General features: G+C 43.5%; 2 protein-coding genes and 1 non-coding gene across 5 annotated transcripts; all 3 read right to left on the bottom strand.

Moving 5' to 3' along the window:
• Window positions 1–11841: 11841 nt before the first annotated feature.
• On the bottom strand, window positions 11842–18131 carry LOC137416440 (TNF receptor-associated factor 2). The gene is made up of 9 exons (XM_068102038.2): window positions 17920–18131; window positions 17510–17737; window positions 16499–16577; window positions 16264–16362; window positions 15734–15877; window positions 14712–15017; window positions 13152–13308; window positions 12810–12958; window positions 11842–12656 (listed from the first exon to the last, which is right to left on the bottom strand). Exons 1-9 carry the CDS (start codon window positions 17988–17990, stop codon window positions 12444–12446), a joined length of 1446 nt encoding a protein of 481 aa, XP_067958139.1. The 5' UTR covers window positions 17991–18131; the 3' UTR covers window positions 11842–12443.
• Window positions 18132–29884: 11753 nt separating this feature from the next.
• On the bottom strand, window positions 29885–99706 carry NNT (nicotinamide nucleotide transhydrogenase). 3 transcript variants are annotated; one of them, XM_068102039.2, is made up of 23 exons: window positions 99595–99681; window positions 99318–99368; window positions 94315–94563; window positions 88173–88402; window positions 75092–75312; window positions 73490–73577; window positions 69023–69111; window positions 67198–67385; window positions 61802–61935; window positions 61254–61445; window positions 60849–61002; window positions 58910–59071; window positions 57138–57248; window positions 50796–50941; window positions 50404–50599; window positions 45106–45339; window positions 42188–42348; window positions 40778–40957; window positions 40423–40582; window positions 38985–39066; window positions 33859–33977; window positions 31425–31540; window positions 29885–31165 (listed from the first exon to the last, which is right to left on the bottom strand). In XM_068102039.2, exons 3-23 carry the CDS (start codon window positions 94520–94522, stop codon window positions 31013–31015), a joined length of 3324 nt encoding a protein of 1107 aa, XP_067958140.1. In that variant the 5' UTR covers window positions 94523–94563; window positions 99318–99368; window positions 99595–99681; the 3' UTR covers window positions 29885–31012. The 3 variants fall into 3 exon arrangements, with proteins under 3 accessions (XP_067958140.1, XP_067958141.1, XP_078630935.1); XM_068102040.2 differs by having other exon boundaries at window positions 94315–94560; window positions 99595–99674; XM_078774809.1 differs by lacking the exon at window positions 99318–99368 and having other exon boundaries at window positions 99595–99706.
• A 27175-nt stretch (window positions 99707–126881) lies between these two features.
• On the bottom strand, window positions 126882–126954 carry TRNAT-UGU (transfer RNA threonine (anticodon UGU)). Its single transcript has one exon. It is a non-coding gene; the product is annotated as a tRNA-Thr (tRNA).
• Between the last annotated feature and the right edge of the window lie 17225 nt (window positions 126955–144179).

Here is a 144179-nt window from a genome sequence, read left to right as displayed (position 1 = left end):
CGATCATTATTTAAAAAAAAAATTCTCTGAAACCGTTAGTCTGATGGACACAAAATTTTCACCATAGGAGCGCCTCATCCTGTAGAATATTTTCATGATAACTGTGACGTCATCGGTCACGTGGTGCAGGCGCCATCTTGGAAAAACCGAAGAATGTTACATATCTCCGAAACCGCTCCATAGAAAAAAGAGGTACGTGGCTCATTGTAAAGAACTCCTCGTGGGGTATAAGTGTTGTTAACGATGACGTCATTGGTGTCTCAGTTATGATGTTGTGGCGGACACGAAAGCTCAATGGCGTGATGGCATCATTCCGCGCACCAAGTGGGCGGCGGCCACGCCCGAGGGGTAGGCGTGGTCGCGGGATATACACCGGGCGCACAGCCCGGAGCGCTCCAGTGCTACAGTGGAGCTCTTGTAATAAAGACTCTTTGAACTTACCGCATTGTCCGCTTCCTCCTTGCTATACAAGTAGCGTGCGTAGCACCGCGCTTCATTGGTGACCCTCCGACGTTCTAGGTCAGCCGCCCGCTGACCACCCGAACCCGCCACAGCAATGGCAACCAACGCGGTCCAAATCAAACTCCCCGAGTTCTGGGAGGCTCAAGCTGAAGTTTGGTTCCTGCAGGCAGAAGCCCAGTTCCGACTTCGAGGCATCACGGTGGACGAGACCATGTACTGGCACGTGGTCGCCTCCCTCGGGCCCGGCACGGCCGCCCGCGTCATGTCGGTCCTGAGGAACCCACCGGCCGACGGCAGGTACGAGGCGATCAAGCGTCTCCTCCTCGCCACGTTCGGCCTCATGGTGGACGCACGGGCCGACCGCCTCCTCGACCTCCCCGAGCTCGGTGACACGCGACCGTCGGTCCGCATGAACCATATGCTGTCGTTGATGGGCGACGAAACCCCGAACGCTCTATTCCGGGCGTTATTTCGACGCCAGCTGCCGGCACGAGTATGCCTCGCCTTGGCCGGTTCCGCGACGATGGAACCCCGAGCTCTCGCTGCCGAGGCCGACAGGTTCTTCGCAGTTTTGGACACGCAGGCGAGTTTTGGCGTGGCCGTCGCGAATCCCGAGGCTGATGCACACCTCGTGGCTGATGCTGATGCACACCTCGCGGCCGCCGCCACGCCCCTCCCACCACCGCCGCCGCGGAGAAAACCACGGCCGCCGCCACCTCCGCCGCCAACCTGGTGTTTTTTCCACGCCCAGTTCGGCCACGAGGCTCGGCAATGTCGCCCGCCGTGCTCATTCGGCAGGTCGGGAAACGCCCGGGCCGGCCCTCGTTAGTGGCACTCAGCGCCAGCCGTTCCAACAGCCTACTGTTCATCACGGACACCTTATCCGGGCGCCGTTACCTGTGCGACACGGGACCGCAGGTGAGTGTCGTTCCCGCCGGTACGTCCGACAAGCAGACTGCGGGCCGGGGCCCCGCGCTACTTGCTGCCAACGGTACGTCCATTCGCACATACGGAAAACGCTGCCTTTCTCTGCGGTTCGGAGGGCAGGTTTTCCGGTGGTCGTTCGTCACTGCCGACGTGCCTATGGCACTGCTCGGCGCGGACTTCCTGTGTGCCAATGGTCTGTTGGTGGACGTAAAGCACAGAAGGCTTGTCCAGGCTGAGACGTTCAGCTCGCTCGCTTGCGCGTTGCCCGCCTCGTTGAGCAGCTCCCGGAGCGGCTCATCGAGCGGCTCGCCGAGCGGCTTGCTGAGCGGTTCGGTTCCGGCCAGGTTCATCTGTACGCTTCCGGCAGCGAACGAATTCACCCGCCTCCTCGCCGGCTTCCCAGCCCTCACGCGGCCCACCTTCTCGGCGGGGGCCGTCAAGCACGGGGTGGAACACCACATCCCCACCGCCGGGCCACCAGTCTACGCCCGGGCACGCCGCCTTGAGCCGATGAAGCTCGCGGTAGCTAAAGCGGAGTTCGCTACGCTGGAGCGGCTCGGCATCGTGCGGCGCTCCGAGAGTGCTTGGGCGTCGCCGCTCCACATCGTGCCAAAGCCCGGCGGGGGATGGCGACCGTGCGGGGACTACCGGCACCTCAACGACGCCACCACCCCTGACCGCTACCCCGTCCCCCACATTCAGGACTTCTCCGCCCGGTTGGCGGGCATGTCCTTCTTTTCAAAGGTGGACCTCATACGCGGCTACCATCAGGTCCCCGTCAGGCCGGAGGACATCCCGAAGACGGCGGTCATCACGCCATTCGGACTTTTCGAATTTCTTCGGATGCCCTTCGGGTTGAAAAATGCGGCTCAGGCGTTCCAGCGACTAATGGACAGCGTCTTGCGCGACTTGGATTTCATCTACGTCTACCTGGACGACATCCTCGTCGCCAACGCGTCCCGCGAAGAGCACCTACACCATCTCCGCACGCTCTTCGAATGTCTGGGCCAGCACGGCCTCATCGTGAACCCTGCCAAGTGCCGGTCCCATTGGCCCCGTTTACCGTGCCGGAACGTAGGTTCGACCACGTGCACGTGGACCTGGTTGGACCTCTGCCCCCCTCGCGGGGTTTCACCCATGTCCTGACAATGGTGGACCGCACCACCCGGTGGCCGGAGGCCGTGCCTTTGGCGGCGACGACGGCGGCGGACGTCACGCAGGCGTTCATCGCCACCTGGGCGCCCCCTCGGACATCTCGTCCGACCGCGGCCCCCAGTTCACCTCGGAGCTCTGGGGGGCGGTCGCGCGGGGGCTCGGGGTCCGGCTGCACCGAACCACGGCCTACCACCCCCAGGCCAACGGCCTGTGCGAGCGGTTCCACCGCTCGTTGAAGGCCGCGCTCTGGGCCACCCTCCGCGACGGCGGCTGGGTCGACAGGCTCCCCTGGGTCCTGCTGGGCCTCCGGACGGCGCCCAAGGACGACCTGCGCGCATCCGCGGTGGAGTTGGTCTTCGGACAACCGCTGTGGGTGCCGGGCGAGTTCCTCCCCGACTCCACGGCACCATGGTCCGTGGCGCAGGAGCGCTCCGCGCTGAGGGAGACAGCCCGGAGGTTCGCCCTTGTGCCGACGGTGCACCACGGGCACCCGCCTACGCACGTCGCCCCGGAGCTTCGCACCGCGGAGTACATCTTCGTCCGGCACGACGCCCACAGGACACCACTGCGGGCCCCGTGGGACGGGCCTTTCCGCGTGCTGGAGACCGGGGTGAAACATTTCACCTTGGACATCGGCGGTACTCCCGACCGCGTCTCAGTGGATCGCCTCAAGCCGGCCCACCTCGACGTGGACTACCCACCGCCGGTAGCTCGGCCTCCGCGTTGGGGCCGCCCCCCTGTGGGCGGACCACCGGCACCGCCCAGGCCCGCCGGCACGCCGCCCCCCGGTCCTGCACCCATCCCGGGTACAGCCGGAGGCATCCCAGCTGGCATTCCTGCACCCCGGACGCCGCCAGTCGCCAGAGGGCGCTTCGGCCGGGTCATCCGTTTGCCCCGCAAACTGGCCCTCCAGGTGCGCGGGAATTCTGGGGGGTTGCGTGTGGCGGACACGAAAGCTCACTGGCGTGATGGCATCATTCCGCGCACCAAGTGGGCGGCGTCCACGCCCGAGGGGTAGGCGTGGCCGCGGGATATACACCGGGCGCGCAGCCCGGAGCGCTCCAGTTCTACAGTGGAGCTCTTGTAATAAAGACTCTTTGAACTTACCGCGTTGTCCGCTTCCTCCTTGCTATACAAGTTGCGCGCGTAGCACCGCGCTTCAATGTCATAATTCGACAGAGACAATGCTTAGTCTGATCAGTTTGAAATTTATTGAGTGTGATCCAAGCAGCAATTATGTTGGAGAATATAAATGTATGATGTCATCGCTCACGTGTTGTGGCAACCATATTGGATCAAAGAAAAATATGTTCAAAAACAGAAGAGTTGGCTCGCAACAAGTTGACTGCGCAGGGTAAGTATTCTATGAATACCATCGAGTTGTTTTATGGATTAGATCTGAGTGCACCTTATGTTCTTACATCTCATGTTTTGGTGGCAATGAAACGGATTGAACAAACCGCCAACATTACCCAAAATTCAACTTGTGCGGCATTTGAATTGAAGATTCGGTTCATTTTGAAAAAATCCAGTGACTTTCTCTACCCACATTTTGCCTACCCTTACCACCACTTTATTGTTGTTGCCATGCTAATTTCCACGGAGCACAGACTAATCATTCCTAGGCTAATCATTATTTGACCAACCAGGAGTCATGACAAGGCTACCACCCTCTTCTGCTCTTACAGGAATGTTTTGTTTAGTTCAGCTTAGTCAGTTTTAACCTGGCTGTAAATAAATAATTCTGCAATATCTTTCGGGTAAATAAAATGTTCATTGTGTAATGATATATTTGCCCACTTTATTCACTTTTAAAAGTGTACAACACACACAAAGGTGGGGAAGGGGGTATGTGTGCTAATTTTCAAACAGTAAACATGATAATTTTCATCATTTTTTGGCGTATGTTGTTGGGGTGAGGGTTATGAAAAAGAGTACGTTGTGTACACTAGTTTAGCTTATTGGTATTGACAAACCCATCGTATTGTAACGTGGGAGGGGAGATAGATGGGAGGGGAGGGAATTTGTCAGCATAAGTAATCTTGTAAAACTTGCACTGATGAGGTAGTCAGTGTTAGTGTGAACTTTAAGACAATATAGAGTAAGGTTGTTGTATAAAACCTCCTGTTTATGAGTGAGGCCGGGTGAGGACTTGGGTAGCAAGGAACCGACAGGCGCTGCTTGCTGTTAAAGGCAACATTACGGGCTGATTTGCAGGCACATCCGAATTTTTTTGTCATTTCCACATTATACTTTTTTTGCCACCTCATGATGATTGGTATTTATTGTTAGGTTGAAATCTTACTTATTCTTACTTTAATCTTGGTTATTACCCCACGCATGAAGTGAAAAGCAGGGTGAAGCAATTAGTTCCCTTTGTCTGTCTGTCTTTTAGGGACCTCATGAAGGACAAACGACAGACACGAATAACTAATTTAACGTGTTAAATAAGGAGGTGTAATAGACGGTGCATTACCGGCGGCAAATAAAAAAAGTTTTTTTTTTCAACCTTTAAATCCTTTATTTTGTTTCCATTGAAATATATACTTGAACACGAACAACAACAATAACAACGGACATTTTAAGGCCATTTTCCCTGCAAGAGCGGGGGTTAGCCTTGCGATCCCCATGACAATATTCTCCATTTTGCCCTATTTTCTGCATCTCTCCTTGTTAAACCCCTTGCCCGCATTTCTTCTTCCACCATCTTTAGCCAAGTCTTTCTCGGTCTTCCCCGTCCTCTACTTACTTCCACATTCATTTCCATCACTCTTCTCAACCAGTCACTTTCATCTTTCCTCAACACATGACCAAACCATCTCAGTCTGTTCCTATTCACAGCATCAATCACAGGCTCTATTCCCATCATCTTTTGCAATTCATCATTTGTCTTCCTCTCTCTCAACGATACTCCGCACATCCACCGAACCATTCACATTTCCACCCTTTCCAGCCTTCGTTGCTGCTCGACGTTCATTACCCATGTCTCGCTCCCATAAATCATAACACTTCTCACATATGCAGCATACACCTTTCCCTTCAGCTTCAACGACACTCCCCTCCTCATCAGCACGCCACTCAGTTCCCGAAACTTCTTCCATGCACATCTCACTCGAGCAACCGTTGCTGAGTCTGATCCACCTTCTCCATTCAACATGTCACCTAGGTAGCAAAATGTTTTCACACCTTCCAGCTTCACTCCATCTCCAAGATACAACTCAACATTTCCTCCATCTGCAGCTCCCTCTGTGCACACCTTACACTTGAATGTAGCTGCCATACTGGTTAATGACCCTTTCAGACCACTACATTTTTGATGAACCCACTCAGCGCACATTGTACATTGAATGGAGTTCACTCCGACACCCTTCCTACACACAGCACAGGGCCACTTCCCAGTTCTTTCCACCTCACCACATGCTTTACCACTTGCCATCACCTTCGTCTTTCTGATATTCACCTTCAGACCTTTTGCCTCCATACATTCCTTACACTTGTTCATCTTCTCCTTCAGTCCATCCATACTTTCTGCAATCAACACCAGATCATCTGCATACAACAACTCCCATGGTAAACCCTCCTTTACGTTTTGAGCCAGCACCTCCATCACAGCTACAAAAAGTAGTGGACTTAGTACCGACCCCTGATGCACCCCCACCTTCACCTCAAACACACCACTGTTCCCGTCCTTCGTCATTACAGCTGTGCGCGCTCTTTTGTACATTGCCAAGACTACTCTGATCAACCATTCCTCCACTTCTAACTTCCTCAATGCCCATGTCACTACTTCACGTGGAACCCTATCAAATGCTTTCTCCAGATCAACAAACCCAAGAAACAACTTCTTCCTCTTCTCCATGTACTTCTCCTGCAACTGCCGTACAATAAAAATCGTGTCTCTCATTCCTCTTCCTGGCATAAATCCAAACTGCATTTCGTCGATCTTCACTTTCTTCCGTATCCTCTTCTCCAACACCCTTTCCAATACCTTCTTTCTATGCTCCAATAACTGTATCGCTCCATACGATTGGGCCTGGTGTTGGCTCCGTGGTTAGGGTGCCGGCTTGGGATCAGCAAACTCCAAAATCCTTTCACCTTCTCCATTCCTCACACCATATCGGTAACCCCCATGAACTCCCTCAAAACCGTCTATACTCCTTTCCACATGTCCATTTGGGTGTCCTCCAACCACAACAACTTCCTCATCTTTCACGTTTTCCATCAGCTTCTCTATCGCACACCAGAACTTGTCCTTCTCTTCATCGCTCCGACCAACCTGCGGAGCATATCCCGAGATAACGTTCACCAAGAGCTTTCCAATCATCATTTTCACCATCATCAACCTTTCACTCACTCTAGTCACACTCACCACACTGTCTACAAACTCCTCAGAAAACAGGACACCAACGCCATGCACGCCCTCCGGGCACCCTTGCCACACAAACTTGTATTTCTGTCCCTGCCTACCCTTCACCATTCTCACACCACTTCCCTTCCATCTCGTCTCCTGCACACAACATATGTCCACTCTTCTTCTGACCAATACTTCCACCACTTCTCCTGATCTCCCTGTCATTGTCCCCACATTCCATGTCCTAATCCTCAGAAACTGATCTCCACGTCGGGCATCAGACGTTTCGTCGTCATAAATGGAGTGATTTCCACCCTTGCTTCGATCGGGTTCCCCACCTTGATTTTTGACGAGAGGGAGTGAGATCCCCCACAGGGTACTTCGGGCTGTACCCTGCCCATATGTAATTACCCTCACCTGAGGAGAGGGTATTGCATTTGAGGCCGTTTGTCTGTTTGTTTGTTTGTCCGCACAGATTAAATATGATTTTCTCTGCAACCGTTGGTTCCATCGACAGGAAATTTTCACCAGACGTGCAACTCCACCTGTAGAATTTTTTAATGATAATTATGACGTCATAGGTCACGTGGTCTGGCCGCCATCTTGGAAAAACCGTAAAACTTTGCACCTTTATATCTCCAAAAGCGCCGAATAGAAAAAATTGAGAAATGGCTCATTGTAAAGAACTCTCCATGGGGAATAAAATATGTTAAAGATGATGTCATAGGTGCCTCTATTATGGCGTCATAATTCGACAAGTACAAAAACGTCATCCGATCAAGATGAAATTTCTTGAGCGTCATCCAGGGATAAATTGGTGGAAAAAAAAAAACTGATGTCATCGGTGGCCGCCATATTTGGTGGCTTGGCCGCCATATTTGTTGGTTTGGCCGCCATATTTGGCCACCATGGTGGTTCGGCCACCATATTTGTCATAAATTGGTGGAGAAAAAAATAATAATGATGACGTCATTGGTCACGTGGTTCGGCCGCCATATTTGTTTTAACACAAAAGCCTTTAAAAAACCACTGAAAATACATCCTGGCGAGGGTTTGCAATCTCCGATTGCTCTTTTTCTTGTTGTAATTGTCATGGTTCCCTTTTTGAGGCAATGCTTTTTGGCCGGATGCCCTTCCTGACGCCAACCCTTTAGTCGCCTCTTACGACACGCAGGGATACGGTGTGCCTATTCTAAACCGGGGTAAACACCAGGGATACTTGAACACCGTAGAACACAAATCGCCTGTTGGCACTACCTAAAACCTCCGGCTTAGCAGTACTTGGACAAAATATTATGCTATCTCGACCAATAAAATTTTCTACTCATGCTCTCCAGCGGGGGAATATCGACATTCAGACATGTCGGAAATATTGATCGTGCTCGTAAACGCAAAGCAAGAGTTGAAAAGGCCTCGCCTATGTCGTTTTTTCTCAAGACTGGGTGGGGTAAGGTGTTCTATGAACTCTCTAGTTAACACGAGTATAAATTTCGTTCCACTGTATTATCCACAGTAAATCTGTGGAATTGCGATTTGGATAATATCGGCACAGAATGACTTCCCATTTTCGACGGAATCTTTGACAAAACCACCTTTAGAGGCCATTTTTCCCCGAAAAGCGGGGGTCGGTCTTTTTCCGGCAGGGTTTGCTTTTTCCGGTCCCCTTTTTGAAGCAATGTTTTATGGCCGGATGCCCTTCCTGCCACCAACCCTGTTAGTCACCTCTTGCGACACACAGGGAATTACCAGTGAGCTGGTACTCTATTTGCCGACCTCGGAAGGATGACAGGCTGAGTCAACCCCCCTGGTGTTAATTCAACGATCGACCAGGATTTGAACCCAGGATCCTAGGATCCCAAGCCGGCACCCTAACCGCTGAGCGAAATAATCTGTGACAACAGGTGGGATTATGACGGAGTAGGGTAAGTCACTGGACTCGATGTCAAGGAAAAGTATGTGTCTGATGCTGAAGACACTTCACTCGGCTAGGGCTACAACACACAATGAACAAGCAAGGGATCAATTTTAAAAAAACAAAAAAAACATGTGCCTCACCATCTCTACCTCTGAACAGATATTGAAACGACACACTCATCTTACTTTGTGGGTCGTAGGTGGAATAACATAACCCTTCCACCTTGTGTTCGTGCCTCTGAGCGATCTGGCCTGGGTTTGAATTTCGACTCGGTGAGAAACTGTCACCCTGGTGTCTCGCAGGGTGGGTGAGGGATCAATATGTGTGCCGTCCCTTGGATGGACGCGAAACTGGGCATCCCGCCTGCCAGCATTAGTGGGTGAGATGGCAGGGTGCGCTTGGCGAAGAGTCCGTGAGCTCAAGATCCCACGGTGTCCGCTTCTCTGGCCAAATTCCAAATCCCTGCTCTAGCAAGCAGAGGGCGTCGCATCAGCCATCAGTAGCACTGGCGCCATCAGCCAAAGATGCTAATAATCACAGCCGCGTGATACAATGGAAAGAGGAAGAAGAAGTGGAAAAATCGTTCAATTGAGTAGTGTAAAGGACATTAATACCTTGGGTATAAACAAACCTCACCACCATCTCGAAATCAATTTCAGTTTTTGCAATTCACCAGGCAACAACGAATAAGTTAGAACAGATTACGTTAGGAGAAAGCTTTTAATAATGTGAACAAGCATCATCGGGGGCCATTGACAAACCGAAAGCTGACTATTATGAAATGTCAACCCAATCCATCTTTAATACATCTAAAAAGCTCACTTTGACTTCCTCATGCCTTTTGGTATTTGCCTTCTTGCCATTTTTCCATAATCCTGAAAATTGTACACCGCTCCTTTCCTATGCCATCGCCAGGCGCTGCATAATGTCATTGCCGGGCACCGAAGGGGGCTTGGCAATGACGCACGCTGGAAGGGAGTACTCAGTTTTCACTCTGGTTGTTTGTTTGTTTGTTTGTTTTCATATTTGTTTGTCCGGCGATATCTCAGCCATCCTTTGAGCTAGGAAGCTGAAATTTCGGCACAACAGTAAGTACTTTGTCAAAAACAGTAATTTTTGTTTTTTGATTAATCAATTAATTGATTAGTTAGTTAATTATTTATCGATTAATTAAGTCCTTATATATTTTCTTTCTCTTCTGGACATTATCTCAGGCACCTTTTGAGGTAGGAAGCTGATATTTGGACATGACAATGACCAAGTCATTTGGCTATAAAGGATATTTTTGATTTATTGATTAATCAATTAATTATTGATTGATTAACCCAATTATTTCATTTTTCCGATTAATGACTTATTTCATTATTTTTCAAAAGGTTACAGCTTCGGATGAAGCACTGGTGGTTTAGGCGTGTATGCTATTAGCCAATTGATTAAGAAAATATTTTATGATCATTGTTTATTGATTTTAATTATGCAATTAATCAGTCAATTACTGTACACCTCTCCCACCCAATACAGTCTATATGAGCTGCACGGCGTTATTGCCGGGCGCCTAATGCGCGCCGGCAATGCTGCGCTGGAGGATATTTATTTATTTGACATGGGGGCGGTGTACTTTGAATGTATCTGTACTTGTTACCCTCGCCAGAGGAGAGGGTATTGCATTTGAGTCCGTTTGTTTGCCTGTTTGTTTGTCTGTTTGTCTGTTTGTTTGTCCGCACAGAATAAATATGATTTTCTCTGAAACCGTTGGTCCGATTGACAGGAAAGTTTCACCATAGGTGCAACTCCACCTGTATAATTTTTTAATGATAATTATGACGCCATAGGTCACGTGGTTCGGCCGCCATCTTGGAAAAACCAAAAAACCTTGCACCTCTATATCTCCGAAAGCGCTGAATAGAAAAAAATTGAGACATGGCTCATTGTAAAGAACTCTCCATGGGGAATAAAATATGTTAATGATGATGTCATAGGTGCCTCCATTATGACGTCATAATTCGACAGGTACAAAACTTCATCCGATCAAGATGAAATTTCTTGAGTGTCATGTAGGCATAAATTGGTGGAGAAAAAAAAAATGATGTCATTGATCACGTGGTTCGGCCGCCATATTTGTTTTAACACAAAAGCCTTAAAAACCACTGAAAATACATCCTGGCAAGGGTTTGCAATCTCTGATGACTCTTTTTCTTGTTTTTAATATTGTTATGCAGAAGAGGTGTGGGGGGTCCATAGCCAGACTGTGGTAAGTGTATTATGGTCCGTGTGTTTCAAGTAGCGGTTACATTAGTTACACGTGACGCTGAGGAGGCAGTGTATGTAATCTATAGACAGGTTAGATCTTAATATGTTGGCGTGAACACCTTGTGGTAGGCTGGACTAGTAGGCGATAATTTCTTATGACTATGAGAGAGACACACATCTGTCTGGCCATCACAATCTGTCCAGCCATTGTGTGTCAGCCATGGTGGCATAATGTGCTCTGGAGACAGAAGTGCCATCCTCCAATTTTTTTTATCGGCACCGACCCCCGCATCCCCCATGGGTGGGGAATCCATAGCAGAGAACACCACCCAGGAGGAGAAGAGATCGAGAGGGACCATGCTGTTGGAGGCAGGAATCAGAAGAGACCTGGTGATGAAGAAGAAGAGGCCTCGTTGTTGAGAGAGGAGATCTTGTGTAGAAGGACAGCAAAACCGATCAAGAAGTTGTGGAGTGGACAAAACACAAGTGTGGCTTTATTTAACGTCCATTCGAGGGACGACACCCATATTGATGAATCACTCTGCTTGTGAAACACGGGATGACATTTTATAGCTGTGTTGGGATTCAATCCCAGGTGAGGCAGCTTCGAGGCGAGCATGCGTCCTCATACCTCTAGGGCCTAGGCCATCCTGCCAGCCTTTGTCTTTACGAATTGACCTCAATAAGTGGAGATACCAACAAAAACAATCATACAGGTGGTATTCAACACACCAATATGATAATTATTTCACAACAATGAAAAGAAATAATATAATGCAAACAAATTTCTTTGTCGTTTATTATAAGTTAAATAAATAATGTGGTAGCGTCTGAAATCGTGCAGAGAACATGGAAATATTACGCCAACACAATCGCGTTGCAACTTTGTGCATTAAAGAGAAAATTGAAGTGTTTACGACTTCAGTGCAAAATATTGTCAACAAATACATTCGTACGCATGACTTGTGCGTTTGGTACTATGCAAATGAGGCAAGTATCTGAAACAGGTATCCACCTCACGTCATTTTACCCAACTGCGGTTAAAATCTATCTTCTTTCATACGCAGCGCGAGGCTGCGGGGTAGCATCATTGGCTGAGGTATTTACTGTGCTGCTGATGCAGTGCCCCCTGCTGGTTAGGGCAGGAATTTGTAATTTTGACACTTTGGAGTCCATGTGAAGAACAGCACCGACATTGACGAATGACCCTGTCTGTGTTACACCTGGATGACAGTTTATAGCTGGATCAGGATTCAAACCTAGGCTAGACAGCTTTGAGGTGAGTATATGTACCTCTTGGCCATCCTACCAGCACCAGCACATTAAAAAAAAAAAAAAAATTCAGTACAGTAATGAAGTTCACAGTTTTCATAAGGAATAGTGTTACAGGCCTGTAAGATCCACAAAACATTTGAAGAAAAGCACATCTTCTTGCAGCAGGCCAAAAGAGAGCGTGGACAGGGGGCAGAAGGTTGGGCAGCCACTCGCAACGTTACTTGCACCTCTGGGTCGTTGGAATGAAGACGACGCAATATCAGGGCGAAATGCGTCAATCACGTGGTCTCCTCCGGCCTGATTCAGCAGCATCAAAGTTACCTGAGGAAGAGTGCAACGCTTTAGGAAACGAGTGGTTTCCAGTGTCACTTCCCGTATCAATTACTGTATTTCCCCACTCATGCCAGGAAGAACAAATATAATAATTAATTTAATCGAATTTTAAAAATTGGAAAACTATTTCCGCAAACACACCTTTTGACGGAAAGGCCAAGTCAGGATTACGTCATATTCTCCCTTCATGATGACAAAGAAGATGGAAAGGTGAGTTCCCCGACCTTCACCATCTCCATTCGGATACAACCGGAGGCACATGCGATAGCCAGAATGACTCGTATGGAAAGCTGCGGAAGAAAAAAATAAAAATTGTTTTTAAAGACAATTCTACTTTTTCATATTCATTGTTCAAGCATTTACTATGTGCATTCACAAAAGTATTCAACTGAAATCTGAGGTCCAGAAAATTTAAAAATAACAACAACAACAACAACAACAACAACAAAATAAAACAATTGAGTTTCAAGTTTATATTCATACTTGGGGAATCCAGGTGAGGCTTTCGGCCTGATTTTGCATCTCGTAACAGTGTGGAAAAGCAGGACACCTTCCAGAGTAGTGTTCCATCGCAGGGAGCGACTCGCACCTCCTCCAGCTGCTTCTGAAGCCGCCCGATTACCCTCTCTTGCTTCTGCAACTAAACGGGGAATAAAAAAAAAATCCTGTTTAATAACAAAGGTTCATCTCCACCATCGTCCACAGATATGTCATGTCACCCACCTAAAGGGAATTTTTACATTATGTGTGGTGCGCAACATGAGGCCGAGCATGTTCACCAAGTTATTGAACCGTACTCAAGTTAAGATGGCAAATCGTGTTTCGCAGGGGGGGGGGGGGGTGGGGAGGAAGGGGAGGGGATAGGGCATAAAGGAGGTATTGCTTTTTCATCGGCAGAATTTTCATACGGTAACCTTTTTCTGCAGGGTCAAAGGTCATGGAGAAGCCCTTCCCCATTTTATCTTGGCAGCATTCAAGATTGAACTAGTAAGGAAATCAGGTGGTAGATGGATTATCTCCTTTCTGAAGGTTATAATTATTGACCTGTGCTTTTATTGATAATAATCTGATAACAAAAGGGATCGTCTGCTGGAGCAAACTCAGTTTGGGGCTATCTACATATTACGTGTACATGAATGTATATACTGTATATATATATATATAGAATTTTTATTTTTTTTATTTTTTATTTTTTAATATACATAGATTTTTGTATTAAAGAAAATATATACAATTATACATATATATATATATGTACATATATACAGGCAGTCCCCAGGTTACGAACGCCCGACTTACGAACGCCCGTACTTACGTACCGACCTCCGTAAAGCCTATTATTTAAAAGAGTTTTTATATAATTTTTTTTTTTTTTTACTTTTTTTTGTTGTTGTTGTTGTATACAGAATCGAGGCTTGTGAAAGAGCTAGCATTTATCACACAGAAAAAAAAATCAAACAGACACACAAAGTATATAATAAGGGGAGCGATAGACAAGAGAAATATGAGAAAAGCTCTGTTCAAGCCACCCTTGATGTTTACTTTAAGAAAATTGACCAGCACCAGGTCCATCCTCTCCAACACCAGGTCCATCCTCTCCAACACCAGGCCCATCATCTCGGAGAGATATATCAAGGTATGATCGTTTCAAGGTTTGCAAAACATCAATTGGAACGAGAGTAGGTGTTAACCTTTAATCATTATCTTTTCTTTTCTATCTAAACAGTTTAAGAAACGTTTCTTTCATGTTTTTTTATACCTATAGATGGTTTAGGTAAAATATATACTATATACTAAGACAAACATTTGACTAATTGACGCCAGATGTGAACCGTACGTAACTGTTCCGACTTACATACAAATTCGACTTACAGACAGACTTAAAAACGGAACTCGTTCGTAACCCGGGGACTGCCTGTATATATATATATATATATATATATATATAATATATATATAATATCGACATTCAATTGAATCTCTTTATAATATCCACATAAAGATATTAAATTATCCACATTCTTTTTAACAAATGCGACCAACCTTTTCGGTCATTCTTCGTAGTAGCGAGTCGTGTTCATTGAGGTCTTCTTCTCGGGCAGACATTACAGCAGAAACATGGTCCACATCCCTGTTCAGTACTTTGACAATATTCTCAATGGCCACGAGGGACTGAACTTGAGAAAATCCAGGATGCTCGTCTTGCCGGTTTGCTTCTTCAGCTCTTCCTCCCATGTATTTCTGTTCAAGGAGCAAAAACCTCTGCTCCATCATCTGGATGCGTTGCTGGTTGTCATTCTGCAGTTGTGTGGCTGGGACTTCATGATGACCAACATTGCAAGCTTCAATCTAGACCACAAATAAGTACAAAGAAAAAAGTTAGACCACGGTTTTCGTCATGATGTCGATATATATATATATATATTTTTTTTTTTTTTTTTTTTTTTTACCTTACTCAGAAGGCAGGTATTGAGAATTATGAACAAAGCAATTGCTCAGATGTTGAAATTCAAGATTATGAAGTTGCTCTAATAGCGGCTGGCATAGAGAGAGGTACACACACTCGCCTCTAACCTGTCTAGCCTGGGTTAGAAACTCAGTGCAGCTGTAAACTCCCGTACTGGTGTTTCACAGACAGGGTGATTCATCAATGTGTGTGCCGTCCCTTCTGAAGGGCGTTAAGCTGGCTGTCCAATCTGCTGGCATTACTTGGTGGATGTTAAATATCCCACGGTGTCCTTTTACGAAGATTAGGCAAGCTATTGCCGGCACCCTGAACAACAACAACAACAACAACAACAACAACAACAGGCATTTTAATGCCATTTTCCCTGCCAGAGCAGGGGTTAGCCTTGCGGTCCCCATGACAATCTTCTCCATTTTGCCCCAAATTTTGCCCTAATCTTGGTGAAGTGTCAGGCCTGGCCAACTAGTTTCTGAAAGACCTGGGCCAAATTCCTCCACTGGCCAACCCCACAAAAACATGGAAATAATTGTGGAAGAAGAAGAAGTACTTCTAAAAGAAGTTAATCACAACAACTTAGTAATCGTTATACTTGTAGTACCTGCAGGTTATTGATTTTCTGAGGTTGACGATGTTCCATTTTACACTCCACAAGTACGTGAGTGTCTATCTTTGCTCGTGGCACGTTTTCTTCACAGATGGTGCAGACAACTATAGCGTGAGGACACATTCGGCCATGGGATGTCTGCACAACAAGTAAGGAACGAGGAATAAATAAATAAAAATCATGAAGTTAAGTATGTTTGCAGAACATTAAGGAAGACTCATTTGTTTAGCTGTACCATGGTGGGGAAGAGGGTCTGGGGGGAGTGGGGAAGACTCGATATCGAGAAGAATTGAAATTGAGAAAGGGCAGCGAACGGGAAAAGATCGAAGAGAAAGGAAGGGTGGCGAGGGTAGGATGAGTAAGGAGAGATGGGAAAAGGAGGTTGGGAGGAGGTAAGAATAAGGGGAGATAAGGGGAAAAGGTGTGCACTTGTACAATGTTGGGTGCATGGGAGAAGTGGGAGAGCTTTGGAATGTCCACACCTTTGTGCACGCAATAAACAATAAATAAACAACATTACTGACCTTATACGTGTCGAAGTTGCCTTTCCACAAACAGCCATCGAATGGACACATGACCTGCATAGCGGCGATGTCTCTCTGAATGGCTTTGTCTGGGAAGAACTGAAAAACAAAAACAGAACAATATGTAAGGATAAAAATGTTAAAACAAACTTAACAACTTTATCCATAACATCGAATGGAATCTGTCTGTAATGTTGAAAAGTTTCGACATGCTGAGTCGGATATTTCATCATACTTTGTCCAATGGAGGTGAAGCATCTTCTCCTTCTTGCGACGACTTGGCACAACTTGGGCAGAGTGGTTGTGATGAAGACCTGCAACAAAAAGAAGGTCATTTTTTTATTGGCATTACAAAGGGAACACAGCAGAACTTTTTGCACATTATTGAGCAAGTTTGGTTATAAACTATAAATAAATAAAAAATACCACTCATGTGTGAAGCCAAAAAAAAAAAAAAAAAGGGTTAACAATTAGTTCACTTTGTCTGTCTGTCTGTCCACAAATGTCCGTTTACGATCGAGGAGCAACTCGATTTCAATTGAATGTTGTATTTTGAACGTGAATCGGAACAAGAACCTGCGGTTTAGCGGTTGTGCAAATTGGACGGAATCTCGTCCCAATCATGCGTGAGCACAGATTAAGGCCATTTTTTGTCTGTCTGCCTGTCTGGCATGCGTGAGGCAGACATTTTTTGTCTGTCTGCCTGTCTGGCATGCGTCAGGCAGACATTTTTTGTCTGTCTGCCTGTCTGGCATGCAAACAAAATTGGAAATCATTCCAAAAGGAAACTTACTATTTTTAGGGACGACATTAAGGACACGGACAACAGGAATGAAGAACTAACGTGACGTCTTAAATAAGGTGGTGTAATCGACGCCGCATCAACGGCGTAAAACTTCCAAAAAAGAACATTTCAGCCTTTAAAACCTTGGTTTTATTTAAATTGATTTAGGGATTTGAACAACGCAGAACACAAATTATCTTCCTTGCACTTCAAAAATCTTCAGTTTACAGCACTTGGGCAAAATATTACGCCATTTTATGCCATCCCGACCAATCACATTTGCCGCTCGCCCTCTCACTGTCGGGGAATATCAAGAATCAGACTAAATTGCATCTCGTAGGAAATATACATCATGCTTGGAAGCGCAAAAGCAAGAGTTTAAAACACCTTTCACATGTCCTCTTGTTTTCAAGACTGTACAGTTTGGCATTGGGGAGATGGGGGGGGGGGGGGGGTACATACTTTTGCTTTGCCTCAAAACAGCTTTTGCAGAAACGATGTCCACATGAGATGTTTTGCACAGGCTTACTGAGCAAGCCTTGGCACAATCCGCACAGGTAGTTGTCCTGGAATTTACAGTCGGGCTCCTTTCCCACAGGAAGGGGATCCCGTACTTGGCCGTAAGATGCTTGTCTTGAGAACGAGGGTCCATCTGGTTGACTGTCGTCACAAATTCGCACAAATTTCGTGCTGGAGGGGAAAACGACAGCATATACTTTTAGGACACACACACACACACACATATATATATATATTACGTACATGTATGTTATTTAATATGACATGATTGAAGGCCATTTTAAGGTTAAACGCCCAGAAAACAGTTCAGAGCATCAGCTGACTATAAAAAGATGAATGTCCCATTGACTTACCAGCACGATGGTTCTTCTGTAGGGACAACGATCGGGTTTGTAGGGAACTCGAAATCCACCAATGCCGGCATGTCGAGAATGACAAAAGCGAGGGAACGAGACGATGTCAAAATGGAATTCAAGAAGAAATGTAGCTAAATGACGTCAAACGTTCACAAGTCGCTAATTCTCACGTTACTGAAGTTGAAATGTACTGAGCGATAGACAAAGCAGGTCAGCAAGCGCTTGTTATATATAGGATACTTACAGGGCAGGACGGAAAGTAACTTCCATCTGTGGAATTCCCCGAAGTGAATGACGTCACAATCGACCTCCCATCCTTCGGGGATTTGTCACGACAGGTTTTAAGTTTGTAGTCGTCAAACGTAAACATTAATCTGATATTAAGCTTCTGTCGCTTCGCTGTTGCCACAAGATGTACATACAGCCCTGCAGTTTTAACGCCACGCGTCTCCCTTTCGCGCGCCGCGCTCAGCTTATACACCGCACACACATTTGGCGAGGACGTGGAAAACTATTATGAGTATTAACGCACGACGAGGCCATCTGCTTCAACAAGGCAGGTGCTAATGTTGCCAACCTATGGCTATTTGTCCATGCTCCGTTCTTTTAAATGTTGAACGGTAAACAAGGAAGCAGCACGTATGTATAAACAATACCCGGGAAACAATGAGTAAGGACCAGGAGTATGAATAGATATGGGAATCTAGGGTGAAGTTCGGGAACAAAGTTAACCTTGTTTCGGGGGTGGAACCCCCGCGGCTCCGCCCTTTGAGAAAGTCCCGGGCTTTCGATGTTTGGTGTTTCACACGAAGGGAACATTCCGGCCGAAGACGGCACAAATGTGTCACGAGACAGGCACGCACGGAACAATGCACGGATTTCCCAATTTGAACTAAAAAGCGTACGTTTGTATTCAAATGTATTATTCTTCTTTTTCTTCCATAAACTAAACATGACGAAAAGAGGTAAATATATATATATATATATATATATATATATATATAAAAATGAAAAATGACGATTTTATGCAGCCTTGACCTTTGAACTTTCGATCTAAAATAAATAATCAGGTCCTAGCTTTTGATCGGTGAACGAATTATGTGACCCATTCAGGTCAACCGGGTGAAAATTGATGATTATATATGTAACCTTTGACCTTTTTATCTAAAAAGCAATCAACTTCTAGCTTTTCATTGGGGAAGCAAAATTAATTGATCCAATGTGCAAATTCTTTAAACTTCAGCCCAATTCGGTGGAAATTGATGATTTTATATGATGCTGACCTTTGACCTTTTGATCAAATTATTAATTTGCTTTCTCCATATTCTCATAATAAAGCTTTGTTGAAAATTTTATGACAAAACTCAAATGGTAAATTGAAATTTCAGGTCAATTGGATGAAAATTGATGATTTTATTTGACACTGACCTTTGACCTTCTGACAAAATTATTAATGTCGCTTTTCCACATTATCATAATAAAGTTTTGGTGATGTTACGTGGTCCCCTCGGTGAATACCTGGTCTCGGTGACCCCCGGACCGTGAGAGGAACTTCGCCAGAAAGCTGTATTAAATATGCGCTTTCGCCACGCAATCCATATGAATTTCACCCCAGAGACAACTGACGTTCAAGGATATATTTCAATGGGAATGACCATACAATTGCAATGACACAACCACGGAGATTTTCCCCGAGCAATCAACCATATACAACCATCAACAATTCCCAATTCACAAGCACTTTCCTATGAGTAAGATGGCCATCTTATATACGTGTGTCCCGGTGAGTACTCACGACACCCTTTTTGGTCTCGGTCCCGCACAATGTCTCTGGGCCCCTCCTGACCAAGATGATGGTCGCCGTCACCGCACTCAGGCGGTAGAACGAACCCCGGGTGGACGTGTTTCCACCGGGCAGGTATCGTACCAGGCACCGTGGCTGCAGCCCCTCGTGGCCACGCGAGGCGGATACGGTAAAGCAAGCCAAACCCCACGCCGCTTGCAAGGCGGGTTAGGCCCCAACGTGCGACCCGCACGCGTCTGTTTGGACGGTGCCGCGAACGAGGCCAGGCGCGGGGTCGATGCACGGCCCCACGTCAACTTGCCGTCTCCACCGGGCAGGTACAAGTCCCGGTAATTCCTCTCGCCAGACAGGCTTCGGATCGGAACGCCGCTTTTCCACGCAGCGCAAGGTCGATCCCCTCTTTTTTCGGAGCGGGGCGAGGAAGAATAATACTCGTCCTTTTTTCCTCGTGTCTTTTCCTCTTTCGTTTCCGGTCACTTCCGTTTCCGGCCACTCCCTCAGAAGGGCTTCTGACCCTCCAACCACAACAACTACACAACAACTTAATATACTACACACGGATAAGCAAAGACCTGAATGGTAATTCACATACATTCACATAAATATGTAACACTCCCCCCCTTCAAGAAAGAAAGTTTGAACCCAGCAAAAACTTTCTTTGCCGGCCAATTTGGAGAAACAAACCAGATAACTCAACCCTCTGGCTTTGACCGTCAGTTTCTTGGGAATGAAGGTAAAGGGGTTGATCAAAGATCCAAAGTTAGGCAACTCGACAGCACTTTTTCCGGGAGGCCAAGCCGAGTATTCACTACATGGATGCCTTTAGGAACGCGGAGTTCACGGTTAGTCCGTGCAGGAAAGTTCTCTACATGGGCGCCTTGAGGAACGTGGAGTTCACGGTTAGTCCGTGCATGAAAGTTCACTACATGGACGCCTTTAGGAACGGCGTTCACGGTTAATTCGTGTAGGAATCTTGGCTCGGCGGCTCCGCCACCTTCAGTGCTTCAACTTCTCAGAACTTCCCTAATAATTATGGTGGGACCACTTGTCCCTGTAGTCCCCTGAATAGCGGTCTCCTTCTCGGCCACTACTTTGACAATCCTTCCTTCGGGAGCTGCTGTAACTCAGGGAGCCTCCATAATAATATTGATTGCGGCCACCACCAAAACTACCGCCCAGTTGTCCTCTCCTGTAGACCTCTCGACGCCTACGAAATGCCTTCCCTACTGTTATGGTCCGACCCTCCAAATCCTTGCCATTCCAATTCTTCTCTGCCTCTCTGGCGTCTTTTGTGCTGGCAAACGTGACAAAGCCGAACCCTCTTGACTGTTGCGTTTCCCAGTCTCTTACCAACCGCACTTCCACCAGCGGCCCATATCTGTTGAAGACAGAGGTCAGAACTTCTTCCTCTGTTTTGAAGTTCAGTCCCCCTACAAATAACTTGGCACTTTTGTCGCCATCCCGAGCTGGTGTGGTGTTATTTTCCCTGCTGGGCTCTTTACCAACCCTCTGGTTACCATAAACTTGACCCCCGGCCAAATCATTCCCGATAACCACAGATACACCCTCTACAGGAAGCGTGGCTTGTAAACCGACGGTGACCGGTCCTGACACCAAATCGGACTCCAACTGGATGACCTGAAGGGGAGCACTAACACCGCCCCCGATCCCCTGTAAACGCACACTATCCCCCGTTGCCGTCTCCTCGGACCATGGCAAAATGCCTTCAAGCATTAAAGATTGATGGGCCCCTGTGTCCCTCAATATCCTAACCGGTCTCCGGTTAGTCGAGGCTCCATCCAGTGACACAAACCCCTCTGAAATAAATGGTTGGTAACCCTTTTGATGGCGATTTCTTACGCTAGCCATCGCATTCGGAGTTGTAATAGTCGGACTCCGCTCTGGGTTGTCCCTTTTCATGAGGTAACAACTGGACATCAAGTGTCCAGGTTTCTTGCAAAACGCGCAAGTAGGCCCGGAGGAAAAACTCGGGGTCTGCCTCGGGCCCCCCGAACTATAAGTTTGTCTTGGGCCCGCATCCCTCTGATTTCGAACCGGTGGGGTATCATAGTTGTCCCCATAATCATCTCGAGGCCGCCGCCATGTATGGTCGTTCTCCGCACCTGCTGTTCCCCACCTCCCCTGCGGAGATCTAGGCGAGGAGTTAGGTTCGTGGACCCCTATTCGGTGGGTTAAGGCATAATCATCTGCCATGGTGGCTGCGTCCCACAACTTTGGTACCTTCTTTTCCTGCAGGTACACTTTGATGTCCTCGTGGACACACTGCTGGAATTCCTCCACCAGGATCAAGTCCCGCAATGTTTCGAAGTCTTTCCCGACTCCTTTTGACTCACACCACCGATCAAACATGTTTTCTTTCACTCTGGCAAACTCCACATGGGTCTCACTCTCCCTCTTCCTGGCATTCCTGATTTTTTGCCTGTAAGCTTCCGGAACCAACTCATACGCTTTGAGGATGTGCGTCTTCAGTACCTCATAATCTGCACATTGGTCCATTGGTAGCGCCGAATAAATTTCCTGAGCTTTCCCCACCAGCACACTTTGCACGAGTATGGTCCAGGCCTCCTCCGGCCAGTTTAATTGTCGAGCCACTTTCTCAAAGTGTGGAAAAAATTTCGCGGCTTCCTTTTCACTGAACGGTGGAACCAGCCTCACATGTCTGCCCACATCCCAGGTTTTCTGGTTAGGTGTCGACCCCGTCAGCAAGGGTGGTGCCTCTCCCCGTTCTCTCATTAACTCCAGCTCCTTGAATTTGATTTCTTGCTGAAGCTCCATGTCACGTTCCTTTAATTCCCTTTCCGCTTTTCTCTCCTCTGCTTCGAGGTCCCTTGCAGCTCTCCTCTCCTCTGCTTTTCTCCCTTCTAACCTTTCCTGGAGTTCTCGTTCCACTCTCCTTTCCTCTGCTTGTTTCTCTTCTCTCCTCGCTTCTGCTTTCCTTTCTTCTTCTGCTAACCTTTCCTGGAGTTCTCGTTCCACTCTCCTTTCCTCTGCTTGTTTCTCTTCTCTCCTCGCTTCTGCTTTCCTTTCTTCTTCTGCTCTTTCCTTTTCTGCTTTCCTTTCTTCTTCTGCTCTTTCCTTTTCTGCTTTCCTTTCTTCTTCTGCTCTTTCCTTTTCTGCTTTCCTTTCTTCTTCTTTGATCCGTTCCTGGCTCCGTAATTGCAACTCCAGTTTCCGGAGCTCAACGTCTTCTGGTTCTTCGGGTAGCCACTCCCAGGCTAACTCGTCCCATGTTCCTAATCCCACCATAGATTGTATCACCGTGGCCTGCAACTCTGCCTTCCTCAAATTAGTTCGGACCTCCAAGTTAAAATGTTTGGCCAATTTCAAGAGGTCCGACTTTAGCAACGCTCGGAACTGTGCCTCACTCGGGGTTACCCCAAAGTTCTGTGCCACAAACGCCATGGTGCCTATCGTTAACACCTGTTAACCTTCACCCAAGACTTTACCCCAATTTCTCAAATTTTTTTTTACCAATTAATAATTAATTAATAAATTTTAATTAATAAAAAAAAATTATTATTTTATTATTTTATACAATTTTAAATCCCGGACGTAGACCCAATTGCGAAACCGCAAATCGTAATTTGGACGAGCCCCCAATTCTGTTACGTGGTCCCCTCGGTGAATACCTGGTCTCGGTGACCCCCGGACCGTGAGAGGAACTTCGCCAGAAAGCTGTATTAAATATGCGCTTTCGCCACGCAATCCATATGAATTTCACCCCAGAGACAACTGACGTTCAAGGATATATTTCAATGGGAATGACCATACAATTGCAATGACACAACCACGGAGATTTTCCCCGAGCAATCAACCATATACAACCATCAACAATTCCCAATTCACAAGCACTTTCCTATGAGTAAGATGGCCATCTTATATACGTGTGTCCCGGTGAGTACTCACGACACCCTTTTGGTCTCGGTCCCGCACAATGTCTCTGGGCCCCTCCTGACCAAGATGATGGTCGCCGTCACCGCACTCGGGCGGTAGAACGAACCCCGGGTGGACGTGTTTCCACCGGGCAGGTATCGTACCAGGCACCATGGCTGCAGCCCCTCGTGGCCACGCGAGGCGGATACGGTAAAGCAAGCCAAACCCCACGCCGCTTGCAAGGCGGGTTAGGCCCCAACGTGCGACCCGCACGCGTCTGTTTGGACGGTGCCGCGAACGAGGCCAGGCGCGGGGTCGATGCACGGCCCCACGTCAACTTGCCGTCTCCACCGGGCAGGTACAAGTCCCGGTAATTCCTCTCGCCAGACAGGCTTCGGATCGGAACGCCGCTTTTCCACGCAGCGCAAGGTCGATCCCCTCTTTTTTCGGAGCGGGGCGAGGAAGAATAATACTCGTCCTTTTTTCCTCGTGTCTTTTCCTCTTTCGTTTCCGGTCACTTCCGTTTCCGGCCACTCCCTCAGAAGGGCTCCTGACCCTCCAACCACAACAACTACACAACAACTTAATATACTACACACGGATAAGCAAAGACCTGAATGGTAATTCACATACATTCACATAAATATGTAACAGTGAACATTTGATGACTATAGTCTGTAGCTCAAATGGTTAAAAAAAAAAATACGGCCCGGACACACACACACACACACACACACACACACACACACACACACACACACACACACACACACACACACACACACACACACACACACACACACACACACACACACACACAAAAGCAAACCGCGCCTCCAACTACACGGGGGAAGAGTTACAAATCTTCTTCTTCTTCCGAATCTAACCGCACCCTCGTGGACCCTCGTAGTCTGCCTACCAAGGGCCAAAAAAGGTTTTGAATGCATTTATAAGCAGTGAACACGCTTCAATATCTGTCTATGTCCTTAACCATCCACCAGTCCGTCAAAAATGGAAAAGAGGAACCTTTCTAATCCACCGTTTACTTCTAAAGGGTTCTAAAGGCTACATCTAATGGTTCTAAGGGGTAATTCTGGAGGGATATAATGGGTGATTCTAAAGGGTTCCAATCGGGTAGTTCTAAGGGGTAATTCTAAATGGGTCTAATGGGTAATTCTATAGGGTATGTGACTATGTCCAGTTTCATAGCGTGAGATGATGTACCGGAGTGTCGTCATAGGAACCGGATGAGGCATTCAAGAGTTGAGACGTAATAAAAGTTCCTCTTTATGTTGAATTACCCTCTCCTGGTGAAACTGCCAAAATCAAGACTCTGCTCACCTTCACTCCTTCGTTCCTCTTTACTCCCGCCTCTGGAACAAACTCCCTCACTCTCTTCAATCCCACTCCTCCCTCTCGGTCTTTAAAACAGCTGTTCACCACCATCTCTTATCTTCCCCCATCCAAAACCTTGATCTTTTCTACCCCCATTAATTCACCCCAAATCCATTTTTTTTTGGAAATACCGACTTCTTTCCCAGAAGTTCCAGCAGTGTCCATGTGTTTTATACTCCCCCCCTCCCCCCCCCCCCCCACCCTTCCCATGCCTCTTTCCCCCAAGCCCTCTCCCTCCCACAGATCTTCCGTTGTCCCTGTTCTCTAATGTTGTACGTATGTGCTTCCCTCTCTCTCCCCATCTTCTCCCGCTCCCTTTTTTGTATGTTTGTGTTGGTTTTTTTTTTTTTTTGTGATTGATGTTAGCTCTTACACGAGCCTCAATATAATTATACATAGGACATATAATTATATTATAATTATATGACATATAATCAATAATCATATAACCGTGGGGAGGGTGACATGGACAATAGGTGTTTAGTTAATTTTTTAATAGTGCATTAAATGTGTGTTTCCCAATCACGCTGCTCATCTTTTAAGAGTGATTTAAATGCGCATTTCCAAATCAGCCCGTTACCGGATTTTACCGGAGACCACAGTGCGGTCATTGTTATTTTACAAAAACGAACTTTTCAGCCCGCTTATTTGTAGTATCTGGGGATTTGCTCTCATTGGGAAGTTAAGAATAGTGGTGACTTTGTGAAGAGGATTATAATTATATTAATATAATTAATATTATTATATTAATATAATTATATAATTAATTATTTATTAATTTAATATTATTAATATAATAATTATATTAATATAATTATATGTGCTATTAATATAATTATATGTCCTCCCCACGGTTATATGTCGCCCTCCCCACGGTTCTCGATTTCTTCATTCCTCAATCCAACATGGACCAGATATCAGATCGGGCGTATTCAGGGTGGTACGGTCCGAGCCTCGTTGGCAACAATTGGCTCTCTTGGCATCCTCTCTATAGGATTGATGATATTTACGAAGTGGGACCCTCGTGGAGTTTATATACATTTACCCAGTTGAGTGAGACAAGTACAGAGGGTAACTCTCAATCTGGCGACACTTCCTCTTTTTCTCATTTTAATCATTCCTAACGGCAGTTCCTCATTTTGCAGCTGTTGCTCAGTTTGATTGGCTACCGACATCACTTTGACAAATAGATACACTACAGGACCAAAAGTATGTGGACACCCGAACATCAAACATCTCATTCCCAAATCATGGGCATTAATATGGAGTTGGTCCTGGGCATCGAGTCTACCATGAGAAAGAGGCTGCACAAATTTGATCTACATGGGAGGTGTGCCAGGAGGAAACCTTTGCTGTCCAGAAAGAACATCAGGGCAAGACTAAAGTTTGCCAATGAACACCAAGGCAAAGACCAGCACTTCTGGAACAATGTGCTCTGGACAGATGAGTCAAAGGTAGAGCTATTTGGCCACAGTACCAGAAGACATGTTTGGAGAAAACCAAAGACAGCATTTGACCACAAGAACCTGATACCAACTATAAAGCATGGTGGTGGAAATATTATGGATTGGGGCAGCTTTGCTGCATCAGGGCCTGGGCAGCTCCCCATCATAGAATCCACTATGAATTCTTCATTGTACCAGAGGGTGCTTGAGGATAATATGAGGCCATCTGTCGGAAAGTTGAAGCTCAACCGAAGATGGACCTTGCAACATGACAATGACCCTAAACATACCAGTAAATCCACCAAGCAATTGCTGAAAAGAATGAAATGGAGGGTTCTGGAATGGCCAAGTCAAAGCCCAGATCTAAATCCCATCGAGATGTTGTGGAGGGATTTGAAACGAGCTGTGCATGCAAGAAACCCCTCAAACATCGCACAGCTGAAAGAATTCTGCATGGAGGAGTGGGCAAAAAATTCTCCTAGTCGATGTCAGAGACTGGTAAAAACCCTTACCATTCTAATTAGGCACGTGGATGCCATAGGATTAAATGTCACAGGACTGCCCTCTGCTCTAAGCGGGCAGGCTCTTATAGGAGCCGTGTAGTGGACAGGAGATGGAATAACACCTGCGTTGTACTTAGATGACAATTTCACTACAGCAACCATTGTTACTCTCTCCCTGGACCAGCAACCATTGTTACTCTCTCCCTGGACCGCCACTAATTGCAGTTAACGGCAGCCGAATCACCACAAACAGCAGACGCAAACTTACCCTCAACACTGTGATGCATAGACAGTTTACCGTTTCGTTCATCATTGCACAAGTATCACAATTGATCATCGGCACTGACGTCCTCCGTGGATTAGTGCTCCTGGTCAACCTGAAGACCAATCGCCTCCTGGACGCGACCACATCAGCTACTATTCAAGCCAGTGCCACATCACATGAAGTGCCACAACTATCTTTCGTCGACAGCAAGAGCAACTTTTCGGACTTTTGTTCTGCGTTCCTGGCCCCCACACCCTCACATTCAAGGCAGGCACACCATCCACACAAAGTACAATATCATATGGTTGACCGACATATTTGATCTTACCAGGCCTAATTTCCCTGTTGTAGTGGTTGATATCCTGTTACCAATCCTTACAGCATGTCCTTGGTAGTAGTGTCCAAGCGTGTCTGGCTCAAGTTCTGCCATTTTTGATTATTTTAGGCTGGGTGTATCCCTTTACTATGACAATTATTAAGCAGGACTCCTCTACTATTCTTATTTCTTTAATTGCATCGACTTTGTGAGATGACAGTCCATGCATGATCTGCTGGGCCAGTTCTGCACTGCAATCATGGGTGGATGGGTTGCAGGAGTTAAAATCCAGTAATCTGTCAGTGTGGGTTGGCTTTCTGTATTCCGACATCCTTAGGAAGTCATCAGATTTCCTGTAAACATCCACATCCAAAAAAGCCAATTTGTGTTCTTTTTCAAACTCTTTTGTGAAGCTGTCTGGGAAGGACTCGGCCTTGTTGTCCAAGGTGGTGGTCTACCTTGTCCCGATGCACAATAATGAAAGGGTCATCCATGTACCTATTCCAGTACCATGGACATGGAGGCCAATTCTCATTAGACTCAAATCTTCTTTGCTCAAATTTCTTCATTACAAAGTCAGCCACAATTAGAGAGACCGGTGAACCTATAGCCGTGCCAAATATTTATTGATAGTGTGTGTACCGTCATTGATTAAAGTGTCACGATATTTATATATCTCCATCATGCTAGCAACATCCTCCAGCATTAACTGGCTGTTCTGACGAGCCATTTTCCATTCGTTATAATATTCCAACTACTCGAGCGTGATACCTAATCATATCGACTGGGATATCTAAAAAAAAATCAGTCAAAAATGAGAAATGAGAGTCAGAAATGAAGTGAAAGAAAAATGAAATGAAAGAAAAAAAATGAATGAAAAAATGAAGTGAAAAAAAATGAAATGGAAAATGAATGAAATGAATGAAAGTGAAATGCATGAAGTGAAATGAGTGAATGAGTGAATGAGTGAAAAATGAGAACACGTCAAAATATGTCAGCGTCTCATCTTCGTAGATTCTAACCTTCTTCATCCTCTTCACAAAGTCACCAATATTCTTAACTTCCCAATGAGAGCAAATCCCAAGATAGTACAAATAAGCGGGCTGAAAAGTTCGTTTTTGTAAAATAACAATGACCGCACTGTGGTCTCCGGTAAAATCCGGTAACGGGCCGATTTGGAAATGCGCATTTAAATAACTCTTAAAAGATGAACAGCGAGATTGGGAAACACACATTTAATGCACTATTAAAAAATTAACTAAACACCTATCGCCCATGTCACCCTCCCCACGGTTATATCAGAACGAGCCGATTCGTCACATGGTCACGGATTGCTTAACCCCAACATGAGGCTGTTCAAAAATAACACAACTTTTTTTTTTAGTTACTTGCGTAACGTATCGTTTGATTACCGTGCATTTTGACGCACTGTGCATTCTGACGGGCTTGATGACACCTCATTATTATTCGACATAAGATTCAATTTTCCGGGGTTCCTCATCGTGAATAACACTTGACCCAAACAAAGCCAATGGTTTCAGTAACTTGCGTAATGCATGTGCTTGATTACGCAATGTAACGCTCGATTACCATGCGTAACGCTCAATTACCTTGCGTAATGCTCGATTACCCTGCGTAATGCTCGATTACCCTGCGTAATGCTTGATTACCATGCGTAACGCTCGATTACGCAACGTAACGCTTGATTATCGTGCGTAACACTTGATTACGCAATGTAATGCGCGATTACCGTGCGTAACGCTCGATTATCGTGCGTAACACTTGATTACGCAATGTAATGCGTGATTACCGTGTGTAACGCTCAATTACGAAACATAACTCTTGATTACCGTGCATTCTGACTGGCTTGATTAAATCTCACTATTATTCGACATGTGATTAGATTTTTTGGGGTCTATCATTGTGAATAACATTCGACCCAAACAATGCCAATGGAAATCTGACCCAACAAACCTTGTCAATGTATAATCAGCAGAAGCCTACAAGCCTAAGGTGTTAGGCCCACCAGAAAACCAATATGGCGGCCATATCATTTTGTCTATTGCTATGGTGGGTGGAGTAAAGCGGCAGATGTGGGTGTGGTCTGGCAGGTGTCTGACGAATGGGTGCACATTTCAAAAATTGACCCCAATAAGAACCACCACAACAGCAACAGCAACAGCAACAACAACAGCAACACAAAGCACTTGTCGACCTCCGACATGTTGCAGGCAAAAATCGTTTTTTAAATTTTTTTTCCTCTCAACCAACAATCTGTAATGATTCAAATTACCAGCAATCAAATCACAAAACAAGGAAAAATAAAATTGAAGATTCATGTTCAAGTGAGAATTGTCATTTATTTTGAGCACAACAGTTGTAGTCCCGGGGCAGAATCACAGACAGGAAGTATTCGATGTTGTTCATGTTCACAAAAAAAAATGAAAGATTCAGAAACTTCCACTCCCCCGAACGGAATAATACCATAGAGACTAATTCTGCTGTTAAAATCCAGCAAGCACCATGTAATAATCTGTGAGACAACAGCATTTTGAGAACGTAGTGTTTTTTTGGGCACACATTTGCTGCGTGTACGGGAGAATGCACGGATTGCGACGAATATTTTTGGTGTTGTGGCTTGTCGTAAATTGTACAGTCATTCCATATCATATATCTGTTTTGGAGGTAGGGAGTTCTCAGATCAGACTCAGTTTTGCCCCTCCCCCACCCCAACCTTCCCCAAAAAGAGGGTAAAATGGTAAAATTGCACAAGACGATGAAAGACATGCATCACATGTCATATTAATGGCATAAGCCACTGGCGCGCAATGTTTTTGTGCCAGCAACACACGTCGCATGACTGAAGCGTGGGAACAAGCATTGCATCTTTATCGAAGAAACATTAGTCCAATGTCAACCGTGATTGGCTGAAGTTAAAGGTAAATTCACGCTTCTCACCAATAAAGAAAGGCCTGGATTCAAGTGAAAATGTAACCTATGTTTGAAACATCTGGAGTCATCTTAATCTGGCACTTTTCCAAACTTGACGAGCCAAACGTATCCTCAATCACTTTACAAAAGTTAAGATTTTATAAAATATCATGATGCAAATTGACATATTGATGAGTTCGGAGAAGTATTTGACTTCAGAAACTTTGCCCAACTTTATTTTCCTCTCATATCATCAAAACAAAGTCAGATTCCATTTTGATAATGTTGATCTAACTTATAAATAATAGCAATGGCATAAAATCCGCAAAGCAGAAATTGCAGATATGACACGATAATGTGGAACACAACACATCTCAAGGTTGTTTAAAACTGAGGGAAAACACGATGGACAGGCATTTTTACAGATGTGAGGCCGTTAATTAAAGGGTGAAAAGGGGGAAAACCCCCAAGTCAAATTTAGAAAGAAAGAAAAAGGGAAAGAATGAAAGTAGTAAGAGTGACATCGACCAGGGGGTATCAAGGAGATATCAAAGTTTCCCGAATACGAGCTTGGAGGGCATCGCATGTCTTCTTGGCATCCCCGAGTAACATGGCTGTATTAGGCTTGTAAAATATGGGGTTATCGACGGCTGCGTACCCCACACCAAGCGAGCGCTTCATGACGATGACCTATCAGGAGCACACATGCAGCGGAGTGTTAGGGATGATGGATTTTGAGGAAGTAGAATCTAAGACACGTTGAATGTATTATCCGCTGAAGCCACAAAAGCAGTAACATTTGTACCACAATTGTTGAAGAACCTCATAGCAGCATTTTTGGTTGACCATGACTACTTATACACAACAACCCAAACAAGTTTAAGAAGTCACAGCATGTGACGTCAAGTTACCAGCAATTACATAATTGAGCAGCCTTATCCAGTTGTACCTGATTCGACTTCCAGACCTCCAAGACAGGCATTCCTGCGATAATAGAGTTGGGATCTTCTTGTGCGGCCGAGTTCACAGTATCATTAGCTCCAATCACCAACACAAGATCCGTTTCTGTGAACACCAGCACCATGCTCGTTTTCCACATTTCTAACCTTGTGTTTCACCGGTGAAAAAATGGCATTAAATCTACATTTGACTTGGTCATTTTGAATAGTTATCCAATATTAGTCTGAAAACGGGTAACAATTGATGCAAGGAACATGCCAGGCATGAACAAACAGCCTTGGTTACATGATAAGCACATGGGGAACTACACCCTTTTCTCAACTTCATAATGATCTGAATTTATTTTACAATATAAACCAGTCTCACTTATAAACACGTTTTACAATGATCCTTTCACCTTGGTTTTATGGAGAAAAAGGGGAAACAGGAGTCGTTTCCAGTTAATAAACCACTATCAGGGGCTACTCGGCGCTGCCCGGCTGAGAGCTTTTCCCGGTGGTGGTTTCGGGACGTGTAGGACGTTGAAAAACTGTGGAGTTATTGACGTCAAGGTGGTTACCATTTACCTGCAGGCTGGTGGCAGCACTGTCTGATCCCACATCCCAATACACACTTTCTAGCGGCCTTTGGTGGCCTCAAAACGGCGTCAAGGCCAACGTGCGGTAGCTTAAAGCCTTGTCCAGATTCTGATGTAGCTACACCCAAAACGGGGGCCTCTAAATGCTATGTTTCAGGTGTGAAATAATAACGTACAAACGCATGAAAAACACATACATTCGAAAATATTTCCAAGATTAATAAATAGCACCGCAAAGTGGGCGTAACCCCTCAGCCCATGCATGGTGGAAACCAATTTCAAGATGGCTGCCGTGGTGGCCATATTGAAAATCGCAGCGCACCCATTTTCGAAAGGAACCTTCCTCTACTCAACCCCAACACACACTACAAAAATGGATTTAATTGGACAAGCCATTCTGCTCGAAATTGACGGAAACCAATTTCAAGATGGCTACCGTGGCGGCCATATTGAAAATCGCAGCGCGCCCATGAACCTTCATCGACTCAACCCCAACACACTGAAAAAATGGATTTAATTGGACAAGCCGTTCTGCTCGAAATTGACGGAAACCAATTTCAAGATGGCTACCGTGGCGGCCATATTGAAAATCGCAGCGCGCCCATTTTCGAAAGGAACCTTCCTCTACTCAACCCCAACACACACTGCAAAAATGGATTTAATCGGACAAGCCGTTCTCCTTGAAATTGACCGAAACAAAGTTGACGGACGCCCGGACGACAATACCCCTTAGCCCAATTTGGGCTGAGGGGTGAAAACCAACTTATTTCGCAACATGTACATAATTAGCATTGAAAAAAGCAAAATTAAAAGATGAGTAACACCATATCTTGTATTAGAACCAACCATATGTACATTACTGTGAAAATGACCAACATCAAAAATAGTTGACCAACATAATTCCTAAAATGACATTCAATAAAGTCATGCTCGACTCCTTGCCAATCCCTTCATGCAAATTGAGACTCCGCGTAAAGATTTGGAGAGGGTTAGTTCAGAAATGAAAGAAAGGCATGTGACTGTTGGAATTAATAAAAAGAAAGAAAGCAGAAACACCAGAAAAAACAATACATCTCCCCTGTGTTATCTTCACATATCGAGACTCGCACGTCCTCGACACATCAGCTTTGACAGATACTTCAATGTCCATGATGCCGGCAGGCTGCAGGTTCGATCATCAACCACCAACCATAGCCTCACACCAAAAGCCTCCTGAGAGATAGGTGCCTTGTCCAGTTGGTCTATTTACTGACCAAATGAATGAATGAATGAATGAATGAATGATCGTTTTAAGGCCATTTTCCCCGCTAGAGCGGAGGTTAGCTTTGCGGGCCCCATGACAATCATGGTTCCCTGTTTGAGGCAATGTTTTTATGGCCGGAAACCAAATGTTGAACAAAACCAAATGTTGTTCAAAAACTATTTTAAACTCCCTTTTAAACCAAAGAATGTTCAACTTCCCTGAAAGTTCGAACTTTATGTCTTCTGATCCTGTCAGGTTCTTGGAGGGCATCCTTGCCGATAGCTTTTGATGTTTTTCCACCTCTCTGACCATGTTCAGGGAAGTCCTCAAACACAGAAAAGTATGGCTGCTCAGCTCAATTGAGCCAAGTGTGTTCCCTTATCTTCTTATGGGACTGATCAAACGGTCCCACTCAAAAATATTTATTCTCTCAAATGCCCATTTTGAGAGCGAGCTCTTAATTTTGAAATATAATCTAACAACGTCTCATACTTAGTGAAGACTTGCTAATCAGAGTTTTTTGTTTGCGTCGATGCAGTATGAACCCATTTTTATTTAAAAAACCAAATACAAATCACTTGGTCAGTGCAATTGATTGGTTACCTGGGAAGTCAGCATTCAACTCATCCATTTCCAGCACGATGTCATACGGAACCCCAGCCTCCGCCAGCAGTACATTCAACTGACCGGGCATGCGACCAGCCACCGGGTGGATTCCAAACCTGTCACCGAAGAGGATCAACCAAGTGGTTAACTCATGGTAGCATGGTAAAAGAGAAACACTATAGTAGGTGAGACGTACAGCACCATTCCAAACGGCAAAGCAATTTATTTTTGTACATTCTAGGTCCCCGAAGAAAGCTCTGAAAGCTCTGCATCCTGAACGTGAACAGCAGAGATGGAGCATAGAGAGAAAGATGTGTTGGAAGTTGGCCGTGGAGGCATTTCACACCAAATTGTTATACTCCTTTGGCACGTTTAGATTTCTGATATAAAGGTATCGTGTTTGGTATCGTGTTTGGTATATAAAGGTATCGATAAATAAAGAAACGTGAGAACGATGAAAGAACTGGAGAAACATCAGCAAAAGTGCTGGATTGGATATTTGGGGGAGATTTAAAATAAGTTCATACAATACCTTATCCCATGCAGTGTTCAGGTTCATCATTCAACAACAACAACAACAGGCATTTTAAGGCCATTCTCCCTGCAAGAGTGGGGGTTAGCCTTGCGGTCCCCATGACAATTTTCTCCAAATTGCCATGGTTCCCTGTTTGAGGCAATGTTTTTATGGCCGGATGCCCTTCCTGACGCCAACCCTTTGTCGCCTCTTAAGACACGCAGGGATACGGTGTACCGGTTCAGGTTCATCATTCAAATAAAATAAAATAATGATTTTAAAGGTAGTATTTAAAAAAATCCAGAAGTTTAGTGCTGTTGATGCAGTCTTACACACCACTTTATTTAACATGTCCAAGCACTGCGAAACTCGAGGTTTTTGGAAGCAATAGAAAGGCGATTTGTGTTCTACAGTGTTCAAGTATACTTGGGGAAAAGGCCAGGTCCATAGAAAAGGCCTCTTTATATAAGGGTATGTGCCATGTTGCAAAGTATAGAAAAGAAGGGACTTCCATAGCTTGTAGAAAATGCCAAACAATAGAGAAGAAGGGACATTTAAAAATATATCGTGTGGATGCTGGACTACCTTTGTGTTCTTCGGAGGAACCAAGTAATGCTCTAGAAAAGTTCATATAAAGGGGCACCCTACATAATATGTCGGTTAAAATATATTTACTTTTTCATGCAGCTGTATGAATCAAATTGGCACCCCTTCATATAAACATTTCTAGAGCATTACCAGAGCATTGTAATCTATATATATAAAACACAGTTTGTGTGTGTGTGTGTGTGTGTGTAATGTTACCGGTAGACTCCTAAACGGAGAGGCTCACATACTTGATATTTGGCACAAACATGGCCATTGAGCCTGGGAAGAACATGGTCGACCTAAAAATTTATTCCATAATATTTTTAAACCATATTTTTACCTCAGCGCATTTCAGCGAGGCATATTATGACCGAAATGGCAGAGCAGCGCGCTGATTCGCTTAGAGCGATCACGTGATGTTCCTTGCTGCCATTAACGCAGTTACGCGTTCGCACGTATTTCAGAGCGAAAACCGATTGCGTTTTTTCACATTTCAGTGAGGAACATTGCCATTCACACCACATAGGTTTTTTTTCCTTTCATCTTTAGATCCATATTTTTTGCCATAACGTAGTGCATTATGGCTCTCTCGAGCTCGAGTTAGCCAATCACCTGGGACCATGAGGCCACGTTGGCCACGCCCACGACACGACGCAGAGTTGGAATCGATCGCTCAGAGCGATCACGTGATGTTCCTTGCCACGCGATTGCGTTTTTTCACATTTCAGCGAGGAACATTGCCATTCACACCACATAGGTTTTTTTTTCTTTCATCTTTAGATCCATATTTTTTTTCAGCGAGGAATATTATACACGGAATCTGAATTGGTGGCAGAGCAGCGCGCCGATTCAACGATTCACGCGCCCTCCCCCATCCTCCTCCCCCTCCCCATCCCCCCTCACGTTTATACACGGAATGCCGGGTACTTCCACCCCCTCTTCTCCCCTCCTCCCTCTCCTCCCCTCCCCCCTCTTCCCCATCCCCCACCCCCTCCCCTCACCTTCCTCCCTCCCCTCCTCCCCTCCCCGTCTTCTCTCCTCCCCCCTCCCCGTCTTCTCTCCTCCCCCCTCCCCGTCTTCTCTCCTCCCCTTCTCCCCCCCTCCCCTCCCCCTCCCCTTCCTCCCCTCCCCCCACTCCCCCTCCCCTTCCCCCTCCCCTCCTCCCCTCTCCTCCCCCTCCTCCCCTCCCCCTCTTCTCTCCTCCCCCCTATTCTCCCCTCCCTCCCCTTCCGCCTCCCTCCCCTTCCCCCATCCTCCTCCCCCCTCTCCTCCCCTCCCCTCTTCTCCCTCACGTTTATACACGGAATGCCGGGTACTTCCCCCCCCTCTTCTCCCCTCCCCCCTCTTCCCCTACCCTCCCCCTCCCCTCACCTTCCCCCCTCCCCCTACCCCTCCTCCCCCTCCCCTTCCCCCCTTCTCCTCCCCTCCCCCCTCCCCGCCTTCTCTCCTCCCCCCTCCCCGTCTTCTCTCCTCCCCCCTCCCCGTCTTCTCTCCTCCCCCCTCCCCGTCTTCTCTCCTCCCCCTCCCCGTCTTCTCTCCTCCCCCCTCCCCATCTTCTCTCCTCCCCCCTCCCCATCTTCTCTCCTCCCCCCTCTTCTCCCCTCCCTCCTCTTCTCCCCCCTCCCCTCCCCTCCCTCCTCTTCTCCCCCCTCCCATCCCCCTCCCCTCCCCTTCCCCCCTCCCCCTCCCCTCCCCTTCCCCCCTCCCCCATCCCCCGCCCCTCCACCCTCCCCCCACGCCCATCACCCTCCCCCCTCTCCTCCCCTCCCCCCTCCACCTCTTCTCTCCTCCCCCCCTCCCCCTCTTCTCTCCTCCCCCCTCCCCCTCTTCTCTCCTCCCCCCTATTCTCCCCTCCCTCCCCTTCCGCCTCCCTCCCCTTCCCCCATCCTCCTCCCCCCTCTCCTCCCCTCCCCCTCTTCTCCCTCACGTTTATACACGGAATGCCGGGTACTCCCCCCCCCCTCTTCTCCCCACCCCCCTCTCCTCCCCTCCCCCTCTTCTCCCTCACGTTTATACACGGAATGCCGGGTACTCCCCCCCCCCTCTTCTCCCCTCCCCCCTCTTCCCCCTACCCTCCCCCTCCCCTCCCCCTCCCCCCTCCCTCCCCCCTCCCCCTCCCCCCTCCCCCTCCCCCCTCCCTCCCCCTACCCCTCCTCCCCCTCCCCTTCCCCCCTTCTCCTCCCCTCCCCCCTCCCCGCCTTCTCTCCTCCCCCCTCCCCGTCTTCTCTCCTCCCCCTCCTCTTCTCCCCCCTCCCCTCCCCTCCCATCCCCCTCCCCCTCCTCCATCCCCCGCCCCTCCACCCTCCCCCCACGCCCATCACCCTCCCCCCTCTCCTCCCCTCCCCCTCCCCCTCTTCTCTCCTCCCCCCTATTCTCTCCTCCCCTTCCCCCTCCCTTCCCTTCTCCTCCCCTCCTCCCTCTTCTCTCCTCCCCCCCTCTTCTCCCCTCCCTCCTCCCCTTCCCCCTCCCTTCCCTTCTCCTCCCCTCCTCCCTCTTCTCTCCTCCCCCCCTCTTCTCCCCTCCCTCCCTCTTCTCCCCTCCCTCCTCTTCTCCCCTCCCTCCTCTTCTCCCCTCCCTCCTCTTCTCCCCTCCCTCCTCTTCTCCCCTCCCTTCTCTTCTCCCCTCCTCCCCTCCCCTCCCCTTCCCCCTCCCCTCCCCCGCCCAGCAATGCCGGGTACTTCTGCTAGTAAATTAATAAGATGAACAAAATTTAAAACCAACAAGGCATGAAGGCTGCTTACAGTACCAACGTGTTCAACGACGCATCTGCACAAGAGCACAGCCAAGTGTTAGAAGTTTGAACTGCGTACGATTTGTTGCCACCTAATTAGGAAGTGGTGCACCAGTATAAAGTCTATGAAGTTACAGCATCCGCCATTCACTCAGCAAGAAATGTGCAATCTTTGAACAACCTCGTTTGAATGGTCAAATGTCTCAAAGGATTCTTACAGCCTGGTTTAGTTACTTTGGCTTGTTTGGTGTGGTCAACACAAATGGGGCCAAGTATAAATATGTGTTTTTATTATACAGTGGAACCTTGACTTACGAGTTTAATTCGTTCCGTGACCGAGCTCGTAAGTCAAATTGCTCGTATCTCAAATTAAATTTCCCCATTGAAATGCATTGAAATGCTATTAATCCGTTCCAGCCCGCCAAAAACCACACCAATTTTTTTTTAAATATGCAGTATATATAAAAATATCTCGCGCTTTATATTTCACCTGTATGCAGCATACAAGTTGGCAGGATGGCCTGGACTGGAGGTACGCACACTTGACTCTAAAGTCTAAACTGTCCAGCCTGGGTTTGAATCCCGACCCAGCTATAACCTGTCATGGGTGAATCACAGGCAGGGTGATTCATCAATGTGTGTACCGCTAAACTGGGCGCCCCGTTTGCGTCCCATTAGTTGTTGGATGTTAAGGATCTCACCGTGTTTTCCACAAAGAGAAGGCGAGTTATCGCCGGCACTCTGAACAAGTTGTGGCCTGGCATGGCATGAACATGAAAACATGAACATGAACATGAAATGTTCGACATGAACATGAAATTTTCCGAAATAACCAAAATGCGAAAACTAAAATGCATCGCTATACGACAGAGATACGTACTGTACTTGAACGGCAAGATAACCACGTGACCAGAACCCACCTGGCGGCGTGAACTCGAAATAACCAAAATGCGAAAAAAAAAATGCAGCGCTATACGACAGAGATACGTACTTGAACGGCAAGATAACCACGTGACCGGGTGGCGAAAGCTCGTAATTCGGATCTCGGCTCGCATCTCAAAGCAATAAACTGCCGGAGCGACGGCTCGTATCTCGAAAAACTCGTAAGTTGGGGCACTCGTAAGTCAAGGTTCCACTGTATTTAATAAGTCCTCTCGTGGGTCTTTTAAGTGCAATTAAACAAACAAATAATTGAATTGAACATGAGTCGCACACGCTTTAACCAGAACAAACATCTTGTTAAGGGGCTTGTGGAAATTGCTGCAGGAAAGAAAATGACGGAAATGTTACCTGACGTTTTTCCCACTGTCCTTGAGCATCTTGACAATATCAGCAATTGGATACTGTGCCTTTGCAGCACACAACCCGTAGCCTGTCATGGTAAACACAACGAGTTAAAATATAATTTGTAGCACAGAGACATCTCCATTTCATGTATTCATTTTAACTTTTATTTGGAATTCGTTTTCCTCTTTTTTTCCTGGCTCTGGAACAAACTCCCACAATCTCTTCAATCCCACTCCTCCCTACAGGTCTTAAAAACAGCTGTTCACCACCATCTCTTATCTTCCCCCATCCAAACCCTTGATCTTTTCTGCCTCAGTCAATACACCCCAAATCCACCTCCTTCCAATCCAGTTTTCTTTCTTGAAAGCCCTTGTAGTGTCCATCTTGTTTATCCCATCCACCCCACCCCAGCCCTCTCTTCCAAAAATCTCCCAATGTCCCTGTTCTCTACTGTTGTACCTCTACTCTCTACCTCTCCCTCTATCTCTTTTACTGATGATGTGTATTGAACCACCTTTAGAGGCCATTTTTCCCCACAGAGATGTAGAGAGAGAGGCCGGATGTGTATTGATGTGTATAAAATATTTTCGCACCACTTTTGTTTCAGGAAGAGTAAAAAATGGCATCTAGGACCGAGGATGTTGCCATGGAAGAAGGCTTCAGTCAAAAAGACATCCGAGCTCTTACCAAATGAATCATTATGTGGAAGGACAATGTAAATTAAGTCCACCAATAATGTTTTTGCAAACATTTGTCCTCACTCGAGAACTGCCCAGCGACGGGTACTGCCCATTCCGTGGGGGGAAAAAAAACCCCGGATGTGCAAGGCAGACCACGTTCAAAACGAGCTTCAACTGCGGTGCCGCTATTATTTACAATCACTCGTTTTGTGATTGGCGTATCTCAACTCAAGACTTTGCAAAAGAGTTTGGAATACCTGAGTCAATATTCCATCTCATTACAACTGTGGATCGGAGAAAAGAAAGGCAATTTGAAAAATGACCGTCACAGGTCCTCACATTGGAGCAGAAATAAACAGACTTGTTCTGTGTCAACAGCATCTTGGCCATTTTTGTCGTGAAGATGATCATCGCTGGGGATGAAACCTGGTGGCACAACTTCGATCCAGGATGGAATTTCGTTCAGCAGAGTTGTAAATGGCAACTTTTTTGCCCGATTTCACAGATGTAGATAACAATAAATAAAAAAATTGCCAATCCCAAACACCAACAAGGGAGCATCATAGCGCTTCACAAGTAAATTGAAGAAGATGGAGATTCTGTAAAATAATACGACATGAATAACAAAGGTTATCAATAGTACAATGTTAATTGTGCAAGTGAGGAGACAGAGCTTTTGAGGTAACCATCAAAAAGTCAATAGTGGTGATAACGAGGAATATCGACTTTGGTCTGAAGGAGTCACGTCGATGCTTCCATACCTGGTGTGATTATTATATTGTTTGCTTCTCGAATCATCTCCACAGTCTGGTCAACGTTCACCTCCGTGTGTGTGCCTGTTATCTCCATTGGTTTTCCTCCAGCTGTCGATGTTGTTCCGTAACCACCCAGAATCACATTTGCCAGAGATCGATTCATGGCCTTGCAGGAGAGATGAGGGCTTGTTTGAAGAATTACAAAACCATTAAAAGAGTTTCCAAAGCTTCTAGTACATTCCAAAAAGTTTAACAAACCTGTCAGACATACAGCACGACGTTTTCACAACTCAACTCACTCTCCGCCTCACCCACTCAGCCTCTTCAACCCACTCCCAAACTCCACAGGCCAATGACTCACAATGCACATGATGTAGGAGAGAATGGCTCCAGAAGAACCGATGAGAGCGCCTACAATAGTCAGCAGGTTGTTGTTCAGAAGAAAACCCTCAGCACAAAGTGCCCATCCCGAGTAAGAGTTCAGCACTGTTATTACCACGGGCATGTCAGCTCCACCAATGGCAGCCGTCAACGTAACTCCCTGGTACCACGACAGGTAAGTTGGGTGTAAAGTAAGCACATGAAACAGACACAGGAAATGAGGATCAATTTGTTATTTTAATACCAGTGCGGCATGATGATTAACAAAACGGTAACACTGCTTTGTCATCACAAAGAAGCTGATCAAAAGTGAAACATCCAACCAATATCAAATAACAGTAGAAGCATGCTTTATAACTGTGAGCTGTTATGGCCAGGTAAAAACCCCCTCGCTTTGATTAGACACCTGACCCATGACGTCAACTTTGTTAAATTGAATTCAGAATGTAGCCAATCACATCGTTAAAGTTTCACATTGATCGGACAAGGCGTTTCAAATCCAATGTGATTCCAAGACCGTGTGACCGCTAATTTGAAATTCTCAACTAATAATCCCCATATCTAATTGATCATATTAAAAATATATATATATATTTCCAAATACACTTAATCTACCCATGGGATATTTTACAAATATGATCCACTACCCTTGGTGCATTCATGTTAATAACGATGATGTCATCAGTCACGTGTTGTGGCAGCCACATGGTTTCAAGGAAGGTATTAAAAATTGCATATCTGAAACCGCTGAAGCTAATCGATGCATTACTTCTGACAGAGACCATTTGAGGGCCATTCGCTTCAAACCCCAAAACGAAAGAGTGAAGATGTGAGATGCTGTCATTTGAATTGAAAAAGTCTGTGAAGAGTATTTGTACGAGTACAACACTCCATTGCTTTTGGGAAATAAGAAAACATTTACAAACCCTCAATGTGGAAGTGTCACCCTTTAACGATGTAAATCCAAACTTTTGGTTTTATTTGCACTTGGAACTCCCTGTGCAGCTTCCTAGTGCTTTCAACGGATCCATGGGCTGTTATTAATGCACATTCATTCCCAATAACGTATATCAACTGCATTCATCGAAATGCCACCGAGTGCTCTCTTCCATGCGTTTAGAATTGAAAAAAGCATGTAGCAATATGATTAAACGTGCACTTGTGTTTAGGGTCAACATTGAGCCAAATTATAAATGGTTTGACAAGCTCAAGAAAGACTCCATTTTCGGTCAAGTTTTTGAAAATGGGTTTTGAAGGAATAAGAGTTTTGAAAATAAAATCTTAATGTGAATTATATAATGATTATATCACAATCATTAAGGTTATCGAGAAACCTGTTAAACAAGTTTTACGATTGTTAGTAACAGTTCTGAGTTTGTATAGACTCTACCATAATGGTGGAGAGGCTGGACACAGTACCCAGACATGCTAGCCCGGTACCAAATGAGGGATCAAGCATGTACGGCACAACTGCTCCTGCACTTGCTGCGAGAAGTGCTGCATTCAACAAGTGTCTGCCCGGGAAAATCAAGGGGGCAGAGTTCAGCATGCCTAGAGGGAAAGGCAAGGGAGGAAATAAAGATGGACAGAAGCCTCCCTTTGAGTCTACCGTTTATGCATGATCCAAAGACACCGTTGCTCTGAAATCTACAAACTCCAAATGGTAAATTCTACAAGCAAAAGCCTGTGGTAAAATACCATGGAAGCCCTTTACTATTGCACTTAAAATGGGATATTATATATTTCTTAACAGCAAAGTATAAATAAAAATAAAAATTAGGGAGCGATCGAGACACTGATCTATTGCCTATACACCGCCCAGGTTCAATTTTCCATCTAATTCAACAATATATGATTTTTCCATAGGTTTGGATTAATTTGAAGCGACTTTTACTTAATTTTTTTTTTTTTTCCGAGGAGTGTTTCTGTTTCAGGGTGGGAAAAGCAGACAACTGTACAGCATGAGCCTATTATATGTATAGCTCAGAATCTCAGATAATCATGTCAGGCACCATCGACAATAATATACACAGGGGAGGAGGGGGGGGGGGGGAGGGGTGGGAACATGAGCAACACACATGTGCAAGCAAGGGCGTGTGCACACCCACACCCACACAGGGAACACACACGGAAACACGAACCAAGGGCAATCATTACCTCCACCGTTGAAGGTGGATGGAGGTTATGTTTTCACCCCTGTCTGTCTGTGAACAAGATATCTCATAACGTTGTGGACGGATTCGGACGAAATTTGGCAGAGAGGTAGTGTATGTGACAAGGACGAAATGATTAGATTTTGGTGAAGATCCAGATCCAGCTAGTATAATATTTTAAGTGATCCTTCAATATTGAGAGATAGGGCCAAAACCAACATATAGCAGGATATCTCAAAAAGTTATGGACTGATTTGAACGAAACTTGGTGGAGGTTGGGTATGTGACAAGGAAGAATTGGTTCAATTTTGGTGAGGATCTGAATATGGATTCGGATACGAGGATTATTTAATTTTTAAGTGATTCTTCACCATTGACAGATCGGGTGAAAAGCGATATACAGGGTGGGCCAAAAGTCACTGAATGTTTCATTTTTTTTTACAGATAAAGAAGACCAGGAAATACATTATGAACAAATTTACCAATGACCAGAGCATGAAAATAGTTGAATTTTATTACTCCAGTGGGAAATCAATAATTCAAACTCTAAGGAAATTTCGCAATCATTTTAATGTTCGAGAACAACCATCAGAAAACACAAAATCGGAACTCGATTGCTTGTTTTTAGTCAAAGGGGTCTATTCATGACTCAGCCCGCAGTGGAAGACCAAAAACAAGTCGTATTCCAGAAAACATTGACCGTGTTAGGGAGAGTGTTCAGGGAAAACCCAGAAACATCAACTCGTAAACGTGCAACTCAGCTCGGAATGGCAAGATCATCATTGCGAAGGAAAATGAAGAAAGATTTGTTGCCGTTTCCTTACAAGATTCAAATGGTGCACAAAATGTCACCTCAAGATCCAGCAAATCGACTAACATTTGCAAACAAATTGCAGCAACTTATAAGGGACAATACTGATTTTTCCAAGGAAATTGCAGCGATTGATCAAGAAGTTTTATCCTCTGTAATGGATCACGTTTTGGAAAGAGCAAGACTTTGCGAAAAGGCCAATAGGGGCCATTTGCAGGACATTATTTTTCACAATTAATCTAAAAAAACAAATTCCATGAATTAAACTACCATTTGCAATTTATTTCATTAATTTTTTATTAAAAGAAAAAAAAAAGTTATAAAAAAAGAAAACTTTCAGTGACTTTTGGCCCACCCTGTATAACATGATATTTTAAAAAGTTATGGACAAGTTATGACTAAACTTGGTGGATGGGTTAGTTAGATGACAAGAACAAGCCGATTAGATTTTGATTCAGGTCCGAATCAAGATCCGGCCTATCAGTGGGATACAAAACAAACTGTTCAGCCTGCCCTTCAGAGGTATGTGTTCTGTACTGAGTGCCGTTCTAGTTGAAAATGAGGACGTCATGCCCACGTACGACCTGATGATTCCATTGGGTGTAAACATAGAAAACAAAGCATTGCGTCCGGACATTGTACTCAGGAACAAAAATGAAAAGACAGCATTGATGATTGACATATCAGTACCTAGCGATTTTGGTCTAAACAACGCAGAAATCAAGAAAATGACCAAATTCCAGGACCTAAAAAATGAGGTCAAGATATCTTAGAAGCTGAAGAGCATCGAAATTGTACCAGTGATAATTGGAGCAACAGAAATGATAAAGAAGAACTTCACTGAGATTTTGAAAACCATCCCCGGGAATATTACCACAAATGAACTACAACTGGAGGTAATCCGGGGCTTTGTGACGATCCTGAAAATAGCCCTTGGAACAAATCTCTGAAAAGGTTGAACAGCTTGGTCCATGAACCGCGATCCCTTACCAAAGAGGAGGTGGATACATTGGGTCCTGTGAGGACTCCGTTCTACCTTCTGAAACCCGCAAATGGAGATAACAACCAACGACACACAGACAGACAGACACATCTGCCGAAATCATGAGGAACAGAATGCACGGCTGAATCCAACAGTATCTCATATCATTAATATCACCAAAATATCGAAGTCAAAGATGAACCTGTCTTAAAGAGCAGGCAGCTGGGCCTCAGGTTTTTAAAGTTTTATTGCTATGAGCCTGTTTTACCAATGGAATTTTATTAAGTTATTATAAATATTGTATATTCTGAAAAATGCATCAGCAGCAGTTCTATGTGCAGAAAGGCATTCATATATCGCACCTTGTAGCTTCCCGTATGCAACAAGTGAGCCACTGAAGGTGACTCCGCCAATGTACGTGCCCAGATAGGCAATGAATTTGATGAGATTGGCTGATGGGTTGGTGTCAAAATGAGGGTGTTCAATCATAAATTCAGCCACACAAGTGAGCACTGCAGCCAAACCCACGAGGCTGTGAAATGCTGCCACAAGCTGAGGCAGGTCAGAAATCTGGATCCGGCGTGCAATGCCAAGACCTGCAGACAGGAAGGAAAAGGTAATTCATAGTTGCATCTGTTGGAATAGATTAAAATTACCTGAAATGTTGGTCGCTTCCTGTTTTCCGGTCGTCCTCCTGTTTGAACCTCTGCTCCAATTAATCTTTTTTTTTTCTTCGACGAAGGGCAAGTCCCAAAGGTTTTCCTTTTATTCAAAAGATCAAACACAGCTTAAAAGTCTTCTTTTGTCAATCAGTGGAATAAACCTCGCCACTGTGGCCTGGATCTCGACCCACCCACTTGACATTGCTGGATACACTTTCTCAAGATCATTGCCATTTATCACACGGAACCCCATCATAGTCTACTTCCCCCACACTGCAGATAGATTGGCGGCATCATGGCCTTAAGTATTCTGTGCTTGTGTGTCACTTGCACTTTTATTTGAGCGACTTACAACAGGGCCTTCAGAAAGTATTCACACCCCTTGACTTTTTCACATTTTGTTGTGTTACAGCCTGAATTAAAAATTGATTAAATTGCGATTTTCCAAAATCCAGGCTGACTGGACACCTCAACTCTTTTATTCCTCGCTTCTCCCATCTATGCAACCACATTCCAGCGGCTGTTTGTCTCATTCCTCCCACCAGGACTTAAAGCGAACAATGCACCGCCATCTCTGATCATCCCCAATTCTGACCCATGATCTTTATTACCCCCGTTAACCTTGCCTACGCAAACTATTTTACTCACTGCTTTCAGTGTTTCCTCCCGTCCTGTTCGACCATTCCCTTGATGTTTGTCCCAATGTCAGGTCTCCCTTGCTCTTCCATGAGCCTCACTGCTATCCTACTATATTAAATAAGGCCATTCTCTGTATGTAAGTGTATGTGCGCTTACATTCAAGATTCAATACTTTATTACCACATCAACTTGACAGTTGTTAGGAATTTGAGGTCATAAAACAGGGCTGGGCCTATCTCCACCAAACTTTGCATACGTGCCTGTACTACCCAGGGTCAGGTAATGAGTACAAAGAACACCCCCGCACCCATCCCCATGTGGGGGGAATGCGTCGTTTTCAGGACAGAAAGATGCTGCTGACACACCCCCAATGTTTGTGTCGAAAACCATCATCGCTTGAAACCCCTTTTTTTATCTCCTTACCTTTTGAATCGGTCTTCCTCTTCTCAGTGTTTTGACAAGCCATTAGGCATGAGTTTAGGTGGGAATTTGTCATTCTTTATCTTGTCTATCTAATGAGGTGTGGATTGGTCCATTGAGTGATTATATAAATTAAGGTTGCTGTTGTTCGTCGACTCATGGGACGCATATTTGGAAAAAGTTAAGGGTAATTGTATTATTAGCCTTGCAGGAGGAGAGGGTATTGTATTTTCCGTTTATTACTTGCTAGAAAAGATTCCGGCAAGTATGTTGATCGGTTGGTCTATCTGTCTGTCTGTGTGTGTGTAGCACTACGTCTACACCGTTGCACGTATAATCGCCAAACTTTACACACATATTTGTCTTGCCCTGGAATAGACTGTGCCCAATTTTTAACTCTCTCAGCCCAAGGCCTCCATTATGACGTCATAATTTGATAATTTGACAAGTACAAAACTTCATCCAATCAAGATGCAATTTCTTGAGCGACATGACGGCATAAAGTGGTGGAGAAAAAAATAATAATGATGACGTCATCGGTCACGTGGTTCGGCCGCCATCTTGGAAAAAAAGAAAAACTTTGCACCTCTATATCTCCGAAAGTGCTGAATAGAAAAAATTGAGACATGGCTCATTGTAAAGAACTCTCCATGGGGAATAAAATATGTAAATGATTATGTCATAGGTGCCTCCATTATGACATCATAATTCGACAAGTACAAAACTTCATCCGATCAAGATGAAATTTTTGAGCATCAAGGAATAAATTAGTTTGGAAAACAAATAATGATGTCATCGGTCACGTGGTTTGGCCGCCATATTTGTCCAAAATGGCCGATAAAAAGTACATTCCGGCAAGTCCTCGGTCTCTGACCGATTTTTCATCTGTTTGTTTGTTTGTCTGCGGAGTATCGGATGTGCGGAGTATCGTTGAGAGAGAGGAAGACAAATGATGAATTGCGAAAGATGATGGGAATAGAGCCTGTGATTGATGCTGTGAAGAGGAACAGGTTGAGATGGTTTGGTCATGTGTTGAGGAAAGATGAAAGTGACTGGTTGAGAAGAGTGATGGAAATGAATGTAGAAGGAAGCAGAGGACGGGGAAGACCGAGAAAGACTTGGCTAAAGATGGTGGAAGAAGAAATGCGGGCAAGGGGGTTAACAAGGAGAGATGCAGAAAATAGGGGAAAATGGAGAAGATTGTCATGGGGACCGCAAGGCTAACCCCCGCTCTAGCAGGGAAAATGGCCTTTAAAATGCATGTTGTTGTTGTTGTTTGTTTGTCTATGTTTGTCCGTTTGTCCGTACAGAATAAATACGATTTTCTCGGCAACCGTTGGTCTGATTGACAGGAAATTTCCACCATAGGTGAAACTCCACCTGTATAATTTTTAATGATAATTATGACGTCATAGGTCATGTGGTATGGGAGTCATAGGTCACGTGGTATGGGCGAAATCTTGGAAAAACCGAAAAACTTTGTACCTCTGTATCTCCAAAAGCGCCACATAGAAAAAAATGAGCATGGCTCATTGTAAAGAACTCTCCATGGGGAATACAATGTTAATGATGATGTCATAGGTGCCTCCCTTATGATGTCATAATTCGACAAGTACAAAAATTCATCCGATGAAGATGAAATTTCTTGAGCATCATCTAGGAATAAATTGGTGAAGAAAAAAAATATTAATGATGACGTCATTAAAATTAAAATTAACCGCGTCATGTGGTTCAGCCGCCATATTTGTTTTTAACACAAAAGCCTTAAGTACCACAGAAAACACATCCTGGCTAGAGTCTGCAATCTCTGATTGCTCTTTCTTGTTTGTAATTGTATCTCCGCCCCATGTTGTCTTTCAATTAAACCTTAAAACCACCATCACAGAGTGAATTTGGGTGGTTCTGATCACTCTTATAATTGTACAAGTGTGTTAAAGGACAGATTGTATGAGTATTTGGGTGATTAGCACCCAGAACAATGCTGTGTCTATGCCTAGCGGCCTCCGCTCGGTCGCTATTCGACAACGGGTGTATTGCACCAATAATTGTTATGGCATAACGACTGGCTCGGTGGTCCCATGAGGCACAGTATTGTGGTGGATCCATAATCTGGCCCGGTATGACCAAATCAGAAGGTTGCCATGGCCGTTTTGACGTGGTTCACTGGGATTCGAGGTGGGCAACCACATGAACCTGGCGACTATAACACTGGTGTCAGGTATGCATGCATGTATGTATGTACGAGGTGTGTTCAAAAGGTATCCGACCTTTGTTCATAAAAAATACTCGTATCCAGATACAACAAACATACTAATCTCCTTCAAAGTAGTCCCCTTGGGCTGCCACACACTTCTCCCAACGGTTCTGCCACTGTCGGAAGCAGCGCTGGAACGCCTCTTTTGGGATGGCGCGCAGCTGGTCCGTCGCATTCCGCATGATGTCTTCTCTGGACTGAAATCTGGTCCCTTTCAGGGGCATTTTCAGCTTGGAGAAAAGCCAGAAGTCACACGGAGCCATGTCGGGAGAGTAGGGAGCCTGACGAAGCACAGGTGTGTTGTGTTTGGCCAAGAAACTCTGTATCAAATGTGAAGAATGGGCGGGTGCGTTATCGTGATGGAGCTGCCAATTGCCCGCTGCCCACAGGTCCGGCCGTTTGCGTCGCACAGCGTCACGAAGGCGACGCAGAACCTCTTGGTAATACTCTTTGGTGATGGTTGTGCCGTGTGGTGCGTACTCGTGATGAACCATGCCACTGGAGTCGAAGAAGACAGTCAGCATGACTTTGACATTGCTGCGGACCTGCCTTGCTTTTTTTGGCCTCAGGGATGTTGGATGCTTCCATTGTGATGACTGCAACTTGGTTTCTGGGTCGTACCCATAAACCCAGGACTCATCGCCAGTGATCACTGTGTTGAGGAAGCTGGGATCTCTGTTCACAGTCTCCAGCATGTCCTGTGCGATCTCCAAACGGAGTTGATTCTGCTCAATCCTTAGCAGCTTTGGTACGAACTTCGCTGAGATTCTCTTGAAACCCAAATCCTCCTTCATAATGGAATGAACGGATCCAATGCTGACGCTCACCTCGTCTGCAAGTTCTCTGATCGTGATTCGACGATCCTGCATCACCAGGGTCCTCAATTGGTCAATGACGATCTCATTTCGGGATGTTGAGGGCCTACCCGAACGTGCTTCACTCTCCACTGATGTGCGGCCATCTTTGAAGCGGTTGTACCACTCCTTTATCTGTGTGGTGCTCATTGCTTCGTCCCCGAAGGCCTGTTGAATCTTGCGGATCGTTTCCACTTGGGAATCGCCAAGCTTTACACAAAATTTGATGCAGTAGCGTTGTTCAAGTTTTTCCGTCATTTTGTCAAAAACGAAAATCCGACGGCGCTCACTTACACTTCCTCACTCATCGGCGGTCTGCCGTCGAATGACAGCTTCTGCAGGTGGGAAAAAATTCACGCGTGCGCATTAGGATCGCCTACATACGTGCACCAATCAACGCCTCCCTAGCTTCATTTGTTTACGCACAACAAATTAAGGTCGCATACTTTTTGAACACACCTCGTATGTATGTACTGCACTTTTATGCATACATCTCTTAGAATGAGATGGACAATTTTCTTTTCAGTTGCAAGATGCTTAGCCCAACTGCAAGTAATCCGAGGTGAGGAGAAAATGTAATGATCCTGTAAATTGCAGTTGAGAGATGTAGTTCGGTATTTAAGTTGTGCGTATGGGTGCATAAACAGGAAAAAACTAACTTCCAATTGATAAATAAAGTAGTCAAATCATCATTAACAAAAACAATTTTGATTTCACACATTGTGATGCATTAATTAGCACGAGTACCAGTGTAGGCCAACATCTCTTCACACCTGAGGAATTTGGTCAAGTCAAAATAATGAATGCAAAATCAACCTTCGAGATACTCACCTAGCGTTGCACCAGAGGCCATTGCTGCAGACATCTGTGCGAGCAGCTCAGGTGAGGGCTGCAGGTGGCCAAGCGTGGCAGCCACGCCACCGGCCACCCCGATCATGCCGAGTGCGTTTCCAAGACGTGCCGTGCGCTGTGTTGAAAGGCCTGCAAGTGCACCAATGCAGCATAATCCTGAACCCAGGTACACCATCTGGAAATGGAGTCAAGGGACAATGGACTTAAACACTTGCTATTCACAGCTTCATGATAGGTCTTTTGAGGTTCAAAAATGACTAGGATTAATTACATAATGGTGTCTCAAAGTGTGCAACCAGTGACAATTTACTTAAAAAGATGAGAATGATGCTCTTGCAATGATTAAAAACATGATGCATTCAGTGATGCACCTGTTCAATCGAGTAGCCACTCCAGAGTGCTGCTCCATAACCCCCAATAAAGACACCACCAGGCAAGAGGTAAAGGTAGTTGTGCTCCGGAGGATCAGTGGGCCGTTTGAACATGTCCAACATCCGCTGTGTTACCAGAAACCCACCTAGGTGAAAGAAAAGGTCATAGCGACAGAGCAAACACAACAACGTGATGATGACATCATAAGGCACAGACAAACCTCATACTTGCATGGATCGGAATTTCATTAATATCATTAACGAGCTGTCAATGGGCTGCAAATAAAAATCTCAAAATAGAAAGAACAAGTCAGGAGACGACGATGGTTCACGAGCGAGCGGTATTCAATGACAAAGGACGGACGATAACTGAAACAGGCCCGGACAGGCCAGGCCCGGAAATGTCAAAACGAAGGTTACTGACCTTGAAATGAGATAGAAAATAATGTATAATCAGTTATGAGGTTAGTTAGCTGCACAATACCGAAAATTCGGTGAAAAATGGAATGGAGGAAAAAAAAAAAAAAAAAAAAATTGAGCTCGACACATGACATTGGCCTAACCAAATATCGAAACCCCTGTCAGATTCCACCAAACCTTCGGAGAAGATGTAGCTTGAACTCGATTATCCCCTAAAAAGACATCTTTTTCGGGCGTGGCTCCGCCCACAATGGGCGCAATACGCCCACTTGAGGCAGGACAACTAGATAATGATATCAACCTCCCCACCCAAGTTTCATCAAGATCGGATGATATCATCGGGTAGTTATGCTGCGGACAGACAGACACACACACAGACGCACACACATGACGAATATAGTGGTCACTTGATAACTCGTGAACCAATACCAGGAAAGCTGATGATCGACACATGACTGTACACCGCAAAACAATGCAAAAGCAGTCAAAACCCCTTGCACAGACATTGTGGTGCATCCGAAATGCAAAGTAGAGGAACAGGTTGGCCATCGTAGTGAATCTTCCGGATCTGTGTCTGTCATCGTTTCATCCTCGTGCTGTTAGTTGTGTTTTGGTCAATTTCTCCATGCTTAACCGTACCTTGTTGTGGATTTTTGACAACTAGTATAAAGTCCGTCGGAAATGAAGGGTTGGAACAGTTTATTTGACGGGGCAGCCTCGTGAGCGCGCCAAAGTCTGAAGCCTGGACCTAGTGTCAGGTGTGCTTATATCTTCTTTATGCATTAGACATCCTACAGAGGTAAATGAACACTCGGTTTTCCTCTGCGTGCGTTGTACATCACGTGCAGCAAATTTCACCTCCATGCGCCTTGTATTTATTGTGATTAAAAAAAAAAAAACACGCTTCTGTACACCGCCCTTGAGGCTCAGTTTGCAAGCACTGTCTACAATTCCAATGTAAGATGAGAACGGCTGACACGGGCTGTATCGGTGAGGCCACATTCATATTCTACTGGCATGACAGAAGTGCAGAAGACCATTACGAGCATGGTGAAGGCTTTGCAGTTAATACAATTTCTTCCTTTTCAGACCACGGTTTAAGATTGTGAAGACATGGATCATTGGACTACCAGAGAAAGCTCTGTTGTCAAGGAGATGTTCTTTGTAACTGTTCTGACCATCATTTCTGCAGGAATGAAGCTCCATCTGCAAATTATATTTGTCGTGATGACAATACACTTCAAGGTGAAGGTACGGTACAGACATCAGACCAGATGGTATACCACACACTGCCACAGTACCAGAGGCAATCGAGAATATACACGCAGAATTATGGAGCCCCAGTACATCTGTATGCTGACTCTCTTCCACGCCTCACAAGAACAGGTAAGTAGAATAGTCAGAAAGCCATCAAGTTGTATTTATGTCAGCTTCAGTTCTCCCAAGCACTCTCAGCAGGTGATAAATAATCACCTCAGCAGGTGATCTCGACTTTCGGTTAAGAGTGTATTGTCGATGTCAATGCCTTACTTTTGAGGGAGACCATTTGAGCAACAATAGCTTCAAACCCCAAACCGAAAAACAGAACATGTCAGACAATACACACTGTTAATGGTTTATTTTGCCCCCACGAAGGGTTATCATCTGAAATGCCAGCTTCTCCTCACTTCCCATTAGTGGTTAGCATACCTCTATCAACATCCTGTTCGTATCGTCCTTTGTTCTACCTGTCTGCTGATGCAGATCGACACCAACCTTCAGCACCGACTAGTTCTTCAAATCGTTCTTCAACCTATGCCATATATCAACATGCAAAATGCATGTTGGACTTTGGATCATAAGCCCTTGAAAATATTTTTGCAACACTCGCTTGCTTTTGAAAAACAAATGCAGAAGTAACATTTTTTTTTTGTTGTTGTTGTTGTATACAAGATCGAGGCTCGTGAAAGAGCTAACATTAATCACACAAAAAGACAAACCGACACACAAAACACAAAAAACAAGGGGAGCGGCAGACAAGATGGGGAGAGAGGGGGAAGGACACAAAAGAGAGGGGGAAGAGGGGGAAGGACACAAACACAACATTTGAGAGCAGGGACATCGGGAGGACTTGGGGGGAGGTGGGAGAGGATTAAAACATATGAACACTGCAAGGACTCTGGGGTGAATTACCGGGGGTAGAAAAGATCAAGGTTTTCGATGGGGGACGATAAGAGATGGTGGTGAACAGCTGTTTTAAAGACCTGGAGGGAGGAGTGGGATTGAAGGGAGTGGGGGAGTTTGTTCCAGAGGCGGGAGAAAATGGGAATGAAAGAGTGAAGGTGAGCAGAGAGCCTAGACTTTGGCAGTTTAACCATAAGAGGGTTGCAGGCAGATCTTGTGCGACCTAAAGGAATATTGGGGGGACAGAGCACAGAGAGAGCTGGGGGAGCAAGGCCGGAGAGGAGTCGGTAGAAGACAGAAAGACCACCAACCTGCCTGCGGTGAGTGAGTGAAAGGCCCTCGGCGTTGACTACATCGCAGGAGATTCCAATGATTCTGAAAGCTTTGGCCTCAACAGCGTGAAGCCGAGCAAGGTGTGAGGCAGGAGCACCAGCCCAGAGGGGGGAACAGTATTCCATTGAGCTGCGGATGAAAGCCTTGTATGTGGTGAGGAGCTCAGGTGTGCCAAGGAAGGACTTCGCACGACGGAGGATGCCCAGTCGGCGACTGGCTTTGGAGGCCAGCTTGGAAATGTGGTTTTCCCAAGAAAGATCATGGCAGATAGTGAGACCCAAAAGCTTGAGCGACAGAACTTCTTGGAGAGGATTGTTGAGAAAGTAGATGGGAGGGTTGTCCAGTCGGTCCTTTCGGAGAGACATTGTAAGAGTGTGAGATTTGTCAGGATTGAAAGACATGTTCCACTTGTTTGACCAGTCTGTGATTTTGTCCAGGTCTGCAGAGAGTGAGGAGGCTGCAGACTGCCGATCTGAGGGATGAGGAATGGAGCGACAGAGAGTAGAGTCGTCAGTAAAGAGATAGAGAGGATTTTCAAGAGTCAGAGAGATCATTGATGAAGACCAGAAAAAGCACAGGGCCCAGAACACTACCTTGGGGAACTCCAGCCTGAACAGGAAGAGGAGATGAGAGAAACCCATTCAGGGCCACACGTTGACTACGACCAGAGAGGAAGTCCGCCAGCCATGCGTGGAGATTTCCATGGATACCAAAGGAGGAGAGTTTGGAGAGCAGAGCAGGGTGCCAGACCGTATCGAAGGCACGTGAAATGTCAAGGGAGACAGCTCTAATTTCCTGTTTGGCGTTGAGGACCTCCATCCATTGTTGAGAAAGCAGAAGCAGCATGTCCAGAGTAGAGTGACCAGGTCTGAAACCAAATTGATGATCAGAGATCAAGCCATTGGAGAAGAGGAAAGATTTAATATCTGAAGCAATGATGGATTCCATGACTTTGCTGATAATTGGGAGAAGGCTGATTGGTCTGTAGTTGCTGGGATCTGTTTTTGCACCTTTTTTGTGCAAAGCGGTGATGTTGGCTGATTTCCAAGCAGATGGCAGATGACCTTGAGCAAAAGAGAGGGTGAAGAGAACAGAAAGAGGAAGTGAAAGAGCAGAAGAACATGATTTTAGGACCCGTGGGCTGATGCCGTCAGGACCAGTTGCAGAATCAGAGTCGAGGGTTGACAGAAACTTTTCCACCTTGTCAGGAGGAAAGGACACAGAGTCCAGGAGCAGCTGGGTACGACTGCGTACGGTGGGTACAGAGAGGGATGGGTTTGGGACACAAGATTTAGAGGCAAACACAGAGTTGAAGCATTCAGCTTTTTCACGTGCGGAGTCAGCCGTTAAGCCGTTTAAGGTGAGGGAGGGGATGGAGGGGGAACAAACACCAGAAACAGATTTGACCAGATGCCACCAGGATTTGGAAGAGGGAGACAGATAAGAAAGAGAGTTCGGTCTTGAGGATGGTGAGATATTGTTTCCTGGCTCTCCTGAGGGTGGACACACACTTGTTTCGGGCTTTGTGAAAGGAAATGAGATTTCCTTCCGTTGGATTTGCTTTCCAGGAGACGAAAGCAAGTTGTTTCAGGGCAACAGCCTCACCACAAGATTCCGTGTACCATGGACGGGAGGAAGGGTATGACAACTGAAGACGAGATGGTATAAATCTGTGCATGAGAGAGAGCAATTTACTTTGAAAGAATTCCCAGGATGAGTTGATGTCAGAGGCGGTAGAGATGGGAGACCAGTCCAGATGATTGATGGCTGCTTGAAGACCGTGCCAGTTGGCCTGAGTGAAATGCCAGACTCGTCGACGCTGAGGAGGCTCTCTGAGAATGGTCAGAGATGTCCACTTTGACAAGCACATGATCAGATGAGCCGATTGGAGCAGAAGAAGAGCAGCAGACATTTTCAGGGAAGTTTGTCATAACCAAATCCAGAAGAGAAGATGCTCCGTTGACTGAGATCCGGGTCGGGAAATTGACAGATTGTGTCAGTCCCAGTGAGTCGCAGAAGTCCTTTGCTGAAGAGCCATGGCTGGTGAGAGGTACCCACACCCAGCCAACTGGCATGGTGACAATTGAAATCACCACATATGAGGAAGAGAGAGTTGGGATGGGTAGATAGAAGTTGGTCCATATTATCAGACAGTGAGATGTAGATGGAGTCATCGCTGATTGGTGGATGGTACAACACACATATGAACAAAAGGTGGGAGCGAAGGGGAAGCCGTAGCCAAAGGTATTCCTGGGGGTGAGGTGGAGAGAGGGCAGTGGAGGGCGAGTGAGGAAGAGAGTTTTTTATAAAGATAGCAACCCCACCTCCAGGACGAGGCTCAGGTCTATCATACCGGAGGAGGGAGTAACCTGGGAGAGATACCAAGGCATCAGAGACATCATGAAGGAGGAAAGTTTCTGTTAAGCAGATCACATCTGGTTTGTTAGAAGCAACCTGTATGGAGAGGTCAGTCAAGTTTGAGCGAAGGCCCCGGATGTTTGAGGTCCATACCGTTAATGAAGAGGAAGGGGGAGCATCGGGTCCAGAACAGGGGGGGGGAGGGGTAGGGTAAGATGTGGAAGAGGAGGAAGAGGTAGGGAGAGCTGTTGAAGGTGTGTCAGAGATTTCAGAATAACTTGGAGAAAGGGAAGAATGGGGCGGACAAAAGGTTTGATGGAGATTGGGTGAGGCACAGTGAGGTGTTATTTGAGGAGGGGGAAGAGCAAGGCAGAAGGTTTGGGGAGATGAAGGTGAAAGTTGGAAGGAGGAAGAAGCAGGGAGGATGCTTTGAGGAGGAGGGGTGAGAGGGGAGTCTAGGAGGGGAGGAGCGAGGGAGAGTCTCGGAGGGGAGGGGTGTGGGATGAGTTTAGGAGGGAGGGGAGGGAAGGGGCAAGGGGGGAGATTTGAAAGGGATGGGTGATGGGGAGGATTTGGAGGGGAGGGGTGAGATTGGATTTTGAAAAGTGTACGATTCATGGGAAACGAACATTTTTTGCAAAATGAGTTTGAGACCTTCGAGTCAAAAATACGTTTGAGGACACTGGAGGAGGGATGGAGTTCTGGATAGTTTAGGGAATGTAGAAAGGAGGAACTGTAAGAGATGGTATTATATATATTTTTTGGAATGAATAGATGAACCCCAAACATTAACAGATCTTCAATGTTTTTGTGTTACCCTGTATAAAATAAAAGGTTGAAAATGCACAAGATAACGTTTTATGCTGACTGTGCGATCACCAAACATCAAAACACAGTGCCTCAATCAGCATCAGAGATGAAACAACTGAGTAGACGACACTGTGAAACAACTCACATTGCTTCCGATTGGACTGAAAATGATCCACAAATGGGAAAACCTGTGCAGGGGAAAAATGTTCCCAACAAGAATCTGCTAAAGTAGGAAAAAGTTGCTTTGCCACTGCTTACCTGCAATGTTGATGGACGAAATGAAAGCGGCAAGAAGAGCGAGAGTCTCGGGTGTTGTATCAGGAAGATATTTTCCACCCATCAGAGCTAATCCCCCGACAGCTGTCAGCCCTGATACAAGGACGGCATAAGAATAATTCAATTACTATATTTTATGATAACTAGGGCATGCCCGTACTATATATATATCTAAAATTATATCCCCCCCCCTATTTACATGAAATGGTTTGGTCCAAAGCGAACGGCTTGCGAGTGGTGACAATCCCCCCCCTCTATTTACATGCAATGGTTCGGTCCAAAGCGAACGGCTTCCGGAGTTTGGTAAAGAAATCGCCATCGCGTACACAAACGCGCAGGAAAGCGAATGAATCGCAAATTCGTTTTTATTAGTTGTAAAACATAATGCCCAATTATTCAATTAGCGCCAACGTATTTTGGCTTTTTGCAATTTAATCGCAAGGAAAAGTAGAAAGAGAAGAGGGAAAAAAAGAAAAGCCTTGCCTTGCTGCAAACAGCTGCTGCAAACAACAACAACATGGAAGGCTGCACTGTCCGGAAGTTGGCATATCGCAGTTACGATTATTTTAGTGTTAATGGCCAATTATTCAATTAGCGCCAACGTATTTTGGCTGTTTGCAATTTAATCGCAAGGAAAAGTAGAAAGAGAAGAGGGAAAAAAAGAAAAGCCTTGCATTAACGCATTAACGCTTGCATTGCATTAACGGTTCGGCACACGTGATAGCTCGCTGCTCTCTGATTGGTTGAAGCGTTTTTTGGACATAGCTCGGTAGGTACTTGTCCGATTAATTTCAAACCTTGAAAAGGCACATCCTCGGGTCCCCAGCAATATACCTGGCAAGTTTCAAGTATATCGGACCCGTGGTTGTCGAGAAACAGCGGTCACAGACAAACACACAGACACACAGACACACAGACACACAGACACACAGACACACAGACACACAGACACACAGACACACAGACACACAGAGATTGCTGGAATTATAGATAGATTATAGCTGTGTATAAGATGTGCAAGTCGAACAAAGCCAGCTCAAACAAAATATATGATTAAACAGAAGCAAAATGCAAACAGATAAACGAACTTTCTGATGTGAAGTGTATAACCGAAAGAGGAAACCATTTACAGGCCCAAACTGGCTCCACAAGCCATCAAAAGGACAATGTGTAAAACAATTGCTGTAAAAAAAACAAATTCAAAAAAAAGAATAAATAAATATGAATGAATTGAATGATCGTTTTAAGGCCATTTTTCCCCACTAGAGCGGGGGTTAGCCTTGCAGGCCCCATGACAATCATGATTCCCTGTTTGAGGCAATGTTTTTTTTATGGCCAGATGCCCTTCCTGATGCCAACCCTTAGTCGCCCCTTAATATGCACAGGGATATGGTGTACCTATTCTAAATTGGGGTACACACCGGGATAATTCATCCCAGCAAGCTGGTACTCAATTTGCTGACCTCAGAAGGATGACAGGCTGAGTCAACCCCCCTGGCGTTAATGCAGCGATCGAACGGGATTCAAACTCAGGATCATGGGATCCCAAGCCTGCGCCGTAACCGCTAAGCCAACACCAGGCAACAAATAAATAAATCACATAATTGTTATAAGGGCCAAATAAGTCTACGTTTAATAGTCTTGAAAAGTTACAATGATAGAACAAATATGATTATCCACTTGTTGACATTTATGAATGACAAGATGAAACCAATTAATCAATATGTGGTTCCAAAAACATACTTTATGTTCACCTGAAATTGCGTTGGTGACTGACATGAGAGGAGAGTGAAGGGCGGGGGCGACACCCCACACTGTGTGGTAACCCACTATTCCTGCGAGGCCAAACGTCGTCACGATCTGTGTGAAAGGCAACCCCGGGGAAAGAAGCCCAAGACCGAGCACGGAGCCAATGCCTGAAGAAGAAATGCACGATAGACATTTGAAAATGCATATCACACATTACACATAAATAGATACATTCCATTACCAAGAGGGTTGTGACAGTCCCATCTGAATGTGCATCATTTTCCCCACAGGGAAGAGAAGCATGTACTCAACAAAACTGTTCACTGGCACTTTCTGGACAACAATGTATTGTATTGTATTTCTGGACAAGTATGTAGGACAAGTATTCTGGACAATGTATTTCTGGACAAGTGCAAAATCTGTGATTCAAATGGTCTTTTAAACATAATTTTCAGGATTTAAAGGAACGAGTGGCAATTTCAAAATGGCTCACTATAATAATTGTTCTCAATAGTGAAAACAAAGGGGAATCGTGAAAAAATATTTATTTAGTTAACCTCATCATGGATCTCACCAAATAGATTACAATCAAGGTGCCATGGTGTTCAAGGTGTATTCACAAGTCAACCTGCTCGAGTAATCTTTAGTTGACATGTGGCACTGCGCAAGTAATCGAGGAAATCAAAGGCACTTGGCGAAGAATCTTTATTCTCCAGTCAACCTTTACCACAAAACAAATAATCTTTAGTCAACCTATGCCATTGTGGGACTGTGGGAGTAATCTTTAGTCAATCGATGCCATTGTGTGAGTAATCTTTAGTCAACCTATGCCATTGTGAGAGTAATCTTTAGTCACCCTATGCCATTGTGCGAGTAATCTTTAGTCAACCTATGCCATTGTGTGAGTAATCTTTCGTCAACCTATGCCACTGTGCGAGTAATGTTTAGTCAACTGATGCCATTGTGTGAATAATCTGTAGTCAACCTATGTCATTGTGAGAGTAATCTTTAGTCAATCTACAGCACTGAGTGAGTAATCTTTAGTCAATCTACAGCACTGAGTGAGTAATCTTTAGTCAATCTACAGCACTGAGTGAGTAATCTTTAGTCAATCTACAGCACTGAGTGAGTAATCTTTAGTCAATCCACTGCACTGTGCAAGTAATCTTTAGTCAATCGACACACTGTGTGAGTAATCGAGTGAACTTCAGGTACCTGAGCAAATTATCTATTTTGTACTTAACGAATAGCACCACGCGAGCAATCCTTGGTCAACTAATGACACCGCGTGAGTAACCTCAAGTCAACCTTTAGCACTACGCAAGTAATATTTAGTTAACCGATGGCACTGCACGAGTAAGTCAACCTTCCGCACAGCATGAGTGATGTCGAATCAACGCCTCTGATGCCGAGGAGAATTCATGCTTTAACCTCAGATGAAAACGTATGCTGGTTAGGAATACATGGAAAATTGCAAGAACAAAAACATACAAAGTAAAATCATATAATTTGAGAAGTGTGCATTTGTTTGCGTGTTTGTTTGACTTCAATGCACTCCTGCACCTCCGGATGGAATGAGTTGAAAACTGGTGGTTGTTTTGGGGGTGTGCATAGGGAGGTTTTACGGGGTGAAATAAACTTCATCATCTCGGGGGTTCAGGCTGGGAGAAGGACCCCAATTCAAATATGTATGGCAGAGCACCGCTTCTGGTGGGATTTGTATCAGAAGTTACACTAAAATACCCAAATTATTGGGGAATTATCCCATTCGTAATTCCAGGGAATAATGACATCCGCAAGTAAGGGTTATTCACCTGTCAAAAAACATTCCATAGATCCACGTAGAATGCACACAATTAACGTAGACACTTTTTGGGAAAGTCAAAGTGAGGAAACTGGAATTACACATTTGTTTCAATCATTACAAAGGTCAGCATGCATTACCGGCAGTGTACGTAGTTGCTGAACGTAGCGTGCGCTGGAATGGCGTAACGCTCGCCGCCTTTTCAGCTTCCTGATCAGCTACTGTGGTTGGCTTTGGTGGTGCCACAGGCGGAGCAGTTTTTGGTGCTGGCATTGGGTAGAGGAGTTTACCATCCTAAGGTGACAGATAAAGCTTAGACGAGGAATTGCATGAGGAGGACGTGTCACAGACAGTTTAATTAGGAAGAAGGAAAAATGGATGATGTGAAAGATGATGATGAAAACTGATGACAAAATGAAAGAAAAAAATGGATGACGATGAGCTGAAGCAACAGGAACTTAACCACTAATGCCGAACTCGGAAGAAAAAAACAAAAATAATAACGTCCATCGTTGAGTCCCATAAGATTTTTAACAATTGCTTACCTTCATTACCACGGTGCCCCTGACCACATGATCCAGGGTGCCATAATCAAAATCATCTCTCAGGTTATAGTGAAAGTTTTCTTTGTCTGGACTGATGCCTCGAAGCAGCTTCACCACGTTGTTCGAGTAGAGTGCACTTGCTTGTGCCGCCATTCGGCTGGGCAGGTCGGTGTATCCAATGTGAGTCACGCCCTTGAATCAGGAAGAGGTGTACAGTTGTTTTTACAAATCAAGAAAAACCTATAGCTTAGCTCAATGTTATAGGAATGCTGATCTCATCAATGTCAGAGGACATGCAAAGTAAACATGTAGGGACACATTGCTAAAGAACTTAAACTCCTCCATATCACCATGTAGTATCCAAGATAAATATCCAAACAAACCGAGCGAGGTATCCAAAAATATTTTTGTTGCCAAAGAAGATTTTTAAAATCGAAAAATAGAAAGATCATCCCACTTGTGCACTTCATAAAAGCTGAATACAAGTGCAGGTGAGTAAAGAGAGGAGAGGTGGAGTGAAGGTATCATTTGTTCCACAAGGTTCTTGCCTTATGTACGTAGAGCTCGCCCGGTTTGGTGGTCTCAATATTCCCTCCAGCTTCCGCCGCAAGGTCCACAATGACAGATCCCTCTCGCATCGTCTCAACCATCTCCTTTGAAATCAGAATGGGTGCACGCTTGCCTGAATAAAGGAAAATGTTCACTCAATTTGTCATGGTGAAGAAAATGGAAAACACTCCATGCTGCAATAGAAAGGGTTTGCATTTCAGCACATAGCCAATGTGGGGAAAAATTGCATGCCAGTGTAAATTGATGAAAACAGCAAAAAAACTAGAAGGCACTTCGTAGAGCGCATAACTCCGCAGGGCTGAACAATTTATGTTTTGTATCCCACTGATATGTCAAATCTGGATTCGGACCTGAACCAAAATCTAATCAGCTTGTTCTTGTCACCAAACCAACTCATCCCCCAAGTTTAGTCACAGGTCATCCATAACTCTTTTAAATATCATGTTATATATCGCTTTTCACCCGATCTCTCAATGGTGAAGAATCACTTAAAGTTAAACAATTCTCTCATCCAGACCCACATTCAGATCTTCACCAAAATCGAATCGCTTTGTCCTTGTCACACACACACACAACCTTTCCACCAAGTTTCGTCGAAATCCGTCCACAACTTTTTGAGATATCCTGCTATGTATTGTTACGGATTCGGCCCTAATTATGGTTGTTATTGTTATCATGGTTGGTTCTAGATATTATGCTTATTGTGGCTTAAGGGAAAGGGTTATTGTGGTTAAAAGGTTTAAAAGCGCTCCTGGTAAAATGTGGCTGGAAATCCGGATCGTGACCGGAAGAGGTGGAGCGAGGAAGAAGAGGCGGGAGGAGATCGTGAAAAGACGTTTTGGTTGAAGCTCCGGACCGATTGGTGGAGCGTACAGGGCGAGTGGACCCTGCGTCCTTGAAAGGAAGTTCGGGCGATAGGAGATATCGCCGGAGTGCTGTGGAGCCTGTGTAGTCAGGTATCCTCATTGAGGTTCCGGAGTATCCTTGCCTCAAAGCCCGGGTTCGAGTGAAAGCCGTCCACCATCTTCGCCACGCGCGCAACCTGCAGTGAACAGGTTTTTGTCGCGTCAGCCGGGCATTATTCCCCGGTGGGTTGCCGGGGACGGCTGTGCAAGAAAGGGGCTTTTGAGGATTATACGGAGACTCGTTGATTGAACCACAAACGTGGACGTCGAAGCGCGTCTTTGGGAGGTTTCCCATTCCACTGCTATTGTGCTGGGTGTGGAGATCACGTGACCTGTGGGTTGCTTCGATCATCCATGCCTCAATTGGTTGTGATCGGACATTGATCCAACTATCGCTGGAGCGAATCGACCTCTCCTTGGAGGGGCACAGAGACATTGGGGGAGTACTGTGAGTTTGGGTTAAAGGGCAAGATAAGGTGGCACCATCTTAAAAATAGTGATTGTAGGGCGAATTGTTATTATTATTTGTGTCGTGATTCCGGTGTGATTTATAATATATTATTGTTTGTTCATAACCCTTGGTGTGGTTTCATTATTGATTTGATTGATTTCAACCAAGGATAACATATCTTTCTGCCGGGGACCCTCTCGGTGTTCGGAGGTTTACCGAGACCAGGGGATAGGGGAGGACCCCGTAACAGTATCGTTTTTGGCCTTATCTCCTGATGGTGAAGAATCGCTTTAAAAAACTTCGAATAGCCGAATCCATATTCAGATCTTCGCCACAATTGAATAGATTGTTCCTTGTCACACACAACCTCTCCACCAAGTTTCGTCCAAATCTGTCCACAACTTTTGAGATATTCTGCTATCTATAGTTTTTGGCCCTATCTCCCAATGGTGAAGAAACACTAAAAAATTAAATAATTTTCGTGTCCAAATCCATATTCAGATCTTCACCAAAATCGAATCAATTCGTCCTTGTCACTTACGCTACCTCTCTGCCAAATTTTGTCCGAATCCGTCCACAACCTTTTGAGATATCTTGTTCACAGACAAACAGACAAATAGACAGGGGTGAAAACATACCTTCACCAAAGGTGGATGGAGGTTAATAAAAGCAAAACCGTACTCCATGCCATAATAGTTAGAGAGCCCACTCAGTCTGGGAGGCCGGCGCTTCAATTCCGACTGCATGAGTAAGACTATGACCTAGCCAAGTAATACCAAAGATTAACAAGTGGGCTGACAGTCATCTCTTGAGGTTGTAGTTTAGACTTGTGCTGAATCCAAAATCTGGGAAATCTCAGAAGTCAGACTGGGGTCAATTTAACGATTACGGAAATTTCAAGTTACATGGAGAGATTTGGAGGAACCACCCTGCTCCGAAATCGAAAAATCGAAGCACAAGCAATTATGTGGGCTACTGTCTTGTATTCATGTGTCAAGTATCACAACAATCAAAAGGGTGATAAGGGAGGAGTAGGGAAAAAATTATTGCAAAAAGTTAAGACGACCAGACGGACATCCGGACAGCACTACCCATTTTATAATAATCCCATCTCTTCAAGATCGAGATGAGATGAACTAAAAATGGTACAAGTTACTTCCTCGTTTGACACTACATATTTAACGGATAGAGCACATATAAACACCGTAGGTCGAAACTAATTGGGAAGAATTTTCTCCTCAAAGGTCTCCTCGAGTGTGAAAAGAGGTAACGTCATAAAGATGACATCGCCAGCACCCAGAGTGTCCTGGAAGTTGCATCACTTCCCCCATCCCTAGTGGCACTTTATCTGAAGTCTATGTTGCCTTATGTATTTGTCTACATATGTGAGAATTTTGCTGCTGTTCCTCCATGAGCCTTACCCCTGCAGAAAAATTGATAAACAGCAAAAAAAACAACAACAAACGAATCAGTGAGCTCACACCCACACTCAAACTCCAGTCGGCAACCCCAACAACAGCTGTGCTGCAAAACACATGTTTAAAACAAGAAAGAGCAATCATGGATTGCAGACCCTTACCAGGAAGTGTTTTTAGTGGTTATCAAGGCTTTTGTGTTAAAACAAATATGGAGGCCAAACCACATGACCGATGACGTCATCATTTTTCTTTTTCTCCATCAATTTATCCCTAAATGACGCTCAACAAATTTCATCTTAATCGGATGAAGTTTGTACTTGTCGAATTATGACGTCATAATGGAGGCACCTATGACATCACCATTAACATATGTTATTCCCTATGGAGAGTTCTTTACAATGAGCCATGACTCAATTTTTGGTATGCAGCGCTTTCGGAGATATAGAGGTGCAAAGTTTTTCGTTTTTTTCAAGATGGCGCCCATACCACGTGACCTATGACGTGATAATTATCATTAACAAAAAAAATCTACAACAGGCCCGCCCACCTATGGTGAAAATTTCCTGTCAATCGGACCAACGGTTGCAGAGAAAAACATATAATCTGTGCAGACAAACAAACAAACAGACAGACTCAAATGCAATACCCTGTCTTCTGGTGAGGGTAACAAACGTTTTTTTATTACCATTTCCAACCAATTTCCACCTTCTCTTCAATGTCATTCTCCTCCCCCCCCCCCCCCCCCCCGCCCCCATCCCCTCACACCATCCCACACCAGCTCAGCAATTCACCACCATCTCAGACCATACCCCATCCAAAACCATTATCATTTATACCTCCGTTAACATCCAACCTGCCCTCAAAAACCACCTATTTCCAATTTTACAGTCTTTCCTTCCTGAGAGCAAAGGTCTACCCCTTCCTCCTCCACCATCAAATTAATGGAAACCACCGAACAGTACAAAGTGTAGTACGTCTACCATAAAAGTTACAACTCTGGCAAAGTAAATGATGAAAGTATAAAATATTGAGAGAGTAAACCGTTCATACAGTGAAAGGACCTATTAGACGAGATGGATTTATGGAAAAAAGGTCATGTATACGCTTCTAGGTGCATTTTTGGGTAAAAGTTGGGAACCTCACTTTTTAACATAATTAGGGTATGCTGAATTCGATTAACCTGGTTCCCAAGCCGAATTTCGATTTTTTGAATTTTTGAGTTTTGAATTTCCCACCTCATACGTGCACAATGTGAACATCTTTGGATGATGTCAGGTACATCAAAGAAATGGCGTTATACACCAATTGATGTTGTTTTAAACAATCTACCGAGAAGTTTGTCCACAGCACTGCTACCATTTCAAGCATTAACTGGGTGAGACACCACCTCCTATTTTGCAAATCACACCAAACGAACATCATGGAAAGTCTTCAAAGAGCATCATAAACTGCTGAAGAACTTGGGCATTGGTGAACTCAGAGACAATCAAATCTGCAGAAGCGTTCGTCTGCAGAATATATAATGTGCACAGAACAACCTCTGTTGATTCAGCACGCCATATGTTGTTCTCCAAGACTGGTAAACCAGAAGCAATGTCACCGACAAGTGATGCTCTTCATTTCCATTTGATGCGAGTACACTATCAAGACATGGTATGGAGAAATGCTCATTGTGCCATACCTGACCTTCCTGCACCTGTGGAAATAGGATGGAAACGTGGTGATTCAAGACTAGAGCCTATTCTGATGTCACCGAGTCCAATCCCAGAAAGTTGCCTCGAGATGATTTTTTTGTGCATTCCAGAAGCAATGCAAGACTCGACACTGCAAATGTCGCTATTCATAGTTGAGGTGCACATCAATGTGTGCCTGTCAGCAACAGTGATGATCAGACCCCTTGTATGAATTTGATGTAGTTTGGCAAAACAACATGTGTGACATTCCTGAATGTTTGTGCTTCATGGCCATGTATATTTCATTTTAGAATAAATGGTTGTATGAAACATTGTCTTATTAAAACCATTTCCCATTTTATAATGTTCAATTTCAATATCAGTTTGAATGTATCTTTCAATATGTCGCCAACCATAATATAGACTAGACGGATTTATGAAAAAAGGCCATGTATAAGCTTCTAGGTGCATTTTGGGGTAAAAGTTGTAAAGTTAAAGTAAAAGAGCTGCATGTATATACATGATATATAAATGCTTGGTCAAATAATTTGTCCAAAAATGGCAATTTGGCAGCCATTTTCTTTATGCTAATTAGAAGGACAAAAACTTAAAATTCGGCTTGGGAACCGGGTTAATCGAATTCAGCATTCCCTAATTATGTTAAAAAGTGAGGTTCCCAACTTTTACCCAAACATGCACCTAACATTCACATTTCTCAGAAATCCGTCTAATCTATATTCTCTTTCCAACACAATGCTCTGGATAGAATCCGCAACAATCATAAGATTCCTCATCACATGTCCAAATAACTTAGTTGACTCGTTTCAAAAACGTCTCTTCAGCAAACATGACTCATAAAAATCATCCAAATTGAAATACAGTATGTTCACCCCTCCCTAACACCCCCAAATTCCCATTCCCGCATACCTGGGATGAGAGCGGTGCTTATCAAGATGTCAATTTCCTTGCACTGCTGCGCAAACAACTTCATCTCGGCGTCGATGAATTCCTTGGACATGACTTTGGCATATCCACCGCCACCCTCACCAGACTCCTTCACAGAAACCTCAAGTGGCTGAGCACCCAAAGACTTGAACTGCTCGAGGGCTGCTTCCCTGAGCATACAGGAAAAAAATATATCGATAAAGGCAAACTCCAACTATTCTCTGCAAGGTCAAAGATCAAGCACTTGCACACACAGACCGTATTGAATAGCTATTATGTGTACCGGAAAGTAATGTCGTTTCCATTTTTTGTGGACAAATGCATTTTATTTCATTTAATTCTACTGGATTCGTTTGGAAAGGAATCAAGTGTTTGATGGACCAACTGACCCCTGACTCGATAAGATTTGAAACCAACAACAGTTGATGTCTTGTGAGAAAAAAAGCCAGAAGAACATGGAGTAGGAAAGGGTGTGCGAGTGAGATGGACATGGTGTGTTAAACTGATATATTTTATACAAGCTTGTACATCTTGCTTTTACCTGCGAGAGTAAAGGGTACTCACGTTACCTCTGCTCTCGCCAGGCCACCCCAGGTAAAAGAGTTCGTTCCTCTGGAAACCCACAACTGCTCACGTCGCAAGGTCCCTTATTCTCCCAATTGTGGAACAATCTCCCCGTTTCCATTGTCTCATTCTCCTCACTTCATTCTTTGAAATATGCTGCCTATCAATACCTCGTGCACATCCACAATCTCTTCCACCCACGCTGATTCTTTCCCATTTTATTCTTCTCCAGGCCATAGATACTCGGTTTTGTGTTATTCCTCCTCTATGTCCCCAGGAAATGATGCAGCCAAGCAGCCATAGGCTGCATACGAACTACCATCACATCTTTGTTCTTCTTTCAGGCCATGGAATTTTTGACATGAGTCTCCAACACATACCAGAGCATTCACGAGCCTCCTCTTGGTTTGTATTGTCACATCTTTGTCTTTCCAGATCTAAGTCAATCCTGACATTGCTGTTTTGCTCAAAGATAACCATCCATCAATTTCTCCTACATATTCTCCACTCACTTCAATCTTAGAACCCAGGAAGATGAAACTTTAAACTATTTCGACGTGATCATCTCCAAATCTGAACACGTCAATGTTCTCAGTTGACAATATGAGTCTTTTTCATGTTTAGATAAAGATCAGCTTTTTCACTTTCCTTCTTCACTCTCTGCAGTAGTTTCATCAAGCCCTCCACCTTCCAAAAAAAAAAACTCGGCATATCACAACTGCACATCTTCTTCCTGTTCCCAATACACCAGAGCATGCAGCCGAGCTGGAGAAATGGCAAAGGAAACTAGAACGAGCAATCAAGGATTGCATACCCTCCCTCGTCCAGACTTGTTTTGTGCAGTTTTATCGTTCGTATTTTACAGATGTACTCGCATTCTAATTGAACATACTTTATCGAGGTACTCAGTTGATAAACACAACGTGTACTACTGGCTACCAATAGGTGGCGTTTGTGGCCGACATGAGCACATATGTGCGGACAAACAAACAGATAGACCCAAATGCAATACCATCTCTTCTGACGAGGGTAATACGACTATTTGTACATTTCTTCTCACAGTACAATACAAACAAAACAATTGAAACAAGGACAGTTAGGGATCAGCAAACACCTTTCCATCACCAACGAAGTTCGAGCAACTCTTAGCAAGCATGGAGTTTAGACTGAATAGGAAATTCATTTAAACTTCTCTCTTCCAAAACAAACATTTACTGAATTACCACTCTCCTTTCCTAATCACCTTGTATCAAAGCCTCGTACAATAGCACCCATTGCTTTCGCTGCTCCTGCAGCCGCCAATCCTGCCACACCTCCTCCAATAATCATTACCTGAGGTAAGGAAAGGGTCATACGGTCAATGTCAAGCATATTCTGCCTTTCAAAACGAGGTAAAATGGTCATTCTGGTGTTGTAATTCTGGACGAGAATGGTGATTCTGGTTTCTGATTTAAAAGGAGTGCCAATAAACAAGCCATACATCTTGCTGTGCATTTGTTGTCCGTATGCAACTCTTCTGATAAGCGGCCTGCAGAATAGTCATGCGTCCGAGCTGCCTAGCCTGGGTTTGAATCTCCACCCAGCTATAAACTGTCACCTTGGTGTTTTATTTGTTGGGCAATATATCGGTGAGTGTGCCATACATCAGATGGACGTTGAGCTTGGTATCCCATCTGCAGCATTAGTGGTTGGATGTTAAAGATTCCACGGTGTCCTTTGCAAAGAGTATGCAAATTATCACCAGCTCCTGAACAACTTACAAATTCCTCAGGACTGAGTAGCAGCAAGTGTCCGGGCCTTTTTAGAGGTTCCTTGACATAAGGTTATTTCACTTGCTTTCTCAGTGTCATGTCTAAGCAGCAATGTCTGCACCATGACCAAATTGATCAGGTTAGTCACATGTTTCATATTTCAAAGCGTGTTGGCACAATGGCCGAAGAGGTATACACAATCACCTCTGAGCTGTCAAACCTGGGTTTGAATTCCGACCCAGCTATAAACGGTCATCCCAGTGTTTCATAGGCAGGCTGATTCATCAATGTGTGCGTGCAGTCCCTTGGATGGACAGTGAATTAGGCGTCCCATCTGCCGGCATTAGTTGGTGGAACTTTAAGATCCCGGGCTCCTTTGCGAAGAGTAGATGTGAGCTATCGCCGGTACCACGGACAAATTACAAATTCCTGCCCTAACATATAGAGGACACAGCCATATTCCCAGCAATGACACAACCAGCAGCCAAAGGCTGTATACAAAATGAATGAATATTTCAAAGACCATATCTTACCAGAATTTTTCAGCTTACAATTTTCACAAATTAACATAATTGTACATCAGCAAAAAATATTCAGCACAAAATATCCACTTTCCATGCAGGTGTGCATGTCCGATGCAAAATCTGACAACACAGTTGCTTTCGCTCATGGGCCACATCAATACCTTTAAAAGTATCATTAACGCTACCATTATAATAGTTCATGGGAAGTGGGATATTCTCAGTGTATAAGGCTGAATGCCAATTACAACGACATAGATTGCCCAGAAGACAACAAATAAATTGTATACACCAATAATAATAACTAAAATGGCATTCCGTAGAGCACATATATCGGCCAGGCTGAACAGTTTACATTTTGTATCCCATTGACAGGCCGGAACTGGATCTGGACTTGAACCAAAATCTAACCAGCTTGTTCTTGTCATCTACAAAATTATCATAACCCGTCCACAACTTTTTGAAATATAGTGCTATACAGTCGGACCCCGTTATTCGCGGTTCCGCTATTCGTGGGATCCGCGTATTCGTGGTTGATAAAATGCGACATGTTTCTCTATCGCAGAAAAATGTCCTGCAAATCCGCGGTTATTTTTTCTATTTGTGGCCGTGTTTCACAAAATCGCGTATTTTTTTCCGCCCCTATTCACAGTTTTTCAGGGGCGCAAAAAAAAAAATTTCACGACCCGTTAGCTTGACACGTTTATACTCATAAAACCCATCTTTCACCAGCCATGTATAAAGCAGCGAGACATACGTAAGCAAAAAAAACATCGACAAGCTGCAAGCATAACCTGCTAATACATTCACAGCTGTGTTATTTGCGTTTTCATGGCTTTTGCGACCGCAGATTTTAGCTGGACGATAATCAAGAGCTTCGTGGGATGTTCCATCAGCTGTGTAAACAAGTTATCCTCCGCGAGTTATAGAATGCAAATGTTTCATGAAATACATTATTTAAATTAGCAAATATGCTTAATACGGAATCATCCGATAACATTCCCCACAAAAAATGGACAGAGTATTCACCCCTTCCGCAGATACCCACAATGCTCGCATTCCTACATATACAGACGGTGTCTTGGTTCTCAATCATTGTTCTCGTCCCGTTGCTTAGACCTGCATTTTTGACTCTCGCTCTGCTCATCATTCAGTTATGGCTCCCAAGCACAAGACCAGTGCCGGAGATGTGTCGACTACAAAGAGGCAGAAGAAAGTGATGAGCCCGAGCCAGAAAGTGGAACTGCTCAACCAGCTTTCAAGAGGACAGTGTGCGGCATCTGGGCAGGCATTACGGCGTCAACGAATCCACCGTTCGTTACATATGGAAGAAGAATTATCAACCTTCGTGGATTAGGCCGAGAAAAATATATTTCCGGTCTCTGGTCAGCGCGTGCATCGATTTTGACCCTGGGCGTCAACAATTTTTTTTTTTAATTTCCAACGGTACCTACAACAGCGCGGGCCTGTTGTTGCCGGGCTGGCGCGCTATCTCGGGAAATACGGGTCTGTGAGGGTCGCCATTGGTATCGACGTTCGCACACGGTTCTCCCCTACAAAACTACGTTTAGTTTGTCCAAATCAAACCAGCCGTTCCAAAGATACGAGTTGTTTTGTGTGCCGTGACGTCATGAATCCAATCGGCTGGATATTGTCATTTATTGAAACGAAGACGTTCTTTGTCGGGTTCGTGTGAAGCAACCAGAAGGCCTAGAGAGCTGCGGGTGGTCTCGTGAGTTAGGCCTGGATCCTATCGCGTTTGTCATGAAGTTGTAAGTGTCTGTGATAATCTGGTGGTGGACTTGGAGAAGAGATCATGGGAGACCATAGGCCTGTTAGACCACTTGCGCATGCGCAGTGTTGACGCGATCGATGCCTTGGAATGTTTAACGGTACGGCGAGGCGATCTCGAGAACGAAGTGACAGTCTATAATATGCTTGAGGAACTTAATGATTTTCAGAATAAATACATTTTAAAATAACTTGAGCTTGTGTTCATTATTTACAAAAAAGGCCTACAAGTCCCATTGGCTGTCTTTAATTTCTCTCTGGACGGTGCCACGGCAGATGAGGAGGACCGCAAGGCATGAGGACACAAAAAAACAACCTTTATATGTGCAATCCATGCTTTTCAAAAAAAGGAGAGAAAAAAAACCCGCATCGTCGCATCAATTCTGGAACTTTGGTCTGACCAGAGACCAGCAATATATTTTTTTCGGCCTTATCGTCAACATTCTTGGGATTTGCCTCACCATTCGCAGATGTTGCCTCGCCATTCGCAGATGTTGCCTCGCCATTCGCGGTTTGTTCCTCTCTATTCGCGGATTTTCGTGACTCGGGAACCTATCCTCCCCTTTTCCATTGAAACAATGTCCCCCTATTCGCGGTTTCGCAATTCGTGGGATTTTCCAGGAACATATCCCCCGGAAATAGAGGCGTTCCACGGTATATCGTTTTTGGCCCCATCTCTCATTGGAGATGAATTCCAGTATTCGGATCCGGATCTTCACCAAAAACGAATCAATTCATCCATTCATCCTGTCCACCAAGCTTCATCCAAATCTGTCCATAAAATTGCAGTTAAATGCGGCTTGCTCTAAGCTATATGATGAGGGCAATTTGCTTCTGATCGGACAAACTTCGTAGAGATTAGGTAAAAATTGTTAAAATTTATATAATTAGGTCATGAGCTTAAATATTAGGTCAAGGTCAAAAAATAAGTCAACCCGCATACTTTTCATTCGCATTATTGGTGCAAAATTTAATTCTAAAAGTCCTGCTTCAAGATACAGCTGGAGTGTCCAAGATACAGTTTGGGAACTTGGTGTTGAGAGTGCAGGAAGAAAAATAAATAAATAAATAGAAAAATTATTTTCTAAGTGGTGGTTTAGTACTCCTTGCAGCCTGAAAAACTCTGTGGTACCATTAAAATTTGGGGGATGTCAATTGTAAAAACAAACCCTGCAACAGCTACAAACCTTCCCTTATACTACAAGTAGAGGGGGAGGCTTAATTATACTAGTGTTCTGGTTACAGCAGCTAACCCTAATCCTAACCACATGGGGCATTCCACAGAAATTTGAAAACTTATTTTGTGAAAAAGTATATTGTCCTCATGCCAATGCAACCAACAAGTACAGAATGCATATGCAGGTATTTCACTTGAATAATATAAAATGTAGTTGCCACCAAAATTACATTTGCAAATGCAGTTCTTTACATAACTGTCTGTTGTTGCATGCACCAAAAATGAAGAATCTCATGTCCACAGAGGTGAATTAACTCTGGACATGTCCTATTCACCAATTAACATAATTTATCAATGTAAGAAATAATAAAATGAAGCTCATCTACTGGGCGAGGAGACAAAATAAGGGGGTAGTGGGGGATGTGAGGACAACAGAGCGAATAAATCACATTCAGGTGTTTTGCTTGCACCTTTGCTGGAGGCACCTTCCCAGCAGCAGTGATCTGCCCCGTGAAGAATCGTCCAAAGTTATTTGCAGCGAGAACCACCGCCTTGTACCTAACACAACACACAAAACCAAAAATTGGTAATTGCAAATGTTGTTTCATGGAAACTATAGTTTCTGTCTCAAAAGAAAAACAACTTGTTACCCGTCCGAAGAGAAGAGACGACAAACAACGGGAAGAACGTATTACCTCTGCCACCAAAAGTGGACGGAAGTTATGTTTTCACAAGTTTGTCTGTCTGCCCGTCTATGAGCAGGATATCTCAAAAAAGTTATGGACAGATTCGCACGAAATTTGGTGAACAGGACGATATGATGGGCATGTGACAAGGAGGAATCAGTGCATTCAGAAAGTATTCAGACCCCTTCACTTTTTTCACATTTTGTTATGTTGCAGCCTTATGCTGAAATCATTTAAATTCATTTTTTCCCTCATCAATCTGCACTCAATACCCCATAATGACAAAGAGAAAACAGGATTTTAGAAAGTTTTGCAAATGTATTAAAAAGAAAAAACTGAAATATCACATTGACACAAGTATTCATACCCTTTGCTATGACACTTGAAATTTAGCTCAGGTGCCTCCCATTTCTCTTGATCATCTTTGAGATGTTTCTCCACCTTGATTGGAGTCCAACTGTGGTAAATTCAATTGATTGGACATGATTTGGAAAGGCACACACCTGCCTATATAAGGTCTCACAGCTGACAATGCATATCAGAGCAAAAACCAAGCCATGAGGTCGAAGGAACTGCCAGCAGAGCTCAGAGACAGGATTGTGTCAAGGCACAGATCTGGGGAAGCCTACAAAAACATTTCTGCTGCATTGAAGGTTCCCAAGAGCACAGTGGCCTCCATAATTCTTAAATGGAAGAAGTTTGAAACAACCAGGACTCTTCCTAGTGCTGGCCGCCCGTCCAAACTGAGCAATCGGGGAAGAAGGGCCTGAGTAAGAGAGGTGACCAAGAACCCGATGGTCACTCTGGCTGAGCTCCAGAGATCCCTGTGTGGAGATGGGAGAAACTTCCAGAAGGACAACCATCAGTGCAACACCCCACCGATCTGGGCTTTATGGCAGAGTGGCCCTCTCCATCCACACAAATTCTCCGGCTACATCCACACAGAATGTTGGTGTTGTTGTATTACATACACTTCCGCTATCTATTTTGGGTAAGCCACTCGCAAGTCATCTCTAGGTATGTACGGAATGTGACATTTTGAAAGCCTTTCCAAATAAGCAATTACCTGATGAACGCATTGTTTGAAAATGTATTTTATGAGGTACAGACAATTTCTGCTGTCGATTACTTTCACCTGAACCAGTGCAGGTAGATCAAAAAGGTATTTTGAGCCCTGACATACATTAGAGGACAGTCAAGGCCATATGGACACATCATACTTTTGCGTGAATCACAAGGACAAAAGTAGACGAAAAACAAATAGACACATCGTCTGTTGACGATAGGTAAATGTATCCAAACTCAGATGGGAATGACAAACATGCAATAATCTTAAGTCTCCTCAATTATCCTGCCAAGAAAATCTCCATCCTCTTCCCAGCTTACCCAGAAATATTAGCCATGGAGCTGAGCGCGTCATAACCCTGAGCAATCGTCACACGAGGGACCTGATCCATTGCGAGAACAGAGGCCTGGCGAGAGGCCAGAATCTTCAACAGCACATCATTCTGCGCCGGGTAAACAAAGCTCACGAGTGTGCCGTGCTTCTTCAACAACTCTGCCTCGTGCTTCACATCAGACTGCAGTATCTCTGCAGGGGCTCTCACCTGCAACAACATGCACATCACACGTCAGGCTCACACTCACATTCACCATCGTCTCCAAAATATATTAAATAAAACGATTGGCGAGCAAGAAGTTTGTCGATAATTACAACACATCTCATCAATTGATGTTGTGACGTCGACAGATTTGCTTCTGCCCACATTGCGTCTTTGCTTCCTCTAACTTTGACCTAAAACCTCAAGACCATTGACCTCAATATCTAATCTGTACAAATGTATCATATGGTACATATACTAAGTTTAGTTCAAATCCCATAGCCAATGTTATTACATTAACAGGAGTTTTCATGTGACCTGTGACCCTTGACCTTTAAGTCACAAATAATCCATTATGGGAAATAATATAAAATAATCCAATAATCCATGACTAACCCCCGCTCTAGCAGGGAAAATGGCCTTAAAATGCATGTTGTTTTGTTGTTGGATGGATGCAGACAGATGTGTATACAATACTTGTACGAAAATCGATTTAAATCCCTTCAGCTGTTCTCAGGTATCACATTTTTACCTGACATTACCTCTGACCTCTTGACCCCATAATCTAATCAGCTGTACATCATTCTACATGCTTGTACCATGTTTGACTTGGATACCTTCAGCTGTTCTTAAGTTATCATTAAGCTATCATGGTAATGAAAATCTATCAACGATGCATTGACAGACAGACCGATGGACGGACAGCCAATCCAAAAACATAATGCCTCCGGCCACTTCGTCGCGGAGGCATGAATGCAAATCAAATAATAGACAAGTTTTCAAACAATGCCTTGCTGCAATGTCAACCAAAGCAAGGCAAGCCAAGGCCTAGTTAGAGTAACGCACCACATCAAAATTAGTCCAGCCTTGGGCCTGTAGAACTAGAGCGAGTGAATTTGCCCAATTAAAAAAAAAAAAAAGATTCATAATCAATAAATCAATTGCGCTTATTAGTCCCCTACCGGTGTACACCGGAGGGGACTATAGGTTTGCACGCCGTCCCTCCATCCGTCAGTCCGTCCGTCAGTCCGTCCGTCCGTCCGTCCGTCCGTCACGGAAAGAACAGTTTTCCGGACTTTCTTTCTAAACGCTTAATGTTAATGATTTCAAACTTGGCACATCGTTTCCTCATGATAAGTTACAGATCAAGTTCGAACTTCACGACGTTTCGATCATTTTTGACAAAGTTATGGCACTTTGAACTTTGGGAATTCTGATAATTCTGATGATCCTTAACTCAGTGCCATTTTAAGTTTTAATTTCCTTTAAAAAAGATTTTCTCTGCAATAATAGGACCGATTGAGATCAAATTTTCACCATAGGAGGGACTCGGTCTGCAGAATATTTTAATGGTAATTATGACGTCACAGATCACGTGGTTCGGGCGCCATATTGTTTTTCGTGAAGACACGAAAACCCCTTTTTCTCTGCAACGGCTGAACAGATCGAGGCCAACCTTTGCAGGCAGAATCGCATACCCATGACGAACAAAAAAGTCAGCGAGCATGACGTCATGCGTCACATGGTTTCAGAGTTATGACGTTTTTAATCATGAACCTTTAAAACCGAGCTCCTCCCTCATTTTTGATCCAATCGAGGGGAAACTTCACAGATCTGTTCCGCATGTCAGTCTACTAAAATGGCCTTTTGGAATTTGCGATAGCTCACGTGGTTTGGCAGATATCGTTAATTAAACGAAAATATTTTAAAAATGGATATCTCTTGAATCGCTTTATTGATCGACGTGAAACTTCATACTATAGTAGAAGTCATGAAGAGTAACAAGTGTGCAAAATTTCAAGATGATTGGATGTACGGTCTGGAAGCTAGAAGTTGTTATTGCGTGAAGAAGAAGAGGCGTCAAGTGTGCGGATTTAATTATTTATCACATGTACAGACTGAAAGCATCGTTGGACACGACCTGTCGCGGTCATTTTAACCTCAAATAAAATTCTAATTTAAGATTTGTCAATAGCTGAGGTATATTAACAAACGAATAAAACAGATTTGGTCAAATTCTGACTTTTTTAACTCGATCGCATTTGACAGAGTTGTGACAAGTTGAGGAAGAAGAAACCTCGCATTGGCTTCTCCAATGTGCCATAAAAAAATGGATATCTCTTGAATCGCGAGTACCTCAGACCGTGAGTTGGTAATAATTTATATAATTCACACAGTGCAATATGTGCAGGCCGCTCCACAGAGCGACCTTGCGGGCTTATCAACGAGGCGTGACACACGTGTCTCAGCATACCTCAGATCAAGTTTGAAAACCAGCATCAACCGTGCATAAATTTGCATATTCGATCATTTTTGACAAAGTTATGGTACTTTGAACTTTGGTAGGGGACATGTATTGCAGCTCAATACTCAGAATGCTTGTTTCTCATTGTTCTCGCGGATAGAAAATAAAAACAGCAAGTACTACAGGTATTCCTCTATTTACGCGTTTTCAACTTGATGCCATTGACAAAGTACAAAAAACTTTCTATTCACGCCTCTTAATTTTCGTGTTTACGTTTTTTGATGCAGTGTCATTTCACCAAGCCGCACTACAACGTCTATGGCTGCTCTCCCACGGTGCACACTCCACCAAATAGGTTCGCCACATAGGTGTTCTGTGTTCCCAGGGCAGCATCAGGTCAAGGACGCTTCAGTCGGCCTCACTCGCTTGTTGCCTGCAGTATCGAATGATATTGCTTGACCTTCGTTAAGTGCTTTTTTGTTAAATTTTTCCAAAACCCTTTATCATCAGTAGAACACGACTATTAATTACTCCAGCAGGTACTCCTGCAAAGAGGTCTCAAAAACCTCGAGGATTTAGTTTGGTAATGTCAGGCCGACCAAAAACTACCGCACAGAAACGCATCCTCAATCTATAATATTACTAGACGACCCATGACCCGTTGGGTCAATGTTATTATATATAATTAAGGGGTAACCATGGTTACAGTGGGGGTCAAAGGTCAACCTATGGCGAAGATATATAATTTTCTCACACTTTCTAATAGAGAGGCAAAATGCCATATAAAACTAAATTTACTGGTTCTAATTGCTTTTATTTATCAATCCTCACATAGAAGAGCAGTTTTTAGTAATGAGCAGTGAGGAGAAGACCCCTCAGCCAATGATGCCGCCCCGCAGCCAATGATGCCGCCCCTCAGCCAATGATGCCGCCCCTCAGCCAATGATGCCGCCCCTCAGCCAATGATGCCGCCCCTCAGCCAATGATGCCGCCCCTCAGCCAATGATGCCGCCCCTCAGCCAATGATGCCGCCCCTCAGCCAATGATGCCGCCCCTCAGCCAATGATGCCGCCCCTCAGCCAATGATGCCGCCCCTCAGCCAATGATGCCGCCCCTCAGCCAATGATGCCGCCCCTCAGCCAATGATGCCGCCCCTCAGCCAATGATGCCGCCCCTCAGCCAATGATGCCGCCCCTCAGCCAATGATGCCGCCCCTCAGCCAATGATGCCGCCCCTCAGCCAATGATGCCGCCCCTCAGCCAATGATGCCGCCCCTCAGCCAATGATGCCGCCCCTCAGCCAATGATGCCGCCCCTCAGCCAATGATGCCGCCCCTCAGCCAATGATGCCGCCCCTCAGCCAATGATGCCGCCCCTCAGCCAATGATGCCGCCCCTCAGCCAATGATGCCGCCCCTCAGCCAATGATGCCGCCCCTCAGCCAATGATGCCGCCCCTCAGCCAATGATGCCGCCCCTCAGCCAATGATGCCGCCCCTCAGCCAATGATGCCGCCCCTCAGCCAATGATGCCGCCCCTCAGCCAATGATGCCGCCCCCCAGCCAATGATGCCGCCCCCCAGCCAATGATGCCGCCCCCCAGCCAATGATGCCGCCCCCCAGCCAATGATGCCGCCCCCCAGCCAATGATGCCGCCCCCCAGCCAATGATGCCGCCCCCCAGCCAATGATGCCGCCCCCCAGCCAATGATGCCGCCCCCCAGCCAATGATGCCGCCCCCCAGCCAATGATGCCGCCCCCCAGCCAATGATGCCGCCCCCCAGCCAATGATGCCGCCCCCCAGCCAATGATGCCGCCCCCCAGCCAATGATGCCGCCCCCCAGCCAATGATGCCGCCCCCCAGCCAATGATGCCGCCCCCCAGCCAATGATGCCGCCCCCCAGCCAATGATGCCGCCCCCCAGCCAATGATGCCGCCCCCCAGCCAATGATGCCGCCCCCCAGCCAATGATGCCGCCCCCCAGCCAATGATGCCGCCCCCCAGCCAATGATGCCGCCCCCCAGCCAATGATGCCGCCCCCCAGCCAATGATGCCGCCCCCCAGCCAATGATGCCGCCCCCCAGCCAATGATGCCGCCCCTCAGCCAATGATGCCGCCCCTCAGCCAATGATGCCGCCCCTCAGCCAATGATGCCGCCCCTCAGCCAATGATGCCGCCCCTCAGCCAATGATGCCGCCCCTCAGCCAATGATGCCGCCCCTCAGCCAATGATGCCGCCCCTCAGCCAATGATGCCGCCCCTCAGCCAATGATGCCGCCCCTCAGCCAATGATGCCGCCCCTCAGCCAATGATGCCGCCCCTCAGCCAATGATGCCGCCCCTCAGCCAATGATGCCGCCCCTCAGCCAATGATGCCGCCCCTCAGCCAATGATGCCGCCCCTCAGCCAATGATGCCGCCCCTCAGCCAATGATGCCGCCCCTCAGCCAATGATGCCGCCCCTCAGCCAATGATGCCGCCCCTCAGCCAATGATGCCGCCCCTCAGCCAATGATGCCGCCCCTCAGCCAATGATGCCGCCCCTCAGCCAATGATGCCGCCCCTCAGCCAATGATGCCGCCCCTCAGCCAATGATGCCGCCCCTCAGCCAATGATGCCGCCCCTCAGCCAATGATGCCGCCCCTCAGCCAATGATGCCGCCCCTCAGCCAATGATGCCGCCCCTCAGCCAATGATGCCGCCCCTCAGCCAATGATGCCGCCCCTCAGCCAATGATGCCACCCCTCAGCCAATGATGCCACGCCTCAGGAAATGATGCTACCCCTCAGCCAATGATGCTACCCCTCAGCCAATGATGCTACGCCTCAGGAAATGATGCTACCCCTCAGCCAATGATGCTACCCCTCAGCCAATGATGCTACCCCTCAGCCAATGATGCTACCCCTCAGCCAATGATGCTACCCCTCAGCCAATGATGCTACCCCTCAGCCAATGATGCTACCCCTCAGCCAATGATGCCACCCCTCAGCCAATGATGCCACCCCTCAGCCAATGATGCCACCCCTCAGCCAATGATGCCACCCCTCAGCCAATGATGCCACCCCTCAGCCAATGATGCCACCCCTCAGCCAATGATGCCACCCCTCAGCCAATGATGCCACCCCTCAGCCAATGATGCCACCCCTCAGCCAATGATGCCACCCCTCAGCCAATGATGCCACCCCTCAGCCAATGATGCCACCCCTCAGCCAATGATGCCACCCCTCAGCCAATGATGCCACCCCTCAGCCAATGATGCGACCCCTCAGCCAATGATGCGACCCCTCAGCCAATGATGCGACCCCTCAGCCAATGATGCCACCCCTCAGCCAATGATGCCACCCCTCAGCCAATGATGCCACCCCTCAGCCAATGATGCTACCCTCAGCCAATGATGCTACCCCTCAGCCAATGATGCTACCCCTCAGCCAATGATGCTACCCCTCAGCCAATGATGCTACCCCTCAGCCAATGATGCTACCCCTCAGCCAATGATGCTACCCCTCAGCCAATGATGCTACCCCTCAGCCAATGATGCTACCCCTCAGCCAATGATGCTACCCCTCAGCCAATGATGCTACCCCTCAGCCAATGATGCTACCCCTCAGCCAATGATGCTACCCCTCAGCCAATGATGCTACCCCTCAGCCAATGATGCTACCCCTCAGCCAATGATGCTACCCCTCAGCCAATGATGCTACCCCTCAGCCAATGATGCTACCCCTCAGCCAATGATGCTACGCCTCAGGAAATGATGCTACCCCTCAGCCAATGATGATGATGATGCTACCCCTAAACGACCCATGACCCGTTGGGTCAATGTCAGTTTGAATAGATATGAGAATAGAACTAAAGCGAATGCTGGACATCATCAGGGAGATTATTTGGGCCAGCAAGCCATAAGGCTCACCTCTCCAGCGTTCTAAATCACTTACCTGTGACACGTGATTTCAGCCCTTATTATCTCTGATCACGTTGACGGAAATCACCACAGCATATCGTCAAGATCCCTCCAAAAGGCTCGTCTTTGTCACATACATCACTCAACGTGCGATCCACAGCCTCGAAACTCTCTCTCCTGATCATAGGACACTCATCCCACACGATGAGTTTTGTACTTCGAAAGAGGTCTGCGATAGTGGAATTTTTATCGATGTTGCATACGCCATCTTCCCTCGGTGTCAGAGGGATTTGGAACCTTGAGTGCGCTGTTCTTCCACCAGGCATGAGGGTAGCAGCTATGCCAGATGAGGCCACCGCAGGGGGCAACTTCTCCACTCGCTCTCACTTTGGAGAGAATCAGGTAAATAAGAAACGTCTTCCCTGTGCATCCAGGCGCGTCAATGAAAATCATCGATGACTGATTCGTGCGGATGTTGCTATTCGCGTCCATAGACGTGAGGTGTGATTCGTTGTCCGCGTCCGTAGCGCCGTCGGAGGGTTGATACGACATTCTTCCTGCAAATAGTATTGTGTTTGTGCTATCGTTTTGCCGATCATCAAATGACAAATAAATTACATTGTGAAAATTAAAGATTTCAAATAAACCTATTTAAAGTGTATGCGCATATAAATAATTTTAAAAATCGAAGACATATCTCTCGGTAATTTCCTGAAACATATTTTACTTCCGGGTAATAATGTTGAATGAAATGACGAAGATATATACTGTATGCCTGTTATTTTAGGCGGTGTATTTTCGTATATCAACGTGGCGCGATTTTTAAAATATATCTCTGCAATTTCCCGTGAATGTTCTCAATTATTTCTTTTACCGAGTCTAAAACCATCGATAAAAATGAAATCAGATGGCGACTTAGATTGAAGATAAAGGCGTGAAACAGACTCAATGGCCTTGAAGATACAAGCCTTTCAGAATTCATTTCGTTCTATAAACGGAAACTTTCATCGGATTTTCTTCCCGTTTTTTTTCAACCGAGTCTAAAACTATGTTAGCGACTGTGAAAAATGAAATGATATATCGAATTTGATTTGAAATAAAACTGAGAGAGAGAGCAAGACACCATGGGCCTACAAAACAGGCCTCAAAGCTATGCGAGTTAATAAAATGGTGGATATTACTACTCTCTCAAAGGGGTAAGCCACGCCCCCGGACCGATCGAATGTTACATACAAACACGCAAGATTTCAATTTTATAATTATATAGATTCATATGGGAGAACAGCTTTCGATTTGCACAAGATGCAAACAAAATCCCCATCTTGTCTACCGCTCCCCTTATTTTGTGTTTTGTGTGTCGGTTTGACTTTTTGTGTGATTACTGTTAGCTCTTTCAACGTCCTCGATCTTGTATACAAAAAAGAAAAGAAAAAAAAAAGGGGGGGTTTCAGGAATGCATCCCGAGTGTAAACAAGCATCCTGAATATTGCGCTGCAATACATGGCCCCTACCGGCAGGCTGTCGTCCGGAAAACTGTTGGGGAAATTACCAAAGTTCAAAGTGCCATAACTTTGTCAAAAATGATCGAAACGTCGTGAAGTTCGAACTTGATCTGTAACTTATCATGAGGAAACCATGTACCAAGTTTGAAATCATTAGCATCAAGAGTTTAGAAAAAAAAGTCCGGAAAACTGTTCTTTGTGTGACGGACTGACAGACGGACAGACTGACAGACGGAGGGACGGGGTGCAAACCTATAGTCCCCTCCGGTGTACACCGGTAGGGGACTAATAAGAGACCAAATGTAACTCACGTCTTTATGGTGGGCTCATTTTGCCAGCCTCAGAAGGATGACAGGGTGAATCAACCCACCTGGTGTTATTTTGGCATCGGGGAGGGAGGAGGTTGAACTCAGGACCTTAACATTCTACGCCAACCAATTTAACTGCTAAGACACCACCAAGGTTTGGAAGCCTGCATTGCAAGTCCTAAATCATAAGAGTGGAGGTGGAGCGGGGAGGGGAGAGATTTTACTTCATCCAATTTGCTGAGATGAAATACCCACCCATGTACTTGATTAGGGGAGAAACTACATTGGCATTGGCATTGAAACAATGAAAAAACACTGGTGATATTTCTTTAAATTTGGCAAATATGTTGGCTCCACTCAGAACCCCCAAAAGGAAAACTTGATCAGAAAAGCCCCAATTACAAACATCAAAACGCTCATCATGTCAATAATCACGACAAAGTCTGTCAAGTGTACGTAAATTCCAATCCCAAAAATAACACAAACGAGAGTAATTGGTGTATTTCAGAGCAATGGATACAGCAAGGTGTATCAGTTTTGAGAGTTTTTAAAATGCTGCGGTTTAGATTAATCATCACCGATGCAAACAGAATGTAAACTTGGAAAAAGAAAAAAAAATGAAGAAAATTTATGAAGGAATATATTTTAAAGGCAGAGCAGAGGAATTAATAAAAATGGTTAAGTTGGTAGAACAAGTTGGAAGTTGGTGGTTTTTGTTTCTTTAAAGTGGATTTTGGTTTTTGTGGAATTTTCACCAGCACTTAGAAAACCGCAAAAGCCAGCAGTAAAACGCACATTTTTTTTTCCGGTTAATTAAGAGCATTGGCAGGTACAAACTTGGAGTGGATTGAAAACTTTGAAGCAAATGACCATGCCATGGATGGCAGGCTAGTCCAAAGGGATGCGTTCTCAAATTTTGGGTTGTCTGGGTTTGAATCCCAACCCAGATATAAACTCTCAACACGAGTTGAACTAGTCATTTCATTACTTTGTGCGTGTGTCACGCAAAGTGTGGTGAAGCAATAATTGAATCACTTTCTGTGTCTACAGACATCGGTTTACGACCAAGGCATGAGCAAATTTCCATGGAATGTTATATTTCAAATACTACAAAACACATCGTCCTAGAATGGCATAGTCGGTAGAGCACATACCTCCGCCAGGCTGAACAGTTTATGTTTTGTATCCCACTGATAGGCCGGATCTGGATTCGGACCTGAACCAAAATCGAATTGGCTTGTTCTCGTCACCTAACCAACTCGTCCACCTAGTTTAGTCATAACTTGACCATAACTTTTTTTAATATCATGTTATATAATCGCTTTTCACCAGACCTCTCTATGGTAAAGAATCATTTTTTTTTATTTTTTTTTTTTATTTTTTTTGTATACAAGATCGAGGCTCGTGAAAGACTTGAAAATTAAATAAATCTCGTATCCAAATCCATACTCACGATCTTCACCAGAATCGAATTGATTAGTCCTTGTCACACACACAATCTGTCCACTAAGTCTCGTCCAAATCTTTCCACAACTTTTTGAGATATTCTGCTGTATATCGTTTTTGTCCCTATCGCCCCCAATGGTGACGAATGAATGAATGAAATATTAATGATCGTTTTAAGGCCATTTCCCCGCTAGAGCGGGGGTTAGTCTTGCGGGCCCCATGACAATCATGGTTCCCTGTTTGAGGCAATTTTTTATGGCCGGATGCCCTTCCTGACACCAACCCTTGGTCACGCTCTTACGATGCGCAGGGATACGGTGTACACACCATGATCATTCATCCCAGCAAGCTGGTACTCAATTTGCCGAACTTGGAAGGATGACAGGCTGAGTCAACCCCCTGGCGTTAATTTAGCGATCGACCGGGATTCGAACCCAGGATCCTAGGATCCCAAGCGTGCACCCTAACCGCTAAGCCAACACCAGGCTATTAAATTAAAAATTAAAAAATTGACGAATCAATTAAAAAATTCCACTAGCCGGATCCGGATCCAGATCTTCACCAAAATCAAATAATTTCATCCTTGTCACATACTCTACCTCTCTGCCAAATTTCTTCCGAATACGTCCACAACGTTTTGAGATATCTTGTTCACAGACAAACAAACAGACAGGGGTGAAAACATAACCTCTACTCACCTTAGGTGGTGGAGGTAAACATGAACCTGCAGGTTTGCAGTAATTTGGCTCTGAAATTGGTAAATTATATCAATATGTAATCTCATCCCGAGTACGCATGCACACAGAAGTATCATTCCAAACAGGAAACTTACTGTTTTTAAGGACGTCATAAAGGACACAAATAGGCATGTTAAACCGTGTTAAATAAGGTAGTGTAAAAGATGGTGCATCAATGGTGGTAAATTTCTGAAAAACGTTTTTTGGGGTTTTTTTTTCTACAGCCTTTAAAATATACATTTTATTTCAATTTAATTACATACTTGAGCAATGCAGAACACAATTTTTTTTCCCCTGAAAACCATTGAAAATCATTAATCAAGGTCCAATTTGAAGGGAATTTTGTTTGAAATTTATTTTACCAATAACAGTGTCGAAAACAGCCCAAGAGTGTCGATTTTCGATTTCGCCAGTGATGTCACATAATGAACTCACTTTGATCGTAATGGCGACACATAGAAAAACAGCGTTGGCTTATTCCAAACTCGGATTCCGATGCTGATTCTTCCTTCACTAGCAACTCTGAGGGTTCTCAGTTTGTCAAAACGGAGCAGTGAGATATTGAAGAAACTATTTATTGAAGATATAATTAGTGATGGAAACGCTTTCGGGAAAATTGTAGATCCGTATCGTAGCCTTGTGCGAGGGATTCAGCCGAATATAGTGTGTGTGAAGGTCATAGTGTTGGTAGTGCAGATGAAAATGTCAATCGACTGTTCACGACAGATTGGTAGGTTTGTTTTTCCTTTCAATTGACGGTTTATCAGGGATTTTGTATTAATTGATAAATCAGCCTTTAACTCCAGAAGAAATACGGCACAGACACGACACCGAATGGACTCAACACCTACACCGCCCAGGCACACAGTTGATGGGGGATTGTGGAAGAAGGCAAGTGAAGGGTGTGGGATGGTGGTGGTTGATGGGGATGGAGGAGGGGTGTGGGATGGCGCAAGATAACTGCCTTATTCATAAGGCCTACACCGTGGTGTACTCTCGCTACAGTCGCAAACGCATATATATATATTATTTCACAAAACACGGAACAGGAACAGCATTACATTACATCCCCTCTCCTTCAGAATGAAAAGCAATTTAAGGATCAAGTTTGTCTGGATGTTCATGTGGGATGGTGATGGGGGATTGTGGGGCGATGGTTGATGAGGGATTGTGGGAGGATGGTGGAGGGGAGGGGGTAAGGGGGCATCCATTGGTCATCAGTATTGTTAGCTAGGGTGACAGTTGGGGTATCGTGGGGAGATGGTGGGGCTGTGGGGTGGTCGTGGGTATTGTTGGCTTGGGTTTTTGAGCTCTTCAGATGCATAATCTAGCAAGGTGAGATCGGTCGCTGGTAGACCAACACAGGTGTTGGATTAATCACTCAAATTGCCCATATCCATATGCTGGTAGCTCGGCAGAGATGGCGTTTCAGTTTTGTGCGATGGTTGTTTCTTGTTTGTATTGTGTTGATGTCCTGACCCAGTAGAGGGGGGAGGGAGGGAGGGAGAGTAGGAGTGGTGGCGAGGTGAGATCGGTTGCCAGAAGACCAACACAGGTGTTGGATTTACCTCTCAAATTGCCCATATCCATATGCAGGTAGCTCGACAGAGATGGTGTTGCAGTTTTGAGCGACGGTTGTTTCTTTCGCTAAAGCGTGAGGATAGTATCCTCTCAATCGTGGCAGAAAACCACAAGATTTAGCCATCTCTGTTGTTCATAACATTTCTCTCTAAAATGTTCTGAACACAAAACCAAATATTTTGTAGGTCCGATCCACACTCGGGTATTTCAGACAAACCTTGTACAATTTCTGGCAACCCTCAGATCTTTCGGCCATTGGTGTCGCATGAAACCATCTCGCCTTGCATTACGACAATCACCAAGGGCACATCAACCCAGCATTTATGTAGAAATTTGAACAATATTCACCGTTTTGAGTTCAATCGTACCGCGATGCAACCCGTACACAATACGGATGTGGTGGTTGTCTTCCTGGGCGACGTCACTACTAATCGTGAAGAAGAAGAAGATTGACTTTTAATCGAAAAATTACCCACTTTATAAATCGCAAATCGGGAAAAGACATCTATTTGTAGGGTATCTAGAGATCGAATAGTGTTGAGATGGTCTGAGCGTTTGGCTTCAGCTTTCCTCTCAACATCCCTGGTGTTGGGCTAGCGGCTAGGGTGCCGGCTTTAGGATCCTAGGATCCTGGGTTCGAATCCCGGTCGATCGCTGAATTAACGCCAGGGGGGTTGACTCAGCCTGTCATCCTTCCGAGGTCGGCTAATTGAGGACCAGTTCACTGGTAATTCCCTGTTTGTCGTTAAAGGCGGCAAAAAGGGTTGGCGTCAGGAAGGGCATCCGGCCGTAAAACATTGCTTCAAAAAGGGGACCGAAAAAACAACAACAACCACGGTTCCCGAAAAAGGCCAACCCCTGCTTGCGGGGAAAAATGGCCTCTAAAGGTGGTTTTTTTTTGGGTTTTTTTTCCTCTCAACATCATTGCACAGGGCAAGGTGTTCTCGGAACTGTCTATTTTATACGTTTCCTTGTTTGCAACCATTATTGAAATTCATATTTTTGGATCCATTATGTTGTCAAGTAAATGTCCAACAGAAAATGAACAAGTTAACAAATGAATAAACTGCCATCTGGAACATCATTTAATTTCCTCAGCAATATGTTTTGCCATGTTTATTTGGTAAGGACAACCGAAAACAGAAAGGTATATTGCCTTCAGTACGATGTCAGCTCCAAAGGCATCATTTCTGCCAACAATGGTGGCGCCAGCATCACGATACTCTGTGTCAAGGATCTTGGAGGCCTCGCCAGCCCCAGCCTCCACAGTCACACGGAAGCCTTGCTTGATGAGGGACGTCACACCGGCAGGAGTGAGTGCCACGCGCCTTTCTTCAGCATGGCTCTCCTGCGGTACACCTACAGTCAACTGGGCATATGGAATGCCTGCAGGTAACAAGAAAAGGGAGAAATGGAAGCAATGGGAAATGAAAAGTTTTGAAGGCTTTTCACATTTGAGTGAAATTTCAGGTTTTATTATTAAGTATGTGGTGGCACCACTTTCATAAAGCAAACTGTGCACACCATTTCTGCAACCAGCACATTTTGGCTTTGTTAAAAAAAAAAACAAACAAAAAAAAAAACATTTTGGCTTTGTTAATACAATAATAATTACAACCCTTGCTTTCATTTCATAGATAGATAAGATTAACTTGTAAATTAAATAGAACGACACTCTTCGACGTCACGATGTCAATCGATTATGCCTCCGCCCACATTATTACATCATTATAATACTTGTACCAAGTTTGCTTTAAATCCATTCAGCTGTTCTCAAGTTGTCACATTTTTACCTGACATACCTTTGACCTCTTGACCACAAAATTTAATCAGTTCATGTTTACATCATTATACATACCTGTAACAAGTTTTAATTTAAATCCCTTCAGCTATTCACAAGTTATCACATTTTTAATTGACATGACCTCTGACCTTTGACCTCGTGACCCAAAATCTAATCAGTTCATCTTTACCTCATTATACATACGTGCACAAAGTTTGACTAAGATCCCTTCAGCCATTCTCAAGTTATCGCGGTAACGAAAACCCATCACGAACAGACGGACGACAACCTGAAAACATAATGCCTCCGTCGACTTCATCGGAAAAAAAAACAAAAAAAAAAGGCATTTAATAAAACAAAAAAAAACATCAGCTTTGGTATTCATCGAGTGGTACAAAATAGTTTTCTCACAAAATGTTTCATCAAGAGCAGGGGTCACACTTAATTTTCTATTGCCGTCCGCCGGGCCACCTAAACAGATTTTCTTTTTGTGGCCCACCAGCATTTTTAGAGGCTCAACCATAAATTATTTGGTGGTGAATCAAAGTTCATAAAAACCAGTATCCACGTTGAAATTACTAATTCCACGACACCTACAGATCAAATGCATTCAGGCCAAAGAGTTAAATTTGCGTCTCATCAGACCACAGAATATTTTGCCTCATGCTAGGAACTGTCTATTTTATACGTTTCCTTGTTTGCAACCATTATTGGAATTTTTTTAGTGAAGAAATAAAGACATGTGAAGACATAAAGACCGAGTGGCATGCTGATGAGGAGGGGAGTGTCGTTGAAGCTGAAGGGAAAGGTGTATGCTGCATGTGTGAGAAGTGTTATGATTTATGGGAGCGAGACATGGGTCATGAATGTAGAGCAGCAACGAAGGCTGGAAAGGGTGGAAATGGTGGAAAGGGTGGAAATGCGAATGGTTCGACGGATGTGCGGAGTATCATTGAGCGAGAGGAAGACAACTGATGAATTGCGAAAGATGATGGGAATAGAGCCTGTGATTGATGCTGTGAAGAGGAACAGGTTGAGATGGTTTGGTCATGTGTTGAGGAAGGATGAAAGTGACTGGTTGAGAAGAGTGATGGAAATGAATGTAGAAGGAAGTAGAGGACAGGGAAGACCGAGAAAGACTTGGCTAAAGGTGGACGAAGAAGAAATGCGGGCAAGAGGGTTAACAAGGAGAGATGCAGAAAATAGGGCAAAATGGAGATCGTCATGGGGACCGCAAGGCTAACCCCCGCTCTAGCAGGGAAAATGGCCTTAAAATGCATGTTGTTGTTGTTGTTGTTGTTGTATGCTCTGAGTCTTTCACCTGCCTTTTTGTAAACTCCAGGTGCACTGTCATGTGCCTTTTTCTCAGGAATGGCTTCTGCCTGGCCACTCTCCCATAAAGCAGAGATTTGTGATGTGCTGCAGAGACTGTCCTTCTGGCAGGTTCTCCCATCTCAACCAAGGAACTCTGTAATTCTGCCAGGGTAGTTATTGAGATCTTGGTCACCTCCCTGACCAAGATCCTCTTGCCAGTTTGGTGTCGGAAGAGTCTGGGTGGTTCCATATTCTTTCCATTTCCCAATGATGGAGCTCACTGTGTTTTTGGGAACTTTCAACACTCTAGAAATTGTTTTATACCCTTCCACAGATCTATTCCTCCTCACAATTATATATCGAAGTTCTACGGACAGTTCCTTGGACTTAATGGTAGAGTTTCTGTTCTGACATGCATTGTCAACTGTGGGACTTTATATAGAAAGGTGTGTTTGTTTCTAAATCATGTCCAAACAATTGAATTAGCTACAGGTGGACTCCAATCAAGTTGTAGAGACATCTCAAGGATGATCAAAGGAAAATGGATGCACCTGAGCTCAATTTGGAGTGTCATAGCAAAGGGGTTGAATACTTATTGACTCGAGACATTTCAGCTTTTCATTTTTAATTATTCTGTAAAACATTATTTAAACAAAGAATTCCACTTGCATTATGGGGCATTATGTGTAGATAAGAGACAAAAATTTAAATTTAACCCATTGTAAGTTCAGGCTGTAACACGACAAAATGTGAAAAAGTCAAGGGGTGTGAATACTTTCTGAAGGCAATGTAATTGGGCATTGCTTTGGAATTGATGACAATAATGTTTTCGGATTGCTGTTTCTGCGGAAGAAGTCGGAGTCAGTTGAACTAAGAGGCTGTTGAATATATTTTGAGAGAGGATTCGATTCCGGAGGATTGGAGGACAGGGCTAATTGCGCCGATATGGAAGATGAAGGGTGATGTTCAAAATCCAGGGAAGTACAAAGGCATTACACTCCTAGGTCATGCCATTAAGATACTGGAGAGGATTCGGGATGGGAGGATAAGGAAAAGTGTGGAAACGGAGATCGGTGATGAGCAACAGGGGGTTTAGAAAGGGTAGGGGCACGACAAACGGGATGTTCATGCTGAGGCAGCTGGTGGAAAAGAGGTTGGGGATGGGGGTGCAAGTTTTTTTTTTTTTTGTTTTTTTTTTTGTTTTTGTATACAAGATCGAGGCTCGTGAAAGAGCGAACATTAATCACACAGAAAGACAAACAGACACACAAAACAAATAACATCGGGAGCGGTAGACAAGATGGGGAGAGAGGGGGAAGGACACAAACACAACATTTGAGAGCAGGGACCGAGAGACATGGAGACATCGAGAGAACTGTGGGAGGGAGAGGGCTTTGGGGGGGAGACATGGGGGGGGGGGGTGGGAGAGGTATAAAACATATGGACACTGCCAAGACTTCCAGGAAAGAAGTTGGAATTTCAAACAAGGTGGATCTGGGGTGAATTAGTGGGGGTAGAAAAGATCAAGGTTTTGGATGGGGGAAGATAAGAGATGGTGGTGAACAGCTGTTTTGAAGACCTGGAGGGAGGAGTGTGATTGAAGTGAGTGTGGGAGTTTGTTCCAGAGGCGGGAGAAAAGAGGAATGAAAGAGTGAAGGTGAGCAGAGAGCCGAGATTTCGGCAGTTTAACCATCAGAGGGTGGCTGGCAGATCTTGTGCGACCTGTAGGAATATTTGGGGGACAGAGCACAGAGAGAGCTGGGGGAGCAAGGCCGGAGAGGAGTCGGTAGAAGACAGAAAGACCACCTACCTGCCTGCGGTGAGTGAGTGAAAGGCCCTCAGAGATAGCTTCATCACGGGAGATTCCAATGATTCTGAAAGCTTTGGATTCAACAGCGTGAAGCCAAGCCAGGTGTGAGGCAGGAGCACCAGCCCATAGGGGAGAACAGTATTCCATTGAGCTGCGGATGAAAGCCTTGTATGTGGTGAGGAGCTCAGGTGTGCCTAGGAAGGACTTCGCACGACGGAGGATGCCCAGTCGGCGACTGGCTTTGGAGGCCAGCTTGGAAATGTGGTTTTCCCAAGAAAGATCATGGCAGATGGTGAGACCCAAAAGCTTGAGCGACAGAACTTCTTGGAGAGGATTGTTGAGAAAGTAGATGGGAGGGTTGTCCAGTCGATCTTTTCAGAGAGACATAGTAAGAGTGTGAGATTTGTCAGGATTGAAAGACATGTTCCACATGTTTGACCAGTCTGTGATTTTGTCCAGGTCTTCAGAGAGTGAGGAGGCTGCAGACTGCCGATCTGAGGGAAGAGGAATGGAGCGGCAGAGAGTGGAGTCATCAGCAAAGAGATACAGAGGATTTTCCAGAGAGTCAGAGAGATCATTGATAAAGACCAGAAAAAGCACAGGGCCCAGCACACTGCCTTGGGGAACTCCAGCCTGAACGGGAAGGGGAGATGAGAGAAATCCATTCAGGGCCACACGTTGACTACGACCAGAGAGGAAGTCCGCAAGCCATGCATGGAGATTTCCATGGATACCATAGGAGGAGAGTTTGGTGAGCAGAGCTGGGTGCCAGACCGTATCGAAGGCACGTGATATGTCAAGGGAGATGAGTTGAGTTGAAATGAGTTGAAATGAGTTGAGTTGAAAGTTGAAATGGTAATGGGATTTGTGGACTTTGAGAAGGCCTATAACACCGTCCCAAGAGTGATAGTGATGGCCACACTCAAATGGATATGGGAGTGCAAGAAGTTTTGATTGATCCTAAGATGTCGGAGTTCAGTGTGAACATCGGTTTGAGGCAGGGAAGCGCTCTCAGCCCACTCATGTTTATCATGGTAATGGAGCTGGTAGTTAGAAAGAACATGAAGGAGTATTCTGTCGAGGATGTTGTATACAGACGATCTGGCTGTTGTGGAGGAGAGTTGGTGAGAGATGCAGGAAGTACAGTTGGAATGGAAGAAGGAATTTGGGAAACATGGGCTGAAGATGAATATGGAGAAGATAGAGGTGATGGAGGTCGGGCAGCAGAGAAAATAAAATAACATCAGGGTAGAGGGGAAGAATATCAGACAGGGAAATAGGTTTGAGTATCTGGGGGGGGGGGGGTAGTGGGTAGGGAGTGGGGATGGAGGGGAATTGAAAGGGAAAGTTTTGGTGTCATCTAGAAATGATGGCACTGACAGAGACAAGAGGTTGCAGTTCTGAAAGAACTGGGTCAGGAGTATTGCAGGAGTGAAGAGGGTGGATAGAAGGATGGATGAACTGAGGGAGGAGAATGTTGTGCAGGTGAACTTTATGGGGAAATTGGTAAAAAAAACCATCTGAAATTGGCTGGACATTTGGTTTGGAAGGAGGAAGACAGAACGGCAAGGAAAGCGGATCGGTGGAGGGAGCAAGGTATGAGGATCGCTAATGTGTTAAATTTTGCAACATTTCACTCCAAATTTCGATACTTATTTCGTGAACAGGATCACATCCTCAAATCCAAATCCAGACTTTGATTATATGATTTAATTATTTCATGACAGCAGATCATGTTTCCAAGGCAAAGCACGTTTGAATAGGCCGAAACAAAATGGCAGCTTAAACATTATAATCTAAATAAAATAAACCACTGTAATAGTAAAAATAGGACAACAAGATGAGGTCTGAGGCAGCACTCCCCAAAACCTCTGCCCCTTTTAATGGGACATTAGTTATAATTTACACGTTTTTCATTTGCAACACTTGCGCAGCACTTGCTCTCAGGCTGAGAGCGAGGAGCTTAGCTAAGGAGGATGGCATTGGGGACCTGACGACCAGCCCGACATGGGCCTACAGGTTCATGGCAAGCCATGATCTGTCGGTTCGATGCCGCACACACGTCTCCCAACATGTACCCGATGACACGACTGATAAGACTACGCACTTCCAGTCATAAATCATCAAGCTTCGCCGGGAGCATTAATTATTTATTTTTTTGAGGGTGAAAAACAGAGGTGCGATTAATACACCGGAAAATACGGTAGTTAAAAAGTGATCACTACAGTCACCACTCCTGCAGCATGGTTTGCTATAAAGCATTCTTTCAAGTAGCCTTTGATTCAATAAATTTACCTCTGCAGTAGAAAGGAAAGGATTAAAAAATAATAATACTTTTTTTTTTTACTGACTATATAATATCGCTTGGATGGCACACAAATATCGACTCACCTTGTTTAGCTTCTGCCTTGTCCCACACACAGGAGGCTGTGCGAAGAGACCGTGCTGCCACAACATTTGTACTTCTTGGCTGCAAGGATGCCGTTAGCCTCAGGTACGAACATCGGAATGGACGTGACAAGTGGCAAAGTCCCAGGCGGGCCTGGCCATGACGACATGACGACAGGATAACAGTGGAAGCACGAGGCAAAGAAGCCATTGCCAAAGCCGTGGCAGGTCTTGGACCTGACTGTCAGGCTGCTGAGGCAGGATGGGGAGAAAAAGAAAAATGGATTTCAATATTTCAAGTTTCCTTTTTCTTTACCTGTTTAGAAATACTGAGTGGGTCAGATGGAAGTACAGTGAAATGCAAACCATGAACCTAAAATATAAGCAAGGTTAAAACAGAGTATACAACAACAACAACAACAACAACAACAACAGGCATTTTAAGGCCATTTTCCCTGCAAGAGCGGGGGTTAGCCTTGCGGTCCCCATGACAATGTTCTCCATTTTGCCCTATTTTCTGCATCTCGCCTTGTTAACCCCTTTGCCCGCATTTCTTCTTCGACCATCTTTAGCCAAGTCTTTCTCTGTCTTCCCCGTCCTCTACTTCCTTCTACATTCATTTCCATCACTTTTTTCAACCAGTCACTTTCATCCTTCCTCAACACGTGACCAAACCATCTCAACCTGTTTCTCTTCACAGCATCCATCACAGGCTCTATTCCCATCATCTTTCGCAATTCATCATTTGTCCTCCTCTCTCTCTCAACGATACTCCACACATCCACCGAACCATTCGCATTTCCACCCTTCGTTGCTGCTCTACGTTCATTACCTATGTCTCACTCCCATAAATCATAACACTTCTCACACATGCAGCATACACCTTTCCCTTCAGCTTCAATGACACTCCCCTCCTCGTCAGCACGCCACTCAGTTCCCGAAACTTCTTCCATGCACATCTCACTCGAGCAACCGTTGCCGAGTCTGATCCACCTTCTCCATTCAGCATGTCTCCAAGGTAACAAAATGTTTTCACACCTTCCAGCTTCACGCCATCTCCAAGATCCAACTCAACATTTCCTCCATCTGCAGCTCCCTCTGTGCACACCTTACACTTGAATGTAGTTGCCACACTGGTTAATGACCCTCTCAGACCACTACATTTTTGATGAACCCACTCAGTGCACATTGTACATTGAATGGAATTCACTCCGACACCCTTCCTGCACACAGCACACGGCCACTTCCCAGTTCTTTCCACCTCTCCACATGCTTTACCACTTGCCATCACCTTCGTTTTTCCAATATTCACCTTCAGACCTTTGGTCTCCATACATTCCTTCCACTTGTTCATCTTCTCCTTCAGTCCATCCATACTTTCTGAAATCAACACCAGATGATCTGCATACAACAACTCCCACGGTAAACCCTCCTTTACGTTCTGAGCCAGCACCTCTATCACAGCTACAAATAGTAGTGGACTTAGTACCGACCCCTGATGCACTCCCACCTTCACCTCAAACTCACCACTGTTCCCGTCCTTCGTCCTTACAGCTATGCGCGCTCTTTTGTACATTGCCATCACTACTCTGATCAACCACTCCTCCACTCCTAACTTCCTCAATGCCCATGTCACTACTTCACGTGGAACCCTATCGAATGCTTTCTGCAGATCAACAAACCCAAGAAACAACTTCTTCCTCTTCTCCATATACTTCTCCTGCAGCTGCCTCACAATAAAAAGCGCGTCTGTCGTTCCTCTTCCTGGCATAAATCCAAACTGCATTTCGTCAATCTTCACTTTCTTCCTTATCCTCCTCTCCAACACCCTTTCCAATACCTTCATTCCATGCTCCAATCACTTTATCGCTCGATACGAGCCACAATCCAGAGGGTCACCTTTCCCCTTGTAGAGAGGGACGAGGGTACTCAGTTCCCAATCCACTGGAATGTGGCCTTCTTTCATCACCAGATTGCAGATTTCTGTCATTCTCTTCACACCCCAATTTCCCGCTGCCTTCAACATATCTCCCACAACTCCCGTCGGCCCTCCCGCTTTTCTACTCTTCGTTGGGCTAGCGGCTAGGGTGCTGGCTTAGGATCCTATGATCCTGGGTTCGAATCCCGGTCGATCGCTGAATTAACGCCAGGGGGGTTGACTCAGCCTGTCATCCTTCCGAGGTCGGCAAATTGAGTACCAGTTCACTGGTAATTCCCTGCTTGTCGTAAAAGGCGACAAAAAGGGTTGGCGGCAGGAAGGGCATCCGGCCGTAAAACATTGCTTCAAAAAGGGGACCAAAAAAACAACAACAACCACGGTTCCTGAAAAAGGCCAACCCCCGCTTGCGGGGAAAAATGGCCTCTAAACGGTGGTTTATTGCTTTTATCGCTTCCTCAACTTCCTTCTCGGTTATCGTCTCTGCCGGTCCTAAAACTGGGTTACTCTCGATGTTGCCATCCCATTCATTCTGTGCATTCAACAGTATTTCCATATATCTCTTCAATCTTCCTTTAATTCCATCTGGGGCCACAACGATTTGTCCCACTTCATCCTTCAAGCAACTCACCCCCATCACATCACACCTCTCTTTTGCTATCTGCTTTGCAATCCTGAATACCGCTCTCTGACCCTCTTCCGAATCCAAGCGTTCTCCGAACATTTTCCTAAATGCCTCCTGTGCCTTTGCTACATCTTTCTTTGCAGCCTTCCTGGCTGCCTTCTAACTTTCATGCTCTGCCTTTTCTGCCCCCATACCCTTCGCCTTCTGCCACTCCTTGAACTTCTTCCTCTTCTCGTCAATCTTCTTTCCAACTTCATCATCCCACCACCATGTTTCCGAGTGCCTCGGTGGTCCTTTTGTCCATCCACATACCTCACCAACGGCTCCCAACAGACTATCTTTCATTGACATCCAACCACTTTCAAGCTCAACCACATCATCCTCTACCCTACACAGCCTCTCTTTTAATGCCTCCCTCACTGTCACCTCTTTCAACCTCCACACCTTCATTCTCGGTTGGTACTTCACCCGCCGAGCTCTCCTCGCACCTTTCACCCTTATGTCGCAGACAACCAAGTGGTGCTGTGAAACAGCCTCCTCCCCCGGGATCACCTTTGTGTCCCGGAGGTGCCCCCGATATCGCCTACGCACCAGCAGGTAGTCAACGGTTGTCGTCGACCCACCTGACGTGTATGTAACAAGCTTATTATCCTCTTTCTGGAACTGAGTATTACAAATCAACAAATCAGCTCCATCAGCAAACTCCAAAATCCTTTCACCTTCTCCATTTCTACACACCATATCCGTAACCCCCATGAACTCCCTCAAACCCGTCCATACTCCTTCCCACATGTCCATATAGGTCTCCTCCTGCCACAACAACTTCCTCGTCTTTCACGTTTTCCATCAGCTTCTCTATTGCACACCAGAACATGTCCTTCTCTTCATCGCTCCGACCAACCTGCGGAGCATATCCCGAGATGACGTTCACCAAGAGCTTTCCAATCATCATTTTCACCATCATCAACCTATCACTCACTCTATTCACACTCACCACACTGTTGACAAACTCCTCAGAAAACAGGACACCAACACCATTCACGCCCTCTGGGCACCCTTGCCGAACAAACTTGTATTTCTGTCCCTGCCTACCCTTCACCATTCTCACACCACTTCCCTTCCATCTCGTCTCCTGCACACAACATATGTCCACTCTTCTTCTGACCAATACTTCCACCACTTCTCCTGATCTCCCTGTCATTGTCCCTACATTGCATGTCCCAAATCTCAGAAACCGATCTCCACGTCGGGCATCACACGTTTCGTCGCCATAAATGGAGTGATTTCCACCCTTGCTTCGATCGGGTTCCCCACCTTGAGTTTTGACGAGAGGGAGTGGGGTCCCCCACGGGGTACTTCGAGCTGTACCCTGCCCATTGGTAGTCGTAATTGTCATGGTTCTCTTTTTGAGGCAATGCTTTTATGGCCGGATGCCCTTCCTGACGCCAACCCTTTTTAGTCGCCTCTTACGACACGCAGGGATACGGTGTACCTATTCTAAACCGGGGTACACACCTGGTTAAAACAGAGTATAAATAGAGTTAAAACGTACTAAAACTAGAAAGGTAGTCGGTAGAGTGGATACCTCCGCCAAGCTGAATAGTTTACGTTTTGTATCCACCGATAGGCCAGATCTGGATTCGGACCTGAACCAAAATCTAATCGGCTTGTTCTCGTCACCTGACCAACTCATCCACTCATATAAGAAGCACACCGTAACGTTTTATTGCATAAAATAACCTTCCTTTACGTAGTAAGACTTACATTTGGGTACATTGTGCTTTAATTTGGGTAAATTCCCTTACATTTGGGTACATTTGGGTAATTCGGCTGACCCCTGAAAACATTAGGTTGGGTAATTCGGCGGACCCCTGAAAACATTAGGTATAGGCACAGGTATGTTGATTGCCTCACCACATTTGTTGATTTTTGCACTTCGCTTTTTTCATACATCGTGATTACATGATCCCATCTTCACGAGTAAAAAAAAAAAATTGTTCCACTCCAAAGACTTTACAAGACTTTTGATATATAATTTGGGCTACCAAACGAAACAAATTCCAACACGTTTCGTTTCTGTTGCAATTAGTGGTGGGTTTTGTGAAAATGTAGCTAACTTCACTGGACTATACAGGAGCATCCATCATACCACTATCTTACTAAGATTCTTCGCATCTTCATATAAATCTTAATCCACACACAATCCTCGATATGAATTCCCTCCGTAATCCTAATCTGAGGGAGTTAAAAAGGTAAAAGCAGGGATTAAAATAATTTTGTAAAGGTCGTTTTTCTTCTTCACCAAAATTCAATTCCACAAGAATAAAAGTCAACATTTGGATGTCCTGCCTGGAGCCTGGACGGACGAAGTTAAAGACAAATCGCCATGAAACGTCTCAAGGTTATCAACAAGGTAAACTCCACTGTAATTTTGGAATCACACACCTCGAGGGATCAGACGTACAGCACCAAGGACATGTCCACCTATAGAACGTCCTGTGGAAGAGGGGGGGAGGAGGAGGAGAAAAACTAAATAATGGGACCCTCGAAGAAGAATCACGACCACGTGACACAGGGTCGTCGGAGCGTTCAACCACAAGGTCGCACGAGTGGGGCGACACGTGACACGTGTTCGTGCAGTTTTCTTCTTCATGATGCTAAACGAGTAATTACGGCGCGTTCACCCACCGCTCGTCCCCTCACGACATCGCGCTCTCCATACCTGTTCGGCGCCAAAAAATTACGCCAGGCCTCGCGTTCAACTCCAACCACGTCACCACGGTGTCGCTCGCCGTCGCCGGCGCCGGCGGTGACGCAAACAATTTCATTCATTCGGTCTTTGCAAAATTAGCCAGTTTGCGTTATCCAGTCAGAGTGTCGCATCACGATGATTCACCGTTTATGTTTTTAAATATAATGTGCTGAAGTAAAATTAGATAGCCGAGGACGTTCAGCGAACAGATCAGCCACACTCAACTGTTATTCAGGAAACGCACCGTTTCATTTATTCGGTTGCAGGTACCGTACGTCAAGTCTCGAGACTTACATTGCACCCATTCAGGATTGCTAAAAAAAAAGTGAACCAAATCAATAACGAGTTGCTCTCCTGGCGCTAAAAAGAACAAAGGAGAATAAAACACACTCATTCGCAATATCGAAAATACGACGTCGATGGGCTTTTCTACTTCTTATCCTTCTTCTTCTTCTAAAACGGCTCTTTAACTTTTCTTCTTCTTCTTTAATATTGAGGTTTTGATGGCGTTTTCAGAGCAGCGAGGCTCTATATACGCCACGAAATGAAATACTCGACTGAAGGAAAAAAAACACTGGAGACATTATATTGTTAAAGCCGTTTCTTTTATAAATTATGAAATCGATTTGCAGAGTTCAGGGTGTTTGTGGCTGTCGGCAAAATGTTTCCGGTCACGCGCCTGACCACGTGATCCCCATTTCGCCGGCAGCACCTTATTGTCCCCCGTCGCACAACGGAGCGAAAGGGGGACTATGGTTTTCCCCTCCGTCCGTGTGTCGGTCCGTCCGTCCTTCCGTCCGTCCGTCCTTCCGTCCGTCCGTCCTTCCGTCCGTCCGTCCGTCCGTCCTTCCGTCCGTCCGTCCGTCCGTCCCTCCGTCCGTCCGTCCTTTCTTCCGTCCGTCCGTCCGTCCGTCCTTCCGTACGTCCGTCCTTCCGTCCGTCCTTCCGTCCGTCCGTCCTTCCGTCCGTCCTCCGTCCGTCCGTCCTCCGTCCGTCCGTCCGTCCGTGTGTGCGTGCGTGCGGGCGTGCGTGCGTGCGGGCGTGCATGCGTAAGCGAAGGACCGCATTCGAATTTGGTGTGTGGGTTCAACCCACGTCAAAATCCAAGATGGCCGCCGCCATGTATGTCTGATGCCATGTATGTCTGAACATTGTGAGCTGCATATCTTGAAAAATAAGCGAAGTACCAACTTCTAATCTGGTGTGTGGGTGTATCTAGGCATGAGGAAGAACACTGTTGAAAATTGGGTCGCCACGTCAAAATCCAAGATGGCCGCCGCCACGTATGTCTTAACCTTATGAGCGAAACATCTTGAAAAATAAGCGAAGTACCAACTTCTAATTTGGTGTGTGGGTGTATCTCGGCATAGGGAAGAAAGCTATTGAAAATTGGGTCACCACATCAAAATCCAAGATGGCCGCCACCATATATATCTGAACCTTGTGAGCGAAACATCTTGAAAAATAAGCGAAGTACCAACTTCTAATCTGGTGTGTGGGTGTATGTAGGCACAAGCAAGAACGCTGTTTAAAATTGGGTCGCCACGTCAAAATCGAAGATGGCCACCGCCATGTATGTCTGAACCTTGTGAGCTGCATATCTTGAAAAATAAGCGAAGTACCAACTTCTAATCTGTTGTGTGGGTGTATCTAGGCATAAGGAAGAACGCTATAGAAAATTGGGTCGCCACGTCAAAATCCAAGATGGCCGCCTCCATGTATGTCTGAACCTTGTGAGCGAAATATCATATTGTTGCGGATATGAGGACTGTATTTTTTTGATTGTGTGTATTATTATTATTGCTTGAGTCTGGCCCCTCCTGCCTCCAGTGTTGTGTAAAGGTCAAAGGGCGTTCCGGTAGTTAATTCCATAAAGCATCCATTGAAGGACACTATAAAACCCTTGTTCAGTAGCTTATATCTTTATTATGTGTTTTAGGGTAAGGCCTTGTCTTCCATTAAAATGACACTCCATTGCACCAAGTGAAATAGATAGATTCCCTTCATTCCAATTCCCAAAAACCTCCATTTCCCCTTTCGTCATGGCCAAGCCTCAATTTGCCAATTACATCCCCTCCAAAGCCGCCATTGAACATGTGCTTGGGTCGGGGAAGAAAGGCGTGCCCGCCCGTCGTCATTAAGGGCGGAGCCAGAGGGTCGCGTGACCAACCATGGCCGAGGTGAGCACACCGATGGGCGTGTCCTGAAGGCCGGCGGCTGAATCGCCGGAGGCGTTATAAAAGCGCGGGCGCAAGAGTGATAAGGAGGGAGTCGTCAGAGCAAAGCTGCGTAGAGAGGTCCATGACAAGAGAGGTCCATGACAAGAGCAGAGCTGAGTTGTGTGGTTTTGGTCAGAGTTGGTCGTCAGTGGTTGCGTTGAGTGGTTGCGTTGGTTGCGTTGAGTTGCCGGTGGTGAAGAGTGGTTGGACCAGGAAAGACACGAGGAGAGAGAACCCGTCACGCCAGACCCCCCACCAGTGCGTCGGCTCCACCAAGCAGCTCCGACCCGTGATCCCGTGCACACGACAGGATCGGTGGCATCAGCGGCCGTCGAGGTCCAGCCCGACGTCCCGTGCGGGATCAAGCTCCAGCCACACACCTCCTTCCAGCCAATCCTGCCTGCAATTTCCCCATTCGTGTACGTGAGTTTGTTCTGTTTGTTCTGTCCTGGGTATTTAATTAAGTTTGTATAAGCTAGTATTAGTAATTTTCACTGTGTCTCTAAAAGCTTCTGTATATTATTTTCTTATCTTTCCTTCTCCTTGGTTATTTTGAGCCTGTACATAGTAAATAAATTTAGTAGTATTTTCCACCTTTTGCCTTTGTCTTCCTCTTCTTCACATCTGTGTCGTCTTTGTCTTTTCCCTCATTGAATAGCTGTGGCGCGATACGGCCAACGTTCAGGGAATCGGGTTTAGTCGGGGAAAAACTGTTCGGCCGCGGCGCCTCCGCTCGGCAAACAACATCTTATCCGCGGACCGTAACAATATCATAGCATGTTTTCTGCGCCTTCAACTTTGTCAACTCACATCACTTTCCCGACGGGGGACCGAGGCATAACGCTTGTTATTTATACTTATAGCACCATCTCCCCTTGGTGGAGAGTGGAGGTCTCCCACTGAAATTGCAATTTTTTGTTGATATTATTCCGAACTAGCAACGGTACCCGCCCTACGGGTGCGGCTTCAATTGGGAGGCCCAAATTAAAAGGCTAAATATCAGAAATTGAAGGCTTTTTTTTTTCTTTTAAACGATTTATATAAACATCCGTTAAATCTCGATCGGTGCAGCCGTTTGTGTGGCACCTGGGAAAATAACGTCATGCGGGAGCAAGTATCAGCAGGATATGACAGTGTGGGAGTCCACGTTTCTGATCCTCCTTCATGCCGAAGTAGCCCACCACTTCTCCAAGCATTCCGCTCTTCAAATCCGCCATGAGAGATTTAAGCTTGATACTGAAGACGCGTGCAGTTAGTACTCCCGATGTCGTATGTACTCCCGATACGTGTTTCCTTCAATGTAAAAACTTCTAAATCAACATTTAAAAGGATTTTGAGCTCATAGCTGTTATGGCCTTGGCAAGATCGATGGAGACAGCGATCTGTTAGCGTATTCACCGTCCAAATAGCTATGTGGAATTCTCTCATGTAGAGATTAAACTCACGTCATTTGAACTTTGGCCGAGGTCATTATTTACTTTTAGTGATGTTTATATACGAATCAAAAAGAAGATAATTGGTTTTGGGTCGTCCTTTCCGCATATCTCGTGGGATAGTAAGTTGGAGAGACGGCCGTGATGGCGGGGAGGGGGGTTGGAATTCTCTCAAGCAGGGATTCAACCCGTGTCCTTATAAAAGGTCTTTGTCCGAGGTCACCGAGTCCGATCGGTGCAGCCGTTTGTGCGGCACCTGGGAAAACAACATCGTCACAATGAAAACATCATCACAATGAACGTTATGCGAACGTGAATGTTATGCGGGAGTCCTAACCTGAAAATGCTGGAGACCAAAGCTGAAATTGGGAAAATTAAATAGCCCATTTTACTCCTGGAGATCCCAGGATTACCCACCAGTAGTGTATATATGTTGCTTCTGGGACACTCTCATTTTCCCATTGACTTACATGTAAATTTTCCTCTTAACCTCATTGCCCATTAACACCTCTATTTCTCCCACCCTAATCTTTATGAACCTTTTGTCTATAGTACCTATCCTTAATGTTGTTCATTAGACCACTCAAACACTACAAATATTTGTTTTCCCTTATAGACCTATAATCCTTCTTCTACATATCATCTGGCAGATTATCTTTGACCCACTCAAACATCGACCCATTCACTTACATGTTAATTTTCCTCTCACCTCTTTACGAACCTTTTAGCCTTTTGACACCTATCCTTAATGTTGTGCATTAGACCACTCAAACAATGATTCCCCCTTGGTCTTATGGTACTCTTACTATCAATGATCCCGAGTAGACCACTCAAACATCGATCCTACAAATATTTGTTTATGCGTGGGAAATAATTTAATTCTCTTGCCACTACCTTCACCATCTAATATATTAACAAAAAAGATGTTTGAGTTTGGTTCTTTATTAAGATATATATTTTAACTGAGCTGAGATAAAATGATAAACCTCCCTCAATGTTCTTGTTTCAGCACCTCCAGTGCCACATACCATTTTTAAATTAAAGTATATATTTTCCTGACAACCATCAAAGTTTTCCGTCCACTCAAAAATATTTCCATCTTTTTTACCCAATTCACCGGTATTTAAATTAATTCTCTTATTTGTTTTGTAAATTTTTTTACCAGTTGTCTTTTCAATTATACCTATTTGATATTTTTCACATTTGTTATGTTTACCATTTATATACCAAGGTTGATTACACCTCCACTCTTTAGTCTGGTTGGTACTTGGTTCTATCATTTATATAATAGTAAAAAGGCGGCGGTAGCCCGTTAAAATCCCTAACCCCCCCCCCCCTTTTTTTAACTTATCACATATACTTATATAACCATATGGGAGACTATCAATTCCATTTTCTAAAATAAACCTCTTATCATCAAAAGCCCCCAATGCTTTCTTATTCACCTCTTCTGAATATAATTTATGTTTATAACTTCTTATTCCATTAATCTTTCTAAACTCTTCTTTCTTTGTTGTTAAACAGTTATAATAATCCTTAAAGTTTATTGTTTCTTCAATAACATTTTTCTTTACACCTTTTAACTTCTTATCAGTCTTTTCAACGTTATTCACAATGTATTTATAAGCATAAGCCTTAGACCTCAATCCCACAAATTCACTCATGACATTTCCTCCTAATTCATCCTTAAACTTTCCAATCACCTTTTTATTTTTAGAAGAGAACAACTCACTCTCTGGACTGTAATTACTAGTGTCATAGATATTAATGTCTCTTTTCATGTCTGAATAAACATCGTTGGTATTAATTTTCAAAATAAAACTATCTGTATCCATATAAAGTAGATTAACATCATTTTGATATTTCTTCCTCAAGTTATTATAAAAGTAATCATACATTAATGACTTTGATAAATCAAGAATTGATGTTCCAATATAAATAGGTTTGTCCATTTCAATACTCTCTTTAATCAAATGGATCGCACAAAAGTTCTCAGTAAAGACCTCAGCTCTAGTAAAACTCGGTCTATTAATTAATTTTGATGCTCATTTCCAAGATGTTGATAGTCTGATATTTTGTCTTTTCCTCACATTTTCCATGGTCTTACCAAAGACCGCATTATTCATCAATTTATAAAAGTCTTTCTCAAAATCTGTTTTTGACTCTGTTCTTCTTTGTGTATTAAAATCAATGTACTCCTTTAGCCAATGACTTTGATTGAACTTTAGAACCCTATGGATCTTCTCTACTCTTAGACCTTTTGATAAATATTTTCGCAAATTTCTTTTGTGTAGAACATAATTTTTCTTGTTATATAATGTAGTAAGTAATTTTTCTGTTGATTCACCTATATTAAATGATTGTTGATAATCACTTAACCACTCCTTCTTTGGACTTTCCTTTTCACAAGCAAATGGGAGATCTTTGTGTAGGTTATGAAGTTCCTCTGGATATTTCAAATCGACCTCAAAATAATAACCAACCTTTGAATCATCCAATTCTTTTTGTTTAGAGATACATACATCTTGTAAAACCTTTTTGTAATCTTTTTCCTTTACCCATCTAAGTTTTCCATAAGGATGCGCCTGAGACATTGCCCAGCCATACAGGTTGTTCACATCATAATACATCAAGTAAGAGCTCTCTACTGATGGATCATAATTTCGAATGTACTTGTTATTTGCTTTAGCATATCTCTTTGAACAGACTTGTGAAATTCCTCCTCTCTTTGCCTTTTCAATCATCAAAAGCATATCAACATCGGTTATCAAATCCAAAGCTTGTTTTGTCATTTTCAACATCGCACTCCAGGCCAATCCAGGTGCTGTGTAGTAGTGAGCAGGGTCCAATCCATATCCAGTGCGACAAACAGATCTAAAGGCTTCAAATACATCGGACAATAAAAGCACATCAGTTTTGAGATACAAATCGTGATACTCGCCAAGATTCTTGATGTTATATTTTTCCCAAACATTTTGTGCGTGTACATAATCTTTATCAGATATATGACTGTTGTTTAATTTGTTATAGAAATTTTCTTTTGAAGGAAGTTGTGTTTCATTGAATCTCTCAAATGAGTCCATATAGTCATAGGGGTAAATTCCCTTTTGTGTTAGAAAATCTTTATCTAAAAAATACTCTGAAAGACATGGAAACTCTTTTAGATTTTGAACCAAGTTAGCCAATGGACTTGCCATGAATTTAAATGTATCAAGAAATCTGATATGAGTAATAGGAGATGTGTGAATTGTTTTTGTGAATGAAATGTATTTCTGATCCGTGTTTGGAATTGCTGAGATACTTCCAGAAGTCTTTGAGAGTTCCTTGATAAATAGATGTGTATCATAATGGGCGTTGTTATGAAGAAAAACAGGAATGAAAGAGGGGAGTTGATAATTAATATCACAACTTTGATGAGCCGGACCTCTATATTTACCAGTGAGATGACAATGGTCTCTAACCTTTCGACCTTTACCAATTTTCTTCTCACAAATATGACAGGCAACCTTTGGCTGTCTAAATTCCCTTTTTTCTTTACTTGTTAAGGACATTGGTTTATTGGTTTCTCTCATTATCTTGGTTAATCGGACACAGTCTTTTTCTAGTCGTTTCACAAACTCCTCTGGGGTATTTGAGCCTCTATACACCTCTAACTTGTTATATTCATCACCAACGGATGATTTGATATAATAACAAAAACCACAAGGAGTATGTTTTTGATATTTATTTGTGTATGATTCTTTTGGGTCTGGAGAAGCAGTATCAATTTTTTCTAAAATACTTTCAAAATCAGCATATATAACAAATGGATGTTTTATTGTTTTCTTTTCATCTTTGAATGTGATCTTTGAGCCTTTTTTAGGCATGTTGATTACCGTTGATTTATGTTCACCACAATAGTTTGAATGTTTATCTAATCTTTCTTGTGTATGGAAGAAGTTAAGACAACGCATACAAATATATATTTTATTTGTTCTTTTACATACTTGTGGTTTTATTAATTTAGCAATATCTTTGATGTATGTATAATGTGAATTTTCCTCTGAATTAAAATATAGAAGATTAATATGAGTTTGTTTACAATTGTCAGAAAGCTTTAAAACCTGAATGTTGTTTGTTTCTGTTGGACCATAAACATTAACTGATAAGTTATTCAACTTTTCAAATTTAGGAATATCATTTAAAGTCATCGGAAACTTTAGATCTTTCGTATTTAATGTATTCTCATATTTTTTATAATGAGATACTCTTTCATCATGAAAATGTGGAGGATGTAAGTGTGCTAGAATAGACCAGAGAAAACATTTATTGTCTTTATTTTTGATATTGATAACTGCTTTTCTATTTTTGATAACACTGGGTAAATCAATGTAAGAAGAAGCTTTTAGAGGATCTGATTTAAGAATATGAATGTCTATGTAAATAATTTTTCCTATATTGAATCCACTTCCTACGATTGAATTATCCACATCTTGCTCTTGTTTAATAAGTTCATCATAGACTCCTGATGTTTTAAAATCTTGATATGAAGATATAAAGTGTGGCTCAGTTCTCATGTATGGTGTATCTATAACTCCTTCGTCCTTTGTCATTTCTAATTTTACTCCCATATAAAATTTAAGTGGTTTCATTTATTTTAGTGTTTTTTCAATCAACGTTTGAACAGCAGGTTTAACTATTTCTACAGCATCAACTATAGACTCTGGTTCAGGAGGTTTGAAGTTGAAGACTCTTATTTTAATATGTCCTTTGAATGCACCATCAGAGTTTTTAGTTGTGATAAAATTTGATAAATGTTGATTTGTTTTAAGATGTATTTCGAAGCCTTTCTTGAGGATATTTTTATTACAGGCAGAACAGTGTTTTGTTTCCTTCTGAATAGGAGATAGTAGGTGAAGTAGATTAAATGTGTGTTTGTTAGTTTTAAGGTGTCTTTTGTATTGTTTATATTCTTGTTCACAAATGTCGCAATACGTTGCTTTGATCATATTTATATAGCAAAATTATACTTAAAGTAAAACACCTTTTTAGAGGCTTTTTTAAAGATGAAACTGTGCTTAAAGTAAAACACTTATAGAAGAAAGTGCCTTTTTACAGGCTTTTTATATATGAAACTATACTTAAACTAAAACACTTTTTCACTCAGAATCATCTGAGTCATAACTATCACATGTATACTCAGAATCATACTCAGAGTCATCAATAAAGCTACTCTCATAACTATCATTTGAGCACAAACTATTAGCATCATAACTATCATCTGAGTTCAATGAAATACTATCATCACCATCGTCCGAGTTCAATGAAATACTGTCATCACTATCGTCCGAGTTCAATAAAATAGTAAAATTTTCACTGCTGTATTGACTCATATTTAATTAGCAGGAAAAATATTCCCATCAATATCTATATACTTTCTTTCATTAACAGATTCAATCTCTACATTTTTAATATCAAAAGTTATCTTTAAATAATCTCTAACTATGATAGAACGAAATGACATTTCACCAGAAATATTAACATCATTCATTTTACTTAGATCTACACCCTTTGGATTATTAAAGAAAATACAAATGTCTCCTCTAGAATTATTAATGGTCTTATCATTCTTTTTCAAAGTATCACGATCGATCACTTTTTCAAGGTTTGAATAAATTGCCAGGAGTAGAGGATAAACTTTTGTTAGATTTACTTTAATGGATGTCTTTCCAGGTATAGTTAGAGCTCTTCCTTTAAAAGAAATAGAGGGGCTCATGTTATTTTCCATAACTGGTTTTACCCAAAAATTTCCATATTTATCTTTGTTCAATTTAACATCTTTGACATATTTTTCTATATCTTCCACCGAAGTAGAGATTGATTGAAATTTGTCTTTTGTGCTTTGAAACATTGTATTTATTAGCTAATAAACTTGCGTTTAGTTTAAGTAAAAATTTACTATATAAATATGATAGAAGGATATTTAGAATTTTCAGACTCTCCATATGATAAATTAGAGAATTGTCCGGCTTGTGATAGAATAGGGCTTAATAATGAGGGTTCATATAAACAATGTATTTTCTGTGATTATCTTCTAATTAATGATAATAAAAAATATAAAAATATATATAACTCTTTTAAATTAGAAACAAAAATGAATTACTTTACAAGATTAATAAGAGAGATGAATGTTAAGTATTGTGATGATAATACACCATTTCTTTCAAGGGAAGAGACTCTTTGTATTGAGGAAATGTATAAGGGTTTAATGATATTTATTATTCAAAATAATTTTAATGGAAATGTTAATACAAGATACTATATAAATAAAATAATGAATTATTTTGAAATTAAACCTGAACTCAGGAAAAAATATAGAGTTTCTAAAATAGCTCAAAAAAAGGTAGATGACTTGTTTTCCAAATATATAAATGAATGATTTTTTTACTCGTTTGGGAAAACAAGATAAAATTTAACAACCATAAAAATCTTCCAAATTCATTAAGATGTCTAATAGTCGGATCAAGCGGATGTGGAAAAACCTGTTTGCTTTTAAAGATGCTCCTTACCCCCAACTTTTTAGATTATGATAATTTAATAATTTTTACGAAGTCAAGTTTTCAACCCGAGTATCAACTACTATCACAAGGTTTTAATGCGGGTCTTAAAAAGGAAGACATTATCGGTTTATTTAAACTTCAAAACAAACTAAATGATTACAACATTGAGGATATAATACAACTATTTTGTGATACACAGAAATCAAAATCAAAACCCTTAACTTGTATTCTCAGTGATAATATGGATGATATACCTTCACCTCAAGATTTAGATAAATCAAAAAAGAACCTCGTTATCTTTGATGATTGTGTTAATGAGAGAAACCAAACAGTAATGGATAGCTACTATACAAGAGGGAGACATTCTTCTTGTAATTGTATTTATCTTAGTCAGTCATATTTTCAACTCCCTCGTCGCTCAATAAGAAACAATGCTAATACTTTTATTTTATTTAAGTTAAATTCAATAGATGTAAATAATTTTTGGAGAGATAATTGCTCTACGTTATGTAGTAAAAAAGAATTTGAAAATTATATGAAACACACGATTGGAAAATATAAATATATTGTTGTGAAACAAGATGAGATACTAACTGATATTTTACACACATAAATGACAACTATTATTAATCTTGTGGGTAAATCTGCTTCAGGAAAGAACTTTCATAAATCGAAACAATTGAATAGTAAAAATGAAAAGATTGTAAGTTTTTTTTTAAAACACCCTATGATTCGTTTTGTAGGTACTACAACCAGAGCAATGCGACCAGGAGAAATAGAAGGGAAAGATTATTACTACATTTCAATGGAGGAACATATGCGATTGAGGAACGAAGGTCAAATATTTGAGGAGGTCTCTCTTGGTTCTACAAAATATTCACATTGTAAGAGTGAGTTAAATAAAGTAAAATCTAATGGTCTTGGGATTTTAGAAACTAATCCTGAAGGAATGAGACAAATTATTAAACATTTGTGTGGTGATGGAGTTAAGATTTTATCATTCGGTTTTGATATCGATGAGGAGACTCAACGCAAATGTATGAAAAGCAGAGATACAAGTATTAGTGAAGAAGAAATAACAACTCGTATTAATACCAATAAAGAATTTGATGAAATATTTAAAGAAAAGCTTTTATTTCAACACATTTACTATAATGACGAAGAAAAGGAAAATTTTCCCATTGACCTTTACAATTCATTAAATGATATTTTTCAATAAATAAATACAGAAGATGATTACCGAAGAAAGAGCAAGAAAGTTTAAAGAACATCAAGAGTTGCTTTCAAAAGTTGTAAAGCAACAGGAAGAGATAAAGAAAAAACGGAGACAGAAACTAACTGGTGAAGAAGCCTTTGAAAGAAAACAAGAGAAATTTTTTTAACCACTTTTGAAAACTCAACAATCACCTGCAGTTCCCACAGTAGAATTTACTCCAAAAAAACTTCAAATGCTCAAAGATTTTAGTCAAATGACGGCGCAAGAACTTGGAGAATTAGAATATGATGATGAAGGATTATTTCGGAAACTTGAGGAGGTAAATCAACCATCTAATTATGTTGTGGAAGCTCTTCAAAACAATGAATATTCGGCGGGTTCAAAAACCAGAGCAGGTCTCATTCCAACAGAAGAACCAGCACAGTTCCATCTTGTGAAAGAAAAGTTATTGATATTTAATGATAAATTGGTGTTCTTAAGTTCTGCTCAACCAAATGTTGAATTAACTCCAAGATTAATGTTTCTTCTAACAAACTCCGGATTCAGCGGTTCAAAATATTTTGATGAACCACTTGATATGGAAAATGCGGAAGATAGGGTACAGTCACGTGAAAAAGTAAGTACACCCCATGTAAAGTTTTGACTTTTTCAACATATTTCAACATACAGCTATTTGATCTTCATTTCAACAATATTGATAGATAAAGGTGATATAATGTAAGAAATATCATGAAACATTTACATTTTGTAATCCATTGTATAATTTAAATAAACATACATGCAAATTTCGCATGTGGAAAAAGTAAGTACACCCCTACATTTATCACTACTTCAAATACCTAAAATTAGAATCAGGTGCACCAGCTCAGGCGCAAATGATTAGAACATCGTTAGAGAGGATCTTGGAGGAACCTGTCTTATTTAAACCTCAGACATTTAGTTTGGTTCGCTCTTTGTTGTTGAAGTGTGCGGCGTCACCATGCCTAGATCAAAAGAGCTCTCGGAGGCCTTCAGAAAGAAGGTTATAGATGCCGAAGAGTATGGGAAGGGATTTAGAAACATCTCCAAACAATTTGAAATCAATCATTCGACTGTCCGGAAGATCATCTACAAGTGGAGAAGATTCCAAACAACTGCCAACTTGTTCAGGCCAGGCCGCCCCAGCAAGTTCAGCCCGAGAGCAAACCGCAAGATGCTGAAAGAAGTCTCTAAGAACCCCAGAATGTAATCACGGGACCTACAGGTAGCTCTTGCCACTGTTGGTGTCAAAGTACACGAGTCTACCATTAGAAAGAGGCTGCACAAATTTGATCTACATGGGAGGTGTGCCAGGAGGAAACCTTTGCTGTCCAGAAAGAACATCAGGGCAAGACTAAAGTTTGCCAATGAACACCTAGGCAAAGGCCAGCACTTCTGGAACAATGTGCTCTGGACAGATGAGTCAAAGGTAGAGCTATTTGGCCACAGTACCAGAAGACATGTTTCGCAAAAACCAAAGACAGCATTTGACCACAAGAACCTGATACCAACTGTAAAGCATGGTGGTGGAAATATTATGGTTTGGGGCAGCTTTGCTGCATCAGGGCCTGGGCACCTCACCATCATAGAATCCACTATGAATTCTTCATTGTACCAGAGGGTGCTTGAGGATAATGTGAGGCCATCTGTCGGAGAGTTGAAGCTCAACCGAATGTGGACCTTGCAACATGACAATGACCCTAAACATACCAGTAAATCCACCAAGGAATGGCTGAAAAGAAAGAAATGGAGGGTTCTGGAATGGACAAGTCAAAGCGCGGATCTAAATCCCATCGAGATGTTGTGGGGGGGATTTGAAACGAGCTGTGCATGCAAGAAACCCCTCAAACATCGCACAGCTGAAAGAATTCTGCATGGAGGAGTGGGCAAAAATTTCTCCCAGTCGATGTCAGAGACTGGTAGACAGTTATAAGAAACGCCTACTTGAGGTTGTTTCTGCCAAAGGGGGCAATACCACCTATTAGAGCCAAGGGTGTACTTACTTTTTCCACATGCGAAATTTGCATTTATGTTTATTTAAATTTTACAATGGACTACAAAATGTAAATGTTTCATGATATTTGTTATATTATATCACCTTTATCTATCAATATTGTTGAAATGAAGATCAAATAGCTGTATGTTGAAATATGTTGAAAAAGTCAAAACTTTACATGGGGTGTACTTACTTTTTCACGTGACTGTATATATTGATTTACTAAACTCACTTGATTATGGAGTTTCTGTTGCCGGTAAAAGTAAGAAGAATGAGAAGGAGAAACATATTATTGATGCTTTAAGTAAGCTTGGTTCGGGTGTTAGCTTTCTTCCAAATGACCCATCACAATTAGTTAATAGGTTATTATTGTTGTTAGGTAGTTAGAAGGCTGGCTCATTTTAAAGAAACCAGATGGAGATGAAGGTACTGATAAGAATAATGCACTGAGTGATAATGCTAAGGTGAAACAACTTCGGGTTTCTCTTGATGGTACATTTTATCCGCGAGATAGATTGGAAATTGATTGGGAAAAAAATGATTATGCGGAAGCCTACAAGTTTTACCAAAAGGTGTGTGAAAGCAACGGTAATAATGTTCCTATTTTGGATATGGTTGCGTTTCAAAAACTTTATACAATCTACGCAATTGACCTGAGTTCTCAAAAGGAAACTATAAAGTCTAATAGAGTGGATACTTCTCTATACATTGAAAGAGGAGAGAATGAAGAAGTTGATGCTTATTGTTTGCTTTTGGAGGAAACAGAATTACAGATTAATACAGATAATGGTGTTATGATTAATATCACATAGGTTTTTTCTCATAAATAAATGGTAGGGGTATATGTTAATCAAATCAATCTTAATAAATTAACATCTTGTATTCAAAATCAAAAGCCTTGTATTATTAATGTTAATACAATTCAAAGAAAAGGAGCAGTAAGAATTGATGTTTTACTCACAAGAGAGCAGGTAAAAACACTAAATGATGTTGGATCTCTTAAAATTAAAATGACGAAACCTATGTTAAAGAAATATTCAATAGACGAGTCAAGAGGAGGATTTCTCCCGTTTCTAATTCCTTTATTTGCTGGTTTAAGTGCGGCGGGAGCATTGACTGGTGGTATTTCAGCAGCGGTAAAAACTGCTAACGAAAGGAAGGCACAACTAAAAGCTCAAAAAGAATTGGAAAGACATAACAAGGAGTTGGAGAAACAAATTTGTGGAAGTGGTGTAATTGTAGATTTTGCTCAAAAACTTGAAAGTCTACCTGATAAAGCTAGATTGTTGGTTGGAGATATGCTTTCCTCTATCGCTCAAGTGGGTGTTAAACTAACTAAATGGGGTAATGGATTGTATCTTTCTCATAAATAAATGAATAAATGGTTTAAACAATTTGGAAAGAATACAACGTCAAATATAGAACTAGCTAAGTATTGTAAAAAACTAAAAATTGATAACGTGGTAATCTGTATGAGAGATGAATTAACAAAGTTGTCCAAGAATACAAAAAATATTATTATGAATTTAGACACACAGAATGGTTCTCATTGGGTTTGTATTCATAATAGTCAGGATAAATATTATTTTGATAGTTATGGTATGCCACCGCCTGTTGAAGTAATACAATTCTTACAGAATGGTGTTTATCAAACATTTCAAGTTCAAGAAATTAATTCTAAATGTTGTGGTCAATTATGTTTATATGTATTATTTCAACTCAACAATAATGAAAATTTTTATGATATCATTTTTTATCTAATATAAATGACTTATGTTGGAAAAGATGGTTCTATCTTTGGAGAATCCTCTCAGGATATTGATTTATCAAATTATTATACAAAGGCACAGGCTGAACGACAAAAATATAGTATAAGTAAAAATATTAATATGAAGAATACTTATAGATTAATCAATTATCCAAACCCTACAGATGCGAATGACTTAATTAGATACAGTGATTTATCACAATATATATTTTTAAAGAAAACAGCACGTTTTGTTAAACAAGTAAAATTTACAACCACAACACCTGGTTATACTGACCATACACCTTTCCTCATTGAATTTAACCACCTGCTTACAATTTTATTTTATAAAGAAGGACATATAGTTAATATGCGAATTAATAAATGGGGGTATGATATGCCTGATTTAGGGTATAATTGGTCTTTTTCAATAAACATAGAAGACCTACATGATTTTAATCAGTCTCGTAAAGAAGAATATTATCCGCTTGGTGAGGATAAGGATTTATGTGGAAGTACAATGAATAAACAACAAATACATGGTTTTAAGAAAAGAAAAATATATGATAGTATAGCGATGGTTAGCATGACAAAGAAGGAAGGTAATGAGATAAGGATAGAAAGCCGGAATACAAACCGATTTGGTAGTGGGAAGATGGGGTGGTATTACCTGTCATAATATTAATCTCACATATATTTCTGATACATAAATGGCAGGAAGAAGACTACAAGAGAATTATAATTTTTGTATTCAGGGATACCTACAAGAAAAGGGCGCTCGGTATTACATACCTTATGATTTGGAGCATATACATGGGAATTTTGTCATTAAAAACTGGCCTTATACTGATATTGCTAAACCCACAAATAGAGACTTGTTTTAAATATTAAATAAAAATGAACTTCTCAAAGTTATGAAATATAAAACTCTTTTAGAAATCATCAACAAATCTTATTGGTATCCTATTCTGAGAAAAATAATTATAGATACAAGAATATCTCAAAATCCAGATGAGTATCTATCTATAATTCCACTAATCTCTGTGTGTATGTTTGTTTGTATGTTTGTATGTTTGTCTGTGACCGCTGTTTCTCGACAACTACCGGTCCGATATACTTGAAACTTGCCAGGTATATTGCTGGGGACCCGAGGATGTGCCTTTTCAAGGTTTTAAATTAATCGCAGAAGTAGTTACCGAGCTATGTCCAAAAAACGATTCAACCAATCAGAGAGCAGCGAGCTATCACGTGTGCCGAACGTGGCGAACAGACTCTGCCTCGGATGGCACATTTGAGAGCGTATTCATTTATTTCCCGTCGGCAAACTATGTTGGCGCTATGTTGGCGTTAAACTATGTTTTAAAACTAATTAAAACTAATTTGCGATTCTTTCGCTTTGCGATGCGATTTGCGATTGCGTTAAACTCGCTCGGGCGTTAAACTATGTTTTAAAACTAATTAAAACTAATTTGCGATTCATTCGCTTTCCTGCGCATTTGTGCACGCGATGGCGATTTCTTTACCAAACTCCGCAAGCGCCAAGCCGTTAGCTTTGGACCAAACCATTTCATGTAAATAGAGGGGGGGGGGATTGTCACCGTACTCGCAAGCCGTTCGCTTTGGACCAAACCATTTCATGTAAATAGAGGGGGGGGATTGTCACCGTACTCGCAAGCCGTTCGCTTTGGACCAAACCATTTCATGTAAATAGAGGGGGGGGATTGTCACCGTACTCGCAAGCCGTTCGCTTTGGACCAAACCATTGCATGTAAATAGAGGGGGGGGATATACTTTTAGATATATATATAGTACGGGCATGCCCTAGTATGTATAATATTCTTTGGGGCTCAAACTCAAGGGTAGCAAGGGATGAGGAAGGAGTTGAAGAAGAGAAGGAGGAAAGAGAGAAAAAGGAGAAGGAGGAAAGGGAGAAAAGGAGAAGGAGGAGAAGGATGAAAGGGAGAAAAAGGAGAAGGAGGAAAGGGAGAAAAAGGAGAAGGAGGAGAGGGAGAAAAGGGAGAGGGAGGAAAGAGAGAAATGGGAGAAGGAGGAAAGAGAGAAAAAGGAGAAGGAGGAAAGGGAGAAAAAGGAGAAGGAGGAGAGGGAGAAAAAGGAGAAGTAGGAGAGGGAGAAAAGGGAGCAAAGAGAGAGGGAGGAAAAATATAAAAAGATGAAAATCAGTGAGATTCGTAAAAGATTGAGTGTATTACAGCAAATAAATCAATCTCAACGCACCGAAGAGGAAAATAAATAATTAATGACTCTTACTAAGATAATGATTTTAAAAATGGTTGAGATGAGTTCAGCGAGGAGATTTACATGAAGAAGACAAAGGTCATATAGTTGATGATGTTGGTGTTATTGACTTTAGTTAGTTTTTATTTGTAAATAAATGGAGGAGAGAGTGAAGGCATTCCTAAGGATTCTTTGTGTTTTAAAAATTAAGATAGAAATGTATATGTTGAAAACCAAAAAGGTTTTGATACTCTGTCGGACTTTTTCTGATAAATAAATATGAGTTATTGTCTCAAATGTAAAAAGAAAACTAAATCTAAAAATATCTCATGTTAAAGCTAAAAATAATAGAGTTTATCAAAAAGGAATATGTCAAGTGTGTGGCTCTAAAAAGTGCCAATTCATCTCTCCTAAAAGTGGAGGAGACATGCAAAAGTTTCTGTCAGGAAGTAAATTTACAACAACTGGAATTCCTGGGGAACTACATCTACCTGGATATTCTTTCTGTGGTCCTGGAACAAACCTGGATAAAAGATTAGATGAGGCTGACAATCCTAAACCTTGGTCCAAGCCTATAAATATGGTTGATGAAGTGTGTATGAAGCATGATATTGCTTATGGGAATACCACTACATTGGATGAAAAACATGAAGCAGACAGAGAAATGTTGTATAATTTGTCCTTGATACGAAATCCTACATTGAGAGAGAAAGTTGATAGGTTTATTGTGAAAAAAATGATAAGTGTTAAATTGAAACTTGGTCTTGGTTATTCCCCAAAAAACTATTAAACTCCAATGATGTTATCAAGACTGAGGAGCTTTTGGCTAATGAATTACATAAACCTATAATCACAAAGTTTAAAAGAAGGAAAGTTTATTCTAAATACACTGACCACATATGGTCCGCTGATTTAATCGAACTAAATAATGATAAGGGATACAGGTATGCTTTAACCGTTAATGATTTGAGGAGTAGATTTGCCTGGGTTGTTCCTTTGAAAAATAAAAGATATGACTTTTTAAACATGATATAATATTACAGAGACCATAACATAAAGATGCAATGAACAATTGCATAACGATACAATCAGTTTGTTTTTAGCCAAATGAAGTTCCCATGACAACAATGCAGCGTCACAAAGATCAGGATGCATTGTTGTTTTGCATTTTAGAACATTGAGCTCATTCAGACACATTCGCTTTAACAATGTGGTGGTTCATCATTGTGCTCTTGAGTTGTTTGGGTGCAAACTCACGAAATACATGTGTTGAGTTTCAAAACAACATATTTCCGGTGCACCGTGTGCTTCCTGAAGTCTGGGCCATGAAAAGATCTTATCAGATGAGTGGGAAACAGAGAGAGAGAGAGAGAGAGTCGCTGATACCTTATGGATGGAGGGTAAAGAGCTAAATATCTGATTGATGAGAACGAAGAGGAAATTACAGGAAGGGAGCATTTTAAGATATTGTTACGGTTTTCCGCCGCCCTTCCTACCCCTACCAAGGGGGGATTAAGCCCCTTGGTCTTTCTGGGCCGGCGTAACCGAGACTTGAAACGCCTCTTCCAGGCAAACGCAAGGGAGGGTTTCCGGACCAAGTTTCGCTCGTACCTAAATACCTGCGCCGCCAAGGAAGCGGGGAAGCAAGCCTCACACGAGCCATGTGTAATTTGAGTACACCGAGCGGATTGCATACCACTTGGTCCGTGCAGTCACTGTTAATATTGGACCCCGATTAGAGCGGTTTCATTCGTACCATGCTTAGTCAATGATGGAAAGCACAAGAGCGGTAGAATCAAAGGAAGAACACAGGTTTAATTATTATTTACACTTATGTACAATTTGGTAGAAAGCAGACACAGAGCAGAACTTAATCAGTCCTATTATAATACCCCAGACACGGGCCCGATCGCACTCACACAGGGAAATTGCAGGCAGAATGGTGTCCACGCGCTGCCTTGGTCGTCCAGGAACGGTGGCCCGGCGTGCTCCCCACGGTCCCAGCACGTCCCGCGAAGATGGCAAGCAGGTGGTGGAAAGGAATCCTCGTAGCGCGTCCCTCGAAAAAAAGGCAGCAGATGAGGCATGAAGGAAATGTACGCGTCTCTCAGCATGGCTGGGCGGTTCCACAGCGCGTTTAGTAACCAGCGCACTATCACTTGCTTAACCCAATGCAACAGAGGCTCGGCCTTAAGCTCAACCGAGCGTCCACTTTAATATGAGTGCTTTTACCCGGTTCATGCGCGTATTTCTCCGATCTCGTAACTCTCATCAATACTTGAACCTCTCCCCACTCAACTCCTGCTCCGAACTGCTGCTCTGGTGCACTCTTCAATGCCAACCGCTCAACGCTTCTCGACTCCAGCTGCTCGACTCCTCTTAGTCTTCTGCTCGTGGGGGTTTTGCGCAACGGGTTATATCGACACCCCTGAGCCTTCTCGAACGATCCAACCACACCCCGTCATGCAGTGCTGCAGCCACACCCTCTGAGCCCTGATTGGCGGCTTGCGCTTACCGTCAGCTTCTTCGCCGCCCTCATTCGGTCCCGACTCGACCCTCCAGGCCTGCCTCGTGTTAATTCGCGCCAAAAAGCCAAAGGCAGCACAAAGAGGCATAGGAGGCATAAGGCAATGGAAGTATGAAAAGGACCTAACTCTCATTACTCTACTCAACGCAAAACTAACACAGGAAAAGGACTATTCTCACACATACTATGAAATATTTTCAGAATCATTGGAATCTCCCGCGATGAAGCTAACTCCAAGGGCCTCTCACTCACTCACCGCAGGCAGGTTGGTGGTCTTTCCGTCTTCTACCGACTCCTCTCTGGCCTTGTTCCCCCCAGCTCTCTCTGGGCTCTGTCCCGCAAATATTCCTACAGGTCGCACAAGATCTGCCTGCAACCCTCTTATGGTTAAACTGCCAAAATCAAGACTCTCTGCTCACCTTCACTCCTTCATTCCTCTTTTCTCCCGCCTCTGGAACAAACTCCCTCACTCTCTTCAATCCCACTCCACCCTCCAGGTCTTTAAAACAGCTGTTCACCACCATCTCTTATCTTCCCCCATCCAAAACCTTGATCTTTTCTACCCCCGCTAATTTCACCCCAATTCCACTTTTTTGAAATACCAACTTCTGTCCTGGAAGTCCTGGCAGTGTCCATATGTTTATACCTCTCCCACCCCCCCCCCCCCCCCTCAAAATAGGTATTTGCTCTCTTCTCCAAACTACACAATTTCAATGAAACTTGCATCACAACCTTCATCACCCATGATGTACCAAGTTTGTTCACGGCATTAAAAATATCGGGGTCTAAGGGAGTCTTTTGGGGGTTTGAGTGGCTGTTGCTCCTGATCCAGGTGACCTGCAGGACCCACTGTCCTATTTTTTCGGTCTACTACTTGTGTGTATGACAAGCTGATCAGGAGACCTCGTCCTGTTTTTAACTTTGGAGGTATGTTTAAAGTTGAGGATACAAGTGTAAAGATCGTTGTTTGGTTCACCACAACATGTCATGCACCGTGTACATTTCCTCATCAGACGAGTTCTCAAAACGCAAATCGAAAATTGGCGTTAAGTAATAATGAACATGTGACCTTCTAAATGACGTAATCCGCCCCATATTTCTTGGAGCAGCCTGGACATGTATCGGATGTACCAGATAAGGATTGTATCATGAAACGACTCAATGAGCTTTTAAAGAAGTCGAAAATACTTGAAATGTATCTGCTGGAAATTGTCACTCTCATTCACATCTCTTCCTTTATCCTTCATTTCCCTTTTCTTCCGACTTTTAACGAAATGACGAAATGTCATAAATAATTGACTTGAACACGGACATGACAAACCATGAAAAAAAAAAATATATATATATATATATTGTATACAAGATCGAGGCTCGTGAAAGAGCTAACATTAATCACACAAAAAGTCAAACCGACACACAAAACACAAAAAACAAGGGGAGCAGCAGACAAGATGGGGAGAGAGGGGGAAGGACACAAACACAACATTTGAGACATTTGGGACATCGGGAGGACTTGGGGGGAGGTGGGAGAAGTATAAAACATATGAACACTGCAAGGACTCTGGGGTGAATTAGCGGGGGCAGAAAAGATCAAGGTTTTGGATGGGGGAAGATAAGAGATGGTGGTGAACAGCTGTTTTAAAGACCTGGAGGGAGGAGTGGGATTGAAGGGAGTGGGGGAGTTTGTTCCAGAGGCGGGAGAAAAGGGGAATGAAAGAGTGAAGGTGAGCAGAGAGCCTAGATTTTGGCAGTTTAACCATAAGAGGGTTGTAGGCAGATCTTGTGCGACCTGAAGGAATATTGGGGGGACAGAGCACAGAGAGAGAGCTGGGGTAGCAAGGCCGGAGAGGAGTCGGTAGAAGACAGAAAGACCACCAACCTGCCTGCGGTGAGTGAGTGAAAGGCCCTCGGAGTTAACTTAATCGCAGGAGATTCCAATGATTCTGAATGTTTTGGTTTCAACAGCGTGAAGCCGAGCTAGGTGTGAGGCAGGAGCACCAGCCCAGAGGGTGGAACAGTATTCCATTGAGCTGCGGATGAAAGCCTTGCATGTGGTGAGGAGCTCAGGTGTGCCAAGGAAGGACTTCGCACGACGGAGGATGCCCAGTCGGCGACTGGCTTTGGAGGCCAGCTTGGAAATGTGGTTTTCCCAAGAAAGATCATGGCAGATAGTGAGACCCAAAAGCTTGAGCGACAGAACTTCTTGGAGAGGATTGTTGAGAAAGTAGATGGGAGGGTTTTCCAGTCGGTCCTTTCGGAGAGACATTGTAAGAGTGTGAGATTTGTCAGAATTGAAAGACATGTTCCACTTGTTTGCGCAGTCTGTGATTTTGTCCAGGTCTGCAGAGAGTGAGGAGGCTGCAGACTGCCGATCTGAGGGATGAGGAATGGAGCAACAGAGAGTGGAGTCATCAGCAAAGAGATAGAGAGGATTTTCCAGAGAGTCGGAGAGATCATTGATGAAGACCAGAAATAGCACAGGGCCCAGAACACTACCTTGGGGAACTCCAGCCAGAACAGGAAGGGGAGATGAGAGAAATCCATTCAGGGCCCCACATTGCCTACGACCAGAGAGGAAGTCTGCAAGCCATGAGTGGAGATTTCCATGGATACCATAGGAGGAGAGTTTGGTGAGCAGAGCTGGGTGCCAGACCATATCGAAGGCACATGATATGTCAAGTGAGACAGCTCTGATTTCCTGTTTGGCATTGAGGACCTCCATCCATTGTTGAGACAGCAGAAGCAACATGTCCAGAGTCGAATGACCTGGTCTGAATCCAAATTGATGATCGGAGATCAAGCCATTGGAGAAGAGGAAAGATTTGATATCCGAAGCAATGAAGGATTCCATGACTTTGCTGATAATTGGAAGCAGGCTGATTGGTCTGTCATTGCAAGGATCTGTTTTTGCACCTTTTTGTGTAAAGCAGTGATGTTTGCTGATTTCCAAGATGCTGTCAGATGACCTTGAGCAAAAGAGAGGGTGAAAATAACAGAGAGAGGGTGAGATAGAGTGGTAGAGCAGGATTTTAGGACCCGAGGGCTGATGCCGTCTGGTCCAGTTGCAGAATCAGAGTCGCGGTTTGATAAAAACTTCTCCACCTTGTCAGGAGAGAAGGACACAGAGTCGAGGAGCAGTTGGGTTCGACTGGGAAAGGTGGGAACAGAGAGAGATGGGTTTGGGACACAAGATTTTGAGGCAAACACAGAGTTGAGGCATTCGGCTTTGTCACGTGCGGTGTCAACTGTGTAGCCATTTGAGGTAAGGCAGGCGATGGATGGGGAACAAACACCAGAAACGGATTTGACCAGATGCCACCAGGATTTGGAGGAAGGAGACAGGTTTGAGAGTTCAATCTTGAGTGTGGAGAGATAGTGCTTCCTGGCACTCCTGAGGGTAGACACACACTTGTTTCGAGCTTGGTGGAAGGAACTGAGATTGCCTTCAGTTGGATTTGCCTTCCAAGAGGCAAAGGCAAGTTGTTTCAGGGCAACTGCCTCACCACAAGATTCAGTGTACCATGGACGGGAGGAAGGGTAAGACAACTGAAGACGAGATGGGATAAAATTGTGCATGAGAGAGAGCAGTTTGCTTTGGAAGAATTCCCAGGAAGAATTGATGTCAGAGGCAGTAGAGATGGGAGACCAGTCCAGATGATTGATGGCTGCTTGCAGACCGTGCCAGTCGGCCTGAGTGAAATGCCAGACTTGTCGGCGCTGAGGAGGCTCTCTGAGAATGGCCAGAGAGATGTCCACTTTAACAAGCACATGATCAGAAGAACCGATTGGAGCAGAAGAAGAGCAGCAGACATTTGCAGGGAAGTTAGTCATACCCAAGTCCAGAAGAGAAGATACTCCATTGACTGAGATCCGGGTCGGGAAATTGACAGATTGTGTCAGTCCCAATGAGTCGCAGAAGTCCTTTGCTGAGGTGCCATGGCTGGTGAGAGATGAACCCACACCCAGCCAGCTGGCATGATGACAGTTGAAGTCGCCACATATGAGGAAGAGAGAGTTTGGATGAGTTGATAGAAGTTGGTCCATGTCGTCCGACAGCGAAATGTAAATGGAGTCATCACTGTTTGGAGGACAGTACAGAACACATATGAACAAAAGGTGGGAGCGAAGAGGAAGCCACAGCCAGAGGTACTCCTGGGGGTGGGGTGGAGAGAGGGCAGTGCAGGGAGAGTGAGGAAGATCGTTTTTGATAAAGATAGCCACCCCACCTCCAGGACGAGGCTCAGGTCTATCATACCGGAGGAGGGAGTAACCAGGAAGAGATATTAAGGAATCAGAGACATCTTGAAGGAGGAAAGTTTCTGTTAAGCAGATCAAGTCTGGATTGTCAGAAGCACCCTGAATGGAGAGATCAATCAGTTTTGAGCGAAGGCCTCGGATGTTTGAGGTCCATACCGTTAATGAGGAGAGAGGGGGAGCATCGGGTGCAGGACAGGGGAGGGGAGGGGTAGGGTCAGATGAAGAGTGAGAGGGGGAGGTAGGAAGAGCAGTTGATAGTGTGTCAGAGATTACAGAAGAGTTACAAGAAAGGGAAGGATGAGGAGGACGAAAGGTTTGATGGTGATGGGATGAGGCACAGTGAGGGGTTGTTTGAGGGGGGGCAGAGGAAAGTAGAAGGTTGGGGGAGGTGGAGGTATGAGATAGAAGGGAGACGAAGTGGTGAGGAGGCAGCTTTGAGAAGGAGGTGGGAGGAGGGAGAATTTGGGAGGGATGGTTGGGGGGGGGGGAGATTTGAAGGGCAGGGGTTGGGGGAGAGAGTTGAATGGGAGGGGCAAGGGGGGAGTTTTGGAGGGGAAGGGCAAGGGGGGAGTTTAGGAGGAGAGGGGCAAGGGGGGAGTTTAGGAGGTGAGGGGCAAGGGGGTATTTGGAGGGGAGGGGCAAGGGGGGAGATTTGGAGGGGAGGGGCAAGGGGGGAGTTTATGAGGGGAGGGGCAAGGGGGGAGTTTAGGAGGGGAGGGGCAAGTTGGGAGATTTGGAGGGGAGGGGCAAGGGGGGAGTTTAGAAAGTGGATGATTAATGAAAGACTCACCTTTCACTCACTCACCACAGGCAGGTAGGTGGCCTTTCTGTCTTCTACCGACTCCTCTCCGGCCTTGCTCCCCAGCTCTCTCTGTGCTCTGTCCCCCAAATATTCCTACAGGTCGCACAAGATCTGCCAGCAACCCTCTGATGGTTAAACTGCCGAAATCTCGGCTCTCTGCTCACCTTCACTCTTTCATTCCTCTTTTCTCCCGCCTGTGGAACAAACTCCCACACTCCCTTCAATCCCTCTCCTCCCTCCAGGTCTTTAAAACAGCTGTTCACCACCATCTCTTATCTTCCCCCATCCATAACCTTGATCTTTTCTACCCCCACTAATTCACCCCAGATCCACCTTGTTTGAAATTCCAACTTCTTTCCTGGAAATCCTGGCAGTGTCCATATGTTTATACCTCTCCCACCCCCCCCCCCCTTCACATGCCTCCCTCCCCTTCACATGCCTCCCCCCCAAAGCCCTCTCCCTCCCACAGATCTCTCGATGTCTCCATGTCTCTCGGTCCCTGCTCTCAAATGTTGTGTTTGTGTCCTTCCCCCTCTCTCCCCATCTTGTCTACCGCTCCCGATGTTATTTGTTTTATGTGTCTGTTTGTCTTTCTGTGTGATTAATGTTCGCTCTTTCACGAGCCTCGATCTTGTATACAAAAAACAAAAAAAACAAAAAAAAAAGATGAATATTTATAACAAATTGGGTTTGTTGTGATTTTCAAGTTAGCGATCCGTTTAAGAACGATGGAGGAGGGGTGGAATGAATGAGAATTTAGAGCATGGAGTGATTTGGAATCATAAGAGATTGAATATTTTTTTGAAATGGAATGAGTTGAAGAGGAAATTGAAAGGAGCCTTTTAAATAGGAAGAAAAACAGCGTGTTGTAATATACGACTGAATAAAACATTCCAGGGGAAAGTTTAAACATATTTAAACAGAACCGTGAAGAACAATCTTGTATTCACAAAAATACCAATGGGGAGAGGGAGCCTAGAGGGACGACCACGAGTCACTTGAACAGGGCAAAAGATGGAAGGCAAGGGGAAAATGGGGGCAGGGCGAGACAGCGCACGTGGGCAGAAGCAAAAGCACACGATGGGACAAAAGCACATGAGGAGAAAGGGAAATAAAAGTTTTTTTTTTTGTTTGTTTGGGGGGGGGGGAGTGTGGGGGTTACAACGTTAGACAAATAGTAGATGTTCGGTGGAGTTTGGGGGAGAAGGGAAAATTAAAAAACCTAGCAAAACCAGCGAAGGAAGAAACAAACTTCGACGGGGGAAGCCTGAGGCTGCAAGGCCTCACACGCCGTGCGGCAAACAAACGATTAATTTATGATAAACACCCTGAGATAAACACCGAGAAACATCCAAGGGACACACTATAAGTTCACACACTGAAAGATAAAATACAGTTACGACAAAATACAACTGTGAACAGACTTAACTTTGAAAACGTGGAGACCGTGTGGAGCTTCGAAAATTCGTGCCGTCGTCTCGAGATCTCGCGAGATGGAAAATGGATTATTACATAAGACCATGACATAACGATGCAATGAACAATGCAATTAGTTTGCTTTCAACCAAATGCGGTTCCCATGACAACATTGCTGCAGCATCACAAAGACCATTGTCAGGATGCATTGTTGTTTCTCATTTTAGAACATTTAGCTAATTCAGACACATTTGCTGTAACAATATGTTGGTTTGTCGTTGTCCTCTTGAGTTGTTTGGGTGCAAACTCACGAAATACGTGTGTTGAGTTTCAAAACAAGATGTTTCCGGTGCACCGTGTGCTTCCTGGAGCCTGGGCAATGAAAATATCTTATCAGGTGAGTGGGAAACTAAGAGAAAGACAGTCGATGATACCTGATGGACGGAGGATGAAGGGTTAAAGATTCGACTAATGAGAACGAAGACAAAGTTACAGGAATCGAGCATTTTGAGATGTAAAATAAACAATTACAGTTTAATTACAGTGTGAACAATTAATGTACCTACTCTTATATCTTGTTTCAATCAAAACACACCTGTGCTGAAAGTTTTTGTGAGATGTTGTTATAAGTTAAGGTGTTCGTGTGTTCTTGTTTTCTCTTGGAATCCCAGCAGTAATTGTGGTTGTTTGTTTTGTTGTGGTCTTTGAAGTTTTAATTGCCATCACGATTATGCGGTTCACACAAACTATTTTTGATTTGACGAACAACGTGATGAAGAAGTGGAAATAGGAAATTGAAACAGCTTTTAATTGCTGACGAGGAGACAAGCATTTTTCAAATTAAAAGTAAAATATTTCTGCTCAGAATTGAACTGAGACCCTTTTATGTACAAAGCAAATGTGATGACCACTACACTACAGAAACAGGTGAAAGCAAATTGATAATTTTCCAATATAAAAAAACCATCTTTAGATCTTGCAAAGAGAAAACTTCCAAGATAGTAAGGGAAACATATGAAAATCTGTTAACTAAATTGTTACCAAAAAATTTCTTCACCAATATGTTTGTAAAGGTGTGTAATAACATGTGTTAAAATGTTGAAGGTCAACTCCCGTGGGAAACCCAGAAAAAAAGCTGTTGAATTCGGGTACCGAAAAATTATTTTCGAGAATTTATATATTTTTTAATCGGCCCTTAAGTAACTTATGAGGGGTCAAATAAGGGTTTTTCATGATTCTGAGTTGATTGTTAACATTTATATTTACCACAGACACTCCTTTGTGGAAAAATAATTTCTAAATATATCTCATTTTCTACTTTGCAGGACATGGAGTCTAGCAATATGGATGAAGACGTTACTCCACCTGTGCTCAATTGCTTCATCTGTGCACGCTCGGATACACCAGCTGAAAGGCTCATACAGGCAACTCCAAAGGGATACTCAACTTTATTGAAACAAGCAGAAACTGTCGAAAATGTTACTGTTGTGGAACGTATGAAGGAGGCTCAAAAGGAAGGAAAACTGAGGTACCACCAGAAGTGTAAAAATGATCTGTACAACAACTTTGTTGCAACCACCAAGAAGTCAGCTCAAGCATCAAAGGCAGAGAAAGAGTCATCAAAGTTGAAGAGAAGACGCACTACTTGTGAGTTCAGTTCATCAACTGGCTGCAGTTCTAGAAGATCACAGTCAGTTGACCTCCTGTATAAGGATGTATGCATTCTTTGCAACCAACCAGCCCAGCTCTACAAAAATAATCCAGCACAAGCTAGAAAGAAATACAGAGTGCCAGATAATTTGACTGCAGATACACTGAAGGCAAGCTTGCTGAAGACAGCACGGAGTCGCGGGGATGACTGGGGCGCTGAGGTCACTGGACGCCTGGAAGGGATCAACGACTTGGTAGCAGAAGAAACACTGTACCATTTGCGATGCAAACTTATGTTTGCGAGAGGTGACAGTTTGTCCAAGACTGATGAGGAAGGAAAAAGGAAGAGAGGACAGAGGAGTATTGATGAGGAGTGAGAGGCAGTTTTTATTGAATTCTGCGAATGGTTAGACTCAGAATTAGAGCATGGGGTAATGAACATGGACCAAGTCCATGAAAAGCTGCAGGAGTTTGATCAGTCACCAGAGAAGAGCCTTTCTTATTCAAAGCATTGGCTAAAGATAAAACTTCTAGAGAAATACGAAGACACCTTGTATTTCACAACACAGGAAAGAAGGGCAGATGTACTCTGTCTCAAAGATGGCACCGACAATATTCTGCGAGGCCATCATGCTAATCTTGACCATGGAGATGAGAAGACTCAGATCATAAAGACGGCACTCAAGTTCATATCCAATGATATTGCCTTGATTGATTTAGGTCCAAAGTCATACCCCACCACACACAGTATGACTGACATCGATAGTCAGCTGACACTTGTTCCTGCAAGCCTTCAGATGTTCTTGAGACCGATTGTCAAGACAGACGAAAGAGTTGCCGTTTGGGGGCAGAATTTTATTAAGGCCTGTCGACCTCGGTCTGGAGTATTGCCACACCAAATGGGGCTTGCCATACAACTTGATCATAGATTTGGGTCATGGAGAAGGTGGCTGATGGGAAGATGGGAGCCAGACACTCAGACCCAGTAGTGCCAGTGTTTGAGCAAAGGTTTGAAGAAACCTTCAAACGACTCGCAAAAGGAGGAAGAACACCTGCACTCTGGGTGGAGTACCACCACATGGTAGATGTGATCAAGGTCTTTATCAGAACCGAGCGACTTGCAGACCACAATGGGCATCTGTCCTGCATTGTTACCAAGATGCTTCACATCTTTGCCGCTGCAGGCCATCATCAGTATGCCAAAGGCGCACTGCTGTACTGTCAACTCATGAAGGAACTAGAAACTTTGCCTGTTTACAAAGACACCTTAGAACGTCTCACTGCCCACGGGAACCACGTTGTCCGTTACTCAAGTCATGAGTGGTCCGGCACATGGTGTGACATTTGCATTGAGCAGACATTAATGAAGGCAGCCAAGTCACAAGGTGGACTGAGCAGAGGAAGAATGAGAAACAGTTTTTCTGGCCACAAATGCTGGGTGCTCACCCTCAGTCACCTGTCTGATGTCAACCGGCGGATGGAGGAGGACGTCAGTAAACATGTTCCAGTCCACAGAGACCTTGCCAAGACACAGATGAAGCGAGATGCAGAGGCAGTTGAACTTGTCCTAAAATGGTTTGAGGAGATCAAGCCATTCGACAACGATAGAGACAAGGAGTTGCTCGTGTCTTTCTCAACAGGATTCCTGCAGCAAACAAACTAAGCTACCTGCAGACCCGGGACTGGATCCTTCTACAGAGCATGTCTCTGAACCCCAGTGACTATGGATGGACAATAGGTGTGCATGGGTATGAGCCAGTTCCAACACTGGACCCCACGGCTCCTGAGGAGCTATTGCAGTTCACGAGCTGTAATTGTCATGGAGATTGCAGCAACCGGCGATGCAGCTGCAAGAAGAACGGGGTCACGTGCATCTCGGCCTGTGGAGTCTGTAATGGCATTACATGCAGAAACTGCAGTCATGATGTTGTTGAGTCTGAAGAAGACATAGACAATGACTGTTGAAACTTCTGACATTGTGAATGAGAAATAACTCTTGAGTATTATATATGTATGTGAAATAAAAGCTACTTTGTGTGTAAATGTAAAAGTGAAAATATAAATGTTAACAATCAACTCAGAATCATGAAAAACCCTTATTTGACCCCTCATAAGTTACTTAAGGGCCGATTTAAAAAAAAAAAAATTCTCGAAAATAATTTTTCGGTACCCGAATTCAACAGCTTTTTTTCTGGGTTTCCCACGGGAGTTGAACTTCAACATTTTAACACATGTTATTACACACCTTTACAAACATATTGGTGAAGAAATTTTTTGGTAACAATTTAGTTAACAGATTTGTGAAATATCTCATAAAATGCCCTTACTAAGACAACGGTTTAAGGTTTAAATTAAGTTTCTTAACAGGTTTAAGTTTTCTTTTTTTGAGACTTTTCAATTATTTTGACGTTTTATAAAACATTTAGTCTAGTAGGAAGACTAGGTCCCCCTGCACCCCCCGGAGATATACTTCTAATCAGTGTTTCTAGATTGGAAACAATGTGTAGAAAATGACTAGCTATGGCCCCAAGCTGAAAAAATGTCCCACATACCATTTTTATGCAAATTACTGCTGCCATTATCAAAAAAAGACTAGGTCCCCCTGCACCCCCCCGGAGATATACTTCTAATCAGTGTTTCTAGATTGGAAAAAATGTGTAGAAAATGACTAGCTATGGCCCCAAGCTGAAACAATGTCCCACATACCATTTTTATGCAAATTACTGCTGCCATTATCAAAAAAACGATTTTTGACATATCTCAGCCAATATTGCAGATAATTGAAAAATGAAGGTGTCTAGACCCATGTTTTGAAGGGCATAGATCATGATAGAACTATTCATAACATGATTACATGTGTCTATGGTATACTAGTATGCTAATTAGTGCTTTATTTACAAAATAATCACAGTTTTACGAAATAATAGACTCATATTAAGGTCCGTCTACACAGACGTTAACACAAAGTTTTATTTTTCTAAATACCCTGTGAAATTCACCGAATGCCCTGTGAAACCTGGGATTCTTCTCCAGCTTTTTCAAGGGCCCGACTTTTCCCTTCCCTTTGAAGGCACTGGTGCAGTCTTCTCCGCTGAACACATAGTACCCCAGGAGAGTGGCACAGTAGTCCTCTCCCAGGGATTCTGCCAGCTCAGAGACGTTGACAAGTTGGCGATGCTTCCCTGACCCTGTATCCAGGTACACCGTCAGCTTGATGTTGTGGGCATGGTGGAGCAGGATCAGGAGGATGTCTGTGTCCGGTGTTCTGACTACAGCGTTCTTGTATCCGATGGTAGCAGCATGATGGAGGTACAGAACCACCCTGGTATCAGTCTCTTCCTGGTTGCTGTAGATCGTGGGGAGTTCACGTACCTCGACCTGAAACACAAAAAGGCACCGCATTTCAATCACCAGTCACTGCCAGTTTCAGTATATCTCCGGGGGGTGCAGGGGGACCTAGTCTTTTTTTGATAATGGCAGCAGTAATTTGCATAAAAATGGTATGTGGGACATTTTTTCAGCTTGGGGCCATAGCTAGTCATTTTCTACACATTTTTTCCAATCTAGAAACACTGATTAGAAGTATATCTCCGGGGGGTGCAGGGGGACCTAGTCTTTTTTTGATAATGGCAGCAGTAATTTGCATAAAAATGGTATGTGGGACATTTTGTCAGCTTGGGGCCATAGCTAGTCATTTTCTACACATTGTTTCCAATCTAGAAACACTGATTAGAAGTATATCTCCGGGGGGTGCAGGGGGACCTAGTCTTTTTTTGATAATGGCAGCAGTAATTTGCATAAAAATGGTATGTGGGACATTATTTCAGCTTGGGGCCATAGCTAGTCATTTTCTACACATTTTTTCCAATCTAGAAACACTGATTAGAAGTATATCTCCGGGGGGTGCAGGGGGACCTAGTCTTCCTACTAGACTAATTACCTTTTTCTCCAATGGAGGAATCAGCTCACCTTTCTCTTTCAATTCAATGCACTTACCGAAAGGTGTGAAAATGATGAGGAGGCCCAATGCTGAACCTCTCGAGGAATTTTTCAAAGACACGTGGAAAGGTAAAAAGAAGAGCTTTTAATTTAACGCACCATATTTTTGGGGATTTCAATTCAATATGAAAGAGATTTACAACACAAAATGAGATTTGCTTTCGTTTCTCACAGTCAAAAGTTTTCATTGGTTTTATTTATTGGTTTTGGGTGAGAAAACAACATGTTAAAATCCAGACTTATGTGGAGTTTGTTGAGACTGAGCTCAATTTCAATATGAGACTTTCAACAGAAGGCTGAAATCTCACAAACCATATTAATCCTTTAAATCTAAACATCGGCTTTCATTTTATGACTGGACAAACACCAAGAAGCGCACATGATTCGAGGACAAAGTTTGAGATTTTAGGGCTGCTTTTTTGCTTTTTTGCTTCTTTTTTTTGCCTTTGAGATGCTTGAATATAGTCAAGTGAAAAAGTAAGTACACCCCATGTAAAGTTTTGACTTTTTCAACATATTTCAACATACAGCTATTTGATCTTCATTTCAACAATATTGATAGATAAAGGTGATATAATATAACAAATATCATGAAACATTTACATTTTGTAGTTGTGGAAGTGTAACTCAGCGTAACTTATTAATTGGCACTGGTAACTTATTAATTAACCTGGTAACAAAGCAGATATATTTTACATGCAAACTCTGTGAAAGACGAGTTTGTAAATGAGTCAGGAATGCGCCCGAACATGATAATCTTTTGTCCACCTGGTCACAGCCCCTGGCTGAAGCACCCCCCTATCGTTTGGTAAACGGAACTCACAACAGGAGGGGAGCGAGCTGATACCAGGACTTGGTACATGCATGACCTCGGGGCACCAGCGGAGAGGGGATTAAAATCCAGTTTGTCCATATAACGGGAGCAAACGTGGAAGTCGGGAGTACTTGCTGCGAGGAGCTCTGACCAACGGGAGTGTCGGAAGAACATCAGCCGAACGAAAAGGACCATGGAAAACAGTTAATCTCAGCCATTGAATAATGCGGTATTATTTGGTAAATGGAATGAAGTGAATAATAAACCAGACCTTTTGTAAACCTGTGTCCGGTCATTGGAGTCCTGTGAGTCTCTCAGCTACAAATTCCCCTACAATCTGGAGGCACCGCTGACATCAATTGTACAAACAAGTCTTCTTTAAAAGGTGAGTGTGTCTTGTTTTGTCCAATATGATTTACGAACTTGGAAGTTATGTGTACATACATGGGGGAGCAGGTGGTCTGGGGCTTCCTTGCGCACCGATGCCGCGATATAAGTGGCGTGACCCATCACGAATGGTACTTCGATAAACAACACGATGATAATTCGTTTTTTTTTCTAAATGATTTCTGTAAATACGTATTTTTGCGCTGGTCACTAAGGGTCTTACTGTGACCTGGAAGCAAACGGAGCAAGCGTGCACCTTGCGACCGTTTGCTTCCAGGACGTGTAAGGCCGGTACACTCGTTTACCCACCCGTACACATAAAGTACTTCTTTTTTTTTGCTCTTGTTCAAAGCACTCGACTTGCTCGGCGCTCGGCGAGCGACAGGGAACCGGGAAAGGGAATTATATTTATATATATATATATATTTCCAATATGGTATTGCGACAAAAAGGCTTATATCTTTGGAAACGACTGGTCGGATTTAGACAAATTAAAACTCGTTCGATCAACAAATAAATTCATGACAGACAATCCCACCTAATGCCGGTCCAGAATTACTATGAAAGATGGCGATTGGATCAAAATTGCATACCAACACTCCCTCACTGTCCCTCATTGTCCCTCATGTCCATTCCGGCACCCTGTCTCTTGCTCCCGTTTTTTCCCTCCCTTTACTTCCCATTGGCGGACGTTTTGCGAGAAGCAAAGCGTTTTGCAGGAAGATAAATAGCATGGGTGAAACAAAACCAGTGCTGTTGTGTTTGTTTTTGTTTTTTTGTTTTTTTTGACGAAATTTGCCAGATAAATAGCATGGGTGAAACAAAACCAGTGCTGTTGTGTTTTTTTTGACGAAATTTGCCAGATAAATAGCATGGGTGAAACAAAACCAGTGCTGTTGTGTTTTTTTTGACGAAAGTTGCCAGATAAATAGCATGGGTGACACGACGAAATGATTGGATTTTGGTTCAGGTCCGAATCCAGATCCGGCCTATCAGTGGGATACAAAACATAAACTGTTCACCAAGGCGGAGATATAATAATAATAATAATTCTGTATTATTTAGTTAACCAGTTTGTGTGAAACCTCAACCTAAATATAAAAATTGATCTGCTTGGTGTTAGTTTAAGGGCTGTTCCAAATTTATCCTGATTATGAGAGATAATTACAGGAAATGGTGTTTGTGAGTAACAACCACCCTCTGGTCGAGGCTCATAGAAGGGGTGATGCTTACTGATTCGGCACGCTTACAATAGGTGTTAATGGTGGGATGTCAGAGGTTTTGGTGTGGGTTAATGTTCACACTGTTTTGGAAAATAATGCTCGATGCAACATGATCCTAAAAAAAGAACCCAGCCCTACATCGAGAGATCAGGAAGGGAAGGAATGGGAAATTTGTCAAGGTTTGAAATTAATCGGACAAGGGGGTCCCAAGGTATGGTCACCGTACTCGCAAGCCGTTCGCTTAGGCTCGGCGAATGGACCAAACCATTTGATGTAAATAGGAGGGGGGTTCTGTGGTCGTTACTGCCACGTGGTTTCAAAGTTTTTGTTGTTGCTTGCACGTGTGTTTTTTTTGCAAGCACGTACAGGCAAGCGCGTACGTGCGGGCACGCCCTAGTATATATAAATAGAGGTAATATTGAGTTACGGAATTAATTACTTTCAACAATGCAAAGGGTGACAAGATATGAGATTTAATGGGATTTTAATAAGATTTTAATGGGATAAATTGGGAACAGACAGAGAGAGAAACATAGAGAGAGACATAGACACATAGAGAGAGACAGACAGAGAGAGATAGACAGAGTGAGACAAAGTGAGAAAGAGAGACAGACAGAGAGAGAGAGAGAGAGACAGAAAAGAAAGAGAGAGAGACATGGAGACAAACAGAGATAAAGATGATAGTCAGACACATAGAGAGAAACAGACAGACAGACAGAGAGAGAAACACAGAGAGAGACAGAAAGAGAGACAAACAGACAGACAGAGAGAGAGAGACAGAAAAGAAAGAGAGAGACATAGAGACAAACAGAGATAAAGATGATAGTCAGACACATAGAGAGAGACAGACAGACAGACAGAGAGAGATAGACAGAGTGAGACAGAAAGTGAGAAAGAGAGACAGACAGAGAGAGATAGACAGAGAGAGAAAAAGAGAGAGACATAGAGACAAACAGAGATAAAGATGATAGTCAGACACATAGAGAGAGACAGACAGACAGACAGAGAGAGATAGACAGAGGGAGACAGAAAGTGAGAGAGAGACACAGACAGACAGAAAGAGAGACAGAAAAAGAGAGAACATTTTTGGGAACGTTTTTCACATTACTTTCCTGCAACATTGAAATAATGTTGTTGTAAAACGTTTCCACAACGTCGCCACAACGTTTCACTTTCGTTGTTGCAACGTTTTGCTCCAACGTTTTGTGAACATTTAAATGTTGGGTTTTGCTGACGTTTCCACAACGTCGCCACAACGTTTCACTTTCGTTGTTGCAACGTTTTGCTCCAACGTTTTGTGAACATTTAAATGTTGGGTTTTGCTGACGTTTCCACAACGTCGCCACAACGTTTCACTTTCGTTGTTGCAACGTTTTGCTCCAACGTTTTGTGAACATTTAAATGTTGGGTTTTGCTGACGTTTCCACAACGTCGCTACAACGTTTTACTTTCGTTGTTGCAACGTTTTGCTCCAACGTTTTGGGGACACTCAAATGTTAAATAAACCGGATAAGAATTCACGAGTTATTTAATTATGAGCGATTATAGAAGTACTTATATAATTAATTACATTTCTTATTAAATTACAGTAATTACATTACAGTAATTACCTGAGGTAATTACAGTAATTACAGTTCTGGTAATTACAGTAATTACAGTAATCATTACAGTAATTGCAGTAATCTTATTACAGTAATTACATTACATTAACTCAGGCACCTTTTGAGTAAGGAAGCTGATATTTGGACATGACACTGACCAAGTGATGTGGCTGTCAAGGAAAATTTTGATTTATTGATTAATCATTTAATAAATTAACTCGTTGATTTATAAATGACTTGTTTAATTAAAAGTCCTCAGAGATACATCTTCGGATGAAATACTTGCAGATTGGTTATGCTATGAGCCAATTGATTAAGGAAAATATTTTGTGATGGCCATATTGGCAATTTCGTGGCCATATTCGTGGCAACTCAGTTAGTGCCACTGCACCTTTAAAATGCATCCCTGCGTTCATTTTTCGATCGATTGAGTTGAAATTTTGAACAATCGGATCTGGACTGTCGTTGTTAACGACTCTAGCATGCACTCGTCCAATCAGGATGGAGCGGTATGGTCCCCGGATTATCACTGCCCGCAGTTTTAATTAATTTTACTTTTTCTCTTGGGCATATAATTTTGAAGACATGCATGTCATGATAGAGGAATGTTTGTTCTGTTAAACGGAATAAATGTTGTTTATTTGTGTGGGTGTGTATTTTTGTGTATTTGGATATATTTTCACGACTAAATTCCAGTTATCGTCCTGCAAAAGGTCTGCTCGTTCTTTTCCTTTGAGTCGTAAATTCCTGTTGAACTCTCATAAAAATGCGGAATTAAGTACGCTGTGTGATGATGGAGATCCTTGATGACGAATCAGGAATAGTGAATGAGCAAACAAATATCACGGATGGTACACCGGATAGGGAAAATGTAGATGAAACCCCTTTTGCTCAGGTGCTGTGTAGCGCTGCACAAAGATCCATATGAGCGGGGCCTGGGTGCTGTGTAATTAGTACACAAAGAACCAATTACTAGGGTGCTGAATAAACACAAAGATCCATTTTTGGAGCTGGTTCTCCCGGTGCTGTGATTTATTCAAAGAACCAAAATCTTGTAAGAATTAAGATATGATTTGTCGACATCATAAATACTTTAATATATGTAACGATTTTTGTAACGATCATCCTGCAAAAGGTCTGCTCGTTCTTTTCCTTTGAGTCGTAAATTCCTGTTGAATTCTCATTAGAATGCGGAATTAAGTACGCTGTGTGATGATGGAGATCCTTGATGACGAATCAGGAATAGTGAATGAGCAAACAAATATCACGGATGCTGCGGCTGGAGCAGGCGAAGCGATTTTTGAATTGTTCAATGATTATTCGATATTGTTATGACTTATTGTCAATAGGTATACTAAGTGGCCATGAGGTAGCCTGTTGCTATGTACAGTTTTATTCTATTGTTGATTATACCACATAGCTGTGGTGATAAAGGAAATGTTCGTTTTAAATAGATGATTATGATAGGACCATGACTATAAAATCATGATGATTATTATGAATGATATCATAGGGTTCAAATGCAGAATGATTGCATGAACTTGGGAAAGAACTTTCAAGCCCTATGGGATAAATTGGGTGGTACAAGCGATGGAGTTTCAAAATTTAGCATGATTGAAGGAATTTTACAGTCTTATTTCAGGAGTTTTACGAAATTTATATTGCCAAGAGATTTTGGGTACTATTAAAAGAGAAAAAAAAATGATGAGATATTTTTCCCAATGAACTTTAATATCTGCCATCCATTTTGGCTGTCTCACGAATGAAGGATGAGTTGCCTTTAGTGGTTGCAAAGAAAATTTGTGGAGACCAGGCAAAATGGGGAAATATGTCAGATATGACCCTAGGACAGGACGGTGATTCATCAATTGACATGAGGTACGAATCCGAGGTGACGACCGATGAAACTCGATCTCAGTCAATGGATGGACCTGTCCTGACATCATTGGGGAAAGGGCTTATGCAAGGAGACATCCAAAATGATTAATTTGATTTATTGATGAATATTGATGAATTAATTGAAATTGAATAATTGATTGAATTGTTGATTGATTGAATCTAATTGATTGAATTTAATTGAATAAATGTAACTGAATAAATTGAACTGAATAAATTGAATTGAATATATTGATTGTTTGATGGATGAAAATGCGGTCTCAAGAAAGAAGCTTTGATATCTTTGCGAGATATTATCAATGTGGAGACAACCTGGGAAAATTGAGCAAGGTGGTGAGTTTATATACAGATATATATGTGCGGTTACCATTGTGTGATTTCCCCGTCAACAGAGCGGACACCTGAGGATTCACCCATTTCATACTGACCCTCCGGCTCATCTGCAAATACTGATCTGTGAGATTGGATTGCGCAAAAGCCACAGCTGAGGGAGATTCTCTGGAAATCACCGTGTGAACAGGTGGAGAGATCCTTCCTGGAGGTACGAGTGAAGCTTTAGAGGAACCTGGAACAAACTACAACACATCCAACGCTACTTTGATAAAAGGCAGAATGGGAAATGGAGCCTGCAAGAATACACAAGGACAACCAGAGATTCCACAAAAAGGTACTTGTACACATCATATGTACGACCGTTATGGTGCAGAAGCTATAAGGCAGGTCGAGAATTGGTATTTGTGGACAAAGGGACATGATGAGGAGTTTCCAAGAGATGGTACATTTGAGCGAAGTCGATTGGAAAGATTGGAACAAAGATTGAAAGCCAGGAAGAGACAGAATCTAACGGTAGACTGGCTTGCATTCCATCTTTGGGATGGTGAATCCAGACAACGGGAACAGCAAGAACGGATAACGGATCTAGAACTTAAAATAAAAAGGATACAGGATACAGTGGAGGAGACAAATGCACAACTGCCCTCGAAATTAGGAATGAAAGTGACGGTTGTCCCATCTGATTTCCAGTTGTCTCCCCAAAAAGGACGGTACAGAGAATTTTTTCGTGTTTCAGGAGACAACGAGAGATTGCAGTGGCAACTCAGGGATGTAGAGATGCAGCCCAGCAATACAAATGCACAGGTGCACAGACCAGAAAACGACAGAAACCGGTGTTTCGAGTGTGGAAAGATGGGACATTGGAGAAGAAGATGTCCGTACGTCAACAGGAGGACAAGGTCATGGGGCAAACCAAGATCAAGGGTACCAGTGCGTACCGGTACCTCAGACAATGATTAGGCCTTCATTGCTGCAAATCCCAAATGATGATTGGCCTCAACAGATTCGATTACTGGACAAACATGAATAACTGTCGATGATTCTTGGGTCTGAAAAGTTTTCGGAGCAAGAATTATTCATTCTTTCTTTTGCTTGTAAACAAATTAGTAATAATTGACCAAATGCCGAAATTGGATCTTTTATGTTGGGCACACAATTTTAAATTTACAAAGTTGGAACAATTGCTTTGCAAATTTTTGAAACTAAGTGACAAGAGTCACATGATGATCAGGTGGGAATTTCGGACTAGTGTTCCGCATGATTGATAGGTCAGTGGTCGACTGACATGCAAATGGGTGTGTAGTCAAATTAGGATAAACTATGGTGGGAACTGAAAGGGTAATTTCAATGTGACATTATAGGGGTTTTTCTAAGAATAAACTTTTTGGTCTATTTGTGTATTAGCATTTATAAAATTGAAGGACAAATTTTATGAAATTGAAATAAAATTGACACCCATCTTGATCTGTAAATAATGGTTCCAACGCAAACAAATACGCATAATGCATGTGTGTGTGTGTTTATGTGTGTCAATGTTAGTGTTTGTTTTTGTTGTTTTGTATATCAATCTTACAAGATTGTTGACACCGACAGTGTGCCTGTCTGGAAATGGATAGTTTTATGTGGATGGGATTGGGATATGTGGATGGGATTGAATATCCAGAGAATCCGTAAAATAAAATAGAAATATAATTTGATTATGAACATTATCTCTTTTGTCAAGGGAAATGGAATATAAAAATTTGATGTGCTGGGTTATGAGCAGCCATTAATTAATAGTAAAATTGTGAGTAATTTTGGGATTCCATTTTTTTGATAGAATGTATATGAGAATAACATCTATTTATGGATATGAGCTTCATAAAAGGAAATGAGGAAGTACAAAATCATCCAAATTTGGGAGAGGTCTTACACTGACTTCCCAGAATACTCTGCTCATGGATTTTATATATATAAACTTGAATTTTATCAGCATATAAATTGTGCTGTATGTATGGATGTGTTTTAGGCATAGATGATATGGGAAAATAGTAAAGAAAATTTTGCTGGTTTGAACTATTGTGGGTTTTCAGTTCTAGAGTTTAAACAAAGTCACTGGTTAACAGATGAGAAAGGATAGTAAATAAATTATTCTCTGCTGGGCAAATTAAGTACGATATTACTAAGACTTATGAGAGCTATTGTTCTTCCTTACAGCAGTGGAAAATTATTGGAAAAAATTAGATCCAACATAATGAATCTATAAAAGAATGTGATAGGGATAATATCCTCAATTTGTACTAATTATTTGATTGTGGGTAAAGGAATTAAGTCATCGTAGTGGATTGTTAACAGCAGCCTGAAAATGTCCTGAGAGTGTGCATCCATGTAATCAGAAATCCCAGATTTGTTTTTTACAAACAACATTTTGGTAGAGGTCTTGTGTGGAACACTTCCTTGGTAGATAAAAAACGGTACTGCATGCTGGCAGCCACTTTTGCGGCCAGTTAGGCCAAACAAATTGAGAGGAAATTGTAGTTAAATACGTAAGTTACACATGGCTATTTGAAAAAAAGGAAATTTGTTGAGATGGGAAACATTTTTCGAAGGTTTGTTAAGGTGTTATAATATGACATGTGGCAAGGCAAACTATTGGATGGGAAAATTAGATCTGGCTATAGAATAAATTTATTGACCCCTTGAAGTTAATTCTTCGAATCATTGTTTCACTGGCATTTTTTGTTCAAATTGGAAATAGTTTGGTAGAGCTTTGGTTAAAACCTTTGGTTGCGGTATCTTGGAACGAAATGATAAACCATAGGAGATTGATAAGAATAGAAAAAATATGGACCCAAAATAGAAAGTTGGATTCATGCCCCTCATTGCAAACAAGCACATGGGGCTAAGGTGGACGATCCCACAGAAAATGAGGCTGCACCTAGCAGCCCAGCAGAACATTCAGTGGTAGATAAATGATAGTCGTGATTTACAGTCATTTGAATTACATTTTAACACCCCTTGCATTGATAAACATTACATTTTCAACATGTATTCCTACTTGGGATAGTGACATTTATTTGCCTACATGACATACAATTACCTGCTGATATTAATACAACATGAGTGAAAAATGTATCACAACTACACTCATGATCAGGGGATTGAGTTCAACCCCGGGAGATAGGGGGATCAGGGTAAGACAAATAATCTGATTATGTTACATATTAAGGGATTTTCTTTATTTACCTTTTAGGAAGCTTGTTAGTTTGGTATATAATGTTAAATGTCATCGACATATAACTATGTCATAGATATGAATATATACAAGGAGTAGCAGACTTGTTTGTTGGTTTAGTCGTTATATTGGCAATTGTTTTAGTGGTGGCTTGCTTGAAAGCCTTAGTGACGGTGTGTTTGAATAAGGTAACCAACAACACGATGATAACGCATGAAGTGACAAATGAGGAAAGAAATGTGGAACCAGAAAAGGAAGACTTTTATGGCGACATAAACAGTAGAATTAAGATAATGGCATAACGACAATGTTATGAGTTGTGTCAATTACAATATCAATGAACTCATATCGCCACGAGTGACACATTGTTAGGAAAAAAGAGGGAAAAGAAAAAGTGGAGAGGAATTATGGTAATAATACATTATGCTTAATTTGTTGGTTTGGGAAAATTGTTGTTGGGAATTAGGTATTCCCGTTTGTGATTGTAATCATATACAATGCTATTCTTAGTTTAGTAATAAAATACATACCTGATTGAATATTATTTGTGTGACGCATATAAATGAATATAACTTTTTGTGTTAAGGAAAAACAACAAATTGTTGAATGTGAAACTGTCGGAAGACATACATGATTATGCTGATTTCATGGTAAGATGTACCCTATCTGATTCAGTGTGTGCGGAAAGCAGATTCAGATGTGACTGAGCATAAGGATAAGACGAGATCACATTTTGGAGGGATTGCTAAACGGAATTGGGAAGAAGTTCGAGAAAGAAAATTTGTGGCTAAAAAATGAAGTTAATCGTGGCATACACCCTCTTTCTCAAAGAATGATGAAGACATTCTCCCGTGTAACTTGGAGATGAATGCTTACCTTCACCAAGGAAATTTATGTGACCATTTGCCTGGATCACACTGCAACATATGAAAGAAAGGCGATCACTTACTCTTGTTCGAAGGCTTCGAACATTCATCACATCAGAAGTTGCAGGACAACGCCATTTTACCTGCAACCTCTGTGAAATGTGGGGACATATGTTATTACTTCACCAACGTCCGGGGAACCAGCATGGAGCTGCAAAAAAAACGGCTGTGCCCTTGTCACAACAGCTGTGCACGATTCTGCTGGTTGCTCCTGGTAAGGACCATGAATGACCTGAACACCATGGTCCCAACATCAGTGTGGATGCATCCGGCATCCCTGTTCCACATCTTGCTGGCCAATCAACGTCACACCAATACTTGCTGCCCACTCACAATGAGAGTGGAGGCAAGTCGACTACAACTGGGTGAAGGCCGTGTTCAGGAATTACTATGGTTTACAGCAAAAAAAGTGGCAAGAATGCTACAAGGAGAGCAGGGTCAGTCTATGACGCCGCAATGTTACCACAACAGCGAAATCCTACACGAAGTAGTGCAGGAGCTATGAAGACATTAGGAGAAAATGTTTCATACCAGGATTCAAACACAAGTGATCAGCCCTTCCTGTCAAACAAAGTCAACATTTGTGTGGAGGCAAACGTTTTTTACCAGATGGTGCAGATGCTTTACAAAACTTGAAAATGAAGTGAAATTGTTGTATCTTGGTGATGGTGAAGTGTTGTTTTGAAAATATATTTGTGATGCAAATGCAATAGATTGAACGATATGGAAGGAGTCAATGACCAACGAAATGTTTTGTGATTCTTGCAGGATGACGGTGTATGCCCAAGGGAATTTGATTACCAAAGTGATTGATTATTTACGTATACTTGTAATGATGTTTACTTGTAGTGATTGATTATTTACTTATACTTGTAATGATGTTTACTTGTAGTGATTGATTGTTTACTTATATTGATGTTTAGATTAATGGTTAATATAAACAAAAAACAAAAAGATGAGGGAATTGTGGAAGTGTAACTCAGCGTAACTTATTAATTGGCACTGGTAACTTATTAATTAACCTGGTAACAAAGCAGATATATTTTACATGCAAACTCTGTGAAAGACGAGTTTGTAAATGAGTCAGGAATGCGCCCGAACATGATAATCTTTTGTCCACCTGGTCACAGCCCCTGGCTGAAGCACCCCCCTATCGTTTGGTAAACGGAACTCACAACAGGAGGGGAGCGAGCTGATACCAGGACTTGGTACATGCATGACCTCGGGGCACCAGCGGAGAGGGGATTAAAATCCAGTTTGTCCATATAACGGGAGCAAACGTGGAAGTCGGGAGTACTTGCTGCGAGGAGCTCTGACCAACGGGAGTGTCGGAAGAACATCAGCCGAACGAAAAGGACCATGGAAAAGAGTTAATCTCAGCCATTGAATAATGCGGTATTATTTGGTAAATGGAATGAAGTGAATAATAAACCAGACCTTTTATAAACCTGTGTCCGGTCATTGGAGTCCTGTGAGCCTCTCAGCTACAAATTCCCCTACATAGTCCATTGTATAATTTAAATAAACATAAATGCAAATTTTGCATGTGGAAAAAGTAAGTACACCCTTGGGTCTTATAGGTGGTATTGCCCCCTTTGGCAGAAACAACCTCAAGTCGGCATTTCTTATAACTGTCTACCAGTCTCTGACATCAACGGGGAGAAATTTATGCCCACTCCTCCATGCAGGATTATTTCAGCTGTGCAGTTTTTTTTTTTTTTTTTTGGTTTTTTTTTTGTATACTGAATCGAGGCTCGTGAAAGAGCTAACATTTACTTCACAAACAAATCGACCAGACAAACAAAATACACAAAAAGAGGGAGCGGAAGACAAGATAGGGAGAAAAGGGGAAGCACACAAACACAACATCCGAGAGCAGGGAGATGTGTGGAAGGGAGAGGGCCCGGGGGGAGGAGGCATGGGAAGGGGGGGGGGGGAGGGAGAAGTATAAAGCACAAGGACACCAAGGACTTCCAGGACAGAAGTTGGTATTTCAAAAAGTGGAATTGGGGTGAAATTAGCGGGGGTAGAAAGGATCAAGGTTTTGGATGGGGGAAGATAAGAGATGGTGGTGAACAGCTGTTTTAAAGACTTGGAGGGTGGAGTG

The sequence above is a fragment of the Myxine glutinosa genome, chromosome 3, assembly GCF_964187855.1.
Source record: "Myxine glutinosa chromosome 3, kmMyxGlut1.1, whole genome shotgun sequence".
NCBI classification, from domain to species: domain Eukaryota; kingdom Metazoa; phylum Chordata; class Myxini; order Myxiniformes; family Myxinidae; genus Myxine; species Myxine glutinosa.
This window is presented reverse-complemented; position numbering and strand designations above follow the sequence as displayed.

What these genes read in the sequence shown, in the direction of transcription:
- LOC137416440 (XM_068102038.2), bottom strand. Translation starts at nt 17,990, where the DNA reads ATGCCGGCATTGGTGGATTTCGAGTTCCCTACAAACCCGATCGTTGTC. An exon ending in AGAAAATCAATAACCTGCAG is followed by an intron (nt 15,018 to 15,733) that starts GTACTACAAGTA and finishes TTTGTGGTCTAG; the next exon opens with ATTGAAGCTTGCAATGTTGG. An exon ending in TACGAAGAATGACCGAAAAG is followed by an intron (nt 13,309 to 14,711) that starts GTTGGTCGCATT and finishes TTCCCCGTTTAG; the next exon opens with TTGCAGAAGCAAGAGAGGGT.
- NNT (XM_078774809.1), bottom strand. Translation starts at nt 94,522, where the DNA reads ATGGCTTCTTTGCCTCGTGCTTCCACTGTTATCCTGTCGTCATGTCGT. An exon ending in TCCATGGCTAATATTTCTGG is followed by an intron (nt 73,578 to 75,091) that starts GTAAGCTGGGAA and finishes GTGTTGTGTTAG; the next exon opens with GTACAAGGCGGTGGTTCTCG. An exon ending in AAGCACCGCTCTCATCCCAG is followed by an intron (nt 61,936 to 67,197) that starts GTATGCGGGAAT and finishes TCCTTTATTCAG; the next exon opens with GCAAGCGTGCACCCATTCTG.